The sequence below is a fragment of the Haliotis asinina genome, chromosome 1 (assembly GCF_037392515.1).
Source record: "Haliotis asinina isolate JCU_RB_2024 chromosome 1, JCU_Hal_asi_v2, whole genome shotgun sequence".
NCBI classification, from domain to species: domain Eukaryota; kingdom Metazoa; phylum Mollusca; class Gastropoda; order Lepetellida; family Haliotidae; genus Haliotis; species Haliotis asinina.
The window spans coordinates 18,900,999-19,023,411 of record NC_090280.1 but is presented as its reverse complement, the minus strand read 5'-3'; the positions used below and the strand labels follow the sequence as shown (position 1 = coordinate 19,023,411).

At 40.8% G+C, this 122,413-nt stretch overlaps 7 protein-coding genes and 2 pseudogenes across 8 annotated transcripts; 3 read left to right on the top strand and 6 right to left on the bottom strand.

The window, feature by feature from the left end:
* Positions 1 to 5,764: 5,764 nt before the first annotated feature.
* LOC137288045 (cytochrome P450 1A1 pseudogene) lies at positions 5,765 to 13,491 on the top strand (annotated as a pseudogene).
* A 9,090-nt stretch (positions 13,492 to 22,581) lies between these two features.
* On the bottom strand, positions 22,582 to 24,928 carry LOC137288089 (alpha-amylase-like). The gene is made up of 3 exons (XM_067820469.1): positions 24,606 to 24,928; positions 23,929 to 24,058; positions 22,582 to 22,836 (listed from the first exon to the last, which is right to left on the bottom strand). Exons 1-3 carry the CDS (start codon positions 24,926 to 24,928, stop codon positions 22,582 to 22,584), a joined length of 708 nt encoding a protein of 235 aa, XP_067676570.1.
* A 19,057-nt stretch (positions 24,929 to 43,985) lies between these two features.
* On the bottom strand, positions 43,986 to 51,630 carry LOC137268096 (sialoadhesin-like). 2 transcript variants are annotated; one of them, XM_067802645.1, is made up of 8 exons: positions 51,204 to 51,630; positions 50,479 to 50,817; positions 49,578 to 49,913; positions 48,207 to 48,533; positions 47,327 to 47,623; positions 46,699 to 46,743; positions 44,814 to 44,906; positions 43,986 to 44,475 (listed from the first exon to the last, which is right to left on the bottom strand). In XM_067802645.1, exons 1-8 carry the CDS (start codon positions 51,274 to 51,276, stop codon positions 44,339 to 44,341), a joined length of 1,647 nt encoding a protein of 548 aa, XP_067658746.1. In that variant the 5' UTR covers positions 51,277 to 51,630; the 3' UTR covers positions 43,986 to 44,338. The 2 variants fall into 2 exon arrangements, with proteins under 2 accessions (XP_067658746.1, XP_067658818.1); XM_067802717.1 differs by lacking the exon at positions 46,699 to 46,743.
* A 1,601-nt stretch (positions 51,631 to 53,231) lies between these two features.
* LOC137268013 (alpha-amylase-like) lies at positions 53,232 to 55,718 on the bottom strand. The gene is made up of 3 exons (XM_067802533.1): positions 55,387 to 55,718; positions 54,022 to 54,151; positions 53,232 to 53,600 (listed from the first exon to the last, which is right to left on the bottom strand). The coding sequence occupies exons 1-3, from the start codon at positions 55,716 to 55,718 to the stop codon at positions 53,337 to 53,339; spliced, it is 726 nt and encodes a 241-aa protein (XP_067658634.1). The 3' UTR covers positions 53,232 to 53,336.
* A 4,197-nt stretch (positions 55,719 to 59,915) lies between these two features.
* LOC137267842 (alpha-amylase-like) lies at positions 59,916 to 62,290 on the bottom strand. The gene is made up of 3 exons (XM_067802305.1): positions 61,974 to 62,290; positions 61,021 to 61,132; positions 59,916 to 60,143 (listed from the first exon to the last, which is right to left on the bottom strand). The coding sequence occupies exons 1-3, from the start codon at positions 62,288 to 62,290 to the stop codon at positions 59,916 to 59,918; spliced, it is 657 nt and encodes a 218-aa protein (XP_067658406.1).
* A 6,748-nt stretch (positions 62,291 to 69,038) lies between these two features.
* On the top strand, positions 69,039 to 93,365 carry LOC137255722 (uncharacterized; annotated as a pseudogene).
* A 1,219-nt stretch (positions 93,366 to 94,584) lies between these two features.
* On the bottom strand, positions 94,585 to 99,935 carry LOC137267367 (uncharacterized). Its single transcript, XM_067801981.1, has 8 exons — positions 99,584 to 99,935; positions 98,901 to 98,981; positions 98,242 to 98,316; positions 97,365 to 97,532; positions 96,582 to 96,638; positions 95,624 to 95,725; positions 95,081 to 95,114; positions 94,585 to 94,861 (listed from the first exon to the last, which is right to left on the bottom strand). Exons 1-8 carry the CDS (start codon positions 99,683 to 99,685, stop codon positions 94,791 to 94,793), a joined length of 690 nt encoding a protein of 229 aa, XP_067658082.1. The 5' UTR covers positions 99,686 to 99,935; the 3' UTR covers positions 94,585 to 94,790.
* A 5,901-nt stretch (positions 99,936 to 105,836) lies between these two features.
* LOC137267035 (uncharacterized) lies at positions 105,837 to 112,514 on the bottom strand. The gene is made up of 5 exons (XM_067801980.1): positions 112,363 to 112,514; positions 111,825 to 111,902; positions 111,002 to 111,064; positions 108,483 to 108,659; positions 105,837 to 107,103 (listed from the first exon to the last, which is right to left on the bottom strand). Exons 1-5 carry the CDS (start codon positions 112,447 to 112,449, stop codon positions 106,870 to 106,872), a joined length of 639 nt encoding a protein of 212 aa, XP_067658081.1. The 5' UTR covers positions 112,450 to 112,514; the 3' UTR covers positions 105,837 to 106,869.
* Positions 112,515 to 114,157: 1,643 nt separating this feature from the next.
* Positions 114,158 to 117,289, top strand: LOC137266319 (uncharacterized). Its single transcript, XM_067801839.1, has 2 exons — positions 114,158 to 115,770; positions 116,617 to 117,289. Exon 1 carries the CDS (start codon positions 114,222 to 114,224, stop codon positions 114,777 to 114,779), a length of 558 nt encoding a protein of 185 aa, XP_067657940.1. The 5' UTR covers positions 114,158 to 114,221; the 3' UTR covers positions 114,780 to 115,770; positions 116,617 to 117,289.
* Positions 117,290 to 122,413: the final 5,124 nt, after the last annotated feature.

The following is a 122,413-nucleotide window of genomic DNA, read 5'->3' as shown; positions in this document are numbered from 1 at the left end:
CCATCATGATATATCTGTTAAACACGGTTACCCTTCATGATATATCTGCAGAACACGGGTACCCATAATGATATATCTGAAGAATACGGGTACACATTATGTTATATCTGCAGAACACGGGTACCTGTTACGATATATCTGCACAGTGCAGGTGTCCACTACACGATGTCGGCACCGCGCAGACACCCATCACGCGAATTTCAAGTAAAGCAGGAGTCACGTTTATGAAGGCACGGCACCTGTAACATCTGTGTTGATGAACTATTTTTCAGTGCAGTTTGTATGTGCTTTTTAAAAACAGTTTTGGTGTAGTACTTTAAGTGGCTGAAAATGTACTATTGAATTTCAAAATAAGAACAAAAATCTAATTAATATGATTTCATTTATGACTTTTCATGCTATGCATATGTATGTATGATGTTAATCAATTCATATCAATAATCCCACAAGGAAGAAATTTAAAACAAAATGGCCAGTGGGAGACATGTAAACAGGCCACCAAAGTGCTGATACAAATTTATTTCCCAGCTTTTTATTCACTGAATTAATCGACATCTCATTACTGCTGCACTTCGCTGAAATTTCCAAATTGTCTAATACGATTTTACAGTGTCCATCGATCATTTGCATTGCCTGGTGTGCTTGCTGGTCGCCGTAGCATGACAACGCAAATCAAAATTCTATGTTTAACCAAATCATGTGAATGGAAGGCATTACCTTTTCTTGAACAGCTGGTGTCACCAATGATTTTCAGTGATCCATTCATATACACAATTTTCCCCTACACACCAAACGGAATGTCTGAGGAAGGTTAAGGCGGGTTCTTCCTTTGCACTGACGTTAAGCCCGTGGACCGAATTTGTCGGACCTCTAGAAATAGAAGAGTGCTTCAGAACCCTTGGTAAAAAAAGAACTATATATCAAATGATCCCTTGTATCTGCTTCTTAGGAAACAAAACTGCTCTTGTAAATATAGTTGCCGATTAATGATTCAGAGCTCCTGAAGAAAGGTACCTCCTGATCGGATTCTGATTACATGGCTTCGACCTTGGCCTGTTAAGTTTGGTCTGTTAAGGTATCTTTGCAATAGTAATGTTGTGGAAGCATTAGAAATGTTTTCATAATTTCATTATTAGTCAATATTTGTGAAATTCAAATTTCTTGAATTAATAATGTCACCATTTAAACCCACCCAGCCATGTGCAAACCACATGAAACTATCAAATTTGAATGGCCACAGGGCACATTTCTGTCAGTTTCAGTTTTTGGGAAACAGATTTGATCAGACGAAAGATATAACATGAAACTGTATTTACACATTCGAAATAAATTATATACAGAATGGGAAGAATGAGTTATTAATACACTCAATGCTGATGGTGTCAGAGAGTCAGATCCAGAATCTGATTCCAGTAAACTGCCACAGGCCCAAAATACATTTCATGGGTCACAAAATACAATATAGCAAACTCACAAAAGCCTTGGTGTGTGAGAGAATCAACTATGGCAGAATGTCAACACAGCGATCGGTGCGACAGCAGATAATGTAGATCTGGCGTTGACGGGTTTCGATGATCAAGAGTGTAGGCAGTAATTCCAGTAAAATATGAATTAGTGTGAGTGTCGCATTCCACACGGCAACCAGCCTATTTATATATTATATATTATAAACTAAGTCATTTCCTGAACGTTCGGGCACAAACGAACATCGTCAACACTGTAGAATGCCCTAGAATAATTCTTCCGAAAGTAGACACATCGAAACTAGGAGCAGATAAATTCCGGAAAACAGGAATTATAAAAGTGTTGACCAGATATTAAAACGAAATGTGACCCATCATAATTAATATTCAAAACCCTAAACATTGTGACCCAATAATAATTAATACTGAATTAATAACAAATATACAGAAAATACACACTCTTGTGAGTAATCGAACTCGGGACGACTGAACGCTTTCAACACTTGGCAACCTCACCACAATACCTCGTTGATTACGGTCAGTGTTATTGTTTCTAATTGTCCCTTAAACCTAGGAAGAAACAACGGAAGAATTAAAAATCTTAAGAGAGGAAAATCTCCCGGAGAAGATGGCATACCTGCAGAAAGATATCATCAGAACCCCTCACTCCATATTTAACCTTACTTTGTAATAGAATATTTGATAGTGGTGTATCCCCTGAAGCATGGAATCAGGCTGTTATTCTTCCTTTATACAAGGCTGGACCAAGAAGCAACCCATCAAATTATAGAGGCATTTCGCTACTGGGCAGTATTTGAAAACCCGTTTACATCGATTCTAGAACGGCGTTTAAGGATATGGATAGATATAGATAAAACAAATATATTATCAGAAGCAGAAACTGGATTCCGACAGTTGATGATGTCATTTGTCTAAACCGAAAGGTCGCTTTTACTGTGCTTTTGTAGATTTCAAGAAAGCATATGTGACTATGTGGAAAGGGCAAAGTGATTCTCCTTGTTATTAAGTAAATGTTGCCATGGTAGAATTTCCAGGTTTTGGAAAATATGTGTACATCTGTCATTATTGGAACTTGCCAAACACGGTCATTTTCTATTTCCAGTTGTGTTGGCCAAGGCTGTGTCCTCAGCCCTATTCTTTTCATTTTCTTTGTAAATGAATTAGTAAATGACTTGTTTGCAAAATGCTTTCAAGATATATTTGTATCTGAGAGTGTAATTGATATTATGCTGCTTCTGTTTGCTGATGATATTGTTTATTCTCCTACACCGTTGTAAATTTGCGAAGTCAGTTAAATGTCCTGCATTCATTCTGTTCAAAACTGGGACTTCAGTTAAATTTGGATAAGACAGATATAGTCGTATTCAGAAATGGGGGAATAGTTGCAAAAAACAAACTATTGGTATGGTACAATTAAAAATTTTATCGTATTATAAATATTTAGGCATCATGTTCTCATCCAGGCTTTTTTTTTGGTCCACAGCGTACATTGCAGGCTTCTAAAGCTGTTTCCCTGATAAGTTCTTGTCTATTTCGACAGCATGTAACATTTTTTATGGTAACGTTGCACCTAATTTATTTATGCATCGAAATGTGGGGTCTTCAATATTTATGACTGTATTGAAAAGGTGCAAACATCCTGTTTCAAACGTTCCCTGTGTATGTTGGCAAATTCGCAAGGAATAAGACAATATTCGGCGAATTGGTCGCAACAATATGTTTGTTTTAAGTAGATGCAGTGCTGTTAACTATTGGACTAAATTGGTTAGAATGAGCGTAAACTAAATTGGTTAGAATGAGCGTAAACAAGTATCCGCATCAATGTTATAACATGTTGAAAGATCCAGATGACAGAGGTAAAAGGAACTGGGTTTCAGATATCGGTCTCTTGCTGTTTGCTTGTGGGTATTCACACGTATGGGTATACCAAACTGTTGGAGACGAAAAATTATTCCTGTAAATGTTCAAACAAAGGTTAACGGATATTTATATCCAAAATTGACTAGGCAATGTACAAGCTTTACATTTTTAAGTAATTATAGTCTTGTAAAATTAGGATACTACCCTGAAGCGCATTTTAGTACCTGTTTCATGATAACGTTACTGAAGGTATTTTGTAAATTTCGAATTTTCCTGCATAATTTGAACGTGAATGCAACCAGACAAAATAAGGATGCTGAAAGACAGGACACTTTGTATAACCATTGTAACTCAGGACAAGTCCAGGATGAATTTCATATTTTACTACAATGTCCAGAAGTTAATGATTTGAGAATAAACTATTTAAGATTTCTCTATGGCAAATATGTATGTACATTCCAAATGATAAATTTGCCAAATTCACAATTCACAAAACAGACATACCGTTAAAGCAATAGCAGCATTTCTGAAATGTGTATTCTCAAAACAACTGTAACGGTGTTTAGATATAACTTTTCTGTTATGTTACTACGTGACAACAAACGTGTTGTAACAATAGTTGTAACATGGCCCTGGTGGCCAATATTACTGAATAGAATCTGTCTGTCTGTCTGTCTGTCTGTCATATTAAAATACCAAGACCTAAAACCTCCATTTCAACCTCCAGTCAACACGTATACTTTTTGTAAACCAATCCTTTACCGAACAAAAAGTCCCAACAAGAGGGACTTTCTAAACAATTTTCTTGTAATGTGGGTACCCGCCAGGGATGCAAAAGATGTGATGTATCCATTGCTGACATGAATGTGATAACGGTTGAAAGTGTTTTCCAAAATAAATTTGCATTAGTGTTTGCTGCTACTAATTTATCTCTCTGTTTTTTAACTGTAATCGTTTTGTGTGTGAATGTACATCTGAAGCGCGTTCAGAACTGTCTGAAGATATTAAAGTCTGCATTGCGATCCCTATGAGAGTTGCGTGCAGCACCATGGTCATACTTTATCTAATTCCTGATCCCACCCAGGGTATCGTGTTCGTATTTGTTAAGTAAATGCAGCATCGTATATGTTTTTGTGCAATCAGCTGCTTCTGAAAAATATTACAATATGCGAAGGTGAGACCTAAAGTATGTAATGAATGCACTGTTTTAATCCTCGTACCATATGTATTTTGTCCGCTTGTAGTGTTTTCCCCCGTGTATTACTGTAAACGTGTTTGATTGTGCGATGTCGGGGAGTTTGAAAGTGCATGTCAGGGGAACGTGACATGAGTTGTCTACGATAAGCTGTGCGATGAAGGGAAACAATGAAGAAGAACCTAAGGTGAAGTCAACAAAATGCAACCGTTTTACGTAAAGCATATAAATTGATCATATAAAGCATTACCTAATGTACCATTTAATGCATGGATGCCAAATGTGCTACATAATTCAGCAAGTCTTTTTAGGTGGAGACTGTACCATACTTGTGCAAACAACCCTTGTCTTTACGCTTCAAAGCTCTCTCAGTGTTATTCTGGTAAATGTTTGGTAAGGCTTAATGGAGCTTCGCTGTGTTTTTAGAAGCTATATTAATTATCGCAGCTACAGGTTTACCAATGCCATTCAGTTCCGTCACTACTGCAACACATTCAATCACTTTTGCCCATGTTGGATCCGTACATGGACGTAACTAACCGATTTCGGTGTCAGTAATGTGACACAAACATTCCACAGCCATGGCACAATAGCTGCTGTCTGTATTCGGAATGGTCAAAATATACCTCGCAACCTTTGTGATTCACTTCTGAAGAATTTTTCATTCGAAGGCTTCTGAAATGTTAATTCCGAAGTCAAAAGGAAAGTTTTTAATAGGCTTTATAAATAACAGAGTTAATAATAACAGCCTCACTGTATTCACTGAGTATGTTGACGCACTTCGATAAAACTGTGGGATTTAGCCCAGAGCCTAATTCCATATTTACTTGTATGATGTGAGTGAGTAATTACTTAACGTCACGTTGGCAGTTTCAGACACATACTGATGAGAACAAATTTGACTTTGGTAAAAGATATGCATATATATGAGTAAGTGTAAGAGGTGGTTGTGTTGATGTATGGGGAACATGGTGCTTTCCATTCCCCACCACTCGTCTCTTTCTGAAAACAGCAAACCGTCAGCAAACCAATGAGTATACTTCTACGATTTGAAGTATCTCGGTCAAAGAACATACGGTCATATAATGGAACATGAAACTGCTCTTCCTATTGGCTGTGTTCTGAGACCTCCACCAACTGAAATTGTACTTGACAAGAATGACTTTCATGTCAGGGATTTTCCCTGTTCAGTAGAGTTTTATAGTGTAAAAGTGACGTTCTTGGGTACTGCGTTGTTTCCTCATCATAGACGTCTATGTGGAATACACATCACAGTCTGAACTCCGTGTAAGAGAACAAGTTGTGTTTTGGGGTAAGTTCATCTGATAATCCTTGCTGTTGACAGGCGTTTTTTTCCCCTCGATCACATTATGTCAGTTTTAGCGGCACTTTTCATTATGATTCTCAACTCTTTCAGTCACTAGTCGCACCGAGTTCATGTGGCTTTCCCATCCTTACGAGGTACCCATTCTCCGCGGGGTGGATTGGGACATATAATCAGAGTACTTTGTCTCGACGGGGTGGACTGGGACATATAATCAGAGTACTTTATCTCGACGTGGTAGACTGGGACATATAATCAGAGTACTTTGTCTCGGCGGAGTGGATTGGGACATATTAACAGAGTACTTTGTCCAAGTTTATTGTACCGCAACCGAGTTTTTGTATGTATATATGTGGCAACCATCTGTCATCTACCTACGGCAAATGTGGGTTGTATATGCTTATGGTTGTGTACTGTACACTGTACACTGTTGTGTACTGTACTGTACTGTACTGTGACAACACTGAAAGAGTCTGCACACAAATTTGATACCACGGTTTTTACACCCCGCCAAAGGTGGGTTAGGTCCCGGTTTCGTAAGCTCCCTGGATTACTAGCCTGACGCCTTAGAGACAGCTAGCCCACCACGGACGGCTCCAGGTTACGTATAGGTTAATCACCCTAACTGCGGTAGTTATTTGAATAAACTTTATGAAACTTACCGATGTATTAATATCCTAAGGGAAGATATCTACCCTTAAAACACATTCTTATTAACCCTTTGATTGTGGTGCGAAAGTTTAGAACACAGAACATTAATGATTATAAAATTTGAAAACCACATTCAGGGGGTTGAATTGCGTACAAACGTGATCTCAAATAACTCCGCAGGGAGATATTAGGATGCGTCCCTGACCAGAGGGGTATGTTGAAAGTTATGCTAAGTAACCACTTGCCGAAACAACTGACATAACTTGCCCTAGTGGTGTAATTAAGTATATTGATGCACAGCACACGTCTAATTATGCACCCGGCACGACATCGTATTTAGCTGTAGCTCATTCAATAGTGCAGTTTTCAGACAATAACATGTTAATCAGAATATGACCAACAAATCAGACCATTTTAAGAGTTAATTTTTCTTCGGATTTAATTTTTAGAAGGCTTGGCCAGAACCTTTTGTCCTCTTGAACTGCAAGGGAAAATTGAAGCGGAACGCAAGGTCAGTATGTGTTATGCTTAGGTAACGAGAGTTTCATAACTGAAATGATTACGTGTCATGTATAGTCTACTGCTGATGTGTATTACTGACTTAACTGTGTGACATGATGTATGGAACAAACATTTCGGCTGTTCTTTATCACGAAGTGATGAACATTTAAAAGAAAATTCATTATGCATACAACGTGTAGTGTGCATGTTCGTCTAACATTAATTCCATGCTTGTCGTAGGACGCGACTAGTACACAGTGTTATAAATTATACGATGTAAACTGGATATAGTACGATGTATGTTCGTGCTTTTGTTGACAGATATGTTAACTCGTGTTTTCTTTCTGGTTTTTGATTACTGTGAGTGCACTGTGAGTGTTCAAGTACTAAAATGAAAGGAATACTTCTTCCTACTTCTACATAATTCACTACTAATTTGAATAATGACCCTCTAAATTCTTTCAAGTATCAAATTTTGCTCCATCGATTGGTCAAAGGTTAACATTCTGAAATTCGTTTCATTTATGAAAAAACATCGGCACTGTGACTTGGGGAAAAGTCCATAATCATGTGCATGTTCCTAATGATTTCATAATTGTAAAATGTTTACAAAATATAACACTAGCAACTCGTTAGGCTAGCATGATGATGTATATGAATAAAACCGAGAGTGCACAAGCTGGTCGAATTTGGCTCAGTGTGCAAGAGGTGAAAAAACGTATTTTCCTTAACATACATATATACCACCTAGCAAACGTTTAGTGTAAATATAACGACTTACTTCAGACCGAACCGTTCTAAACTAGATTTTGCAAAATATTCAATACTGTTAAAGGTACTGTTTACAAATGAGCTGAAGTACTGTGAACCAAATTCATAACACTGACAAGATCATTTTCGTGAGTTCAGTAAATGATGAAACTCAACGAAATTGGAGAATTTTTAACGAATGTTTAAACCAAAATAGAGCTGTTCACATGCATGATATTTGCCATTGTTTTTCATCAATTTCATGCATAGTCCTCACGTAGTTCATCTGCATGTCCTCTACGTTTGTGAGGAAATTCATCTTCGATGTAACCATATGTATCAACAGCATTTAGGTGAGTAAAAAACTGATGGGCTGTATATCTCGCGAATAATTATTGTAAATATGACAGCAGAGTTATGCAATGTTGTATTTGCAATGTTGTATGTGAAATAATACCATACATATCGGATACTATAGTACCTCTGGTTTAGAATGGTGCGTATGTCCAAATATATCAAATTGCAATATGTTGAGATGATCGTATATGCATTGCAATATTATCTATTAAGATACAATAGGTGCACATTGTACACACATATCCTATGTTATACACGCTAATGCTCAGACTCATTGCTGTGTAAGCACATAAAACTGCACAATTCGAAAAGGCAAATGTCATGTTCCGTCAACCTAACGTCATGCAATGTATCATTTCGAGACGTCTGGAACGAAAACCATTATTATTTCAAGAGTGACAGGTTAGTGGTTACATTTGTTTTGTAGCTTGACATTTGAAACGACAGAACAACTCTTTTGCATTTCATGAACTCATCTTTATTTGGCGCGGTGGGCGAATTGGCTAAATCCCCAGACTTTTGATCCAGTGAGGTTGAGGTGTCGGGATCAATGGAATTTGTGACCGGTGACAAAAATTCTTGTGTGCAGACTCTTTCAGTTTTTTCACAACACCGTGCACTTAAAGGAACCGACAAATCCGCTAGTATATGACCAAATTGTGGCCACATGAATACGTGCAAACACCTATTTGCGGGTACTTGGACAAAGCATTGTGATTGTGTCCCAGTTTCACCCAACTGTGAGTATGTACCTCGATAGGATGAGAAAGCCTCAATAAACTCGGGGCACCTGGAGGCAGCAAGAGTTGCATACTCCCAAGGGAGTTGAGATTAATAGTATAATGTGCCGTTGAGACTGACGTCCAATGATATAGGGAAAATAACCAGCTCAATGAGCAAGCACTAGTTGCGTAGATATGTGCGCTATATAAATATCCTGTTGTGTAGTTAGCTATTCACATTTACATTAAATTTACATGCCGGTGTTGATTTATTTTCGAATGCCGCGCGAGTGGACTCATTCTTATTTGCGTCCATCAAGTCAGAATTTAAATCATAGAAAAATAATAAGTATAGATTTCACACAATGTAGATATTCCAGCATGCATTGTTTTTAGTCTAAATAGCTACAATAATCTAATAAATTCTCTACAAACAAACTGAACGAGGACCAAAACCTACTGATTCGGGTGTAGCATGCTTGGTTGGCAGTGGACATCGCAGTTTCAATGTTCAAGTTTCTCGAGCTTTCAACAGTTCCACCGTAACTAACTTTTCAAACTCTGATGAAGACGTTAAAAAGTTTTTCTTGAGACTCATGTTGACAAATACTAGACCTTACTGGATGCATCCTCAAAATATTGTAGATTAGTCTAGACATGAAATTGGATCTCTAATCAGACTGAACATGACTGGGTAGTCCATCAATGTTCTTCGTGAGAAACTTTGTCACAACAAACACTTCACAGGGTAGCCTCGGGGAACCAGGTATTAACGCATTTTATAGTCATATAGAGCTTGCTCAGATCACGGACCTATCACACGAATAATGGCCTGTCTATTGGGTCACCAGATTAAACCGATTAACTAGAATTTATTACCCTCAGTATGCTCAGGTAATGGATCTACCGCGTGAATAATGATCTTGGAGAACATTCCGCCCACAATTGACGCTATTTTGTATAGTGGTAAGGAGATTCAATACTGATTTCCCAATACCTGGCACACATGAAAAGAACAAAAGTATTCCTGTAAATCTGTGTACGTCCCTGCCCAGTATAAGCGGAACTTACAAAATACCATTTGCCTTTGTTCTACCAAGATAAACAGCAGATGAACTCGCATGAAACCCCTTGGTACCACAAGTTGGGCTGTAACGTTTTCTAAGACCAGCGTCTCGAAATTATACCCATGTGTAGTTCTTTGCAGCCCAGAGTTTGTGACAAAACATCATACTCAATATGCTTGAAAGGGGTTGTGGGGTAATCACGTAGTTCGTCACGACGTAGACCAGGGTTCCATTCCCCACGTGGCTATAATGTGTGATGACCATTTTTGTCTGGTGTCCTCCGCTGTGACATTGCTGAAATATTGGGTATATTAACTCACTCAGACTGCTTCTAAAACTCGTCTGACTACTGAGGCCCCATGTCATCTGTATGAAACTTGGATTTCCATATCAACTACTTTCGTGTGATCAACGTCCTAGTTTTGTCGTGCGTTTAGTCGCAAGACTCCTACTATAACTTCACAGTTTGCAACGCAGCCGCACTTTATGCAATAAAATTGATGCATCGATTGCTTAATTACTATTACTCACATCTGGTCTATAATTTAAACTAAACTGAGTTGTGAACAAAACTTGTGACAACATTCTGACCCATTTATTTCGGAATATGCTGCAGGATCATGTGGCTGAATTTCGCAGGTGGTTTCAAAATCTAATCAAAGTATTCCAGCTGCCCGTTTGAAAAACATTCAAACATTAAAGCCACATTTCTGCAGATTCGTCATTGATAGTTTTGGACCTTTGCCTGAAGCTAGACCGGGCAACCAGTCCATCCCACGTGTGCGTCGAGAAAGTGTTCAGAAACTATTTGTTACATTGCGGACTTTAGGACATGTCAAATTTAAAACGAAATTTGTATATGCTTTCGTGTGGTGAACAACAGGAAGTCACTGGATGTGACTAATAATACGTCATTAAAAGGAATCGGATTGAGGATCGACGTTTAGCATCCAATCGTTACGTTGAATCATTGTCTACTTTCAGGATGTCAACCCTAGCGGTTCTTCAAATGTACTACCGGGACATTTACAAGTATGTTCAAGACACAAACATCCTTGGGAAGGCAGGATTTGTCTTCTTGGCATCAGCGTCTGTACTGACCATCCTACACAGGATATTGTACGGGACCAAATCTCCTCCTGGGCCCTGGGGACTGCCCATTTTAGGTCATATGCCTTTTCTCGGTAAAACGCCATATCAGACTTTTATGAAGATGAGAAATATCTATGGAGATATCATCAAGTTACAGTTTGGAGCATGGCCAACAGTAGTGATTCACGGGAAGCTCATCAAAGAGGCACTTTGTACCAAGGGTGATGCTTTCTCAGGTCGACCTCAGTTCTTTTCGTCAGTATCCGTTCAAAATGGCAAAAGTTTATCTTTTGGAAAATTCGACATGTCCTGGAAACTGCACAGGCGTATAGCACATAAATCCTTCCAGGCGTTCGCTAATGCAAGACAAAATCCTGTTGAGGAAATTATATGCGAGGAGGTTAGTAATATTTTGGAGGAGTTCAGTGGCTACAATGGCCAGGCCTTTGACCCAAACGATCATATTTACATTGCAATGGGCAGTGTGATATATCAGATATGTTACGGAAGAAAAGGCAATGTCAGAGCAGACAAGGACTTCTGCGAGTACATTCTACACACCCAGGACTTCTCTACGTTTGTTACTGCTGGGAATCCAGTTGATATTTTCCCATGGCTGAGGCACTTCATGAAGAAAAGGGTAAATGAGTTCAAGGATCTTCTCTCGAGGGGTCATCTCATCCGCAGAAAGAGGATTCAGGATCACCTGGAAACATTCTCTACTGATCATCTTCGGGATGTCACAGACAGTCTTATCAAAGAGTCTAAAAGGATAACAGAAACGGACAAGACAAATGGCATGAGCGAAGAAAGGATTCAGGACACGATCGGAGATCTGTTTGCTGCTGGGTTCGATACAGTAGCTACTACGACTATGTGGACAATCCTCCTTCTTGCGAAGACGCCACGAGTCCAAAAGAAAATACAGAATGAAATTGACAATGTTGTAGGTATGTCCAGACACCCAACACTGGCTGATAGACGTAATATGGTGTACACCGAAGCAACCATTCATGAAATTCTAAGAATCATCAACCTCACACCACTGTCTCTACCCCATGCAACGACTGAGGATGTTGAACTGTCTGGTTACATCATCAATAAGGATACTCTGGTTTTTCTCAATCTCTTTTCACTTAGTCACGATCCAGAGGTCTGGGGAGACCCTGATGTGTTCCGACCAGAGCGGTTCCTGAAGGAAGATGGTCAGATCGACACTAATCTCCTGGATATGTACCTCCCGTTCTCAGCAGGACGTCGAAAATGCATGGGGGAATTCCTAGCAAGGATAGAGCTCTTCTTGGTCATTTCAGGGTTCCTACAAAAATGTACCTTCGTCAAGCCTAAAGATGTGAAAGAATACACAATGGATTGTAAATTTGGGTTGAACATGAAACCTCTTCCTTACCAAGTTGAGATTCAACATAGGATCTAACGTGTCTGTCTAACATAGAGCTGTTCATAATCGTTTCAGTTTTTCTTTATATTCGTTTTTATGTCAAGCCTGTCTAAACGTCAGGTTGAACTAGGAGCATATCCTTGAACGGATATGTTCAGACATTTGAGCTCAAGAAACGACTATACCCCGTATCTTGACAAAACAATGTAATGATAGTTACTTCAGAAACTCTTTTCCCCGAGCGACCGACAAACTTAAAACTGTTTTTGTTTTCTTTTTACGTCAAAGGGCCTCATTAAGATATTCGTTAATGATTTGCCGTGAGCTGTTGTTATTTGGAAGATATTTGACGAACAGGTGTAACAAAAGTAGGGCTAACAGACTATTATTCAGTAGGTGGGTAGCTAGTACCTAGTACCTTATCCCGAATATAAAGATATTCAATGAAACTCGTGTATTTCGTTGGCTTGTGTATATTGGGAAGTGTGATACAGAATAGAAAGAAGTTGTTATCCATTGTATTAATGTTATTCGCACGGCTCATGTATTTCAAGAAATTTATTCAAGGGTACTTGACAACTTCAGTTCTATCATATCAATTAAAATGTATTCATATTGCATTGCAATCTCCATAATGACATTGCTTAGTGTTTTAAGCACCACATGGTTTACATTTCACTGTCTTGCAGTATCTGCATATAGTTTTCCCTCACAATGATCAGATGAACATTCCTGGCAAATCTCACATGTATTTTTTACCAAGCGTTATACGTTTCCTTGATGTGGACTGACCTTTCTTATTTTCACTCAGTCAAATCAATAATACAGATCATTTTTCTCTGTACAGTGTTGTAATTTTGTTTCATATTGTTATCTTATGGTGCAGGTATACTTTAATATATCAGTACATATGCATTATTTGTTGTTATCTTTATGCATAAACACATTTTGTTCAACGTAGAATCCCATAAGACATATCTACATGAACTGTTTGTGGGGCTAACATGACAACTGATTTATTGATAATCTCATCCAAGTGTCTTCTAATATCAAATATGTCAGTACGAGTTGATTAAAGTTTGACAAATATCCGATGCTTGTCGATTTTATCATCCAGTTTTATCATGACTTTATCTGAACAAAAGAGCCAATAGGCCTCTTGAGCAGTAGTCGCTGTGAGGTCAGAGCATTCGTCTTTATGACGTCATATTATTGTGTGCTCTCAACTTTGCGTCAGCTGTATTTTTACTGATGTCAAGAAATGGTGAGGTCATTAACTGGTGATGTAATACCATAATACAGTGTAGATATCGTGTGTAGATATCACCTGATCTCACTCTGTGGGAGGAAGCCAGTTTGGGATAATAACTGGAGTTAAATTTGATTGTATGTCATCATAGCAGCACTGCTGACCGTAAAGAAAAGTCTTCTTGACCATATTCATTCCTAATGAACAGACGTAAAGTTGCACCCATATTAGGAATCGAAGCCGGGTCTCGCATGACGAGCGACCGCTTAGACCACATGGATACCCTACCACCCCAAATATAACAATATATGAATAGCGAGGACGTCAGTCAGAGAATATTGTGTGACACAATCGAACAGCGGATACATCTCCAGCTTGAAGTCCATCCTGCATGGAAAGCGTCATTGCTTGATGCATCACTCAGACTGCAAGCTAGCTTTGTCATCAAAGCATTTCCTACAGCGAGAGACCTATCTGAAGGTCTCTATGCGAGAGACCTACTTCCCGAATCTCTCTCCACTGCAACAGACTTGTTGCTTAATCAATACTCCCTGTGTAAATAAATTCCTAGCCACCCTTGTTTACAAAATGTACATGCGCCGTAAACTTTATGCCAGTCGTTAGCGTGTGTTTGCGTGCGCGTGTGCTGCAAGTTGGGTTGGGATGTGTGTGTGTGTGTGTGTGTGTGTGTGTGTGTGTGTGTGTGTGTGTGTGTGTGTGTGTGTGTGTGTGTGTGTGTGTGTGTGTGTGTGTGTATGTGTGTGTGTGTGTGTATGTGTATGTACGGTAGGTATGTAATGTATGTAATGTATGTTTGATCCAGTGTCTCATAGGCCAACTGGCCGTGTGCTGTTTTTGATATATGGTAATATGTATATATATTTTATACCACAGCACGTGACACTTAAACAAAATATTTTTTTCTTCTGTGAAGCAGGCCTGTGCCATCAGTGTAAGTTGATATATGATGACCCCCTGACTCACGCCGAAGTTGAGTGTGGATACACAGATGCAGATCGGGACGAACAGTGGATAGGCCTGGTCAGTGTTGGGCCAAGTGAACTTTCTGGGTACTTGTTGTCATATACAACTGACTTTCCCCTGATCAAAGAGGACGTGATTGAGCTTTCCAATCTATACATAAAATCCTTCATGATGAACTAAACTGTGTTCCAGTTACTCATTTGACACTAGCGTTTAGCTGATGACTAAAACGTGATGTCGTCTCTAATATGCATGGAGATCAAAATCTTGAAATAACCGCATAAATGTTGTCTTCTCTTTCTGTTTTTTCCACTATAAAGAATAACTTATTATATACAGGGTGTTTTTGTAACAGGGGACCGACTGACATCCTCCGGCTAGTGAAGTGGTCGCACTTGTTTGCAAGAACAGTGTCACGGATGAAGTAACATGTCAGTGTAAGCTCTGCGGCGTCGTGACCGCGTGCTTTGTGTCCCACAACTTGACCTGCACCTAGGAACAGGTGCGACACCGGTTACGCATATTCCAGCCTGTTGGCGTTGACTGTATAAAACTTGTCAGGGATAATAACCTTTACTTATTTTGTCAGTGTCTGTGGGTTAGGATATTTTCTTAGACAATGGTACATTCTTATCCAGCGTTTTTCTTGTGTCTGCTGGTTTCATTTTGAATTCAAACTGTGGTCTTTTAATACAGTCTGACGTTAAGCCCAGCTAAAGGGCGAAGTCATCTGGTAAGATTTAACACTAATGTAGTTGTTTGGGTAAGCTATATAGAATTGATAAAATAATACTGTTTTAGCCTTATGCAATACTGTGTGCGTATGTGTATGTGTTAAGGCACAGATGTATATTTGCTCTCTCTCTCTCTCTCTCTCTCTCTCTCTCTCTGTGTGTGTGTGTGTGTGAGTGTGTGTGTATGTGTGTGTGTATGTGTGTATGTGTGTGTGTGTGTGTGTGTGTGTGTGTGTGTGTGTGTGTGTGTGTGTATGTGAGGTATCCGTTGTAATGCGATTATATTTAGGAATTTATATTGCATGTGATTGTAATTATCTATATATGTGTACATCTGTGCATGAGTGCATGCTTGCGTGCATGCATGCGCGTGTGTGTGTGCGCGCGTGCATGTATGTGTGTATATGTGTGTGTGAAAATCTGTATCTGTACGTATGATTGTCATTCACACTATCCAATTGTATAGTCGTTTACACTGAGAAGGTATTTTCGTACTTCTGTCACTCTAACGATTTCTGGAATTTAAAACGGCAAATGGTACGTATACTTCACCCAGGTCATTTCCACACACTATTCCCGCTTGATCAACGCTGTCTCGATTAACATATGATGTCTCCAACTGGGACTCATGAGGAAATGTGTTCACGGACCATGGCGACTTTTCATGTTTGTTTCTGTGCAAAATGTGACAGTGCTGAACCAAAAATAGCCCATGCCTCGAGTAGTATAGTTTACTCATTGTATCCAATTGAGTTTACAATATTGTCTACTGAACAGGGGACATATGAGTCCAGGACAAAATAACCTAAGACCCCGAAGCCATTCCCTCCCCTCCCAGACATTGTCTTGGGCTTGCAGACCTCCGGATTTGGTCGAATCATGTCCAATTTGCTACCTTGTTTCATCCAGTAGGATCGGGTGGTCGGGCTCGCTGACATGGTGGACACATGTCATCGTATTCCAGTTATGAAGATAGATGCTCATGATGTTGATCACTGGATTGTCTGGTCTAGACTCGATCATTACGAGCCGCCGCCATGCAGTCTCAATATGACTGCGGCGTTACACAACACACAAACGACCTTCTGCATGAAGACTTGCTATGATCAAAGGAATATCGGTCCAGACAATGCAGTGATTGATATTATAAGCAGCGATCTTCTCCAAAGGATATAATGATGCGCAATTAATATGTCACCGACCCCTGAGTTCATCATCTGACCTGTTACGACATCTTTAAGCTAGATTCACAAAAAGAGATATATTATTTGAGTCAATGTAAGTGGATATGAAACATCAAACGGTTTTAGTTTTATATACATAACCTATACTCCAAACAGTTACATTCATGTCTAAATATATCCCCAGATGCATCTGAAATTCAAATGTTCTTTCGTCAATCTTTTTGTACGTAACAACAGGTCGTGTTCATGAACTTGTTACATGGGAACACAACCAGCATCTGTGAGTGCTAATTTACGGGCTTAAACGTACGTGTCATGAATCACTTGTGATCTATGTGAACTTGAATGTTGCCAATAAGCAAAAACGTGATCATTTCCACATTCAGGTCACCAATTTGCACGCAGTAAATAGATTTATAGGCAGATAGTATGATACCCCGATTTTTCATAAATAACATGTACCGTTTTCATTTTACTATTCCTGAGTAAATGAGTTTAGTTTTACGTAGCTTTCAGAAATATTCCAACAATATCACGGCGGGTAACACCAGAAATGTGTTTCACAGGTTGTACCCATATGACAACAGTTTAATTGAATTACATAGGCTGATTGTTTTATCTTTAACACAAAAAGACTGAAGACAATGCGATATGAATGATAGTCTTCAGGGCAATATTCTGACACAAGACAACTGTCAATCCAAACTTTCTCTGGAAACCGCCAACGGCGGTACATGAGATAGACGTATATATACATTAAATACATTTTACATAACATACAATACAGCAGCTTACACAATAGCCAGATATAACATAGCAACAATGTCTTATTTTTAGATGCATTAAATATATGATTCGATAATTCAGAAAGGTCTTTAAAGTCGCTTATGCTGGTAGTGGACAAGAGCTTCTTAAAGATGAAGAAATCTGGGAATTCTAGGTATTTTGTGTTCAGAGATTGACCTCGCAATTGGAGAAAAGCTTCACATCTGAATCAAGACAATGTCAAGTTTAACCCCGGTCACATTATTATCAGCCAATTAGGCAATACACTCGGTACACTAGACCGAGATCAATGTCAACACCATGACATTTTACTAACTGTTGCCGCCAGACGCTGATGTTGAATACACAGTTGTTACAGGTGAAATATGACAGAAAGACCTATGACATCATATTGTAGATGCCACGGTATTCAGTTACCAAAGCTTATTCCAAAAAGGTCAACTGGTCAAATGCCGGTATTGCCTGAGACGAGTGAGTGAGTTTAGTTTTACGCAGCTGTTAGCAATACGCCATCAATTTCGATGCGGAGAAAATGGGCTTCATACATTGTACCCAAGTAGGGAATTTCGACCTGCTTCGGCGTGAGGAGAGAACGCTTTTATCACTAGGCTACGTCACAGCCCATCCTGAGACGAGTAAAGGTGGAGTATTTCACCAGAGGTTTGGTACCATTACTTTAAAGACCTGCTAAATCCTAACTAAAAACCTAGTGAATTTGATGTTTCCGTAGCAAAATTTATCAAAGAACATGACCATTTAACTTGGTCTGATCGTAATAACTCAACTATGTTATCTGAAGACATTACCGAAAATGAGATTGTTAAAGCCATTCAGTCTTTAAAGCAAAATAAAGTTCCGGGTATAGATGGAATGCCATCTGAGTTGTATAAAAATTCTCCACATCTGATTCCTTATATTCAGTCGTTATTTAATTCTATTCTAGACTGTGGAATGTTTCCCGAATCTTGGAACACAGAAATGATTCTCCCATTATTTAAGAAAGGTGATCTGACTGACCCAAATAACTATAGGGGTATTTCTTTATTAAATGCTCTGGGGAAAGTGTTTACATGTATCATAGAACACAGACTGAGAGTATGGCTAGAGATGAATAATATTCTCTCTGAAGCTCAAGCCGGATTTAGGCAGGATTATTCCACCTCAGATAATATTTTTGTACTACAAAGTCTTAGTAAGCATGTATGAAAATGTTCGTGCTTGTGTTAAATTTGGAAACTCTATTACAGATATGTTTTCCACATCTAGTGGCGTAAGACAAGGCTGCATGCTGAGTCCCTTATTGTTCATATTTTTTATAAATCAGCTTTGCTTCTGGTCTGCAAAATGACGATTGCCATGGTATCTTTGTCAGTGATCCCGTTGAAGTTATTAAGATACTTTTATTTGCAGACGACATTGTGTTAGTTGCAGATTCTGTGGTTGACTTGCAGAGGAAGTTGAATGTTTTAGAATTATTTTGCAGTAAATGGGGATTAGTGGTTAAAATGGAAAAGTCAAACATTATTGTGTTTCGTAACGGTGGAAAGATTAGAAATGTTGAAAAGTGGTATTATAATGGCATCCAAATGAAAACTGTCACGTATTATAAATATCCAGGTGTAATATTTTCTTCACGACTGTGTTGGTCAACAGCCTGTGAAACTCTTGCAAATCAAGCATCGAAAGCCTGTTTTCCTATCTACCAGCTCATGAAAAGCTACCCAGGTCTTTCTTTGAAGGCTGTTCTGTCCATATTTGATACAAAAATCGCACCCATTGCACGTTATGGCAGTGAGAGTTTGGGGTTTAACTTTAGGGAAAGTATAGAAAGAGTTCAGAGTAATTCTTCAAACATTATCTTGGTTTGTCGAAACGATCTTCATCAAATGCAGCTCTTGGCGAGTTAGGACGTTATCATCTATCAGTTAATTACTTCTGCCGGTGTATAAAGTATTGGTGTAGATTGATCCATCTGGACTCCACAAGATACCCCCGTGCTTGTTATAATATGCTTAAAGCCCATGATGGACTTCTCATGTCAGAATGTTGTTATTTCACACTGGCTATTCATATGCTTGGATTTTTCAAGAATGTGGAAATGTATGTCATTTTATAACTTTGTTTAAACAGACATGTATAGAGTTAAACATTCAGTGTTGGTATGGGAAAATAGAAGCATCTTCATTCTTGAAAACTTACTCTTCTTATAAAACAGTCTTTGAACAAGAAAAGTATCTAAATGCTGATATTGATAGAGATTTGGTTAAAAAACTTGCAAAGTTTAGATGCTTATCACATTGTTTAAATATTCAAAAGCTGCGTTCTAACAAATGTACTGATCAGAGTGATTTGTTTTGTGAACGCTGCAATTTAAAAGTTATTGAAGATGAGTTTCATTTCGTACTTGTCTGTCCATATTTTAAGGAAAGTAGAAATAATCTCCAACCAAATATTTTTTGTCAATATTCAACAAGAGATAAGTTTATTCAATTGATGTGATGTACAAATGAAAACATCATGAAAGGTCTAGCCATTTACCTTAAAAGGAATATGTATAATTGTACTTAATCTCCCACACCTTAATGTACAGTTATAGTTAACAGAGTTGTATGAATATATGTTCAGTGAATAGTTTGTATTTGCACTCTGGGCCACGCGGCCTCCAATGCTGAAATAAAGTCTCTCTCTACCCAAGTAGGGAATTTCGACCTGCTTCGGCGTGAGGAGAGAACGCTTTTATCACTAGGCTACGTCACAGCCCATCCTGAGACGAGTAAAGGTGGAGTAGGCCAAGTGGTTAAAGAGTTGACTCGTGACGACGATGACCTGGGTTCGGTTCTCCACTCTGGTACCATGTGTGAAGTCCATTTCTGGTGTCCCCCAACCACGATATCGCTGGAATATTGCTAAAAGCGGTGTAAAACTAAACGCACTCACTCCTGAAGATGAAGAAGCGAGATGAAACCACAGAGAACGGAGCATGACTGATGTCTGATCTCTGTGTCGTCAAACAACCGCCATTATAACTTCTCACAGAGCTTTCAGTTTTGTTTCGACCTCCGCCATACAGCTGAAATATTACTGGGTGCTGGGTAAAACTAAAATCACTCACTCATTTGTGTGTCACAACCAGCATCATCCATAGCGTGGATGCTTGTCATTCGAGGACAGTGTCACTGTGCAGTGTCCGCTTTTGAAAAGCTGCATTGCGCGAGATTTCATTCATGTAAGGTTCATATTGTCTGTGCGAGTACTAAGTGTTTTGAGATTTTGTAAATTCCAACAGTTTTCTATACTGATTAATATATACATATGTATGCATGTTTATGCACATGTTTACATATATGTGTATGTTTGTTTATGTACATATGTATGTGTGTTCATGTATATCTTTATGTACACGTGTATTTTCGTGTATATGCATATGTCTCTATGTCTATGGACATATGTATACGTGTTTATGTACATGTGCTTGTTTGTGTATGTGCATGTGAATGCATGTCTTTGTAAGTGCGTATGTATGCTTACGTACGTGTCATATAGGTTTATGTGCACGTCTATGACTATATATATATGTATGTTTGTATTATATGTTTATGTACATGTGTATGTGTGCTTAATAACATGTGTATGCATGTTTATATACATTTGCATTTATGTTTATGTACATGTGTGTGCAAGTCTATCTACTTATGCATGTATGTTTGTATGTTTATGTACATATGTGTGCATGTGTATAGACATGTGTATGCACTGCTTTGTACATGCCTTTATTTGTTTATGTGTATGTATGCTTACGTACATGTGTGTATGCATATGTACATAAATACATATTTATGTAAATATGCATGCATAATAATGTACATATGTATGTCTGCTTATGTACATATGTATGTTTGCTTATATACATATGTATTTATGTTCGTGTACACATGTATGTATGTACGTTTATGCACATGTGTGTGAATGTTTCCTTACACGAGTGTGTATGTTTATGTACGTGTGTTTACTTATGCACCTGCGTATGTTCTTTTTATTTATGTACATGAGCTTTTATGTAGTTTACTGTAATATTATGCAAGTGATAATTTGCTTTTTTGTGCAAAAGCTACATTTGATTTAAAATAAGCTTACATGAGGATTGTTAGTGTAGGCGAGCCTCGTGTCTATAAGGTGGGCGTGGTACGAGACTCCTCCCGGTATACATGGCTGCCATAATCCCGGTGACAGATGAGTAAATATTCTCGGAAGTCCAACAAAAGCGGACACCTACTCAAGATAGATGTATAAATGACACAAAGTAGTCACAGTAGTTTCACAATTTCCTTATTAGTTTGTACATAGCATAGGTCACATGTATAAACCTTTTTTTACATAATTCTGTTTTGACGACAGGTTTTCCTTAGATTGTAAATGACATATGTGTCAAGCATAACCATTCTACCTGAGATGTTATTTACCTGAGTTGTTGAGTCGGCAAGAGTCGACATCTTGAACTTGTCGAATCAGCACAAGCTTGTCCCTATGACCAATTTACATGCTGCACACGATGTTCACGTCGTGCACAGCACTGCTGCATCAAACATCCTGTAGTCTGAGGCAGTGAGATTTTCTGCTTTCATTTTACTCCTATAATATTGTTCAAAGTAGCTCTCACTCACTCACTCACTCACTCACTCATTCACTCCCTCCCTCCCTCCCGCACTCACTCACTCCATCAAGAGTGCGTTTTCCAGTATCAACTGTGCCAGACGCTATCAACATTGCTGTCATGTGGCTTATGTGTATCTTACGTGCTTTCAGTGCTGTCGTGGACTAATCAAAGGGTACAAGGTATAACACACCTTGGAGTGATTGTATACCGGACAAAATAAGTTAGGGACATTGGCATTTTTATGATTGATATATTGTCAGTGTGTCAATAAATAAATATATCACTATTAATGATTTCATGCATGTGCTGGATGCTGTTTGGGAGATTGAGTGGGTGAGTGAGCTGTGTGTTATTCCGCACTCAGCAATATATGGGGGCGGTCTGTTAATGATCGAGTCTGGACCAGAAAACCCAGTGATAAACTGCATGACCATCGGCTTACGCAACTAGGCTTGAGAGATTAATCAACAGCGTTGGTCTTGCTTTGGTAAAATATCTTTCACCTCAGACCTTTTGTTTTGTGGGTGACAGTGCAAACCATAGAACAAAAACGGTTCATGCCATTTATTACACCTGTGCGAGGAAGGTCTAAATCTTCTCAAGGAGTTCTGGAGATGGCGGAGATCTAATTGCCTCCACAAGCTGTTCCACAACGGCCACCTCTTGTGCCATGCATTTACCATCATTCCAGCGGACGATGTTGAAGAAGCCGCAGATGCCGTAGTGATTCCAGGGCTGTGCACCGGGGACGTTGTCGCGTGTGCCGTTCACGTCGCAGGAGTACTGGTTAATGTAACTGCCCTCCCATTCCGCCTTGTACCTGTAGAGGTCGATCAGGTAGCCCTGTGGCAGGAGATATTGAGTTTTAGTTTTACACCGTACTCAACAATATACCACCTATAAGGCGGTGATCTGTGAATAATCAAGTCTGGACCAGACAATCCAGTGATCGACAGTACGAACACCGCTCTGTGGAACTGGGAACAGATGGCACGTGTCAGCCAAGTCAGCGAACCTGACCACCCGAACTCGTTAGTAGCCTCTTACGACATGCGTAGTCGCCTTTTGTGGCAAGCATGAGTTACTGAAGGCCTATCCCTGATCTTCACGGTCATCCGTGACAGGAACTCTCCCTTACAAATGTCAAGTCATCCATGACTGCGTTTTGAAATTGAAAATTAAATGACTATTGTTCATGAGGGCGAGTGAATCAGCGGAGGTGTCACGATGTGCTCAAAGGTGTACAGATGATCCGTAAACACGTGTAGTGGTGGGGTGGGCACGATCAGCAGCCTCATCATGATAGAATTAATACAGTTGATGGATGGTATATTTGTCATGCCAAGTTCTTGGTGTAACAGAAGAAAACAAGACCAGTCGTTTCGGAGCATGTCACATGGCTGGGTAAGTACGTTTATCATATACTTACTTCTGAAACTGACGTTTTAACGATCATCTATGGTAATATATGCACCAGACTTGGTTGTTTTGGCGTGTGGCAGATGTCTATTTGTTCAGTACAAAGAAGAGCGTTCAGTCACCACAAGAATATAAATCTGACCTTATTTAGTGGTTTGTTGTTTAACGCCGCACTCAGCAATATTCCAACTATGTGATGGCGGTCTGTAAGTTTGGAATACGCAATCCAATGATCAACAGCATGAGCATGGGTCTGCGCAACTGGGATACGAAGAATGTGTCAAAAGTCAGCGAGCATGATTACCCGATCCCGTTAGTCGCCTCTTACAACAAACATGGTTTGCTGAAGACATGTTGGAAATATGTTCTTAACTACAACAGCTGATTGAAATAAACTTGAATAAAATGTAATTTGCTAATGACCTCACATGTCAGTCACAATTTTGGTGTTTTCATGTTGCTGAGTGAGTGAGTGAGTGAATGAATGAGTGAAAAACCAATATGTCAGCGCTGTACCTTGAATGCGAACCAGCCTCCTTGGGTGGCACTGCAGTCCATATCCACGTCCACCACCCAGTAGCCACTCCCCTCCGTGTTCAGATCCCAGTACCCGGCGCCGTCGGTGTAGACGTTGGTTCCGGCGGACCTGGACAGACATTGCGATTTGAACTGGCTTAACAGGTCCCTTTGTATATGTGAGTTAGTTTTCACTCTTTTGATTATTTCTCATTTGGTGTGTTGCCCTAACCGTCCCGTTCAGAGTGCACCTTGTTCTTTAACTCATAATCGGCAATGTTCCAGTAATCTATGATGTTTATTACGCAAAGTTTTGGGATTTAAGCAGTTTCATTATTCGACCTGGGGTCAGAAATTGGTACTTCGCTTGTCTCGAATTCGGTATACTGAACTCTTTTCAGGTTTCTGTATCTTTACAACCATTACAAAAATAACTTGGTGAGTGGTCCATCGTCCACTAAATAAACCCATCACTCACTCACTCACTCACTCACTCACTCACTCATAATTACTCCCCCAAACATCCACTAACGTAATCTAATTCAAAACATCAACCACAACTAACCAAGCCAAACATCAGTCCTATCACTCACTCACTCACTCACTCATAAAATCTATCCAGCCGACTCACCCACCCAACTACTCACATTCATGCAACTAATTCAGGATGCACCTACTCATTATTGGTGGTCCACATCATCGGTGTTCCCTCAGCAGACCGTACCATCCAGCCTTCCCGATACACTCCCTGTCCGCGTTCGTAGGCCGACCAAGTCAACGTCGCGTCACCCTTGGACGTCTGAGCGAAAAATGACGTTACGTCAGTTGGTTCGACGTTGTGCCTGATGGAAAGATTCTGTCCGCTCACTGATCCACCCCTAAGAAACATATACTCTCCATGTGTAGTTGTCTTCTCTATAGCGATGATAGTCCTCCTGAAATCCTGTGCCACAGTAAGGGAACAGGTACCCAACAGTAGCAGGACGAACATGTCCGACATTTTCGATGTGGAAAGAATTACACAGGTACTCTCTCTCTTAGCCTTTATAAAGCGAAACACGTACCTTGACCTTCAGTAAAGGTGAAGGACGTTATATCTTTACGCAATATACAACGTGGCATGATGGGTTTAAGTGAATAATTTAATCCTATTAAATAGTCAAACCTTGAAATTCAATAAAGTCAATTGATTCATACACGTAAGGAATTGTTGGACCATTAAGTGCATTTGCACAGACCCCATTCAGCCACAAAAACTGATCAGGGTATTCGACCGATTTTTTTATCACGTGGAAAAACATTACGCTCAGAAAAGACAATCCTAGTTCGATTCCGTATGTGTGCGAAGCTCATATGGAAACACATTCAGTTTTGTGCGAGTAATGAAACAGTAATATGCTAGACGAAATAATGTAGGGATACTTAGTATTTTTATGATTTATATTTCATCAGAATAAATTGATCATTATTCATAATTTCAAACTTTACATACATCCCCAGTTATTTTCGTCCAGTATGCCTTAATCGGATCTTCATGGGAGGAAATGGTAGGGGTAGATGTGGAAAGTTTCGGCCAATTGATTATCAGAGACACTGCAACCGAAGCATGCATACACACACTATCACGCACGCACGTACGCGCGCACGCGCACACACTCACACACATACATACATACATACATACATACATACATACATACATACATACATACATACATACATACATACATACATACATACATACATACATACATACATACATGCATACATACATACATACATACATACATACATACATACTAAAAAAGTATACGTATTTAAGCAGCTTTTGTGTGTGTTTGCAATGATATACATAGAACTCGATATCTCTTTTTGACATTTCTCCGCCTTGTTATGTGCATAGTATTAAAAATCAGACTAATGAATATTTATGACGGTATTTATATAGTCATCGTCTTAGACTAAATCATAAGGCGCTCGATCAAATAATGCTATACAACACTCAGTCGTAAATTAATATACATCACCAGTTGTGTTCATATTATATGCAAGTGTTGTCAATAAGCCGTCACTGAAAGTAATTTGGTTTTCTATGTTTCTGTGGATTCGATTTGTGACTTACAGAGAATATCAGCAGCGTGAGTACGTGAGTATAACGTTGGGGTTCATCAGCAATGGACTTCACACACTGTGCCCATATGGGAAATCGAATCCGGGAGACGAAGGAGAACTAGGCATCGTCACCTCCCGTATAATGCCGAAGGCTCTAAAATATGTCCAGCAGCACAGTATTATTGTTGAACAGATCTCCAGCAAAAGAAATGCCTAAGATTGTTCCAGTAGCCAGTTGGATTCTTCGTTCACATAAACTGAGACTGAATTATTGCTCAGTCAACGCTACTTCCTTCAGTCCAGATGACAATATACACACACTTACAAGTCTGTGTCTGCTATATTTTTATATATAAGCTCTCCAAGTGTCTTTCACTATCAAATACTTTAACAGGAATAAAGTCCTGGAGTTATGTAACTTATATACTCGACTTGTACTGATATTGATATGACATTGGTATATTGTTATTCTTCCACTTTTGTTTGTAAACAGGATCTGCTTCTGTTTTGAATGCATTGCGGAGCATCTGCAGGTGCAGAGTGATAAGTGATGCCATTTGATTGTGGTGTCATAGTAGTGATGACGTCTCAGTGGGCACCAAAGCAAACGGTGGGTCGCTTACAACAGCTCGAAGCTTGTGCAAAATGGCCACGCGATTACCGTTTGCTCACTTTGTATTAATGAAAAACGTAAATTATAAATAAAAGAGTCGCGATGATGATTTTCTGGAACTTGAAAAAGTGTAAGGACACTGGGATGTAATGAGGATACTGGAATGGAAGCTACCTCTAACGATTTCCTACTGTATCCGATCAAATTTCTCTAAGCTACCATTTAGGCGTGAGGACGAAGCAAGCTCCTCTAGAGACCGGACGGATTGCATACAACTGAAAGTTGGCGCTTCCTTGTCAGACGAATCGCTGTACATTGATTGCAAGCGACTGGTTGTTTGTAACGCATCCACTGTTTACAGTTTCAACGCAGAGAAATGGAATCCAATGTACTATTTGACTTTAACAAGCCTACGGTTATGAATCCCTACCAAAATGTGTTCCCAGTTGCCCATGCAATGTTGCCATACTGTTGAAGTAACTCAGTAGCGTCCTGTCAGTAACGACATGTGTTCGTAGCTGATTCACCAGGAAGTGTTTCGATATGGACACATCACTATGCACTATAACTTTGAGAACAATTAGTTCGAAATGAAACGCTACTTCCGTAACTTCCGTTACTATCCGTCCGTGGTCCGTGAGTTGTGGTCGTGTTTTGGTGGTGGCAATGTCCACTTCGGTGTGGTGGAAGTGCGTAATGATTGTGTTGGTGGCAGTGGTATGAGTGTGTTGGTGGCAGTGTGGAGGATTGTGTTGGTGGCAGTGTTTTGATCTTGTTGGAAGCAGTGTTGATGATTGTGTTGGTGACAGTGTTTTTGATTGTGTTGGAAACAATGTTGATAATTGTGTTGGTAGCAGTGTTGTTGATGGTGTTGGTAGCAATGTCCACTTCGGTGTGGGCGGAAGTGCGGTATGATTGTGTTGGGGGCAGTGTTGAGGATGTGTTGCTGACAGTGCTGTTGATGGTGTTGGTGGCAGTACTGAATGATTGTGTTGGTGGCAGTGCTGATGATTGTGTTGGCGATATAGTGTTGATAATTGTGATAGTGACAGTGTCGATGGCTGTTCAGGCAGTGGTATAGCTGGCAGTTGTTGGTTACAGTTGTACTTTGAAATAAACGGGTAAAACATAATATTCCTTCGTGTCATTTCGCGAGCTTGACATGAGGCATTGCACGCGATCAAAAGGAAATATTTTTGCATTCTACCAATATTAGAACATTGTTCCGTGTTGACTGACGTGAAGAAGTGTGCATGTAAATAAGAGAGATGTGAAACCAACACATAACGAGGAAATATTGAGCAAGTGACAATTGTATTCAAAATGAATATCACAACAAATATTATACAATATAATGGCAGAAGATGAGTCAGTGAGTGAGTCAGTCTGTGAGTGAGTTTAGTTTTACTTCGCACCCAGAAATAGTCCCGCTATATGGCAACAGTCTGTAAATAATCGGGACCGGACCAGACAATCCAGTGATCGACTGTTACATAATGAGCATCGATCTGCACAGTTCGGATACGATGACATGTGTCAGCAGTCAGCGAGCCTGGCCATCCAATCCCCGTTAGTTGCCTCTCACGACAAGTATGGGTTGGTGAGGACCAAATCAAATGATTGACACATGCAATGGTGACATAACACAAAAGCAACAATAACAGTGATAGTCCAAGTAATATTAACATTTCTGCCTGGGACTTTAACTAACCTGTTGGATCAGAATACAATTAAATATTCAGGATCCTCTCAATAGTTCAAGGGCCCTTCTCACTCCAATTCTAGATACAGTACTCGGTACATCTGTCTATTCTTAAGCGAAAGGCTTAATTATTTTACAAAAGACATACATTACAGAATAACCTGGACGTTTATTAACAATATGGGCACATTGTGTCGTCAATGGGACAGTTAAACCACTAGACTCTCACAGTTACAATTAAAACCAGTGTGAAAACGTAGAAATGTTAGCAGTATTTGAGCAATATATAATATAAAAATAGCTATAGATCTCCAGCACCACTGGCCATGGGAACTTGTAGTACTACGGCCTTGCTACCAGCATGGAACGTGGACTTACATCATACTTTCAGCCACTGGCAGTCAAACGTTACCATTCACGAACTTAACAATTATTCTATTCTATATTCATTATACTTTTGAAAACACATTAAATGAATGGGACTTACACAACGTGGTCACTAAGGGAGAATAAGGAACGGAAAACGCTATTGTTTCGTCGCGTGATATGAATTCTTGACATCCAAAGGATCCAACTGATACATACTCATTAGCAAGCATATTACATTGTCCATTGTTACATATCTACATGATGTCTGAAGATATACAGTATCTCAACCAGCTCAACTATATATTTGCAATTTACATTTAATCAAATTTAAACTACTAAACATTTAAACCATTATCATAAGAAAGCCCTCCTACGACTGGGCGGAGACGGAATCATTTAGTGCCAGTTGGTTTCCCGAGTTCTCATAGGGTAAACGTTTAAATTTGTGGAGTCCAGGTACATCTTTCTCAAACAGTTTGTTTGTTTGTTTTTTTAACGCTGCGCTCAGCAATATTAACAGCTGTATGGTGGCTGTCTGTAATTAATCAATCTTTCACAGACAATCCAGTGGATAATAGGGAGATGTTGACACGTGTCATCCAAGTGAGCGAGCATGACCGCCCGATCCCGTTTGTCGTCTATTGGGTTGCTGAAGACCAATTCTTCACGGAACATCTAAACTTAGAAGAGAGGCGTATGTACCTACGTGATGTATATTAATTTACGACTGAGTGTTGTATAGTTGTACAGAGGAAATAAGCATTATTTGATTGAGCACCTTATGATTTAGTGTTAGACGATGACGATATAAATACCGTTTGATATGGCCATAAATATTCATTAGTCTGATCTGATTTTAATACTATGCTCATAACAAGTGAATATTAATGACTATCAAATAGTGATAATATAAGGCGCTTCATCCGAAACAAACATCTGTAAACGCACTTTTCATTGACCTCATGAAAAACATACCAGGCGTTTCTCAGAAGGTGTGCAACACGCCCTAATAAAATACAGATACAAGTCTTGATTTCATTTTTTCTTAAACGTCTGAACAATAGAAACACTGAAATAAATGTGAAATCCATATCACGATAATAGCCACTACCAGAAACAAATCTAGGGCTAGAAGCCACACGAGCACTTTCTCTTGGACCCTGTTCGTGCTGGGAGTCGATATTCTGTGTGTCTGTTCTGCGTCATCTGTAACAGAATACACGCCAAAGACAGATGATACCCAGTCTCGATCATATGCTTAGTGAGGATGAGGATGAGGATTGAGAAATAAACTGATAATGAGACTGCCACTGTATTGGTAACAGTCTCATACCTGTTTCAGCAATTCTACCATATCCTTTAAATGATGAAGTCATTTTTAAAAATCTGTATTGGAAACCAAAAAATAATGCAATTTCATTGCCTTAATGGACCAAGGTCCGTTGTTTACCTACACAGAACATCCATGTCGTAGGCTGCACTCCATTCAGACACAAATCCATCTTCCTCATGAGCTCGACAAGAATACTGACCAGTGTACTTTCTGGCGGCCTTGCTGATGGTTTGAGTTGTTCCAAACATCAGGTTGCTGGAACTGTTCTCCAATTTGGTACCATTCATGAGCCAGACGTATGACAGTACCAGAGGGTGACCTTCAGGCAGACTTTGGGATTTGGAGGAACAGGTCAGGATTATTTGTTGGTCGGACGTTTCTCTGATTTCAATAGCTGGTAGTGTCGGCTTCCCTGCAAAAGATATTGCTAGTGTCACTGTCATGAGACAACAAATTAATAAACATTTTGAGAGTGAAATCTTTATTTTCTCTAATGTAGAATATATAAAACTCCCGGGATCAGATCGGATTTTTGGGTTAGGCGGAAATGAGAAACAAGAATATTTCTATAGATGACCGATGGATGATCACAGATTTTCAGTTTGCCCTACACAGACGAAATACGTTTTAGTTCTTACCTAAAACAATTAAATATGCTCCACATTGTTGCAAGGGGTAATCACGATTGGGTGATGAATAACACCTTATATACCCTGCATCATTTGACGTGACATATTGAAATACAAAACTGATGAACAAAGATTCCTTTGTCTCGTAAATTCCCCTAATTTTTATCTTCTCGGAGAATTGCGGTGCTATTTCGATCTTAGGAGAATTCACTGTCAATGTTGTGTCGTTAGATGGGAGGCAGACATTAAATGGCCTGTCAGGTCGAGGCTGCAGCCAGCTGATGTTCACATGGTGGGCGTCCTTGACAACTGTGTAATTATTTCGTCTTGACAGAACTGAAACAGATAACCACATGTATCATTTCATTGTTTTCAGATTGTGCATAGACAGTAGGGTGGCTTAGTGGTTAAAACGTATGTGAGTTCGATTATATACATCGGTACAATGCGTGAAGGCCATTTCTGGTGTTCCCCACCGTCATTTGCTGGAACAGATCTAAAAGCGGTGAAGAACCACGGTTACTCACTCCTCTTACTGAAAATCGGATCAGAGATAATTGTGTCCCTTATCAAATGTTTACGATCATTTTCCATCAAAATGTATTGCTGGCAAATTCCACCCTGGAAGAGTGTCATACACCCCCTTGAGGATGTCAAGTACATGTTATAAGTCACTGTGTCTATTACTTACAATTCGTTGTTAAAACAAATCCCAGACTCCATTCAGACCTGTATCCCTGTTCCTCTTCCATTCGACATGAGTATATGTCTGTATCACGCTTTTCATCCGTGCCCAAGAGAGGGTTGATGGAACTGAAGTGCCAGTAATTGTCCTGTGTTACGTTAGTTACCCAGCTATTCCTGGCTGTTATTCGCCATTGGGATGTCATCGACAAAGAATGGTTCTCAGGAACTTTTCGAAACTTTGAGTAGCAGCTTAAGTTCTTCTCGCCGCTTCTATCAGTAACAGCGATGTAGGGGTCTTGCACCTTCTCTGGAACAGTTAAATGAGGATTGTGTATTCAAGGAAATGTATATATGTCTGTCAAATGTGATTCAATTCCTTGTGATTGGAATTCTGAGTTGGAGTGGCGAATCTATAAGTCCAGGATCACATATATGGTTGATGGATGTCACTGTATCCCGATAGTAGACTTCTGTTCATGATGCCAAGGACTGTCTGGTTCAGACTCGATTTAGTACAGACAGCACTAGTTGGCTTATGTCTTGGAACATTGCTGTAAGTAGCGTTAAACATTAAACAACACATTAATGAAACAATAGCTACAATCGCACATTTCAAAGTTAGTCGCTACATGTTTACTTGCCCCAAAACAATTTCGAGTACAATAGAGACAACATTGACTGTGTTATTAACTGTTTGTTTACAGACAATGTGTTCATCCTTTCGTTGCACAGACTGTTTTTGTTGATCCTTACCTATCACAACAAGCTGAAATCCACAGTTTGTTATAGCTTCAGAATTTCTCCCAAAGCCCCTTCTACAAACGTATAACCCAGCATCAGTCAGTGTTGTATTATGCATGATAATCCTGATTGTTTGCAAAGCATCTGACTTGCAGACTCCAGCAATTGTAACCTTGCTCCTTGATGAAGGCCATATGTACACAGTGCTGGCAAACGCAGAGATGAGGTTAGCCCCAACTGGAGATACTACAGTTACGTTCTCACACTGCTGATTCCATGTCAGTGTAGCCGTACCACCAAATGTGGCTACTGTGTACTTTCTGGGGCATTCAGGAGAATCTGAAAAATACGTTAGGTATTTCAGATAAAGAGGCTTTATGACAGAAAAAGGGTGTCTAACGGTTTTTTTATTGTTTTGTTTTGTTTTGATTTTTCCTTTTTGTTGTTGTTGGTGTTGCTGTTAAACGCTTCTCTCAACAACATTCCAGGTATAGGGCGGTGGTCTGTAAATAATTGTCTTGAGCAGTCACTCCAGTGATCAACAGCATGAGCACAGGTGCCCAAAAGGATCCATTAGTAAGAGGGAAGATATGTTTTAAATCATATCTAATAAATGCTGCACTTGGTTGCTCTTTTTGGCATTGTCTTCAGTGCATTAGATCAAAACATATATCTTGAACTCATACTTCTGTCATGTACTTTGTCCAGTGGTTGTTTTATAATAATCACATACTCATGATATTGTGAGAATAGTACAATCTACTGTGAACAGGGTGAATAGGCTTTTGTTGTAAAATGAAGCTATTTACTCTGTGCCCCATTACTTTACGAGCCAAGTTGATATTATTCAATATTGTAACATTAGCATAACAAGGAGAGTGAATCATACCGAGTGTATGGGAATGGCTACTCGCCTGTTTTGGCCATGACGTATTCCTCACTCCAAGCCGACGAGTAGAGCGAATTGTGCGCCTTACAGGCATACACACCACCATCTCTCCCAGTCTTGACCATCGGTGTGAGAGTGCTTTTGTGATGATGTTTCCACAAATCGTGAATCTCCTCAGTATCTGTCGTTATGGTGTACCCATCTCCATTCTCTAACTGGGTTCCATTCCTTGTCCAAATGAACGACAGTGTCACCTGTGAGGTGTTGGGCACAGAGGTTGTGAAGACGTGGCATAAAAGATGTGAAGTCTTGCCACTTCCATTCGCTTCATTGACCTGTTGGAGTAAAGTCTTGCCAGCTCGCGGAGTTGCATTACGCTGAATATACGGAGCCTGTAGGTACTCTGTCCAACGGAACGGAAGACTAAACAACACTCTATAAACTTATTATATGTACCAAAATTAGAAGCTTACACATGGCGCACTACTTCACTAGGACAACGCGTATATATACTGTCCCTAAAAAGGAACACATAGGCGATTTGTATTTTTAAGGATCTACCATCTACCAAACAATCGTCAAAATATTTAACAAAGGTCTTGATAACATGATTTTACACAACTGCACAACTGATTTTGATGAGATTTCTTACACAACGCCATAATGCAACAGAAATCGACTTCCACTTGAAATTGTGCAGCAAAGAGCATTCACTGGCTGGCAATAAAAATCCTGATTACTTTCAGAAATTGGCATTCGTTTTGATTGAGTTTCAAGGCCCAGTCACTACGGCATGTCTTACTCTACTACATCGAACATGGCCATTGAAAGAAAAGCAATCTTTTGTTGCCGGGCGTCTAAATGTTAGTCGGAGCAAGATGATGTCTTGCAGCGCGTTGCAACCTAACAGGTATAACAAATGACTGTCCCCGTACAGGCAGACCTCGAGTTACTAATGCAACCCAAGATCGGTACATCCGGGCACTACAGTTGCATGGTCGTACTGCCACGGGTGCCTAGACTTCAGGCAGACCTCGAGTTACCACTGCAACCCAGGATCAGTACACCCGGGTACTACAGTTGCGTGATCGTATGAAAGCACAGCAGACAGGGTGCCTGGACTTCAGTGGATATCCGGTCAAACTGAACGGAAATGGTTGAAAGAGATTGATCTGAGAACCAGGAAACCCGACGTCGGGGTCATGGTACATCGTCATCATCGCGCTCAACGTCTCCGTTATCTACAAGCATCCACTTGGTTGTATAGACATTACCTTCTTCTAAACTGGTGTAAGATTTCATGCTCTAACGCCTATTTGTGGAAAAGTTATACATGTTTGAAAATACAACATTTTCGCAAAAGATTTCTTGACTATGCGTTTCTTTTTTTGATAGTATACACATATTTTCGTTTGCTTTCTTTTCTGACAGAAAGAAAATACCATGTAAAGGATTTTGGTAGAGCCTCCTTGTTCAATTACCATCTTTGCAAAATTGAATAGCTTCGAATATGACATTACCCAAACGGCTCTCCTTAACCATGGACAATAGGAATATTCCTACACAATTATTTGCGATTTACACATGTCTGCATAACTGGTGACATTGAACTCACCAAACACAATAAGTCTCTGTCCACAGTTTGGAATGATGGTGCCCAAAGTGCTTGCTGAACCATTGTAACAAATGTAATGACCCGAGTCAGTATTCTTGGAGACTTGAAACAAACTGAAACTAAAGACGCCTTCTCCGGATGATGACAAACGCCCCGTGAAGGCAACCCTTGATGAGTACACACCATCACACCGACGAACTTGATCAAACTCCTTCACTTCGAAAAGACAGGTTTTATAGGCACTAGGAGACCTGACGGTGAAGGTTTTTATTCGGATGTCTGACAGGTTCCACGACAGGGTGACATTGGTGCCGTCCAGGGCTGTAGTTGTCAGGGCTGAAAACATTCAATGTGCGTGGGTATGGTTTCTGTATAAATGAATCTAATGAAGCGGAAAAGTGGTCCGTTTTGCAATTTCTTTTTTGCACAAAGCTTCACAAACGGTGTTATGACAATCATTATATATGTAGGGGAGACCGGGGTCAATTGCAACAAAAACAAATACAGTAGAGGCTGTCTAAACCGGCTCTCATCGGGACTGAAGAAATAGTCCGGTTAGGACAGCGTGCGGGACTGTAGAGCTGGTGACAAACCAGGGGTGGAACTGAGACTTTATGCTGGTGTTGACAACTTGCCGGATTGGACAGATGTCGGTTTTGGCAGTTTCCACTTTACACTAAAAGTTTTCGCTAAAGCATGGCGAGATACCGTTGACGAAAAGTCGCTTTTCACGTTGATAAGATTTTTTTCATAAAACTTTCTTAATGCAGTAGGACCACCTTTGGGGTGTAGTAGTTAAAGCGTCATCCTGGTGAGTCGAGGGTCGCACGTTAAAATATCGTCCTTGTTCGACTTGACTAGCGCTCGGTGTTAAGGGGTACAACAAGAAAGTGAGATTTTCTATGGATAACAACTCTTTTATTATATATCAAGCGATGTTTCGGCATACATTCTTATGCTTTTTCTTGATATGAGCGAAACATTCCCAAGTACGACGTTAAACCCCATTTCACCGGATGTTTAAGTGCCGTAGATCTTTCTTGGTGTGAAAATAACTTTTCATTGTAAAATTGAGATTTTTCGAGATATTTTGAAGTAGAAACTACATATTATTTTTCAACCTAGTGCCTTGTAACATATTTATGCAAAAGTTGGATGTCTTGCTACCCGTTGTGACCCAGATTGTCCATGGTAGTATATACTCTGGCATATGTCAAGAGGTTCTACAAAGTTGCAGTTGTCAGACCATCACTTAAAAAGGATAACCCTTACGCTAACGTATTGAAAACATTCCGACCTGTCTGCAACCTAAATTTCAGCATTCGACACAATTGATCACAGCATCCTCATCAAACTTCTTGAACACCAGGTGGGCATCACCGGTTTGGCACTAGGGTGGTTTTCATGATATCTCTACTTGATAAAACAGTCCTCATCTCCAACAGTAGATCGCACATGTGGAGTTCCACAGGGATCTGTTTTGGGGCCCATCCTCTTCCTCCTATACATGACACCCTTAAGCGATATATCTAACATCTATGACACTCATTATCATTCATTTGCATACCACACTCAGCTGGTACACATTTTTGCTCTGAATCAGATTCAACATTCTCTAGCTGAAGAATACAGTTATCTGCAGGAAGTCCAAAATATCCTGGATGTCATCTGTGATGCTCAAAATGAACGATGACAAGACAGAAGCCATGCTTGTGTCAGCTGGTGCAGAGATTGCTCCAGCTCTATCCAAAGATCTTAGAGTATTCATGGACCAGGATATATCACTTGATGCTCAGATCAACCATCTCTCAAGAATCTTCTTCTTCCATCTTACAGCTATTACATTCTTCAGAATTTATCAACAGATGCAGGCCATGAATTACTCTCGTCAGGCCTCTTCTTCTATCTAGACTACTCAAACAGCATTCTGTTCGGACTCAGCTCTGCACACTTGACAAATCAAAATGCAGCAGCCCTCATCGTATTCTCAACATCATATAAACAAAAGTCCAAAAGTCTCTTCACTGGTTCCCGATCCAACCCAGAATCGAATCCAAGACCCTAACCATTCACCATTGTCCATCTCTATATGGTACTCTGTATCGCTACTATGGATGCAGATCATTTAGCTGTTCCATAACTTTGAAACAAGCAAAGATCAAAACAGCAACCTCCTTTGACTCTTTCAAATCCTTTTTGAAGACCCATCTTATCAGAAAATATATAGTACGAGTGACTTGCAAAGCTACTGCGGCTTTTTGGTTTACACGAGGGGCGCCTTGAGCATGTATACACTACTGCGTGGATACGGCGCCATACAAATTATTATTATCATTTACAGATTAGAATGAAAATGCAGCAGAGAGGGTTCGGGTGATCCTGGCACAGTCAGGCTGGTCAAGCTCATCATCAGCTCAGGGCCCTCGCCCCCTCTTCACGCAGCCCAGACAGCGAATGGGACTTCTCCCAGGAAACACTGCCTAGTCGAACCCAACAAGAACTTTTCGGAGAATATGGAGGCTCCCCAAAACTGCAACCTTCTGCATTACCCAGATTGTCAGAAGGGCTGTGCTCCCGGTGGAGAACCCGGGGGCTCTCCTGATCTGCGCCAAGAGATCAGGAGGTACCAAACCAAGGGCACCGAGAACAAAGGGGAGCCTGACGACAGTGTACTTGGGATGCAAGCGAGACATTTCAAAGGCGAGGTCCGCATATTTATCATGCTTTTCCTGAATCTTGCCAATCACATTGCTGTCAAAAGGGACAGAAAATTCAATGATATAAATAATTTCATTGGTTTTATCAAAAAGGACAAGATCAGGTTTGTTGGCTGGAATTCGTCTCAGGCTGTATATTGGCCTATTCCAGAGAAGTTTGAAAGCATCATTTTCCAGGACGCCCTGGACATGTTCAGGGTCATACCATGGATGGACCTCGGAGTCAAAGCCACAGGCATGGCGGAGACGATAATAAAAGCAGCGAGCCATGCCATCATGTCTTTTAAGATATGCTGTTTGTGCCAAGGAAGGGCATCCACTGACAAGGTGTTGGACAGTCTCTGTAAATCGATTGCAAAGACGACATTTCATATTGATGGGTTTTTTTTAAGAATCACATTCTGGCGATTTCGAGTGGGAAGTGACTAGTCCTGAGCAGCAAAAAGGAAGCCCTCAGTTTCACATTTGAGACCAGCCGACTTCATCCAGGCGAATGAGTCGGTTGGATTGCTGTTCTGTTCCAGACACTGCATATACACACGATGCAGTGGCTTCACAGACAGCTTCTCCACAAAGGACCGACTCTGGGCAGACTTGGTGAAAGACTTCACCTGGTTTACTCCCATCACTGTATCGTCCAGCAGTACATTGCCATCAACAAAATCAACTTCAAATTTCAAATTGTGTCCAACAACCTTGACACGCTTAAAGTAGCTGTGAAATTCCTTGCTTTCATCATGAATCTTAACGTGCATCACCAGAGGATCATCTGACAAATAAATATGTGCAAAAGTACACAATAACATTCTGTCATGAAGAGCTTCCACATTAATCAAACTCCGACCTCCTGAATTGATTGGCATATATAAACGATTAAGAGAGGAACGAGGGTGGTGTGCTCTGTTATCAGACATGATCCTTCTGGTCAGGCGGTCAAGACTCTGGATGTCTTGTTTTGTCCAATCAACTACTCCAAAGGAATAGGAGAGGACTGGCACAGCAAAAGTATTGGTGGCTCTGACTTTGTTTCGAGCATTTAGCTCTGAACTCCAGATTTTCTTTAAACGAGATTTATACTCGGCCCGAAGTTTATCTTGAATCAGGGCATTCTGGAGCTTGTCTCGAACTTGCATTCCAAGGTAGGTGTAGGTCTGATCTTCCACAAGATGCTCAATAACTCCTCCCCCTTGTAACTTGACCGATCCATCATTAGTTACCTTGCCACGTTTCAGATGAAGAGTATTACATTTGTCGAGTCCAAATGTCATGCCAATATCATTAGAGAAGGACTCGACAAGGAGAACCTGTTCTTTCAAATTGGTCTCTCCTTTGGCAAGGAGCTCGATGTCATCCATATAGAGGAGATGAGTAAGAGGTGTTGGGGATCTGTGCTGAGGAGGTCCGGGATGGTACCCTTCCTCCCTGTTGAGCAGAAAACTCAAGGGATTTAGAGACAGACAAAAAAGCAAAGGACTGAAGGAGTCCCCCTGGAAAATTCCCCTTCTGATTGGAATAGATTCTGAAGTCTGCACCTCTCCTTGCGAGTACATCTCAAGTTGAGTCGACCAGCAACTCATTAAAGACTTGAGTAAATCAAGTAGTCGCTCAGGGAGGTCAATACACTGAAGAGACTTCAGAATCCATTCGTGAGGGACAGAGTCATAAGCCTTTTTGTAGTCTATCCAGCACATGGAGAGGTTGCGGTGGTATGTCTTAGCCTCTTCCAAAATCATTTTCTGTACAAGAAGTTGATCCTTGCACCCCCAACATCCCTTTCTCGCCCCCTTCTGCCCTGTGATAGGGCGGAAGTTTTTGGGATCAGTCAAGTCTCCTTTTTGGGAAGGAGTATTGTGCGACCTTTGCAGAACCATGGAGGAACATCACCTGTGTCCACAAGGGAGTTAAAACAGAAGTAATGGTGTTTGGACACAAGGGAACAGTTTATTATTATATTATTATTATTAAATATTTGAGAAGCCCAAAGTGGTTGCCATTTGTCGTGGCATGAAACATGGCTACGGCCATAACACTGTGTTACAGTTGCCACCGAGTAATGCTTCCTTGTGTTATTATGATGATGCAAATTATGATGAACGTTTTATGCCAGTTCTATACTAGTTTTATCAGGGTAGGACATTTTCAGTGTTATGTTGATAATAGTAACCCTATTGTGAAACATGTTGGTGTTAGTCTTTGAGTTATGTTTTGGGCGAAAATACGAAAACAAGAATTTCAAACCAAACACATTTTAAATGTCTCTAGTCACAACTTTCCAATTCGATTTTGTTTGGAAAATAAACAGATGGTTACATTTTAAATTCAACTGTCACAATTACTCATCCACCTGTCACAATTACCCTATCCACCTGTCACAATTACTCATCCACCTGTCACAGTTACCCTATCCACCTGTTACAATTGCCCCATCCAGCTGTGACAATTACCCTATCCACCTGTCACAATTACTCATCCACCTGTCACAGTTACCCTATCCACCTGTTACAATTGCCCCATCCACCTGTGACAATTACCCTATCCACCTGTTACAATTACCCCATCCATCTGTCACAATTACCCTATCCACCTGTCACAATTACTCATGCACCTGTCACAATTACCCTATCCACCTGTTACAATTGCCCCATCCAGCTGTGACAATTACCCTATCCACCTGTCAAAATTGCTCATCCACCTGTCACAATTACCCTATCCACCTGTTACAATTGCCCCATCCAGCTGTCACAATTCCCCCATCCACCTGTTACAATTGCCCCATCCACCTGTTACAATTGCCCCATCCAGCTGTCACAATTCCCCCATCCACCTGTTACAATTGCCCCATCCACCTGTTACAATTGTCCCATCCACCTGTCACAACTGCCCCATCCAGATGTGACAATTACCCTATCCACCTGTTACAATTGTCCCATCCACCTGTTATAAATGCTCTGTGCTAGGAGTAACTGTATTTGATACGTAGTAACTTTGTAATGACGTGGAAGAGAACTTCAAATGACACTAAGCTTCAAAGTCTATATGCCAAATTACCACGCTTGCTTGACAACGGTATAAGGATCCATACTATGTAATAAAAAAATTGTTATTTATAAAGAAACTTACTTTCTTATTCCCAAGTTACCAGTTAGTACTGACTGATTTTGTGAGCTTTCGACTAGTATCGAATTACAGTTTAAGTGAAACGTGTTTAACTTTACCTATGTCTCTCTACCTATCAATAATGTACGGTGATTTGTACGCGCGATAGAAACTAGAATATCGTAGATATCGGTGATATCGTAGGGGACTAACAACTCCTGTGAACTGTGACTGGTGCTCCATGTAAGAATGGGCCGTAAGAAGTTTGAATGAAGTCATTTAGCGTATCGTCTGCTTGAATTCTCGTCTGCCCGACAATCCCGCCACATCTTCAGGTTTAACTTTTGGTTGTTCTGCATTACAGCAAACAACAAAGATTAAAGAATTAGATGTCTGATTTGGAATGTAGCCCGAGACACGCAATATTGGAATACCTAGCTGAAGACAGATATGCAAATTATATGCAAATTATGCATATAAGAATAGAGCTGATTAAAGGAATTACTTTGCTTTCAATATACAATCAACATTACAACAGAAAGTGGCTTCCCCATGTGGGCAATAGAACTCGGTTCTTCGGCGTGACGTTTTAACCATTGGGCTAAACCACCGCCCCTGAATACTAACGAATAACACCATAATGTACAATAAACTGCACTGGATATGTTGGTGAGGGTGGCTGATTTTACTCCGCCTTACAGTTTAAACTATATTAAATCGTGTCATTCCTTAATATGGGAGAACAGACGACAGGCACGCTGGTCCCAAACAGCTGAGAGGCTGGTGAAACCTGATGGGGGTGTTGGAAACACGGATTAGTGGAAGCGCACGTATAATCTCCAGTTCACGAGGAGCCAAATTTAAGTACCCAAGGGAGGTAATCCGGCACTGAGACTTGTCCCGTGGTTGCTTTTATTCGAGTTACCCCAATGGTTGCCCTAATTTAAGTAAAACACAAAAATACAAATTATGTATGTGTTCCAGAAATATTAATAGTATTATCATAGTATTACTAAATTTGTATAACGCCGATATCCAGTTCAGCTGCTCAAAGGCGCTTTGTTTTCCCCTCGATCACCGGATATCAATCACAACGGCACATCGTATCATCAATCTCAGCTTCCCGGGGTCATACAATATCAATACCGACACAAAAGTACTCACCATGCAGAATATTAATAACATACAAGAGAATTCGTAATCCAACAAGCGTCAAATGCCGGTGGAAAAGATGCATACTGCTGACTGTGGATGTGTCCCATTAATGTAGGCTTGCTGTAAAGCTCTTGACGTCCTGGTGTTACTATCTTATAAGTAAAACAACTGACGCGATTGTCCTCCACACTGTTGAAAACACTACCATACGCAGCGAAACACCCTTCGGCATAGGATACAGATGTGATAAGAGTATTTTGTCTACTCTTGGGCAGATCACAATTTGTGATTCATAAACAAAGAAACTGTTTATGGGACAGCCAGAATTTTATAACAAATATTTGTTTTTGATAAATACTTATAACTTTGTTTTAGTAAAAGGAAATGAGAAAATGATTCCTTGAAAAGAGGAAACGAGGGAATTAAGGTATTTGTTTTGATGATTTTGTGGTAAACACTTGTTTCTGTTGATCAGCAGTTTTATTTTCCTTGTATAATTTTCCAACTACACCCCGATATTATGCAGCTGTTTTTGCTTCCATCTGCAGATGATAGTATACTATTTTCCAGTACTATTAATGGCCCACAGAGAGACATTGATGAATTAGAGAATTATTGCGATAATTGGAAACGAAGTGTGAACATGGATAAGACGAAAGTGGTAGTTTTGAAAAATGGTGGCGAAATATCGGGTAAAGAAACACGGTTATTGTTTACGGTGAATGTGGTAGATTCCCAATGCACATATTGTCTCAAGTTAAGGCTATCAAATACTGGTTATGATTGTTAAACGTTACCGTTAACTTCTTCCGTAATTTTATAAAGTCACTGACTCAGAGACTTAAATATATTTATATGCAAACATGGTTTGAATCGATGACTCTATCAAATAAATGTTTCCATACAAACTATTTAAAGCGCAAATTAGTTTGGAGTTGTACCTCCCTAAGATAACAGTAAAGAAGTTCCGAGTTGCACTATCACGTTTTCGATGCTCGTCGCTTGATTCATCTATAGAAACTGGACGCTGTACTAATATTAATCGACAAGACAGACCATGCCAACTATCCGATTATAACAATGTCGAGGATGAGTGCCACTTCCTTCTTCTTTGTCCGCTGTACTCCGAAATATTTACCAAATCATTAAATATTTTTACAGGTATCCAAACGCTATTAAATGTATTTCATTACTGTCTTGTACAAACAGTATAATACTTCAGAACTTATCAGTGTTTATATACTGTGCATCATTGCAAAGAAAGAAACAGAATAATATCTGAAAATGTAAACATTATCACTCGGGAGAACATTTATGTATGAATGTTTTATATACTATAGGCCTGTGGCCTCTTCAGTACAGACTAAAGTTTTGGTTGGTTGTATAATTTTCATGTTGCTGTCGAACAGACTTTATTTTTTAACAACTGAAAATATAAGATGGTTTCAGCAAGCAGACTATCGTTATATCCTGAATATAGTGGTTGCATCACATTCGGTCTAATGACATTTTTCTCTTCCCATGAGTAAATGCCGTAAATTATTCTGCTTTTTTGTGACGTCACCAGAATGAGTATAGCTTTGTGCTGATTTTGGTGCCAGTATCATGGCGGGAACACAAGAAATCAACAAAGGGACTTCAAACACTGTATCCATGAGGAATCGAACCATTGCATCAGGAGAGTGAGTCTAGTTTTACGCCGTTTAACAAAATAGCAATATCACTGCTGACGACACCAGAAACACGTTTTAAATATTGTCCCTATGGGGAATCGAAACCGAATCGTCGGCGTAACGAGCGAGTTCTTTAACCACCGGGCTACCCATCATCCCTCGTTACCCCTAATTCTTGAGCTCCAGAATAACAAACACGCTACCTATGAAAGTCCAGGCTAGATGTGGTCTTCAACAACTGTGTACCCGGTAGGATGAAAAGGTAAAGCGACTCTCGCCTTTTCAGACAGATTTGTATCCTGCCCAAGGAGCTGAGAATATAACCGGGGCCAAAGACAGATGAAACCCATATACGTCATACGTTGGGTAGCCTAAGGGTTAACGTTAAAGACGTCTGTTGTCTTGGAGGTGGAAAATATCATAATTCTTGTGCAAAACAAATTTAAAAAATAAGCACACTCACTCAGCATCAATGGCGACTAGGTAGCTTAGTGGTTAAAACGTTCGCTCGTCACACCGAAAACCCGAGGTTGATTCCCAACTCGGGTACAACATGCGTTGATCGTCCTCATAGTGCTGGAGTATTGCTGAAAATGACGTACAGCATGTGCACATTTTGGTCCATCTAATCCACAATGTGGTCCTAGTTATCAACACCAGACAAAATGATACATTTACATCCGTACCGAGTTCGGAACGTCAACAATGAACATAGTATTAAATCCATTTTAATAGTGTATATTCTTTTATTAAAATAAAACAATAATATTGGTCTCCACCGACCAATCCTACACCTAACAGAAGACCAACGGAATCAAGTGATGAGGGTCGTTAGCTTGGTTTATACAGTTCATCCTGTCACAACTGCATAGACTGGAGACTGGCGCTCAGGCTCTTGATCACCAGATTGATGATGTCAATTTATGACGTCAGTCACTGGACAGTCTGGTCCAGACTGGTCATTGTATAGCTAGAATACTGTTGACTACGGTGTTGAAAACAATAAACAAAAGGAAAAAGCAAGTGTAATATCTAGGGGATTATATGAATAATTTATATATTCAGATTCCGTTTCAATTCTAATTCGAGATTTTAGTTGCATCTTGTTTTATTTCGACTGTGCTGTAGTAAGTGTCATGTTTCTGTATGTCCCTCTCGGGCGTTGTCACCGGCTCGCATACAGGTGACATTCTGGTGACAAACGGGCGTCTTTGGTCTGGAAAGGAAATAGGTAGATACAACAATGATAATTACATTTCGGTGTTAAATTTTAAGATATTCCAATTTAAGCCTACATTTTTCACATTACCATTACCGTTAAGATTCCTTTGCTGCAGTGAGTGGTGGTATAGTCTAGTGGTTAAAGCGTTAGCTCGTCAGAAGGCCCGTGTTTGATTCCCACATGGGTGCAATGTGTGACGCGCATTTCTGATGTCCCCCGCCCTGGTATTGCTGATACTGCTAAAATTGGCTTAAAACCAAACCCAGCCACTCCTTTGCTGCAAGATCTCTTTCGGTATTACGTTTGAACCAAAAGCAACAACAGACACTCACGTCGTTTCCTCAATGTGAAGACAATGACCGTGACGATAATTGCAGCAACAGCAACTGCAACAACGACAGCGGATATCGTGCCAGAATAACCACCTGAAATTAAATGAATTGTGGATACGAACAGAAATATCATGACATGACAATATTTCTCCTCCGTGCTATTAACACAACTTTAAATGTATTTAGATGCGATTTGAATAACATGCAAAATTGATGTATGTCGGCGCCTTTATTATAAGGAACTTAGAATTTAGGAGTATGTTCCATGGGTAACAAGCAAGTTTCATGATGGAATGGTGGAGTAGCCCAGTGGTTAAATTGTACGCTTGTCACGCCAAAGACCCGGGTTCGATTCTTCACATGGGTACAATGCGTGAAGATCATTTCAGGCGTTCTCCGCCGTTATTTAGTTGATATATTGCCAAAAGAGGCGTAAAACAATACTCACCCACTCACTTGCTTACAGTCATCAGCAACTTACTCCTGGCGTTTTTTTTTTTTGCTGTAACGGGCACAAATTAACTGTTGTCGTCACTCGCGAAGGTCCCCCTTTCCTATCTGTTCTTGCTCACAATACCCTCTGCCTAATAGCATCTCATACTCGTGAAGACCCGGGTTAGAATTAGCCTGCACCAAACCATGTTTTTCGTAACCGGGATCAGGTGGTCAGACTCGCTGACGTGGTTGATACTCAAAATGTTTTCTCCCATGTAATGGCGGTCTCCACATCCATACGTTTTCTCTGTGATAACCCAACTTATAATGCGTACATCACTCCATGTTTACTCCGGGTTTTTATCATATCAATCAATGGATATTCCCTCTTCCGGTTCCTATTTGGACTTTGCTGAGCTCTGGATTTAACAGCCAAGCATATTTTAATGTACCTCTTGCTTGAGAGTGGCTTTTACCATGAACCTTAGTCTTAATGTCCCTGAACTCATTATTTTCGCAACTGTCTAGCCCTCCCGGCAACGCCAGAGCCCTAAATAAAGCAAGTCTAGATTTTCCCAGGTTCAGAATCTCCCAGCTCACACCTTTTCAAGTAATTATTTGTTACTTTCAAAATTGTATATATTCAGGGATTAATCGTAAGCATAGATGAAACCCAGCATCAACGTCCACGAGTGGATATACTTTACGCACATTGGCTTTAAGCCTATGGTACCTAACCGCCAATTACATCTAAAATAAAAAAGTTAAACACAACAGGGCGGAAGAGCTACTGACTAAAGTTGATACTGTCAAAAGGTGACTGAGATTATCTTGACATGTAAGCATTGAATTTGTTAGTGAATAGTCTACAGCAGCAGAACAAAGAGTAAGGTGAGTCTACAGCAGCAGAACAAAAAGTAAGGTGAAAACTATGTCTTCACTTTCGTGACTGTACAGAATTATCATTGTCATCACCGAAACCTTGCCATACTCAGTTTTAAGAGGGCGCTTAAACATATTGCTATGAAACAATGGCTGTAATTGACACGTTACGGGAGAGGTCGAAACTGCTTCACTGAAATATCCTATTTCCTTATTGCCAGTATACACTGGTCATGTCTGCATCCATATCCCCGAGAACTACTGTGTTCTGTTTAGTTGTTGTCATGGAAACGGAACAGCCTAAAAGTGGATCCAAGTATCATGTCCTCAAGAAATTCAAAACATCAAACAAGTAACTCAGTCTGTGTCAGCGAGTGAGTGAGTATATTTTCATGACCCTCTTAGCAATATCTGAGAACACCACAAATGGGTTTCAGACACTGTACCCATGTGAGAAATCGGACCCTGGTCGGATCTGGACCGGACAAGCCGGATCCACCAACAATGCTATCTTGCCTGACCAATTGTTCCAAAGCTGGATGACTAACTTAAGCAAGGAATGTACTACCATTATGTGATGACGTGCTTGCTACTTCCCCTCCATGTCCAGACGCTGAAACAAGCCCATAATTGTAAAAATTAGTTTGGCACAAAGGGCATGACTTTACGAGATTATTTCACGGTTTTAAGAATATGTCCTCACACAGGTCAGTTAATGGATTCCTATTTTAACTGCTTCCGCTTGGGAATTACTCACATTATGTTTCTGACTGTTTTAACAAAAGTGAAATTAAAAAAATAAGTAACGTTGAATATTTTCTCGCAATATAGTACAGAAATCTACGGTTATAATGAACTAAAAGGGGGTCGCTAAATTTAGTTCGCTACACGGGTAATTCGTAATACGTGTATACGTCATATCCCTTAGTTCAATATACGCTTGTTCGTTATAAACTTAGTTCAGGATACCTTGCTCTGACATGACCGTGCCAAAGATACCAGGTAACTACGTAGGGAGTATAATTTTACGCCACTATTAGAAGTAGTCCAGCAAAATTACATCGGAAACACCAGAAATTTACTTCATCCCTTAATGCACCCATGTCGGGATTCGAACACTTGTCTTCGGCACGAACGTTCTGACCACTAGGCTACCCATCGCCCGGGTTCGTGACTGAGCTAAATCCGGTTCTAACCTTGAATGTCCATCCACTCGGCGTCGCTGAATTCTGACACCAGACCTTCTTCTTCCTTGGCTTGACAGCTGTACCTTCCGGTATCTCCTGTAGTGACGTCACTGATGGTGAGTGTCGAGCCCAGAACCATATACTTCCCTTCCTGCTCCAACAAGGCGCCGTCTTTAAACCACGAGAAGGACATGGACAGTGGATGGCGCAGCGGGAAGCTCCGGGAGAAGGTAGAACAGTTGACAGTGATAGTCTGCCCTGACACCGGCTGTGAAGGTACTGTAATAACAGGCTTCACGGGCTGTCCTGCAAAAAACTTCCTAATTTTAACATTTTACACGACACATTTACAGTTGTGAAGACATGTTGTACAGCTGGGTACCATGACCCCTTGCATGTCTATGTCATTTTTCCCCTGTATGAGTGATAAGTTCTCTTTGCCTCTTTAGACCGTGCTCTGTTTTATTAGGGAGCGGAGATTAAGGAAGAGAGGAAGGAAGCATAATGCACGATTCAGGCGTTAAGCATTTTGGTGGCAGCTACGAGCATGATATGGTGCTGACGGTCCAGAGTTATGTCCCTTCCTCCCATCAGGGCCTCTTGAGACATCAACAATGTTGGTCACATCCAACATCACACATGTAACATGATATGAAATACCTCACCCACCCACTCACTCACATAACAAAGTATTCACCAAACAATCATTCACTCACTCCCCAACACATAAATATCCGCTCACTCACACCCATCTACCCACTGACTCACACACTCTCTCACCTAGCCAATCAATCAAAAACGCCTCCACTCACCCCTCTACACAATCAATCATGCAATAAAGCATCCACCTGCTCACTCATGACTCACGCCCATCTGCATTAATACTTACTGAGCACAACTAAGAGCAGTCCGCAGTTGGGCACAATGACCTTCCTGTCGATCGCCCCTCTCCCACAGACATACTGACCAGCATCGGTCGCAGAGACATTCCGAAGTATAACCCGGACAGCTTTATTTGGAGCTATGACAGAACCGATCGTAACTCTCGGTCGGTAGCTCGACCATATCTTAACTTTGGCAGATTCCATGGTGAAGAGGACCGTCTGTTTGGGAGACCACAGGGAGAGGGTGTCGGTGATGTTGAGGTTCCAGAAGGACAACATGACCTCATCACCATCCACAGCGGTCGAGTAGTTCTTGGGCCCATCTTCTGAAACTGGAGCATTAGTGTGGTACTATTTTCCCCAATAGCAAGTACTCTCTTGGTCTAAAACTCTTTTTATTTAGTCACTTACCAAGTGGGAACTGGGTAATACCATGAACTGCTGCTGTAAACACATTTTTCTCTATCACCACTACTCGCGAGGATACAGGTTGGAATTGGTCCTCAGCAAACCCATGCTTGATGACAAATGACGACAGCGAATGGTCATGCTCGCCCATCTTGTTAACACGTCATCACATCTCAAATCACTGGATTGTGTGGTTCAAACTCAATTATTGTACCCCGATGCGGCGTTAAAGAACATACAAACAAAGTGTATTTTGACTCAGTGTTCCCGACAGCAAAGACCCTAAAATGTGTTTGTCACATTTGACCGGGTCTTCTTTATATCGGAGTCCGCTCAATGGAACTGTATTGTCTATGTATAGGAGAAAACACGCCTCCGAGGTTTTGGTAGACAATGTAAAACCGAAGGGGAAGTGTTTTTTTCTGACATAAATACCGTCAATGATGGGTAATTACAAATTGAATGTAGATGATCGTTTAATGAAGCTACATAACAATAACTGAAGCGCGAGTAAATTCAATTTAATGGCAGTAACTATAAATGGATATTTTAACCCCAACATCTCCGTCGGCCCGGGGGCCGTGTGGTAGAGCGTCTGCCTACGAATCTTAGGGTAGCGGCTCCAGTCCCGCTTTATTTTTTGTGAGTTTAATCTTGAACGATATTTTTCAGTTGATTTCAAACACCCATGTATCATTTGAATCTTGATGTTCATATAAAGTTAGGAAACCTAAAACCTGGGTAGCGGTCTTACTAACGAAAAGCAAAACTTGGGAAGAGGTCTTTCTAACGAAAAGAAAAACTTGGGAAGAGGTCTTTCTAGCGAAAAGTAAAACCTGTCTTTCCATAACAAAAACCTCAAATGCGGTTATTCTGGGAAAACAAGAGAAGACCTAATGTGTTGTGAGAAGCACACTTCAGGTCTATCTATAATGTGAATTACACATGTTCCAATCTATAATACTCACACTTAGTGCCAAGAACATACTCTTCGCTCCAGTCTGTCTGGATCCCGTCTCCAATGGCGACCTGGCATGAATACCTTGCTCCCTCGCCCTCGACTCCAACGTTTCTGACATCTAAGGTAGCAGCATGATATACTTCCATGTCCCACATCCCAGTGTCAGCTGTCATGGTGTACCCAGAGCTACCCTCCAGTGGCTTATCATTCTTACTCCAGGTCACGGACACCTTGGGCCGATATCCTATTGGATGACTTCGAAAGGAGGTCAGACATTGTAGGGCGGTACGTGCGCTGTCTGTGACATATTCCGGAACCACGAGGTATGGCTCCTGAATCAGATCTGTGACAGTGAGTGAGTTTGGTATGATGTCGATCCATATCGTGTTTCAGTTATATCACTGCTTGTTTGTTTGTTTATGAAAGATCGAAGTTGTGTTTGTGTAAGGCTTGAACCACCTTGATAACACGTACAACCTCAGACACATAGGTAATGACAAAACAAGACATGGTCTGGAGGAACCGGGACTACAACCCAGGTGGGTCTGACCCAGCTCACATTAGGGTGGAAGACGAAGATATCCCCAGAGACCCGTTTTAGATGACTCGAGTGATCAGATCCGATGACATGGCTTACAAAGTGTCATCTTACTTCTTGTATGTGAATCGTAGATCTTAACGTCAGCTGAAGTGGTGAATTAGTCGAGCGGTTAAAGCGTCCGCCAGTCACGCAAAACTCGGGTTCGATTCCCACGTGGGTACAATGTATTCAGCCCATTTCTGATATCCCCAGCGGTAATGATGCTGGAATATTGATCAAGTGTCGAAAACGCATTGCATGGTGCAGTTTCGATTATTTTCAGGACCATAAATGAAGAGAATAAACCAAAAAGGTAACAAATACCAACCTACAACAATGAGGGTCTGACGACACTCAGATATTCTTGCACCGCCATAGTCTGGTGGTCCTTCGTAACAACCATATTCCCCAGCATCATCCCACGAGCTCACATTGAACAGCTCAAAACCAAAAACTACAGAACCGTCTGAGGACCTGTTTGAAAATAGCTGAACCCTGTTCTTGTAGTCATCGCTGACTATCTTCGTGGCATTGTTCTTCACGTGAAATATATCTTTTGCCGGGAAGGTAGACAGAAATACTGTAAACTCCCGGATGTCGGTTCCAGACACGTTCCATGACATTGTGGCATTCCCGTTGCTAGGGACAACTGTGAAGCTTGTAGCATCTGGTGTAAATAAATAATGTAATGAAATGTACACTAATCCGTATGTATGTAGCTAATGGTATCGAGCGAATGCGGATCAGACTGGTTTTCACAACACCATGATAGTCGTTAAATGCGGGATCGGATGTTCAGGCTCTCTGACTTGACTGAGTCACTGGACTATCTGGTCCAGGTTCGATTATATACAGACGGCAACTACGTAGTTGGAATATTGTGCGGCGTTAAACAACCACAAACAATCGTCTATAACGAACACAGACTTTTTCTGTCCATGCCACTTGCTGTAAAAGTTTAGTTGAAATGCGTATAACAAGCAACGGTTGTAAAGACCTAATATTTTTGTGGTCCCTTTCCGGTTCGTTATAACCAAAGTTCCAAGTACTTACCCGCAAGTCCTATCAGCGGAAGACCAAAGGAACCTGCAACGACAAGCACGGCAACAAGGTCTGTCGCTGACATCGTCACATCAGGCAGTGACAGTGATGCTCAAGCGTAGCGTGTGTCAGTTATATAGTCAGTCAGAAGATGATGAAACTTCATTGTCTCTACCTTCCGTGATTCAAGTGTGATTGTGCTACGATTGTCTTCTTTCAACAAATCTCAGTGTTTCCTCATTTTCATGAAACTTAGTCATACTCTGAAACTCCCGTAGTCAGAATTAAGTCTGATGATGATGATGATAATGATGATGATAATGATGATGATGGATAGATAGATAGACGACCCCGCGCGTACAAAAGCAACGTTTTCCTCTAAGCTATTTCAACAGAATTATCTCCAGGCATCCATTGAACGTAACGGGATTTGGAGAGTGTCGGAGTTTTATCATAACCCCACCGGCATGAAAATGAGGAAGTAAGAAAATATATGTTTATTGGCGATGGCGAATCGTGAAACCGAAAGGATGATAAAGTATCTATAAACGTGGTAGGTCTGAATTTCTAAAAATGGTGCATAACAAGAACGCCAAGTTTCGGTTGGGAGGTATTAGTTGAAGTGTGCCTCTCTTATTTCCTTGAGATATTGAGTAAGTGAACCATGCATGCGAGGTGTGGCTATTATTTTAGTGGACTGATAAACTTTCTATGCTGGTCATCTGCCGGGGTAAAGCTCCAGTGTTAAGAACCCCATGAAGGTCCGGGTTAGAACTGACCTTAAGTAACTCATGTTTGACGTTTGAGGCGACTAACGAGATATGGGTGGTCATCGTATCCCAGATCGGTGCTCATGCTATTGATCACTGGATTGTCTGGTCCAGACTCTATTATTTACTCACTCACTAGATCAAGGGTAAACGAATGCTCGCTCACGAAAATATGTTAGAACAATGAATTCAACATTCTGCTATGACTTCGAGAAATACTAGATTGTGAATGTTCAATCAAAGTCATAATCACGTTACATACCTCTGATTTTCCAACACAGTCTGTATTCTTTTAAATCTGAATAACGCTCTAAATATGCTCTAAATCTGATTTAAATCCGAACGTTTTCGATTTGTGTAAGGTTTTGAGGAAATAAAATAGAGCTATATATATCTCTGATTTTCCAACACAATACGTGTTTATCTCCTAATTGTATTTCATTTGGATCAGCCGTTGGCCCTATTTCGTATTCTTCAAGTTATAGATTTCTGCTTATTTTGGTGCTCCTTTAACGCTTATAAATGCGGCATAGCGTGTAATGTGTTACATTTGATCACTTTCTAAATGGTATTGGGTATTCAAAGTTATTTCCTGGCAACATATGTCATATTTGGGATTTCACTTTCTTAGTAAAGTGCAGATTCTAGTACTGTTTTGGTTGAGTCCCATCCGGGATTCGAACTCGCACCCTCAGAGTCAGGCACCGAATCGCCAGCACACAAAGTCAGCCGCCTAGCCCGCTCAGCCACTGTGACTTCCACAAAAATGAAAGTCGGACAACTGGTAGTCTAGACTGCGTACTTTGTGTACCCCTCTGATAAGTGTAAATTGGCACGGCTCTCTCGGTCGAAAGCTATGATAACATGATGCCATTTAGAAAGTGATCAAATGTAACATGTTATAGCTATACCGCATTTACAAGCGTTAAAGGAGCACCAAAATTAGCAGAAATATGGTGTCATAGGGTACCCGTGGTATCATATCTTCTTGTTCATCTTACAAGAGAATAGTTGGGTGAGGTGGGTTCGTTAATAACAGCATCGAGGGCTGGACGAGATAGATCGGTCTGCATAACACCATCGGCGTAGGTAGGTGTAGCTTCCTCCAACTACACTGAGGGCAGGGTGAGGTAACTGCATCATAGAAACACTAAATTCTCTAAACATCCACAAGCAAATCCAACAATAAAACGCAGCTTCTGACGTGGAAACAATTGACTCGAAGCAATTCTCACAGCTAGCAATATAACAAAACACTTAACGCTCAACTAAAAATGGAGCCGATTTATTAAATAGAATTTGTCACAAATTCAAAATCCATCACTGAAGACCCTACCCTACACAGGGACTACACTGATGTATGCAATAACAATATCTATTGGGTGGTGGGTTCTGCATCTTCCGTCCATTCATCTTCAAAGGCCATCATGTGGTGACTGAGCTGGTTGGCGAAGCAAATATTCCTGGACCATATAACGAAATTGTAGGCCCCACAGCGTCCGTGATGGTTGCGGGGATCCCACTGGAGGTTACTCTGGGTACCCCACATGGACCCGTCGACAATACAGAATTCCTGATTGATGAAGTGGTCCTCCCATCCAATGTCCTTTTTGCCCTCGCGGAGGTCCATCATGTACGCCTGTAAGGGTTCATATAAAAGACAAGCATGTTAACAAACTTCCATTAACAACGCTCAAATAGTGCATAAACTGACAATCTTCGAAAATCTGAGTTAGAACTGATATTCAGCAACCAACGCTGAGACGACTAACGGGTACGGGTGGTCAGGTTCGCTGATTTGGTTGACGCGTATCCTATTTGCGAGATCGATGCCCAGGATGTTAATCACCGGCGTGTCTGATCCAAACTGGAATACGTACAGGCCGCCGTCATATAGCTGGGCAATTGGTGTGTTCGTCTAAAAACAGCAAACAACCGCAGAACCGTACGGTATTAGTGAGGAGCAGAGTATGAGGCCTGGCGAGATAACACGTTAACTGTTAATGGATTGTTAGTTTCTATTTGACACTAGTAAGTGTACCTCCGGACTGGGACAGTACCTTGAAGTCAAACCAGCCGTTGCTAGTTTTGTCGCAGTCCATGTAGATGTCCGCAATCCAGAGATGATCTCCTTGGTAGTTGAGGTCACTGTAGCCATGGCCGTCAGCATCAACAGAGGCCTGGTAGTTTCTGCGTTTAGTTTAAACATTCATAAAATGAACTCATATATAAAATGAGTGAGTGAGTTCAGTTTTACGCCGCCTTTACAATGTTCCAGCAATATCATGGGAAATTGTGGGGAATAGCACCCTGGTCATCAGCGTGATGAGCGAACGCTTTACCCACTAGGCTACCCTACCGTCCCACCAAAATGAAACGATGGGGAACAAGTTCTTACAACTCCTTTCCAAGAACACTTATTATGACAACTTACATCAGAGATAACTGTCAGGAAACACCCAGGCAGATTGACAGTTAAGTGGAAACTTTATAAGACAAAACGTATAGAGAAAAAAACTAACGGGTCGTTTTGATTGAATATATACAGATGAGCTTTTTACTGCAATTTCATTTTTATGATTGTAAGATCAGGAATACCGTGTAAATGAACAAATAATAAAGTGACAGAATTACACTCCCAGGCATCTTGAATATCTTTAAGCATGATTTCCTATGGTTATCTTGTACGATAAATTTGTGACCATCCAAACAGATAGTAACTTAAGTAAGTGAGTGATTATGGTTTAACGCCGCTCTTGGCCATGGTCCTGACCAGTAATACGACGGCGCGGGGACAGTGGAATGGGCTTCACACATTATGACCATGTGGAGAATCGACCACGGGTCATCTGTGTGACGAAGTAACTTAAACTTGTGTGGTCCGATGACGTATTTGCGTATGACGTATTGCTGAGTAGGAAACGTACAGTCGAGCTGAGCTATTGAATGCTTTTCTGCTTGATTTAAATTTTGATTGTGAAGTACTATGCCTTAAGTATGGGTTGTTCCACAAACGAACCGTCGAATTGTCTATGCCGAAAGAATGAACTGGTACACCCTTAACAAGAACTGGTCCATATCACCCTATTTGACCCGAGATGTGGAAACATGAGTCATACATTGTGAAAATAGAGTTGGAATTAAAACCAGCGAAAATATCTGAGGTTACACTTTCTTAGGAAAGTACTGATTCTATTTAATTTGTTGGATTGAGTCCCGTCCGGGATTCGAACCCACACCCTCAAAGTGAGGCACTTACTCGCCAACACACACGTTCAGCTGCCTAACCCGCTCAGCCACCGCGACTTATGCTCTGAGGGTATGCTACAGTTGACCGCTCTCTAAATGTCATTGTGTAAGCAGACCTAATGTGTGGAACAGGTATGTGTCCCTTGTCAAGTGACGGAATAAGAGGAAGACCTCACCTATTGTTTGTTGTCCAGATCATAGGAGTTCCCATCGCCTGTATCTCTCGGCCTTGGCTATCGATGTAGCCACCCTGGTCGGATTCTCTCCCTTTCCAGTTAAGGAACTGATCACCGGCAGACGTCTGCGCGTAGACAGATCGTGCGTTCCCTACAGTCATGTTATGGAGGATGGGGACAGGAGACCCCGCTTTGTCGCCGCCCTGCAGAAACAGATACTCGCCAGGTACTGTGAGGCTTCCGATTGCGATGACTGTTCGCTGGAAGTTCACTGCCGAGACAGTCAGCCCCAAGCAGACGACCAAAACGGAGCAGACGACAAGTTTCATCATTATGCTGACTGCGTGCGAAGTGAAAGACCAGTGGGAATCATTTGGCTTTTATTAAGAATTTGCCCTTCACCTTGTTCTTGTTCGAACCTAAATCAACAGATTATTGACTGACAAACGCATAGAGTCATATTACATACAGTCAACACACAATCTCGTCAGTTTGTCATAAACAAGGACGTGGGGTATAAATAGTGAAGTGATTTCTGATTGACACTGGCTGGTCCCAACGACAGTGCATATCGAATTACGCATTATCCTGTATGACAATACTTCTGCAAATAGGACATTTCGAATGATTCGGGTCAAGTACACTACCGTTTTGAAACAGGTCAATTATATAAGGACGGAGGGCAAAATGTAAACTAGGTACAACGCATGTGTGTGAGTGGGTGCTTGCGTGTGTGAGTGAGTGAGTGAGTGAGTTTGCGACCGAACAAGAGAACCACTTTCAAAACGATGTGGCTAAAAGTCTCAAGTGATACACGGCTTCAACGTCCACCGATGTAATCTAGGAGAAGCGGACTTTACAACTCAAGAATACGTCACTCACCTTTCACCCCTATAACCTCCGTTATATGCGTGAAATACGAAGTTTCGCAAATTAGTGATTATTGTCCCAGGCACGAGCAGTTTCGTATAGAGAGTATAAAACCTGTTTGTTGAGAAACCTGAACAATCACTTGACAAACATCCCACGAGAAAATTCAATATTGACGTCGGCGCAACGAGAATGGACCACAGGAATGTCACAATTGGGTACTTACAACAGATATGTTGCAAGGACATTAGGTTGCACACGACAAATCATACTTCGGCTGTGTAACAGTTTCCGTATGACAATCCAGACATGTGATCGACCCAGAAGTGGACGTCCCAGGGTCACACCACCTCAAGAGGGTCGCTATCCTCGGGTTATTCACTTAAGCAAATCGAATATTTACGGTAACGTCATCTACTGCAACATCGTTGGGTCATTGTATGAGCCGATTCACAATGACCAGACAACTCAGTGCACTTGGCATATGGGCCAACCAACCGCTGCCTGGAACTGTCTTCACCTTCCAGCATCGTACGTATCGTGTGGTCACCACTACGTCACTGTTTATTGTTACAATGCAGTCTAGACCCGTGAAGGTCCCGGGGTACAATAGGCCTTCAGCACAACCCATGCTTGCCATAAAAGGCGACTACACTTGTCGTAAGAGGCGACTAACGGGATCGGGTGGTTAACACATGTCATCGGTTCCCAGTTGCGCTGATCGATGTTCATGTTGTTGATCACTGGATTGTCTGGTCCAGACTCGATTATTTACAGACCGCCGCCATATAGCTGGAATATTGCAGAGTGCGGCATAAACCTAAATTCACTCGTTCACTACAATGCAGTCTACATAAACTTAGTCTCAGTGTATTTTGTTACACTCCACCACTGAGTCTAACAAAACCTAGCAGAAGGTCGCGTCAGGTAACCTTTGAGCGACAAATGGCCGTCCATTCAAACGCTAGACGGTTAAATAGATTTAACCAATCAGACAACGGCTACTATTTAGGGATCGGAGGGACTTTCAAAATATTCAAGTCACTGACACAGATCTCTCCACAAACAAAAATCCGCATATAACACAGTTAATTGACTTGCAGTATATACGCATTGGGGTTTCTGTTGACATGGTTACCATTAGCTAATATTTCCGCAAGATATCATCCCTGAATATTGCCCAAAACACTATTTTCAGCGACTGTTTACTCACCGTTGTCATGGTTGTACGTACGCCGTGTGCATAACCCGGAAGCGAGCGTACGCTAAACAGCTTTCGGAATCGTTCGGGTACGAACCTTTTCGAGATAATAAGTTCAAAAGGTACGTGCGAATGTGCACTTTCGCGATTTGGTAAGCTGATTGGTCTGCCTCAAAGGTTACCTGCCGCGACCTCCTATAAGGTTTTGTTACACGCAATAGTGGAGTGTAACGAAACGTACCGAGGATACGTTTACTTAGACTGTGTTACAATGATATTAGGCTGATAAAACACGTGTATTGTAGAGTGCGTCAGCACCCATTTTCCATTTCATCAAAAGGTTTTGTTAGTGTTAACTTACTGGAAGAAACACAACCTGTGCACTTTCTTTTTCTCGTCAGTTTAGTTGTGCTGAACTATTGACAATTACTGCGTAAAACAAAATCAAATCTTCTAAATACTGACGCGACACGTCAAGTACATGCCACGTGTCACTACACAAACGGCTCATGTTTGAAAGACGCATTTGAACAAGAACTCGATTGCGACACTCGGTCCTGTCCATTTCGTCTCATCCCTAACTTCTTGTTTGTTTTGTCTATTGTTGATATAGCATTTATCAACGAGCTTAATATTGCGGTCAGTGTCAGTAAGCAGAACAGTGGGTGGGATGAGTTCACCTTGTTACATAACAACGAAATAAACATTCAAGTATTGGTAGGCAGGTATCGAATAAACTGGTTTGGGATTTTTTTCAAATAATAACGCAAAATTATTTTGAATCTACCTTTGAAGTAATGCGTTTGAATACAGATATTTCAGATATATGTTTGAGATTTTACGTTTAAAAGTTAGATATTACAATAAAGCATTGTTAATCTTGCAGTAAATAATCTTAATGTTTCGTGTTCTCGTCGCTATACACTCAGTGTCTATACGTAGTTACATTTTAACAAAGTAACTGTTCATATAACTTTGGGCTGGGGCTGGGGCTGGGGCTGGGGCTGGGGCTGGGGCTGGGGCTAGCCTAACCTAGTTTTCGAGGTTGCTCGTTACGCCGAGGACCCACATGGGTATAATGTCTGAAACGGCATAAAACCATACCTACTCACCCATAAGTGCAGCGATAAATTCCCCTGCTGTATATCACATAGGGTAAATATCAGAGATTTCATTTTCCATGTTACGTCCACGTCCGATACCGCTATGGTGCTGTGTAATCTGGAAGCAATGTCATTCGGTGGAAGACTTCCGTTTCTACAGGGGTTGTGGATGGGGGAAGCTGGGGATGGATGTCATCTGAGGTACTGCACTTAATTGTGTTGAGTTGCTCCCCTCGGACGTGACAGAAACCTATGACAGTGGTTCGAACCCCAGTTTTGTTCTGATTGTCCCGGTTTGTTTGCTCCAAACTCGATTAACAAACGATTAAGACCTAATCTTGTAGGTATTAGGTTTCCAGATTACTACTTCTCTCACTGAACATATCCTGAATACTGATTCCTGATTTCGGCATTCGTGAAGAAAATACCTGCCAAGGAGTGCTTGACAGCAGATATTGTGTTACGACAGGTACGCTGAATATATAGCCATACGTATAGTCTGTTTACATGAAACACCGTGAACACGTAGGGTTGGTCTAAGTTAACGCTCATCACGTACGGCACGTGTATTTGTTTCACTGTTCCATCTACTGTGCTTACCCCTCGTAATAGTGAGTGAGGCAGATTAGTTTTACGCCGCACTCAGCAATGTTCCAGCTATATGGAGGCGGTCTGTAAATAATCGAGTCTGGACCAGACAATCCAGTCACCAACAACATGAGCATCGATCAGCGCAACTGGGAACAGATAACATGTGTCAACCAACTCAGCGAGCCTGACTACAGGATCCCGTTAGTCGCCTCTTACGACAAGCATAGTCGCCTTTTATGGCAAGCATGGGATGTGCTGAAGGCCTATTGTACCCCGGGGCCTTCACGGGTCGTAATACAAACCAATAACTCTGATCTTTCGTTAAACAGCTTTTATCCTGTGTTGAGTAAAATTCTAAGATTTAAATGTTCAATTGGCAAGGTAGAATTATGAGATTTGCGATCTTAATTTCAATTTATTTGATTTACTGTTTTGTTTAAGTGACATTCATCGGTACTTTTTCACTGCAAAAAAAACATGGCTAGAACTTTTAACTTCGATAATCGATACTGCGATATTGTGATGTTCGTAAAGAAGACGTCTGGGAACTCTACATCTGACTTTATTCAGTTGTTTACGGCACCATTCCAGGCCTATATATTTCGGAAATGCATGTTGTCTCGTCTATATCATTATTGGGATATACTTATGTCGGCGATGACGTGGTGGAATCAAAATCTAAACATCAAAATCAACAAATTTGTAAAAGAAAAAATATACTCGTTGGCTGAATAGGTCCACCATCTCTGAGTTCGAGTCTAAACTTAAGATTCCGTCCACGCATAGCGGAACAGCATTGTCTGGTAATCTAGCTTCGTGGACCAGCATCGACCGTTGTTCCAAATTCCAAGATTGAAGTAACCGCATTTGGCGTGGTGGTTGCCACTGTTGGGAACGTCAACGTTTTCACCGTCGACGTCGCATGTGGATTCGGAGATATACTGTTCCCATCCCTCGCCGTAGACGCCTGGTCGAAGATCCACCATGTAACCCTGTACAACAACAACGGTGTTGTTTTTTGTGACGAGTTGTTACTATTTAAAACTCCTGGCGGGATGGGGTGCGGGTTGTGTTTTTTGGCAGGTGAGTGAGTGAGTGAGTGAGTGAGTGAGTGAGTGAGTGAGGTTTTACATCGCTTTGGTAGTTGTCGTTGTTTTAGTAATAACAGTCCATGTTGCGTGTTGCTGAATGAACAATGGATGCTCGAAGCGCCCATACAGTCTGATTATTATCACCCCACATAACCCAAGCTGTCTGTTAGGCGCTGAAGGGTCATAATTTCGCGACATTATCCCACTGGGTACCCATTTTCTGCTTGGTGAACAGAGCAAGTTTTGAACAGATTCACTTGCCTAGGGTGAGACCACATCTGTCGTTTTAGGGCAGGACTGAAGTCCTTATAAATTCTCTGGAGTCAGGCTGCAAAACGTATCCAAGATACTTCCACACCCAACGTTCTTTACTAAGTTTTAGTCTGTGCGCTGTAGTAGTAGTAGTGGTGGTGGTGGTAGTAGTAGTAGTAGTGGTGGTGGTAGTAGTAGTAGTAGTTGTTGTAGTAGTAGTGGTGGTGGTGGTGGTGGTGGTAGTTGCAGTAGTAGTAGTAGTAGCAGCAGTAGCAGTAGCAGTAGCTGTAGTAGCAGTAGTACTAGTAGTAGCAGTAGTAGTAGTAGGAGGAGGAGGAGTAGCAGCAGCAGCAGAAGTAGTAGTAGTAGTAGTAGTAGTAGTAGTAGTAGTAGTAGTAATAGTACAAGAAGCACTGTAGTATTCTGGTAGCAACAGTAGGAAGAAGAGGCTCTACAGATCACTGAACACAGAAAATTCAGCAACAGCTCCAAATCCTGACATTTTACCAGAGTTAGAGTTACCTACCTTGAAATCGAACCAGCCATTCTCAGTTTGGTCACAGTCCATGTAGAGATCAGCTATCCACAGGCTCTCCCCAACGAGACCGAGGAGGGAAGAGTTAGTGTGATCGAAAGTGCTGTAATCAACAAATCATAACATAATATACTGGCGACAGAAAGTAACGTTACATCTAATTACTGTCTCACGTACCGGGGTCACCTTCCGCAAGCCGGAAGGTGGATTGATGTAGAGCATTAACACTATAAGGAAGTACGTATTATCAGTCCCTGCTGATTTAATGTAAATCCTGCGCCTTCGTTTTAACAAACACCTTCTTCTGAGCCCTTTTCCCCTGTGTAAAAATGACTTCACATGAAACTGACTGTGACATCATTTACAAAGCACTGCTATCATAATATGCTATGATGGACGACAACCAACAATGGCCCCATTGGTTCAATATAGCCAGTCAGCATCACACAACTGGCATATTATTTAGCCAGAATTACAAAACATAATTGTTCCGCTAGCATGGCTCCTGAATGTCATGTCAGCTTTAAGGTCGACAAGGGAGATAAGTCTATGAATTTGCAACTACAGACTGTACTGGACAACGTAATGCAAAACGGAACAATCACAGATTATTTTACATAACAATTAAGGTTGTGGTACAAAGCCTGAATGATCCACGTAAAATGATCGACAACAAGGGAGAAAATTATATTGTTGCCAACATCATTTCAACAGATGCGATTGTTTGTTTGTTGTTTTACTCCGCACTCAGCAATATTCCAGCCATATGGCGACAGTCTGTAAATAGTCGAGTCTGGACCAGACAATCTAGTGACCAACCAACCGATCTACCAGTTATGATGGCACGTGTCAACAAAGTCAGCGAGCCTGAACACCCTACCCATCAGTCACTCTTTACAATGACGGAGTAGGTACCAATACTGTTATCAAGAAAACGAACTCACTGATCATTGGTGGAGTGCATCATGGGAGTACCCTCAGCATCAACAAAGTCGTTGTATTTTCCCTGCGTCTCCTCAGCGCCTCCCCAGCTTAGATAGTTGTCCCCTCGGGATGTCTGGGCATAGAAACCGTCAGGGTACCGAGTCTTCAGCTCGTGTCTGATGCGGATGCCGTCAGCACCGGCCCCTCCCCGAAGAAAGATGTTCTGACCCCAGTCAGTCGTCTTGGAGATAGCGACAACGGTACGCTGAAAGTTGACAGCGGATGCAGCCAAAGCGTAGCATAGGACTAAAACCGAAGCGACGATCAGTCGAAACATGGCGGCAATGAAATGTGTCTGTCGATCAGTTTGGGTCAGTTTTATAGACTTAATGGACCATGTGCTTATATAAGCAGCATATCGGATGCCTTGTGTTACAGGTGATGTCAGATAAAAGCTTATTGATAACTGCTGAGCAAACCTATTACTGAATAGCTCGTGTCCGGGGCATTTCGTCCTGGGTGTCAGCTTACTCGAATGTCACATTTCCATGTCAGTGTTTATAGACTTGTGACTAGTTCGATAAGACCCATTAGTTAATTTTGTCAGTGGACGAAAACAAGATAATTTACTGAAGATTATACAAAATTCGAACACGATGGACTGCTCTCTCTTTCCATTTTGAATCATCTCCTTTTTCCTTTCCCCCGCGTTTCTCCTTCCAATAGTCTCAGTTGTACATCGAGGAGTGAATGCGATTTGAAGCCGGTTTATCAATATTCCAGCAATGTCACGGCGAGAAATGGGCATCACAATGGATGAACCGAACGCAGGGTTTAACCACGCTTTAGCCACTATCATGGCCTACGTGCCTTTTACGTTGAGCGTCAGTGATCTGCAACTAGTCGAATCTATGAAACATAATAAGTTGGCATTACTATCCGAAAAACGCAACCATTTAAAGTGAAGTTCCCGATTTCTGTGGACAATGTAGGCACCACAGGGCGTCAGACTAAACGTCCTGATTACAAGTGTCATGTGTGTGTTTTGTTAGTGTGTATTGTCCAATGTACTGTTTCACAAGACAGAACTGACGCCATATTTGACGTCCTGGTTATGCCGCGGACAAAAGAACAGTTAACAAATTTGATAACTAAAATAAACCGTCTTAAACAGAGACCCCATATACAAATGTACACAGATATATACATGACATACACTGACACATAAAGACTGTCAACCCCCCAACTCAATTCCGATGTTGCGTCGCTTATACATGCAGTTGAGGCTTATGACTGTTTTGTAAAACGGTACCTGTCAGTTATATATCTGGCTGAAAATAATTGTTGATATTTTAAAATCATGGTGGCTCTTTTTTACGAAGTTCCACAATACGTCCACAACTATGCACCACAACAATTTTAAATGGGGCAGTATCAACACAGAAACGCATCCTTCCGCTATGCCAGACAGCCTGAAGACAAGCAGGTGGTAGATTTGATCCATTTTAGTGAAACACTTCGGTGTTGACAGACCAGGATTTATGATCGGGGCGGTTTATCAGCGCTCACAATCAGCTGATCTTGGACTTTTCAAAGGACATAATTTCACTGGATCGCCTTCTATATGGGGTCATTCTTCTATTTGACTTCTCCATAAACGTTGTACTGCATGATAACCCAGAAAGGGGAGCACAAAGGCCTCAACACAGGAACACCACTGAAATCGACCAGACCGTCTCCATTGTCATCATCATCCACGTCGCCATCCTCGTTCTGAAGTACATCGTCGTCACTGAGACAAAACTGAGTTTATGAGATATGTAATGACTGCATTTTCGGATAGTTACGTGGCCAGAAACCTAACGTTCACAGATGAATGTTATATCTTTTTCTAAATAATGAGTGCAGACACTATTCCTCCTGAATGAATTACAGAAAACATAAAAATGCGTTAATACAATTTACTAACATTTAAGTAGCTGAGTGTTTTGTGTTACTCTGCTTTAGTAACACCCCATCAAGTTTTTTTTTTCTATTTCGCTCGGGTGCTGCAATATATTACATTTTTATTACTTTTGGAAAAAAAGCGACCTGAAAGACACATTTCGAGTAAATGGTTACCGATATCTTAGTAATTCAACAAAAATGTCTGAATTTATTTTTTTTTCCATTTGTTAAACTTATTGCAAAAATTATTGGCCCCTGGAGGATTCAAACGACATTTGAAAGATTCTATAATTCTTTTCAAAGCCTCTGCAGTAACACAGAAATATAACCTACATCTCGAAACAGAAAACACGTCACAGCTGCTAATTCTGCCGACAAGGTGTTGATTACAGATTGATATCAAGGTGTGTTTATCCTGTTACAGGTGTTCCATCTATGTCTCCACAGAGTTGCGAGTAAAGTTTTAAATATCAAATTATCAAAAGGTCAGTTACATGGATGAGTATTCGTAAAAATTGCATTGACAACAAGCCTGTGGCATGTTTATCAATATATGGGACATGTACACATGAGGAGTGCGTGAGTGAGTATGGTTTTACGACAACTTTAGCAACATTCCAGCAATGTCATGGTGGTGGACGCCACAAATGTGCTTTACACATTGTACCCATGTAGGGAATCGAACCCGGGTCTTCAGTCTGACCAGCGGACAGTTTAACCACCAGGCTACCAATATTGCGCAATATACTACACCTAGTTCTGCACCTTTACAAAGGTAATAAAAGTGATCGATCATTTGACAGTTTATGGGAGGAGACTGGGAGATTAATTTTGAATAATGCATGTTTCCAAAAACATGAAAAACAAAACAACAAAACGTGCCGGACATTCTCGATGCCTGGATACAAAATGTGTTACAAAATTGGTCTTCACGGTTTCTCCTTTGACAAAGTGGAAAGGTTTAGTGTTACACATGCCCAATTTAGCAAAATATTTCAGTAGTATCAAGGTGGGGACATCAGAAATGGACTTTACACAATGCACCCATATCGGGAATCGAACACGGGTCTTCTGCAAGACGCACGAACTCTTTAACCAGTAGGCTACCGCTTTATCCCGCCGCAATTAACAGTGACATGGGTAATTGGGGATGAAAACCGAATTAGAAATAGGAATCTGATATAATCATGCACAGTCATACTTGTTCTAACTATCACCGATTCATTAGAAATTGTGCAAAACTATCAATGGACATGTCCAGACAATAGGTAAAGCATTTTACATACGTCTAGTAGAGCTCAAAATCAGAGTGATATTCTTTTCTGATGGATATATGGTGACACGAGGACTATTAGTTTCGTGGTGTCTTGACGTTGTTTCAGATATGTCCTTGTTTTGTTTTTGTTTTTCTATCTTTTGGTCATGACGTTTTATCTGTGTGCATAGCTTCCTCCTACAGTAAATCCCTTGTTTATCGTACAACATATCAATCGAAACGCAAAGAAAATAGAATGAATGGCCCAACCAACAAGTCTGTCCAAAACAAAGATACCTCTAAAACGTCCAGTTACGTACATCACGCAATTCCAGACCATAAGGCAAGGGTTTGATGGTTCTATATAGATGGTACTGTATCAATTATTCCGACCTTTCACAAGTTTGCTCTGTCGTCCTTCACGGGACCAGTATCACTGGCACCGAAATCACCAATGTAAAGAAACACTACACATGATAAGTGTACCTCTCCATCTGACATAAGTCTTGCGGAACATATGTTATCTCAGAATGCCCATACTTCCGCGCCTATTCATACCACGGTATTAATTAGTTAAAACACCAACAACTAAAATAATACTTCCTTTTCCACCAGGGACCTGCCAGTTGGGTAAGTGAGTGAGTTTAGTTTTAAGGCCGCACTCAGCAAAATTCCAGCTATATGTAAATAATCGAGTCTAAAAGAGACAATCGGGTGGTCAACAGCATGAGCATCGATCTACTCAACCGGGGACCCATGACATTTGTCAACCGAGTCAGCGAGTCTGGCCACAAGATCCCGTTCTTGCCAGTTGGGACAAGCGTTTGAATCGTCTCACCGTGACCTCATATAGATGTCAAACTCGATTAAACTCACGATTTTAATGAGATTGTTTTCCTTCTATATACAACACCTTGTACTTTCGTCGAACGTATTATATCAAACAGGTGTAACACCTGTTATATTTGGGATTACACTTTCTCTGTGAAGTACCGACTGCAGTTATTTTGTGGGGATGAGTCACAAAGGTGTGCGGTGCTTCGTAAATGCTCACGGGTACATTAAGTACACTCTCCTGGTACAAATCCTATTTGCACACTATTATAACTATCAATTATGTGACAAGTTAAAGACGAGCAAAGAACTGAAATGAAAAATTACCATGAGATGATGTGTACATTAGTGCATTAAAACTTCTTCCTCAACCTGATTTATTCCGAGCATGCTGTGATTCGGCGTGTGACAGTTTGCACTGCAAACATGGCTGTCATTGATGTGATGTGTTTCCAGATTTGTAACAATTTATGAGAGAAGCTCGAACAACATTAACACTCTGCTACAGAGTGGGTCCTTGTTTGTTTTCAAGTATTCACAGGTTACGCAGTGAAAACGGGTAACGGTGGCATAGACTAGTAGTTAAAGCGTTCGCCCGTCACACCGACGATCTGGGTTCGATATCATACATCGACACAATCTGTGAGGCCCATTTCTGGTGTCCCCGCCATGTTGCTACAGCGTTGTTAAAACTCACAATAAAACGCGGTTTTACCCACATATGATCTGGGGCTGGCAGTCGACCCCCACAATCACATACCACATCTTTACTTTGATGGTGTTGAAAATAAATTTCTTGATAATCACAAATATCTTGGAGTTAAGATTACCCGCCACGGAAAATGGACTGGCAAAAGGTTTCCAAAATGATTAATTTCATACGACTTCTGAAATATGTATTGTGTAGGGGTACCCTTAGTAAGACCTATACCATGTTCAGTCGGCCCCACTTGAATGCCCATGTGAAGTCTGGGACGGGTGCACTTTCGAACAAATAAATAAACAGATTGAATTACGAGCAGCGAGAATAGTTGCTGTTTTACCCAAATGTACATCTCGGGAATTTCATATCGAGGACTCATATCACTACCTGTTTGAATGTCCATTGTACAAACACGTGTCAGCTTCAGGCTATCTGTTAAGGGCATTTGTTCATCAAATATTTCAGTTGACCTCACACTTTTGATAGAAGTAAGTGCAGATCTATCATCATGTGAAAATACAAATGCATTTAAATTAGTGCAGTCATTCATCAGTGAGACGAAACCATTTGTGTAGCATATTTATATTATTCAGTATAAGATCTATCTCTTTTTCACTTGTACTACTTTCTTGTCCACTGTTTGTCATCTTTAGTTGCGGGAATCTAAATTACCTATGCACACACTTAGGAGAGGATATTCTGTGTTGGAGAACGTGTTCCTTATCCTTTTCTCAGTGCATAGATGTCTAAAAATCGAATACAATATGTTTAAAACATCATTGCCTCCAAAACTCCTCAATTCACCTTCATACCACAACATTTATGTCTTTGTTCATTTTGTATATGTGACATGGGTTTCTGAAAGCAACAGAGCTAAAAGGCACAAGAGGCTCTAAATCCATAGACTGAAACATACACATTTTGAATGGACATCACTGCTATCCTAATCAGGGGGTTGTGCCAAAATTCGATGGCCATCTTCCGAAGACACCAATGTTGATAGACGACAATCCTGGATCATGTGGTTCAGATGCCGCTGGTGATTTCTTCACGAGTCTGCAGCGGCTCTACCACGACCCGTCAGGAGTTCAGATCTCAATCTCGTAGATATGGGTCGCCACAGAGCTATTTCAGTGCACAATCTGAACTGGTTGGAACAAGTCACCCATCACGTATTTATCGCAATACCTTATTGTCAAATTATACGTGTGATACTGCCTGGGAGGTGCAGCGTCGGGGATTTTAATGAGTTTGAAAAAAATATGAAGTCTTGCGATACATTTTCCTATGTGTAGGTGTCATCTTGTTCTCCTAACAATTATTCCCACAATGAAGGAAGCAATTATTTGCACTTTTTGCATATTTTGAACGTGAGTGTAAAACTTCTCTTCCTTACTGTTTGTGATGGTCATGCGGGAAGGACTTCATCTGGGAAGGACTTGAACATTCACTTCAGTGTCATAAATAAACAGTCAAAACCTTATTTTTGTTCTATAAATAATCTTATCATTACGGGCAATATGTTATAGTTTTGACACTGTCGCCATAAATCAAGGTATACGTTGCACACGGATTTTCAAACACAGCAACCTGGCCGAAGTCACTGCATTTAACGTCGACGGAAAACATACGCCCTTAGTCTGCTAGAGATTGGTGAGATCGTATGAACAGGTAGGTGTGGATCAAGTTATCACGTTGTAAAAGTTGTAGTCACTATTACATCAGAACCTTGTTCGAAGTATGCATATTAACATCGACAGTGACTACAGTTGTAATGAACATGATCTTCCACACAGGCACATCAAACCGTGAGTTTTCTGTCAGCTAAAACGTGAACAATACGTATTTCAGGTTCTGTCGATTTATAACAAATCAGTGGGCGGTGGTGTAACTTCGTGGTTAAGACGTTCGTTCGTCATGCCGAAGACCCGAGTTCGATTCCTCACGTGGTGCTTGAAGCCCAAATGTTACTGGTGTTCCATGCCGTGATATTGCTGGATTATTACTAAAAGCGGTGTAAATCTAAACTCACTCACTCACTTACTCTGATTCAGCTGATGTTTATTGTTGGAATAGGCTTTTCGATCTTGCACGATCGATACGTGTTTTCCTCAACATGATATGTTAGAATTTCATAGTTCGCATTGTTTCAATATTTGGGTGTTACTCTGAAAATGCACGTAAATTACAATGGATACCGAAATGGTGCTCAGAAATGTTAACTTGGTTCATGTTCGCTTATTGTGTAACATCTCCAAATACTGTTCTAGAAGGAGGTGTTTCGTCATGGTCGTCATGCACTGACATGTTTCAGGAACAGGAATTCGTTACTGAGAAGAACCAAACATGAAGCCTCATCTCGTCTGCCTTCCGGCATTTATGATGTTTGTGCATGGAGGTAAATACAAGTTATCAGGAAAAAAGAGTCTTTCTCTAAAGTTGTGATTCATCACAGTGTTTACTGTAGATGTTCAGTAAACGTTTCAACAAAACGTCTTATGATATATCTGGTTTTGGAGGTCAAACTGGGTCGGTGTCGACACGTGGTTCATGGATACACAGAATGAAATGGAGATAATCCGCTAGCTGTAGGATTTGCCATTCTTGTAAATATATTCATTCATGTACATCTTCACAAATCAAACTTTTCGAATGCGTCATGTGTGTCTTATTCGGGACAGCCATAGTCCGATTATGTCTAAGACCTAATTGTAATTATTTGTTTGAGGCCCATCTGTTTTCATAATCCTTATCATTACCGTACTGTACATATTGTCTTCTCAGCGACCCTGCACCATAGTGCCACTGTCATTAATTATTCTATACGGCATATGTGGTGTTAATTCACCACCCTCCTTGGCCGTGTCTGTCATCACATCAGTTGTACAAGGATGAGTTATTGTCCCTCTATCTCTCCACTGTTGAGTCTCAAAGTCTCAACCTGTCCATTGTTGTTTGTTGTATAATTGTGTATATTCACCCGTGAAGGTCCCGGGGTAGAGTAGGGATTCAGCAACCCATGCTTGCCACAAAAGTCGACAATGCTTGTCGTAAGAGACGACTAACGGGATCGGGTGGTTAGGCTCGCTGACTTGGTTGACACATGTCATTGGTTCCCAATTGCTCGTGTTGTTGATCACTGGATTGTCTGAGCCAGACCCGATTATTTACAGACCGCCACCATATAGCTGGGATATTGCAGAATGCGGTGTAAAGCTAAACTCACTCACCCACTCACTCACGAATGAATGAATGAATGAATGAATGAATGAATGAACGATGTTCTAGCGCACAGACCTTGTCAAAAACGTGATATCTGCTATTAAATTCAATCATATTGCATTTAAAATAACACACATTTTCATCATATTAATAAATGTTAATAAAATATTACATAGAAAGTAGTTTTGTTATCAAACGTAACTCACTCACTCACTATATATGTATCAGGCAGCTCCAGTGTTGACGTTGGAGTCATCCGCGTGTTAGTAGCCTCGCCGTCCATAGCTGGTACCTTCTGGGTCACCTTTAAAGTGCAAACTAACATCATAGCTGCACATATATTTCTTGCCTTCATTACTTTGAAGATTTGTTTTTGCTTTTATCCAATTTATATCCTGCTGTATGTATGTATGTATGTATGTATGTATGTATGTATGTGTGTGTGTGTGTGTGTGCGTGCGTGCGTGCGTGCGTACGTACGTGCGTACCTGCCGACCTGCATGCCTGCATGTATGTATGTATGTATGTATGTGTGTGTGCGTGCGTGCGTGCGTGCGTGCGTGCGTGCGTGCGTACGTACGTGCGTACCTGCCGACCTGCATGCCTGCATGTATGTATGTATGTATGTATGTATGTATGTATGTATGTATGTGTGTGTGTGTATGTGTGTTTGTGTGTTTGTGTGTTTGTGTGCATGCTCGCATCTATACTGAACTCTGCCCACCTTATTCATGTATACTTGTTGGTCATGTCTTGTGGAACAACTAAAGGAGTCTGAACTAAACTTTACCTTTGTCTTCGTCAACGCACACTTCGTCTTAATTCCGAGATAATTCAACCGTCGACGCACCACGTATCATACGTTGCGGAGACTGTTGGTCATGTGTGATACCGGAATATACGCATAATCGGTTCCCATGTCATATTCCCTTGGCATAACGTGGTAAAGTGGTGAAATGGGCATCACAACTGCAATACATAGAACCGAATGATGATGCTAGACATTTCATTTGTTTTCTGTATCAACCTTTTCATTCATGTCCGTAAAAATTAACAGCAGTTCTGCCACAATAGCATACGTTATTCACAGCGGATTGTTTAATCTTTTAATAATTTGACATGTTTTCGGTTGCTAGACTATCATCGGTGATTGATATGAATACGTTTTTTCTATGTTTCAGTCACCGGGACAAGCCTGGCCGTATCACCGAGTCAAGTAACAATCGGAGGTAGCAACCCAACATCTCAACTGACTGTAAGTTGCAGGGCAGATGCACTTGGGATAACACAAGTGTTTAACATAGAGATAGGAAAGAAGTCTGTTTCGGGCACTAAGCAGGCAATAATACGAATGACCAAGACTGATTCATCAGTACAAGTAGTGGACACAAGTCTACAACAGCGAATGACAGCCTCGGGGTCAATCAATGGAGCAACAGGCAGTCTACAGTTCGTCCTGACAGATCTGAGATGTGATGATGCTGCTTCTACATACTACTGCACAACGTTGTACTTGGCGGGGGCATCTCGAAGTGATGAGGCAACTGTCAACATCACAGCTAGAAGTGCGTATATTTGTATTAGCTACTTCAGATTTTGCAAATGCCAGCTAAATGTCAGTGCTCTGTACCAGACAAGCCTATGATCAACAGCATTAGAATCGATCTACGCAAAAGGGATTCAATGACATGTGTTAGCCAAGTCAGCGAGCCTGACCAACCGATCCCGTTAGTCGCACTTTAAGACAAGCATGGGGTCACCATGAACACCAGTTCTACCCGGATCTTAACTGTTACTAAACTTAAGACGCCCTTAAGTTGTCTTTGAGCAAACCGGACTCTACGTGTAAACGTGTACCTGTGTCTCGTAGTATTTACACGCCTATTCGCAATTAACCCCAAACATGTATAGACACTGTTTCTGTTTCTCACAGTCTACCCAGAAAAGATAGAGATGTTCCCAAGTCCTGACAGGATCCATTATGACGATGGTCAGCGCATCTCATTCAGATGTACAGGAAGGATTGGGAACGTGTTTGATGAGGGCAACCTCCAGAACCTGTGGACATGGGAGTGGCGATCTATAGGCAACGGGTTCAGCTCGTGGACAAGGTACCCCAACGACCAAAACATCACCTATAACCGTCCCACGCCATCAGCGGGGTGTCAGTATACAGGGGCGTCTACTCTGGTACATAGAGTGTCGAATCCCGACAATGGAAGGCAGTTCAGGTGTTCTGTCATGACAGCAGACTACAGCGCAAACAAGACGGTTTATGTTGCTGGTAAAATTCCACATCGAGATTTCATATTTATAAACCAAAACCTTTGTATAATGAAGACCAATCAGTTTAATTGGTCTACATCGATTTCAGCAATATTTAAGCTATATAGCGGATAAGCAGAGTTTGTAATAATATTCGTAGTTAAGTATCCGTTCCGTACCATTAATGGACATTTTTCTGTAATCGCACTTACAACATAAATATACAGTCACTCAATCATGCATAAAATTAACATATACTAAAACATTCTCCTTGGGCTTGTGATCTTTCATATGTCCACGGCATATAAGCGTGTGTGTGTGTGCGCGTGCGTGTGCGTGTGCGTGTGCGTGTGTGTGTGTGTTTGTTTTCGTGGGATCGTATGTGTTCAGCAAGCGGATTCTAACGTAACCATTTATTGTCAATTCTACTTTCAGCACCAACATCCACCATTCATCTTGGTGAGTATATGAATCCTTCCAAAACACACACGCATAGATAACCTGGAATTTCAATTATGTTGAAAGGTTAGGGAGTGATTATTGTATTTACTCCTTTATAATGCCGGTTTGTATCCGTGGATCGAAGGCATTGTTTGATGTTCGAACACAGCCATGTTTTCAACCAAATGAAAGAATATCGATATGCCGCGACTCAGTGCCCTGAATCAAATCAAACGTCACCTCAATATTCACAAGAGTACCATCAGTCATTTTGGGGACAAATACCTACAGGACAAGTCTACCAAAGATCGGCATGAAAGGGGTGGACCTCGGATTACCACAGCAGCGCAGGACAGGAACATCCGGGTGTTTAATTTGCTGAATCTGAAACTGTCCCGGCAACTGCAAGCCTGGTTTGAGGAGAGTGTCGGCGCAGTCCATTCGTGTTTTGGCCCTGTGTTACGACGACGTCGACAGGTTTAGCGGTGAAGTGACGTTCGATTCTGAAACCTATAAACCTGACAACATGCACGGTCTGGTGACGAATCACACTTTCTGCTTCAGTGCGGCCACAGAAGAGTACATGTTTATAGACTTTCAAATTGAAAGATTTTTGGTTTTTGGGAGTGTAATGAAGTCGGAAGCCACTGTGCGCCTTCAGGGTAACTTAATCGCTCTTCGGTGCTTGTGATTGTGTGTGTGCCATTTTCGAAGGATTTTGAGTGTACCTTAACAGGCATTTGGTGCTACTATAACAATAAACTATATTTTCAGGCTTAACATCCACTACAGCCACCACCATTCGTACTGGTGAGTACTGCATAATGTTCTATTAAATACACATTGCTGATCACAGTTATTGACACGTACATACTATTCTCATATGTGTTCCTTTGGACTAAAAATAAGACCATAACCGAAACACATTTCATTACAGACACGAAACCCTCCCCTCCAACCGATTTCTACTGCACGGAGCACTCGGCTTCCAGCGTTAAGATGCAGTGGACCTACAATGGCACACGAGGAGAGGGATCGATGTTCGTTCTCTTCCATCGTCACCCAGACTCAACTGTGTGGGCTGTTACTCGTTTAGTGGCCGACCCAGACAAGTTCCAGACACGACAAACACTCGTTGTTACTCAGCTCCAGTCAGACACACTGTACTACTTCCGGTTGTTAGTGGATGGAGGCTCAGCGGGTGAGAGCGAGGCTGTGACAGTCACGTGTTTCACGGCAAGCATTGGTATGTAGTTTCAGTCTAAATGGAAATCTTCAGAGGTCACTAATACCTGTTCTCTAATTTACATCCATAGATTTTTTAACTAAGACGCAGTTGATGGTGATGACAAAAATGAATGAGTGAGTGAGTGAGTTTAGTTTTACGTCGCACATAGCAATATTCCAGCTATATGGCGACGGTCTGTAAATAATCGAGTCTGGACCAGACAATCCAGTAATCAACAACATGAGCATCGATCTGCGCAATGGGGAACCGATGACATGTCAGCTAGTCTGACCACCCGATCCCGTTAGTCGCCTCTTACGACAAGCATAGTCACCTTTTATGGCAAGCATGGGTTGCTGAAGGCCTATTCTACCCCGGGACCTTCACGGGTCGACAAAAATGAAACGGCAATGATGTATAATGGCGTTTATGAAGATAATACGTGTGAAAATCGTGGGATGATAATGACATGATGAACATGACGATGACAATGACAATGATGATAATGATACTGATGATGCTGATGACGCTGCTGATAATGATGATGCTTAATTGCTGTATACTTTCAGGTCCTGCTGCCTCCTAAGGAATGACAGTGGGGAAGAACCAAGCTATTTACGCAACTGGGGCTTTTCTTCTATCATTTTCAACTGAGACCAAAAACGCAAGATATCCCGAAAGTTATGTTATCAGGCGCACGAATCTGAATTTCACGATCCAGAATATGTGTGTTTTAAATAACTACAAAATCAGAAAATAACAGAACCCTTGGATAGTGACATAAAGGTGTATATCACTATAAAAAACCTTTCAATTAGATGGACTCTGCAATGTTTAAAAAACAGGCGTCAACAAATCAAGTTCTTGTTTAGTTTATGATTATTTTACTTTCAATCTGGTAATTTGCTATGGCCGTGATACAATATCTGAAAAATTATCAGTACGTGTATATAAACTGAAGGAATGAAAAAACGTTACCAGCGAAACGAAATTGAAATTGTAGCTTCAATCACCACTGCATGAAAGCACAGCGTCCTAACGCAGTATATGCCTTTTCACCATTGTGTCCAAATATAGTTTGCATGCTTTTCAACGATAAATGACAAATGGATACAAAACCGATTCAAACAGGTCGCCAAACATCCCTAAAAAACAAAGAAAGAAGGTCTCCATTAACTCTGCGACAACAAGAACGGGCGATCAGAATGATCGAAATGTGAACCTTCCAAACCCTCAAACATTTGGCTGTCATCGCGTCACTGTATTCAGGCTCATGTAGCAACACCGTCAGACAAAACTCAGACAGGTCAATATCAAGCAGAACACGAGTCACAACACCCCAAGAGGACCGGTATCTGCGCATGTTGCATCACAGAGCCGGCTCCCTGTCGCACGGCTTGAGTCACCGTGTAAGCTAATGCACACACCTTCACCGGGACAACAGTTGCCGAACATCGTCGAGAGAGATTTAGACGGTTCGACGGTTTCAGCGACCTGAATGGCAGAGGGTGCTACTCTCTGGTGAAAGTCAATTCTCTCTGTTCATCTTTGTATCATCTACTTTGTGGTTATTTTGCAACAGGGATTTTAATCTATGGTAGCGTTTCTTTAGACCGTCAGTCTATCGGTCTAACTGTAGCTTCATAAATCTTTTATAAGAATGAAGATTTTTATGGAGAACACAACGTTTCGGAGTTAATGCTTACTCCTTCATCAGGTCCATAAAAATCTTCATTCTTATGTATTTTCACTTCTAAATGACATTCAAAGACTTGATAAATCTTTTAGATGTGGGGAATCGATTTACATACTTTGTAACTTTGAATGATGCCTTTTGTAAAGTCATATTTCGTGTTTCATCTTTGCAGTAGTCCATACTTGTGTGTGCGATTGTGCTATAATCATTGCTTTCACAATAAAGAAATCAGAACTTCAGTTTGTCCCTCTCTAGCTGGATCATTGTTGCTAGTACTTCATGCTCGCTCACATAATTACTGAAAGGGAAGTTCAAAAGTCTCCACTTTGCCTTCCTAATCATCCGGGGAGGTGTAGTTTCATTTCGATTCTAAAAGTGACTCAAACGGTCAACTGTTTGATAGTCCATGTCCATGTTGAAATAAATAATTTCATGAGTCACTACCCCTTCAACCTCAGACAAGAACATATGCTCATACAGGTCAGCGACACGATCGATCAAACACGTACTGGAGATTTGCAGTTTGTGCAGAACATTGGCTATTTTAGGAAAGTGTCGCAATTTATTTGTCTTTTAAACTCATCATGAAATCAATTCGATAAATATAGTAGTATACACAATGATGGAACAGGACCACGTCCCTCTCAAAGCCTTAATTAACCTAATTTGGGCTTTGGGAGGGACCTAATCCCATTGAGTACATGCAAAATTTCACAAAATCGATGGAATAGTTTGGGGGGTCAGATAGGCGTAAAGCTAACTATCCAACATATTGCCGTATTTAATAGTAGCAAGGCGAGGTCTGTCGTTCATAGTAGTGAGGAAAGGTCTGTCATTAATAGTAGCGAGGCAAGGTCTGTCATAATCTAAACAGATAACTACACTCAGAAAATTTTCAGCAAAATGTCCGCTGCAGTCTCAATACCAACGAGGGAGAGAGGAATTGTAGATGCCATTCACAAGCTTCCTCCCTCGGATTACAACCAAATGTGGGTCTCAATAACCCTTCTGGCGCTTCAGGAGATCTTTTAAGGCCAAGGGAGGATACGAACTCACCTTCGCACATTTGCCTGGCTGCACGAAGCAAGCTGTTGACAGCACCATCGCTGGGGCATTGGCATTAGATTTTCCTGGTCTATCCTGTTTCAGCAGAGAAAGAGCAAAGTTCAGAGGTTGGGGTTCAGTGATCTAACAATAGAGCATTGGTTGACTGCCAGGTTGCTTACTCAGCTGACCACAGCTACAGCGTTTAATCAGCTACACAACATTTGTTGTTGAGGGTATCCCCTCTCTCTCAGTCAGCTATCCGGGTCGGCTGTCTGAGGTACAGCCGTCTCGCTCAGCGAGTGGCTATGTCAACATCGGGGTAACAATTTATTGCAAATCTCCTATAATTTGTTTGATTGCCAGGCCTGATGCTTCCTTTGTTATATGATCATTTTTCCTCGTCTGTGCTGATGACAGTGTGTTTTTGAGACTTGGTGCAAATCTCTTCTTTCATTCTGTGGTACTTCTGAAATGAAACTCTTCCTCACAGATTTTACTGATTTTACATGAAATGTATCTTGTGGTGCAGGAAAAGTTTAGTAAGCGATATTGTGTCTTTCACGGTCATGCTGACTCCATGCAGACTGGTGTAGGCCTGCACGTAAATGTAGAACATGTAGTAATGTTGTTGCCTGGACCACCGGAATTTGATCCCACTAGCCAGTGGTTCGCTGAGGTAGACTTGGATGTGTGGAATTCACAGTCAGATTTTCCAGGATGTCAACAATGTTCACGAATTCTGACACCATCTGTAAACTTACATTTTGCGTCCCTAGTTTTTTTATATATGTGGGCTATTTTTGGCGACAGTACGCCAGTGGTACCACTGCATCTTTGCTTCGATACATAATAAAGCAACGAGCAGGCATCCTTTGTTCATGACTTTCATCATCTAGAGATGTTTGTTGTCTGTGAAAACGTGAGGGGAGCCAGCATGATGGTGAGATTCCAGTTGATTGAGGATGCCCATTTGTCATTGTCAGTGAAGATGAGAGTGCAGGTTTCAGGCAATAACCACGGTCTCAGCATCATTCAGGTCGAACAGCTTGTCGCCGTAGACTGAGGACATCATCAGTTTGTCCTCCTCATTGCAGTCTTGGTGGTACCGCATGTTGTTGACGGCTCCTTCAGTCTCTACAAAATTGCCTGGGTTGTTGTTATTTTTTTATCCACCAACAGTTGAGGGCTCTTTGATGCATTTGTAAATGTTACTTGCTGCCCATTCTGGATCCAACAAATTCGCGCATATCCTCAAGGACATTTTCTCAGCTGCATGACCATTTGAGATCAGAAAATTGAGTCATCGTATGTGCAGCGTCACACTTGAGGTCTAAAACAGATATAGTCATTTCGATGATGGTGCCTCAGATTAATCAGTTCACCAATTCTACAAGATAAGGTGTGGAATGTAGCAAACGATCTGTATGATCAGCGGGCTTACAAAGGTATTTCTTGTGAATTTGAAATAATCCGAAAACGTATTGGTGTTTACCAAGTGAAAACCACATTATTTCCATCGTTCTAAATATGTCCGTCATAAACAGGTTGAAAGAATAGGGTGACAAAACATATACGAATGGTAGTAACGAGTTGGGAGGCGTTATTATGGTGTTTTTGATTACCCTTTTTGGAGGTTTCAGCAGCGACCTGTACACAATTAAAAACAAATTGAAAAACAATAAATTCGAAAGGGTTTTCTGGCGCGTTACATTGAACAATTCACTTCGAGCATTCACATTCAGGCATCATGGGTAAAGGAATGGCATACTACACGCAGAAAAAGTTCATGCCTAACGCTGAGGATGCCATCAGGTCCCCGGGTGATCTGCTGAGTGTCATGGAGCACCGGAATACGCCAAGTCGAAAGTCGACTGTGTTCACAGTGGGACTGTACATGACTCTGAGTTACATGCACTTCTGAGGGCGACCAGAGTGGTAGGCTACTAATCATTACCACCAGCGATCATAACTTTGGGTGTAAACCCGGACGTCAATAGTGTGAGTGGAGTAGCGCACGGAATTGCAATCCAGTTGTGCCTCATTTAGTTAGTAATATTCTGGCAACACACACCAGACCTGCCACGGCTACATCACCATTTTCGTCAGCAGGCCCAGCAGTCACTAGACGATGCAGCCAAAGATTCCTGTAAGTGCTCTGACAACTTATGCTATGTTCAATTTGCCAATGTTATTAACCTGTAATTCACTATGGTTTGCATTACTTTGTCTAGTCCTGGCAGTTCACATGCTGGAATATGAACCCACATTCAATGACAATGGAAAACTCGTGCGTACTCTGAATAGAGAAGAAATTTGCAACAAATCTGATTTCCTCAACTGACTAATTGTTTCAGAGTCAGGGGACAATACAAGCTTCTCAAGTTCAAACACCATTTTGCTGGTTCAACAATTAACTTGTTGCAAAATTGCAGAAATCTGGAATATATTTCACAAATGGTCTCAAATGTCAAATGAATTCTATTCCGGACGAACCCCCAATTTGGTCACGGGTAAGAATTTACTGTGACAACAATTTAAGAACTCATCTTGTAAACCAGCAAAACAGAACAAAGACAAGTTGTTTACGTTCAAATTCTGTATCATGCAATGAGAACAACGTATACAAAGTCACAAGTCAATATAACAATGCAGATTTCAGGTACAATTCCAGAGAGACAAAATCTAAGTCAGTGGCTCACAAAATGCACTAAATGTTGTGACCCAATAATAATTATTACTTAATCAATAACAAAAATATAAAGAAAATACATATTCGTAACACAAGGCATAAACGGTGAGGTTAAAAACGTCAGCCGATTACGATCAGGTTCTTTGCTGATAGAATGCAACAGGAAACAGCAATCTACCAACCTTATGTGAACAGTTTCCTTTGTCGGCATTCCTGTTTCAGTTACAGCACATAGAACGCTTAATACCAGTAAAGGATTTGTACGAGACAGGGATTAGTTGTTTGCTGATGTGACTGAAGCTGTCATAGTGTTTGAGATGAGAGATCAAGGCGTTATGTTTGTTAAACGGTTCTCAACATGAAAGAACTCACAAACACAACCAACTAATGCGTACCTTTTTTCATTTGCAACGCCGACTCCCCCAAAATCAATCAAAGCAGGTTACAGCAACATCAAAGTTGACAGCTTTATTCCAAACCCATTAAGGATGTTTCAAATGTCAAAGATTTGGCCATGGCGTCAATACATGCACAAGACCTGTCACATGTGCTCACTGCGGTGAACAAACTCATACAATGGAAGACTTTGACAATGATGCTAAAAAATGTACCAACTGTTCAGGGAGTCACCCATGATACTCTAAAGACTGCCCTGTCTGGAAACACCATATAAAAATAAATAGAATTAAATTTTCCAGAAACATCAGTTTTTTTCTGAAGCAAAGACACTTGTTCGGTCTGAGGAAGGCACAGAAACCTATGTGTCTGTCCTCCAGACAACCCCTGAAATAACCACCCAAGTCACAACATTATCTGTTGACTGCCAGACAGACTTGACATGGTTGAACTCTGAAGCGCCTCAAATATTTTCAAATGAACAATCAACACAAACATCTGATTCACTCTCTGACATACAGACTCTTTCTCAAGGCCAATCATCATCTCTCACTCAGAAGAAGTCTCAAGCACAAAAACCACAAATATCTCAAATAAATGTGAAACAAAACAAATCAAGAACTGAATCTTCGAAAGGACATCAAAGTGATAGGACTTCACAGGGGTCAGATAATCCGATCCAACTATTTAATAGGTTTGGATTTCTTGAAAGAATGGATGTGGCTGAAAACTTCCCGCTTCGGGCGAATAGCGTATCGCCCTCTAAAATGGCACGGTTAGATCCCCAATGATACCTCCCAAAACATAGCTTCTCAAAACATTATTATACAGTGATATTGCCAAGGACTGAAGACCAACTTTAACGTCTTAATACTATTGGTCCAGGACATTAGTCCATCAGCATTCCTTCTGCAAGAAACATAACTAAAACAGACAGATTATTTCAGTTTTTCTCCTCCGGGTGATAGGGCCACGTGAGGATCATCCATCATTGAGAGGCATAATGTACTCCAAAGTCCTGTTGTCCTTAAAACTAATCCTCAAGCCGTTGCAGTACGACTTACTTTGCATGTTACTTTTACTCTCTGCTCGCTATATATTCCACCATCTTCAGCTCTTCAGCAGGCTGATATCCCAACCCTTTACAATCAACTCCCGAAACCCTGTATTATTATGGGTGATTTCAATGGCCACAACCTACTCTGGGTTGGTACAACCATTAATGCTAAAGGGAAAGTACTGGAGGAGTTTATTACAAACAATGATTCATGCATATATAATGATTGTTCAAATACATACTTACACCCTGGCACAGGAACTTACTCAGCTCTTGATTTGTCAATTACTGATTCTGTCCTATTGAGTTAGTTTGAATGGTCAGTTCCCAACGAACTGTTTTCGAAGTGACCATTTCCCCACAATCTTAAAACCCGTCAACCCATCCGATGTCCCTCCATCATCTAGATGGAATTTTAAAAAGGCCAACTGGCGTTTATATGAAACTCTCTGCATTGACAAACTTAGACTTTTCATTAATGTTCCTGATGCTATTAAAAGTTTTTCTGATAAACTGAACGACGTAGCTGAAAGGTGTATCCCAAAGTCCTCCGTAATTCCGCACATACGAAAACCATGGTTTAATGTGGAATGCAAACAGGCTCGCAAGGCACGGGAAACGGCTGAACATTATTTCCGTCGTCATCCTATGGTCCATAACTTGGACAAATGTCAAATCATAAAGCACGGCGTACTTTTAAACAAAATAAATGTCAGTCTTGGCAAAACTATGTATCTAAAATCAATTCACGTGCGCCGATTTCTAAAGTATGGAATATGATCCAGAAAATCAAAGGTAAGGGCTGTAGATCTAGCATTCACCATCTCAAAGACGGAGACCAGTTACTAACTAATAAACCTGACATTGCTAATAAACTTGGTGAAACATTGGCACAACATTCTTCTTCCACAAATTATGTACCTCAGTTCCAAAGGTATCAACAGCAGCAAGAAAAGAAATCTATTAATTTCACTTCAGATAACGGAGAAGATTATAACGAGGTATTTTCAATTCATGAGCTCCAAGCAGCTCTTGGCCAGGCCCACGATACCCTGTAAAGCCTTATTTATGGTAAACTACTGGCATCTAGGCTGCCAAACTTTTACCGTAAAAAACACGGAAAACCGTAAAAAAACACGGTATACCGTAAAATAACAGTAGCCTGTAACAGCAGATATAATATAACAGTAAACTAAAGTAAGAATTACCATACAATGTGCTGTGCACATTCCTGTATTTCCACTTAACTTTAGACTTTACTGTCAGGGTACGAACGGTGAATTAACTGAACCAACTTCAACCTAATGTCACCCAACCTCTGTGATAAGATGCTCCAATATATATCCTTGTCAACAAAAGATGACTCAAATAAAGTTTTAAGAAGTTTTATTAAAAGAAGAAATAAATTTAAGAAGTTTTATTAAAAGAAGAAATAAATCTGAGTCCAAGCACAGGGCGAACAAGCCACTGTAAGTGACACAATATCACAATGATCAACAGTTGAAAATACAATGTTTGGGATTTATGTTGGCGGACATTAGTCAAATGTAAAACAATATTATTGGAAAATGACCCATTCATACGCTTTCATTTGATGAAAGATTGCAACAGCTCATGGGCGATATAGCACTAGCAAAATCAATACTGATATATGCCCAGCAGTACCTGATAATGTATTAACTGAAAACAAACAATATCTAAACAACTTCTGGAAAGACATGTTTGGCTATAATTGAACATGAAATTATGTATTTCTCTTCCAGCAATTAACTCAAGTCAACTTGCATATGAAATTAAAACACACTTCAGAAATTTGTATCCAATAATAAACCTGTACTGAGAAACTTCAAGAAATTCAGGTATCACAACTGAAGCTAATATACATGGGCAGTTTTGTAGATCTTGCATTTTGAGGAGTTTCCTAAGCAAACAACAGATACCACTATTAATGAAACATTGCTTTCTACCAATCCCATATACATGTAACTGTCTTCATGACCCATTTACTTTCCCTGCATCCCCTACCCATCATGACATGACAGTCCTCAAATAATGTTAAATAAAGAAACAAAATTAAACCCGAGTCACTTTATATTCTCTCCTGTTACCGACTGAACCTTTGACCTCATCGTTGATATCCATTCTCCTACCTTAAGGTATTATTAATCCCTTAATGCAAACCAGTCATTATTGGTGTAACACAGATCTGAAATCTTCCAATCTGGATCGTATAGACAGTATTTCGTCGTTGAAAAAGAACAAACGAATCGGCCAGTTTCTCATAAGGACTGATCATGTGAAAGTTTTGCAGTTCTTTCTTATAAATAATAGTTTACTGCAAGCCTTGAAAATTTCTTTCTGGGTCTCGGCATCAGTAATGACGTTGTTTTGATAGGATTGTTTGGCCTCGTCTATAAGCTTCTTGACCAGGTTGCGCTGGGCAGAATGAATGTCACGATCTATTGTAAGACCAGATTTCCTCATCTTCTTTTCAAGCTGTCAGCGCTGTTTCTATGCTTGTTGAATGTTCTCATCATACCGGACCCATGAAGGTCCCGGGGTAGAATAGTCCTTCAGCAACCCATGCTTGCCATAAAAGGCGACTATGCTTGTCGTAAGAGGCGTCTAACGGGATCGGGTGGACGTGGATGACACAACCGGTTCCCAGTTGCGCAGATCGATGCTCATGTTGTTGGTCACTAGATTGTCTGGTCCAGGTTCGATTATTTACAAATAGCTGGAATATTGCTGGGTGCGGCGTAAAACTAAACTCACTCATAGTACCGGCGTGTATGGGGGTGAACACTTACAGTTACAACCTTCGCTAGGGCGTGTATATTTAGTGTCTCACTAATCATGAGAACTGTTGTATTCCTGAAGAGCATCACTGGTGTCACTGATCTCTCCTTAGGAAGTAAAGTTTTGCTCGATATCATTTACTTGTTTGTTTAGTTTGGGTTTTTTTCCATTTGCGACAAGCTGTGTTTTGTTCAGTTATATTTTGCTTGTTTAGTAAACATATCACGACAAATGTTCTGAGTTTAAGGTCATCTGATCTTGTGTTAAGTAAATCCAGGATATAGTCACACTGACGAGCTGGATATACAGCATGCGTAATGAGACTCCGCGATGAGGGAATCGTACACTGCTGATATGCACTACTGTTTTTGAGCTTATCCGTATGAATATTTAAATGTCCTTCGCTGCTGTTGACATGGTTGAGATTGTCAAGAAAATCTTGGAATTCACAGAAGTCAATTTAACAAGGTGGTTTGGGGAGGTCTGTAGATAATGTTTATGAATATTTCCTTGTATAGGATGGAAGTTGCGAATGCCAAGTGTTCACACAGAATGTGCTTTAAATTGTTTCTTGGCACTAGTTGAGCAGTTAATAGTAGGACTGTGCATTCAAATAAAATAAATTGCATAATATTGCGATTCAGGGACCCGCATTGCGATACGTATTGTGATATTTATTGTGAACTTAAGTGTTTGACATTAAATAAAAATCCTATTTTGCCCTCTTTAAGTCCCTACACATATATCGATATCTGAAAACAAGAATCTCGAAATTAAGTTGCATAAGTATGGACTCTATTTTCATTTTTTTATACAATTCATACTATTACGGTGTGTCGTTTTGTCATTGAATAACAAGGAAAAAATGTTGTGAATGACATTTTAATTCAAAATATCAAGATAATCACAGAAAAAAACTTTATATGTTCTTTACCCAATATCTCAGAAATGATATTGCAATACGTATCGTTTGAAACGCGTGTTAGGATATACCAGCATACCGGTAAAACCATGCAGCCCTAGTTAATAGTATCTCTCTTGCAGTATCTCTCCTCGGAGCATCTCCCTAGTATGGTGATCTACCTTCAGTTGTTGGTGATCTACAGCCTATTGTTATATTGTGTTGTCCCTTATAGCTAAAATGTTTTCGATTTAATTACTGTTTTACATGTATATCTGTGATATTCTAGTTATTTTACTGTCTTTCGTTGACAGGAGTGTATAATCTATTTTCTATTATTGTTCATCTACGTATTGTTTTAGTTACGATATGACTGAAATCTTGCCAAAGTGACTTTTAACTCACTCACTACTCACTCACTCACTCACTCACTCACTCCTCGGAGCACTGATAAGCTTGCAACCAGATGGTATAATCACGATTTTATTCTGTGGAAGACGTATAACATTCACGGCATCGGTCCCTGTAAAGTACAGCCGTTCCAACGCCAACCAATCACAATCAAGATTACACTCGAGGCAACACTATCCATGCAACATGGTAATGACTCATTGTTTCTATGTGAACCTCATAGCAATCAGCCCGAGACGGATATCTGCATTTCTGAGTCTTTTACATGTAAATAATTACTTACTTGGCGTACTTACTTTTGTTACACGTAACAGGCTTAGTTGTCCACAGTTGATATCTTGTGAGTTTTCAGTGCACGTTTTGTCCACAATCTCACGCATGAGACAACAGTGTTCTAAATATAGTTATGTCAAATAAACATAGCTAAACATAAACATAAATTCTGATTCATTTATTCGTCACGTGATCCGGGTATCCTGGTTACCCTCCAAAGTCCTACATACCACTCAGGTCATATGTCACGGGAATAACACTGTGTAAACTTGAGCCAAGGTATTCGAGTTACCACCCCTACTCCATTCGCCCAGTACGCCAGAAGTGCTTTTACTGTAGAATAAAAGTTTTATTGTAGAATAAAATTAGGCAGTATGGTATTTCTTTTTATTTCTGCCTATTCTTGTTCTTTCACTGCGTTGAACTGGAAACTGGCAGAGGTAATGGAGGCGAAGAATGATCTGACTACCGATCAAAAACTTCAAATCATATTTCAAATTTGCCACTTTTACTGGAAATGCATGTAGAACACTCTCAGATATTTGATATTGAAAAGCATCTAAGTCTAATGGGATTTTTTCTGAGGAAGATAAACGTTTCCAGTTGATTCCATATCAGGGTGGGCTTGAAGTGGTCCATCCTCTTGGGGCAGCAAAGAAAAAACACAAGCCTATTGATGTATATTTTACACTTGGTATCTTTGAGTCCTGTAAAAGTTCCAGGTGAGAAATTGTGTGTGTAATTCAAGCGTCTTTTATTATTGCAGTTAATTAGCAAAGTCAGTTAAACCTGATACTTTTGAGGCACAGATTTTTTAGGCTAGAAATAGATTTGCAGCAAGATCGTCCACAAAATTAGGAAAAATGTTTCATTTCTGAAAAAGAGTAAACAATCGTACTTTGAGCAGTCAGATGATGGGCACCAGTTAATATTGATGATTTATACTGCAGAGGACATATCCCTATGCTCACTACACCAAGACTAATACTGTGGTTATAGAGTAGACAGTATATATAAAGTGATGTCTTTTCATGCCAAACAAAATCAGCACTGTTCTTTGAAATTACGATAATAACAAAACACGCGAGCTGACGTGTATTACCCCAATAATGTGACTGCAATTTCCAAATCCACCATCATCAAAATGTCCACCATCAACATCAAGTATGGACATCACCAAGGCCAGTAATCTACACCAACAATCAGGATCTGATCTGGCCACAGAATATGAACATTCCATAGTACAAAGTTCCTGAGATTGCCTTTATTTTGCGCAGCAACAAGAGACTGGAGGCAGATTCACGGAAGAAGCTAGTTCGAATGGTTATTGATGAAATCACTAATAATACCTACAAGAGATCATCGCTAATAGGATGGTGGCATTGCATCCACAATCACTCGAATATCGAACTGACGAACTTGTGGTTGGTTCCGATTATGATTCTTTGGTGTTCCAGCAGGGTACCAGCAGGTCACCAGCAGGTTACCAGCAGGTTAACCGAAATGAAAACCTAAACAGAGGAGTGGGCAAGTTATTTTGTAATTTGAATGAACGCCTATTAACGAGGTACAAGATTTTGAATGTCTGTGACATTCTGTTTTTATAAGAATACATTTCATAATAAATCGTTCAGTGAATATGGTGAACTGTTTTGTCTTACTTTATTTTTGATGTTGCGTGCAATAAAATTGTCTGTTCAGTTTGTTTTCAGGTTTGTGGAAGAGCAAGGTCAATATTGAAATGATATTTCGTTGTAACCTTTGTCATTTGTGCATTTTGCTGATAGCCATAAAATTATATGTTTTGATCTGAAGAAAATGGGACACTTTTTTCCTTCCCTTATAACGGAATAGGAGTTAATGTGGTCAAACTGCACATTGCCTTGACTGTTGGATGGGCCTCGTATTTTGTGGTATGCATGTATATGTGTATGTATATATGAACATGTAAGTCAGTTTTTAGAAATTTATTTGAGTAATTGGTGGTGTTTTCAGTATGGTATAGTTGCACATGCGTAACATTACTAACCAACACAAGTGGCGTTGCATGTGCTGAGAATAGTTAAAGTGCTTGTTTTGAGAACACTTCCTTGTTAATACTGAACGTGTATTTAATTTTGGTTTTCACGGACCTACAGAGTAATATGTTATGTGTTATGATGCAGCAGTGAAATTCATGGCAGCTTTTTGCTTCAGTCAGATTACTGTATGTACTGTAACTACGGTATAATGCCTGACAGCTGGTCACAAACAGATAACTGTGCCTAGGTGGTCAGCCCGTATCTACAGTAAGGTGCTGTAACTCCGGTATAGTGCCTGACAGCTGGTCACAAACAGATAACTGTGACTAGGTGGTCAGCCCGTATCTACAGTGAGGTGCTGTAACTACGGTGTAATGCCTGAGAGCAGGTTGCCAGCAGATACCGCACCAACATGGTGAGCCTGTAGCTACTGTGCGGTGCTGTAACTACGGTGTAATGCCTGAGAGCAGGTTGCCAGCAGATACCGCACCAACATGGTGAGCCTGTAGCTACTGTGCGGTGCTGTAACTACGGTGTAATGCCTGAGAGCAGGTTGCCAGCAGATACCGCACCAACATGGTGAGCCTGTAGCTACTGTGCGGTGCTCTAACTACGGTGTAATGCCTGAGAGCAGGTTGCCAGCAGATACCGCACCAACATGGTGGTGATTACAAAAAACACCACAGACCATGTTATTACCTTTTTACAAGGCGTCCTGTTTGCTGCATGGAACAGACCACCTGCTCAGTGTTCATATGCACTATACTAACCTCAATGTACTACGTTTCGTTGAAACATATAGCTTTCGAGAAAATGGCGTCACCTGTACATTGTTAACAGCATGTCATATTCTCTGTGTTTATTATTTTCATGATATTTGTTGGACGAAGCATCCGCTTCGGGTGGTGAGGAGGTTTAAAATATTCACAATCGCAAAATATGAAAAGGACTATTGAATGTGTTGTCTGTGCGAACCTCATTTAACAGCATAACATCATTTCTGCTACCCTGACATACATTATTCACAGCAGACTATTTAATCTGTGAATCGCTTCATATGTTACCGATTGCTCCACTTCTCGTTTGTGATGACCTTTTTGTCTTTTCAGTTATTTTTGCATTTTATTATCTATTTTACCTATTATGTCTATTTTGTCTTGTTCAGTAATCGGGGCAAGTCTGACCGCATCACCAAGTCAAATAGTAACTGGAGGTAGCAATCCAACATCTCAGTTGACTGTGGGTTGTAGCCCAGATGCACTTGGGATAACACACGTGTTTAACATAGAGATAGGCAAGAAGTCTGTTTCTGGCAACAAGCAGCCTATAATACGAATGACCAACACCGATTCGTCTGTACAAGTAGTGGACACAAGTCTACAACAGCGAATGACAGCCTCGGGGTCTATTAGTGGAGCAACAGGCAGTATACAGTTCGTCCTGACAGATCTGAGATGTGATGATGCTGCTTCTACATACTACTGCAACACGTTCTACTTGGCGGGGACAGCTGGAAGTGATGAGGCAACAAGTAACATCACAGCTAGAAGTGCGTATGTTTATATGAACTGTAATTATAGTGTTAGTTTGGTTTGGTTGTTATTTATTGCCGCACTGGGCAATATTCCGGCAATACTAAATGATGGCGGTCTGTAAATAATTGAGTCTGGACAGAGAATCAACTGATCAACATCATGATCATCGATCTAAGCTACTGGCAGACGATGACATGTGTCATCCAGTCCCGATCCCGTTAGTCGCCGCTTACGACAGAGACAGGTTGAAGATCAATTCTACCTCGGATCTACACGGATACTAAGAAAACGCTAAATATAAACGTGTACCTGTGTTTCGTAATATTTACATTCCTTGTCGCAAATAACCCCAAACATGCACAGACACAGTTTCTGTTTCTCACAGCCTACCCAGAACAGATAGAGATGTTCCCAACTCCTGATAGGCTCCAGTATGACGATGGTCAGCGCATCTCATTCAGATGTACAGGAAGAATTGGGAACGTGTTTGATGAGGACAACCTCCAGAACCTGTGGACATGGGAGTGGCGATCTATAGACAACGAGTTCAGCTCCTGGACACGCTACCCCAACGAACAAAACATTACCTACGCCATCAACAGACTGTCAGTATACAGGGGCGTCTACGCTGGTGCATACAATCTCGAATCTTGACAATGGAAGACAGTTCAGGTGTTCTGTCTTAAGTCCGGATTACAGCGCAAACAAGACAGTATATGTTGTTGGTAATATTCCATATAAACAGTGTCCAGATAAACAAAGGTCTAGAATATCTATTTGAAAATTTGGAATATTCAACATGTATGCATATGAATATTTGCAATATTGATATTCTTAACTAAACACACTGACTGCATATGCATAATTATACATATATATATAAACAATGAATGGTCCAAGTGATATACACACAGAAGTCAAAGGTCTGAAGATCCTTGGTACAGTTATTATTTCTTCAATTCTAACCGGTTTCACACTGTCCATGTGATCATCATGAGGAAAGTTCATATATATAAAAACAATTGTAAAGTAATATATAACACGTTGGTCTTATAAGAGTGGACATACAGGTTTGCCGAAATAGTTTGTGATTAGGCATTTGATCACGACATCTCTTATCAATTAAAGATCAATTACATTTCCAGGATCAACATCCACCACAACGCCCATTCCTTCTGGTGAGTATTGCAGAACGTTACCGTGAACAAGTATTACTGCCACGGCTATTGTTAAGTGCATGTGTGTTCCTTGGGACAAAAGTGTGATCTAATGGACTCGTTTCTTTTCAGATATGAAACTCTCCTCTCCAACTGATTTCTACTGCACAGCGCATACAGCGTCCAGTGTTAACATACAGTGGACCGATACTGATCCTCGTACGGAGGGTTTTGTTCTCTCTTATCGTCACCCTGGCTCAACTGTGTGAACCAACATAACATCAGACACAGACAAGTCCCAGACACGACAGACACTCGTTCTTTCCGAGCTCCAGTCAAACACATTGTACTACTTCCTGTTGTTGGCGGGTGGAGGCTCAGTGGGTCAGAGCGAGACTGTAACTGTCACGTGTTTCACGGCTTGCCATGGTAAATTATCACAGGTTGTGTTGATATCTCCTCTCCGCCCTATCTATCTACCCAGGTAGTTAGCTGTATGTATGTACATTCGGGGTACATCTCTTCCAAGGTGTAAAGAACAGCCAAGAAGCGTTTGGGATTTGGCAATGACATTCTGAATTCCGTCTTTTTTTTCGACTGAGCTGGTGTTAAATTTCACTGGTGCTTTTAAATATAACAATATGTTTATTGCTCATATTTGGTTCACATTTTTCTCACATTTTAGCACCATATGTGACGGGTGGTAAATAAGGAACAACACAGAAAACATAAACGAGCATGTGGTTATGGGAGACCTTTGTATATTAACTATCTACGTCAGCACATGTGTTGAAATGATACGGTATATGATGTGCCGATGACATTTTTAATGAGAGGGAGACATTTAGCGTCAAGATGATGATGATGATGATGATGATGATGATGGTGATTGTGATGATGACGACGATGATGACGACAACGACGACGACGATGATGATGATGATGATGGTGATGATGATGATGATGGTGATTGTGATGATGACGACGATGATGACGACGACGACGACGACGATGATGATGATGATGATGGTGGTGATTGTGATGATGGTGATGATGATGGTGATGATGACGACGATGATGACGACGACGATGATGATGATGATGATGATGGTGATTGTGATGATGACGACGATGATGACGACAACGACGACGATGATGATGATGATGATGATGATGGTGATGATGATGATGATGGTGATTGTGATGATGACGACGATGATGACGACGACGACGACGACGATGATGATGATGATGATGGTGGTGATTGTGATGATGGTGATGATGATGGTGATGATAACGACGATGATGACGACGACGATGATGATGATGATGGTGATGATGATGATGATGGTGATTGTGATGATGGTGATGATGATGGTGATGATGACGACGACGACGATGATGATGATGATGGTGATGATGATGATGGTGATTGTGATGATGGTGATGATGATGGTGATGATGACGACGATGATGACGACGACGACGACGACGATGATGATGATGATGATGATGATGATGATGATGATGACTATTTGCTCTATGGATATTTCAGAATCCTCAGGATGTAACAGATTAACAGCAAAGAAGAACACGATTATCAGCGCAGCTGTAGCTCTACTTCTGGCCCACATTTTCAAGTGAGGTCAAGATTTAAACACACCGACATTCATGGCCATCATTTCAGCTGAGACCGAAGATTCCAAACATTCCGAAATAGGGGTATTTATAATAATATCATGTGAATGTATTCACCTTTCGAGAAAGCGAATATCTGAGGAAACTTTCACCAATTTTTCATAACATTTACCTATGTTTTTTATAAACTTCTACGTGTCTTCATGTATAACATTGTTCAGATTAAAATTGGTAAGTTTCCCGTTATGTACATATTGTCAAACGATCAGCTGTTCAAACACCGTCTAGGTAGTTATATATCAAGTCGGATTTTTTTTTCGTATTTGCGAGAAGGGTGTGGGTTTGGGCAATGATAGTCTGAAGTCTGAAGTTTAATTAAACCTTCGTTGTACGTTCATTTATGCATTGAAATATGGGGCATGGTGGGCGAGCTGGCTAAGGTTGAGGTTTCGGGATCGAGCCTACCTGTGACCAGGTGTAAAACCCGTGGAGTCAACTTTGTGTGCAGACTCTTTCAGTGTTGTCACAACCCCTACTGTACAGTACACAACCCTGTGCACCTAAAAGAATCCACGAATCCGTTGGTATATGACCAGATGGTGGCCACATGAACACCTGCATACACCTAGTTGCGGGTACAGCAACGTGCAGTAAACTTGGACAAAGTGCTGTGACTATGTGCCCCAGTCCACCCAGCTGTCAACTGGGTACCTCGTTAGGATGAGAGAGAGACAATAAACTCGGTGCGCCTAGTGGCAGCAACAGTTGTATACTCCCCAGGGAGTTGAGATTGAAATACGATGTGCTGTTGAGATTGACATCCGGTGATCGAGGGAAAAATACCAGCGCCTTGAGCATGCACTAGTGCGTGGATATGTGCGCTATATACATATCCAATCAATCTATCAATCTATATAACAACAGCTTGTTGTCTACAAGTACACTGTGTTAGTCTTTGTTTAATTGCTTTTATTTGTTTCATGACCATTCCAACTTTTGTATCAATCAGTGATAATTACTTTTATGTCCATGTCATGTGTCATTAGTGGGAACATACTTTAGCATAAAAGATTATTTACTTAAGTGTCACCTAGTGTCACCTCTAACAAAAGATGAAACCGTGTTATATTCATTGTCATGACTTTGTCCGGTACACAGATATTCCTGATTAGCCTACAATATTTATTTTGTGTGTTCTCTTCAATTTTTAATTTTTGTATTTTGTGATGGCTCTGGTCTAAAATTTCTGACTCAACAAAAAGAACCAAACTAATATCACTTCAACCCACCATTAGACTACAACTAGACAATATGCTTGTCGTAAGAGGTAGTCAGGCTCGCTGACTTAGTCATCGTATCCCAGTCGCGTAGATCAACGCTCACGAAGTTGTCTGGTTTAGAGAGAGCAGCCATATAGGTGGAATATTGCTGAAAGTCGCGTTAAACTACAACCAACCAACCATCGAGGACAAGAGCAATGTTCCCCTCTCGTATATCCCGCTCATAGGCCATGCGCATGGTCACAGGGGAGACAACTTTTGACATACGTGCTAGCTTTCTGGTCCCTCCTATTTCCATCTAAGTTTACGTGTTGACATTAGTGATAAATAAATCTACAGAACAATAAACTGGTGGTCCACATATTCGTTCCTAATGAACAGAAATCATCCTTTATGCAGTACAGTTGCATTTGCTCGCGTTGTTATCTCTTCAAGAAACCTTTGCGTCCCACACTTTACTGTTTCAGGACACCTAACATTACGCTAGTAGATGTCAAACAGCAATTGCTGGAATATTGCTAAAAGCGTCTAAAACCGAATTCAGTCACTCAGCAGCACATGATGACACGCATCAAGGAAGTCAGTTAGTCATGATGAGAGGAATAAAGTTACAAGGTCCTAGTATGTTTATTACGCATGAGACTTGGATATATTTTCCTTTCTAATTTTAAGACTGCTTACTTTCTTCCAAAGAACAGAAAAAATACACAAAACCCCGGTACTTTACATGCGAACCAGTCCTGGTGTGCGACAGACTTTAAGTCACAAGGGGACATAACTCGGAATGTCTTCATTACAGTACCTGTTGCACAAAGTACGTTTTTATCAAGTTGTTTCACAGTACGAACTTCACTGAAAACAGCGGTTGGAGCGGCCTAGTGGTTAAGGCTTTCGCTCGTCTCACTGAAGACCCGGGTTCGATTCCACACATGGGTTCCGTGCGTGAAGACCATTTCAGGTCTGGAATATTGTTAAAATCAACTCACTCACCCATTTGAAAAAAATAACAATGTATTTGTCTTTGTGTCCTATCATTTTGACAGTCTATTTAGAATACCCCCAAGTATGTATATGGCATCATCATGAAGATCATATATTTGCCGCTCATGTAACAATGCAGCATTTGTTCAGATATCAAACGGAAATATATCTGCTTATGTCTCTTTCACACAAATACATAAAGATTGAAATTTCTTTAATCAAGCACTTCTTAAAATGACATCATACTGAAACATCGGAGACGGTGGGGTATCTAGGCGCTATATATAGTGTTCGTTCTTTCCACTGAAGAGCCGGGTTCGATTCTTCACATAGGTGCAATAGGTATAGCCAATTTCTGATGCCCCCTGTCGCGAGATTAATTAAACTAATAAAAAGTACGGAAATCGATACTCACTCATTCACCCTGGAATGTTGATGTCAGTATCAACAGAGGCGTTTTCGGAATTGCAGATAACATCTCTCTCTCCACCCACAACTACAGAAATGGTTACATACTTTTTGAAGCCCCTGTAAAATATCAATATGGTATGTGCGTAGAGTAACTGCGTCTAGTATGTTCCATTTATAAAGCTGAACATCATGTGCTTGTTTCCTTGTTATCATATACGGGGCGGTTGGCTAGCCTAGTGGCTAAGGTGTCCACTCGTCACGCTGAAGACCTGGGTTCGATTCCCCATATGGATACAATATGTATAGCCAATTTCTGGTTTCCCTCGCCGCACGGGAATATTCTAAAAGCGACGTAAAACCATAACCCTTTTCCTCATGATCTTATGACGTTCCTTGTTACAAGTTGACACGGATATTTCTCATTTCACACGGATCAAGTGTCGGTCGTTTTTGTCTTCTTTCTTAAATAAAATAGAAAGACGTTTTATTTACAAAATCACGTGTACATGCGGTGGCGTTTTTACTGAATAAAACATTCATCATATCAATATAAAAACGTATAATTGCTAGTTCTGCGAGTCCTCTGAGTAGCTCTAACTCTGACAGTCCCTACTTCCACGCACAGCGTCTCTGTGTCCACATCTGGATGTCTAGATGGTGATCATTCCTGGTTCATTGTCCATATCATTATATTCCGTTAATGATATGTCGTCTGTGATCACTGCAATATAATTGAAAAATATACTCATGTAGATTCTATTGTTCTGTCAAAGTGTTGTGAAATACAGAGAAACTTCGTATTTATACCTTGAATTTTGACGATACGCTCAAAACGTATTCAGCAGTTTGAGTAAGCTATCAATCAATTTAGTCGACAAATTAAAACATATTTTAACAAATGCACAGATGCACTTGGTCTGTATTGTACAGGAAGTCTTACCTTCTTCTTGCTGAGATTTCCGTGTATATTTTCGCTGTTGAGAAGCAAAACGCATGTTAAAATATATATGTTTTAAATGTATATTTAAATCCGTCCCTTTCCATTCTATTCGTCACTTACATATATAATTCATTAAACTACGCACGTTATGACAAACTAGCGGATATAACGAAATGCTGTTTTTATGTGATTTTTGAAAATATGTTTATTTATATATTTACCTATGTGTCATTCATGCATTAAAATAAATCTGTCAAGACCACATAACGTATATATTTGTCGAAAAGCGTATAAGGAACATCGGTTGTAACGAACCCACATTGTTGAACCCTTTGAATTCGTTACAGCCGTTGTATACTTAATGCTGATTCCGGCTTAGAATGATAGATGTCTAAATGGATCAGGCTAGGTGACGTCATGGGTCATTGTTCACTATATCGATCACAGGGTTGTATGTTCAAAAACCGATTGACTACATAATGCCGTCGTTACAGAAGCAATTAAACAAAAGAACAAACTGCGTGTTATTTAATAACATCTTACCAACAGTTCCAGTAGGAGACCAAACACAATGGCCAGGATAGTGGCGCCAAACATCACGAACATAACAATACCGAAGGCTAGCTCCCCGTAGTCTCTCTGAAACTGAAGTGAACTTTCTTGTTAATTCCATGTACTGTTGAGAACGGTGGTGTATCCTCGTAGTTAAACTTCTTGGTTCGATTCCCCACATGGGTACACTGTGAAGCCGATACCTGGTGTCCCCCGTCCTAGTTTTGCTGGAATATTCCCAAAAGCAGTGTAAAAAAACTCACTCACTCACTCTAGTCGAGGGTTCCAATTATAATGAACAGTTTAAAATTAGGTTAAATGCACAGTCCAATTGGTTCGTGTTGGTAGACAGTTTCAGAAAGTATTGTTCAGTTTGGACTCTGGACGGACTTCAGTACGTTTGCGCGTATGTTAGCAGGGCTGGTGAAGGCACAAAACCAGTGCTGCTGACAGAGGACTAATGGTAACAGCTAGCATAACAGCTTCCCTACTGAACATAACCCATTGAAATAGCTAGTTACGACCTGTCGTAACTCTGTAGTTTTCCATTTGCGTACGAATGGTCTAGGGTTACGAACGCTCTGTACCATATTGTTCGAACTCTGGAGCACAGGGCCACGTTCCAGTAAGGGATCTTAACACCGAGGAAATCGTAACAACCATACTTTAACACTGGCCTCCGTCATTACGCATCGCGTAATCGGAACGGGTCCCAGGTCATCTAGTCGTCCAAAGTGAGGCGTTTCAAAAGGCAGATTTGCGTCTCTAAGACATTCCAGAAATTTACGATCGTAGGTTGGATTCCACGTTCGACCTGAACTTCAATGCGTGGCTAGGTTCCTCAGGTCTAAACAGCCCGCGTCTACGACCCGCATCAGTTCAGTCTGTCCTCTCTGGTCAAGCTGAAGCATCCCCTAAAACTACTTTCCATCTCTTTTCCATACTCTACCTTGCGTTCTTCGAACTCTAGGTACATCCATATCTTGTAGCGGGTGATCCAGATTGCCTGTATAACAGTAACCTTATAATCAGCATCAACAATACACAGGTCTTTGAAGAGCATTTACAGGTGAACTGCACAATAAAGCAGTATTTATGGATTTGTATATGTCAGCTTCTTTATTGTGAACAGTGCGACGTTTCGACGTTTATTGTATACACACTAAAGAGTGACACGGTCGGGGATCGAACCATCAACAGTCCGCTCTCAGGCCGTATAATCGTCCTTCTACATATACAGGAAACAGAGACAGATCCCCAGTTACGTTACTCCTCCAGTGTTTTGTTGCTCGACTTAAGATGACAACAGATGCTGGAGATGCTGTTTGTGTGACTGTGGTGAGCACGCGACCATGCTTGTGTTGTATTATCAGGGTTATTTTGTGTTTCTCAGTAACTAAATTTGTAGGAATATTGCGTCTTACTTATTTGTAATACATATCACACAAATGACCGTCCAAGGTCAAGAAGACCTAAAGTCACCACGCCTGACCAGCATGACTGTCATGACTGTTATTCTCAAAGCAATGCATTGCTCCACAAAATTTTGCGTTTTGCGTTTCTTTTTTTAAGATTGTATGCCAAGCTGTGGTACTGAGACCGTGACACCGTCTTCATTACACACGCATACACGCATACACGCATACACGCATGCACACACACGTGTGCTCATTATACAGTGGAAACTGTAACACTGTTACGTACGGCAAGCAAACCAGGCTATATAACTCACCGTTCCATCCATGTTACCAATGGCACACCTATACCGGTCTCTTGTAGGCAGATACATGTCAATGACCTCGTTGCAGGTTACTGGTCTGTCGGTGTCGCACTTGCTGCCTGGTGCGTGTACAAGGATGTCGTAACGCCATACTGACTTGTTAAATGCGTCTTCGTAACTCTAAACAGCAATGCATCAACGTTACACCTACATGTGACAAGTTGAATTTCTACTGTGGTAAAGTTGCTCATATAAAGCACATGAGCGTGTACTACTTGCGCCGATATGTGCGCCATATAAATGCCCTATAATAATAATAGTAACAATAAATAATGAAAAGTAGCATTATTACTTTAATACATCAGTAGGTTAGATTTCAAAGCAAACTCAAGCGGTGCAAGTCTGACCTTTATATTTCATGCTAATATATTGTTGTCCCTTTCAGCTGTTTTTGTATGTTGAAGTTGTTTTTTGGAGGTTTTTTGGGGGGTGGGGTGGGGTGTTTGTTTCTTTCTTGTTGTATATTTGTTTTCAGCGAAGCTTCTCGTTGCTGAGAATGTGTTCTCTTTGTTTTAACTATTTTTCCTTTGCATCGAAAATATTTTCATAAGTTCACGTTTTTGAAACAAAGTTGAAGGAATGAGAAAATGCTCGAAACAACGAATTAATACTCGAAATTACAAGTCTTTGTAAGAAACTTAAAACAACGAAAAATGACGCTGAAATTCTTTTTATATGTCACAAAAGTGGCAGCATTCGTAGTTCTTATCGAGTTTGAAAAATATCTTCACAGATGAGGTATTATCTCCGCATTTCATACAGTTTGCTATAATCAGGTAAATGAAATACTTATACCACCACAACAGATGTATTGAAGCTAGACTCTCACCATGCCTTCAGCCAAGGTCTGATCTGCCTCAAAGTCAGCCAGTGTGAAGATCATCAGCGTCATGTCTGGATTGTACTAAGAAAGGTGTCGTGAAGAAAACAACCGAAAATTACTTTGATTTGTCTTTTTCATGAGGGTTTTAACTAGGATTTACTCAGTATGGGCTTTGTCACACTGTATTTCAATATTCCATGACAACGGCTTGCTTCAAATCAACAAATTTCATGTTTTATCATATAAACCAGAATTATCACATATATGACCGGAACAGCACTTTAGACTAATGAGTGAGTTAAAGGCACTATGTCAAACCACATTTCCCTGAAAGTAAATAATGCATTTCTCAATACTGCTTTCACCCTCCAAGGTAGCTTCAGGGCAAATGCGTGACATTGTGCCTTTAAGTTTAAGGCTGCTTTAAGTAATTTTACACAAATATCACGACGTGTGACACCGGAAATGGGCTTCACACATTGTACCCACGAAACCGGGTCTCCAGCGAGACGACTGAACTCTTCAACCACTCGGCTACCCTTCTGCCTCCTCAGACAGAAGTATTCAACCTTAACCTTAAGGAACACACATTAAGCTAATTCCTCTCTCACCAGGTAAACCGTTAATCTAAGGATTGGCAAGGCTCAGATGTTACCATTACTTACGGTGTTGGTAGGGAACTGGAAACTGTAGTCAATCATCATTGTCTTGTTATACGTCCTGAACGTAGAATTGAACACGTACATCTAAACAGAAATATTCACAGTTAAACAATCAACAGGTACCTGGCCTCGTTAACCCGTCATATGGATTATCGAGTTTCGAAGTGAGTGGCGTGAGTGACTGGAGAATGAATGTTAGGTCATGATCACGTGTCATCAATTAAACTCAAAATATGCTGTCTATAGTAAATGTCATTTCACTCCCAATTACCTTTACATGTTATTATATTTAGCACGTGAAGTTTTATCACGCTTTTAACATTGCTCCAGCATTACTGCGGCGGGGACATCAGCGTATGGCCTTAAACCTTTATGGGAATCGAACCCAGTTTTCCACGTGAAAACTGAACGCTGTATCCACTAGACCACCTCATTTGTATTTCAGTGACTGATTGTACTTTTATGACGCTTTTAGCAATATTCCATGGATATCATAACGGAGGACACAATGGGCTTTGCACGTTAGCCCCATTTGGGAAATCGAACACGTTTTCGGCATGTCGAGCGAACGCTTTAACGACTAGGCAACCTCTCACCTAACTTCGTATGTGTTACTTAAAACCATGGTGTTACAGTTATGTTAGCTATACAACAAAACAGAGTACTTACGTTATTGCAATACTTACACCATTGTTATGCATATGCCCAGCTTCCTTCATGATGTCTTTCCTCTTAGATACCACACATGTTGACAGACACAGGACAACAAACACACCTGCTCTCATCATACCATCACGATGTCGTTACTACAGTGCCATCTACAACACCGACAGCTACGGCCAGCACCAGCCACAGCAGCAGACACCAGCAAAGATAGCAAAGAAAACACTAGCAAAAGTAACAGAGTTCACTGCCACCAACAGTATCCGAGTACTATGTCGGTAGTCAACCACCAAAAGCAGCGAGTATTACAATCATCCCAGACAACAGAACCCGATGCCGACTTGCCATGACTGACTCTTGGTTGCATGGTGCAACAGGTGTGCCTTGACAATTATGTGTCAATTGCTTCTCCACGTCATATTTGAATAATTCATACTGATAAAATTGATATTTCATCCTTAGTTCAGCCTTAGTATTCAAAGAGCTTTGTAAGCGGTCTTCAATAAAGGGCACAACATAAGGTTGTATAGATATTGAAACGTACGACATATCTATAGCTGATCGTAACTGCCGCAAGTAGTGCTGCCATTTGTACTGGGTAGACATCGGAACTATTTTTACAGGAACATTTATCTTTTCAGAGGTTTTGGAAGAAATCCCTATTTCATTCCCTACAATGGCGTGAGTTGGAAATGCTAACGCCGTTCTCAAACAAGTGTTACCGTCTTCACCGAAACGTCGCGCTCATTGCACAACGTACGTGGTCTGTCCACAACACAATCGGTCCCGTTCATCATACCAACTCCTAAATGCCACTCAAAGAAGTAACTGGCAAAATGGTACTGAGTGAGTGAGTGGGTTCAGTTTCACGCCGCCTTTAGCAATGTCCCAGCAACACCACGGCGGGGAACACCAGAATTGGGCTTCATACATTGTACTCATGTGGGGAAACATTGCTGTCTGATGCTAGAAAGGATGAAGAAGTGAAGGGGTGTTGTTTTCTGTCAACACGCCCTGGTTCATCTGCATCTCAAAGGAGCATGGAGGGGTACCCGAATGGTTACAGCGTTCGCTCGTCACGCCAAGGAATTATTGCTAGGAACTCATTCGAAAAGCCTGTAGTAATTTGTTCAGACAAACAATGAGTTTGTTAACAGCACATGTTACATATATAACCCTTCAAGCACACTCTGGAGCAGCAATGACTTAGTATAACATCACCGCCACGGGCTAATTTGCATATCACGTGACCGGACTTTTCTCTTGTTTGTAAAAATTGCGCATATTCATCAATATGAGGCTGGCATACGTTTTCATATCGTTTTACACTGTTACGTAAAAACACTTCTGCAATTGACTCAGTAAGGTTTATGACAATACATATTTATATTTCGAACGGGCTGCATCGTTTCTGTGACTCAGGCTTCGATGACAGCACTTGTAGAGCAGTACAACCCATGCAAACAAACGATAGCTACGCAAATCGAAAGAGTTATACGTTTTAGGATAATTTCTCAGTGAAACTGAACCATTTTAATAACGGTGTTTAATTAAATGTGTAGACTCTTAAAAAATAAGACAGTTATGAAACATGTACACTGTAATTATACAATGAACAGTGTCAGACGTGACAAATAGCCATATCTCTCTGGCCTATGGCAGAGGTACTATGCTAGCTCGCCGCATGGAACTCTAGGAAAGAGAGTGTCCTTCACGTAAAGTCGATTTCTGATTGGTTAAAAGCCAAAGCATAAGAAAGCATGTGGGTGAGTTTGCCAGGGTATACGTATTTGTCATGTAACCTTAGATGGACTGTGGCTGTCAAACGGGTGATCGCTGCGAACTTTTTAAGTTGGCATACACGATCAAGAGTATAAAAAGAGTAATAATGTTTTTGCCATAATTTCTTATTCGTTTGTGTCAATAATAAATATATCCAAATAGTAAAATATTTTTTGTATTTCACATGTCGCTTAACAAAACCTAAATTCGATCATTTTTATCATAAGCTAAGCCATCTTGAGCTGTCTACCTTGATGATCGTTCAGGAAATATGGCGAAACGTTTTGCGTCTCACTCAGGGGTAGGGAGATTCTGTCCCTGTCATTGACTGCAAGAGTAAGACCCAAGAAATCTAAATGTGGCGTCAAAGTAAGCGGTTATAGGATTACCGCACGTGGTTTCGGAGGGATGGGGATCAGTGAGTTTAGTTTTACTCTGCCTTGAACAATATTCCATCAATATCACCGCGGGGAACACCAGACGTGGGCTTCACACATTGTGCCCATGTCGGGAATAGAACCCATGTCTTCGGCGTGACGAGCGAACACTTTAACCACTATTCTACCCCACCCAGGATGAGCGATTCTGCCCTTTTTAATCAAGTGAAGGAGTAAGGCCTCTTTATATCTAAGAATAGTGTCAAAGTAAACGATTATAGGTGTGACCTGTTGCTGATTGCGAGTCTTTTTGCAACTAAACTATAGGTTGTTCATGATATCGGTCTCGGGTTTGCCTGTTACAAACTGTAATAATGTTGTGATTCTTCAAAGGCATTTAGAAGCTGGCGTAGTAATACAGGACAAATTTATGGACTGCAGCTTCTTCAGTTTATTTTACGGCGTTTCGGGGCTTATCCTCAGGTTGAGCTGAACTGAACTTTAAGCTGAGTCTAAGTTGAACAGCTGTCTCCCTTGTCACGTGACATGCGCGAGCATCTGATAATCAGCTGTAGCAGTGCGCAACCGTGCGCAACCCTGTTTGTTCTACCTGTTTGTTTATCCATATGTGTGTATTGATTAGTGCCTGAATGAAACATACATGAATCTGGCTAGCTGCCCATTGTGTGAAATGCCCTACGTATGACCATACTGATCTCCGACAAAGGAAAAGAACAGCGTGGAATGGCGATGATAACTGACGCGTTAGTAACGAAAAGACGAATGTTACGAAGCACTTTGTTTATTTTTGTTTATCATCCAAAACTGTGTTCCACGGGAGATATCACCTGTGTGAGATCAGACGATATCTCCTAGGAGATATCCCTTTGACGGTAGATTTTGCACAGTCCTGACAATGCTATGACGTCATGAACGTGATGACGTTAGAATGCTATGTCATGACTGGCTAATCTAATGCCAGACAGGGGCAGTCTGTGATTCCATGGTTAAGGCATGCTGCCTGAAACTCGACGTAAAGTATAGAAATACAGTGTTATTAAAGTTTAATATTAAAATTCATTTATAAATACCATTTTCTTAGGAAGCAAGGAATTGGAATTCAGTTAAAACATAGTTGTTTGTGGTGTCTATTGCCACTTTCACAAGAGAAAATTTGGATCATTGTCTGACTAGGTTAATGAGACTTATATTTCGGTATGATTAATATGGCAATAGGTACAATACTTATTGCTTAACGCCACACTCGATAATATTCCAGCAAGGAAATAGCAGCCTGTAAATAATCGTTTCCCGACCAGACAATCCTGTGATCAATAGCATGATCATTGATCTAAACAGTTGGAGTATGATGACACGTGTCAACCAAGTCAGAGAGTCTGCCAATCGATCCCGTTAGTCTCCTCTAACGACATGCATGAGTTTCTGACGGACAGTCGTTTATCGTGACCTGAAGTGAACACAGTGTAACCAATGATTATTCCATTAATACATTGTTAGTTGGACAAACACAATTTGGGGAAATATGTGCATATCGTAAATATCATAATGGTTGCTGATTGAAGTACTTACAAAATGCATTCAGACCAACCGGTTTCTCGGAGTCGACACAGAGCAAGTTGACACTGAACTGGACTCAACCTGCTGTGAAGTTAATCATTCAGAGTGTTGCGTGTGTTAACCAAACCATTCACTAAAACGATATCGGAATGTTGATATTACCAGCTGTCGCATAGACTATCCATTGATTGAGGATTGCATCAATATTTCGTGTTTTCTGAGGTTATGTTTGCCATACATCATTTTTATAACCCACGGAGTTCGATACCATTTTCGACGGACCTAACTTTACAGTTCATTGCTCCAGGTAGAGGGGTTTTAATCCATCTTCTTCACGGTAGGGTCAGAGTTTAGATGTATAACTCGTTTTTTGCCCTCCTGGTGGAGTTAAGAATAAATAATTTATGGAATTGATTTCGGACATGGAAATTATGAATACATACAACCTTCTAAACTAAATCCGCTCGCTATGATAATCTATGACTAATTTCAGACGCGCATGGATACTGTCAATAACACAAGTAATAAGCTTCATACCTGTTTGCCAAGGATATATTTCTAAAGACTTTTTATCGCTAGATAATGGACGGTTTGTCATCGCGGTATGTTAACAATGTAAACAATTCCATTCGAGAGAACACGTATACTGTGAACAGTTGTTATTCTATGCGGTGAGACGACACTGGGCTTGTGTGAGAAGCCTGGATGTAAGCATAAATTCAGATGACGTTGTGACAGTATTTTGAAATATAACCCTATGCTATCGACATATGCGTCACGATATGGTTGAGATATTGCTGATGTCACGTTGAATATTAACTCGCTCACTCACATCGATATATGTGGCAAATATAACAGAGAGATTCCAAAGTCCTGCTCAAAAGGACCATCTTAGGACATGGTCAAGGCAAGGCATGGTCAAGTTTGAAAGAAGGATAAGCCCCAGGGTACCTACTTTACGCCACTTTCAATATAAACGACAAAATCGGTACCTGTAGCACACGAGTGGGTGAGTGAGTGGCTATGGTTTCCAGTCGCCCACAATATCACGGCGAAATACACCAGAAATGGATTTCACACATTGTGCCCAAGTGGGGAATCAAACAAAGGTCTTTAGCATGACGAGCGAACTCTTTAACCATCATAATACTTTACAGCCATAAAATGTCTGTACCATGTATAATGTCGTTTTAAATTCAAGGCAGTGATTGTCATCAGTGGTACATGCACAACGCATACACCTATTTCCAAAGCAGAAGAACCCAGTAGGAAGATTGTTTGGCTTTCATCCCATCCTTGGCGGGTCTTCATAATCACAGTACCTGAAGACGCTCCCACCGCAGAGTCAATTCGATGGAGATCACAGGCAAACTGATGAAGATCATATTAGTTACAGAAACCAATGGCACAGAAACATGCATTCCCTGTGATAAAGACTTAACTGCGTGCACATAACATTTTTCCATACTATATACTCCTCACGAAAGGGCAACACAATGTTTTAGTCTCATTGCATGTTCATATATTGAAATTGCAATATCATGGAATGATGTAATAGAAATGTGTAACGTATGTACACACTATTAACGAAATGGTATGCAGCAATAATAGTCTTGCAAATCATCAAAAGCATGCATCCGTGAAACAAAAGCACAAATTGATGTGTATTGATGGAGCAAAATGTCAACAATAAGGTCCAAGTCAGTTGTGGACAGTGAAGCCGTGTTCAGCACCGCGTGTGACCACCATGAATGCAAGCTTCCATACATCCTTGAATTGACCAAATGAAAATAAGTTGCTGTGGTGGAATGTCAAATGCATTCCCTCTGTAACGCTTGCTCAAGGTCATCCAGAGTCCGGGGGTGAACATGAAGACCGGAAACTCAACTTACAATTCTGTCCCAAGCATGTTCAGCGGGATTAGGATCAGTGACCTTGCAGCCAGTCCATATGTGTGATGTTGATCTAAACAACCGTTATTCCTTCTCGGACGCCATCATCCATGGTGGGCATCATCATCACCGTCACCTTGTGCCAGAGGAACGATTTCAGATAAGTTTACTGCCAAATTACTGTGTGGGTTTTCATCGATCAGACTAGGTTTTTTTTACATGATGTTTCTGGCGGTGGTTGTGCTTGGATGATGCTATCAGTGTTATCAGATAAATGAATTTGACAGTCACTAAAGGTTATGTATTTTTTTTAAATATACCTTGAAGTAAGATGTCGTCAAAAAAAGATATCACACTGAAAATACTTGTTATCAATTGTTTTGAAAGGAATGTATATTAGCGGATAAGGTATTGCATTCAATGCAAGTACATTACAATGCAGAACGATCATTAAATTTGAATTCAACGCAAATAAATTACAAGGTAGGCAGTTCACTGCATTCAATGCAAGTAAATACAAGTCAGACTGGCAATTTCATTCAATGCATATAATCACAAGTTAGAGCTGCCATTGCATTAAATGCATATGCTGACAAGTTAGACCATGAATGAAATTTCTCCTGTCAAAAACAAGGAACAGCTATGCATATGAAAATATATGTTTTATTGGGAAAAGGAGGTACTAGTACTTCATGATGGCAATAGCTGGCACAGGTCAGTTTGGCTTATATCTGTATCAGGCTTATTTCGTATAGTCGCCCACGGGATTGCAGGGCTCGAACATTTACCATTTTGGTGAAACACATAAGAACAGAACAGGAACACTTTTATAGGTATCTTCATTGCAACATATACGGCGTATCGGTGTAGATGATGACGCCGCTATCAAACAAATGAGTCTCCACAGAATACGTCGCATCTATTTCAACAATGAAGCGTCCTATCTATAAAACATTGCTCATTTTCAGCATATCCACTTCTACATGCCACTCAAAGAAGGAACATTAGAATACGTTGAGTGAGTAAGTCTAGTTTTAAGCGGCTTTTAGCAATCTTCCATCAACCCACGGCGGCGGAAAACAGAAAGGGGCCCGGGCTTCACAAATTTTATTCATGTTGGTATTGGAAACCAAGGTCTTCGGCGTAACGAGGGAACGCTTTGACTGCTGGGCAACACCATCGCCCTAGACTAGGTACTGATAAAAACAGACGAATTCCGGGCAATTTTGTGATAATATCAGTGCTCGCTTAAGGGACACAAGATTTGAGCACGCTAGCTGGTGTCTACGGCCCCCATAAGTGAGAGATGTTAGTTTTACGTCCAACTCGACAATATCCCAGCTATATGACAGCGGTCTATACTCAAGTGACTGGGAACCAATGACGTGTCAACCAGGTCAGCAAACGTGATCACCCGATCCCGTAAGTCGCCTCTTACGACAAGCATGGGTTGCTGAAGGACAACTCTAACCCGTATCTTCACGAGTCAAGTTGTACTGAGAACAACAACATCAGTTATTGTTGTTGTTTATTGTTGTTTTTGTTCGAGCAGCTGCTGGAGTAGTAGTAGTAGTAGTAGTAGTAGTAGTAGTAGTAGGAGTAGTTGTTGTTGTAGTTGTAGTAGTACCAGTGTTTCTTACAATCCCAGTGAACAACACAACACCATCCATACTGACGTGATCACGCCTCTGTCTCGGTCTGTCCAGGGGGTATCTTTGAGTGGCTGCTGATCTGGCACGTTTTCTTTTCGGGATGGTACAGGACAGCTGACGAACATTTCCGCATGGCAAAAAACACGAGGAAGAAGACCAAGAGAAGTAGAAATATGGATCCCAGTAATATCCCTATCACCATGATGTCATAATGTTCGTCCTTTTCTTCCGTGAGTAACTCGAAGTCAGTGACTCTTATGCCCTGTTTGAGAGAGAGGTGAACATTTGATTAAAGGAACAAGGAGGATCGTATAAATATGGCATCGACCATTCGCCCTAGACGCACACACATACACGCACGCACACACACACACGCGCATGGAACGAAGAAGAGTACTGTTTCTGGACTAAATTTCTTAATGTTTTAATTTCATTCTCAATTTTCAGGAAAGTTATTTTCAATGATATAGGCATAGAGACATGTCAACGCTTGCTGACGCGTAGCGCAGCTTAAACAAGGTGAGTGAATATGGTTTCTTGTAATATTCTAGCAATATCATGGCGGAAGACACTGGACTTGGATTTCTAACACCGTAACCACATGGGGAACACTTTAACCACTAGGCTACTCCAGTGCCTCTTAAAGGTGGAGACGACTGAGGTGAAATCCAGGTGGGATTGACTGTACTTGATTCAGACAAATAGCATGGAAAGCACGCCCCCAGAAAGAACTGTATAATGTATAGTCAGAGAGAGAGAGAGAGAGAGAGGGAGAGAGAGGGAGAGGGAGAGAGAGAGAGAGAGAGAGTATGGTTTTACGCCAACAATAGTAATATTTCAGCAATATCCCGGAGGGAGACGCTGTGGGGAACGATGTGACCAGGTCAGACCTAGGTGTGATTTGTACTGCATTAAAAAAAACATAAGTGAGTGAGTTAACGTTTACGCCGCTTTTAGCAATGTTCCAGCAATGTCACGGCGAGGGACACCAGAAATGGGCTTCACACTGTACCCATGTGGGGAATCGAACCCGGACCTTCAGCGAGACGAGCGTACGCTCTAACTGCAAGGCTTCCCCACGGTCCCCAGAAATATACCTTCAACACCATCACATACAGCGGCGTTAAACAAACATATAATACAGGAATCCCAAGCAAACAAATTTCCATCAATATATAGATCTCTGCTCTCGTTTGAAAACATTTACAAATATTGCCACAGTTCTCGGATTAATGGTTTCTATGTAATCAATGAGTCATGCTCCACATTAGGTTTATATTTTACTCATATTTCACTTATACATCAATTACACTGCAGGCGGAGAACTAAAGTGTGGAAGCGAAATCATAATTTCAACAAACGGTTGAACAATACCAGTAAACATAATACAAAGTTAGAATTACTATGGATTGAGCGAGCAAGTGAGTTTAGTTTTACGCAATCCTCAGCCGACCAGATAAACCTGCCCATGTCACAATTATTCACATAGAAAAGAATATTTTTTTCAAAAAAGAAAGGATGACAAAAACTCAGATATACGCAGAATCGTGTGTTGCAAATTGTAATTGTCTCTCCTTTCGACTTCAGGGCAACTGTTGTCAATGTTTTACGATTAAAAATAGCTAGGAATATCTTACTTACATTATTGTTATGGCTGCATATTGCTAATGTGTAAAGTTTATCTTTTCCAAAAGACGAAAATGTGCCCGAGCACTTGTATAACTCTCCATACTGGCCCACTTTGTTGTAGCGGCAGTGTCCACGAGGTGGCTCCAAGGTATGACTCCATGTCGCCTTTTCCCGTAAATTTTCACAAGACTGAAACAGAGGATCGGTAACACTATAGCACGTGCGTGACTGAGGGAATTAGTGTGCAGTTTTCTGAGCTGTTCACTGATGCATGAGGTGCCATCTTTCGTCTCCACTCGACACTTTCCGTAAACTTTCATTCGGCGTGTCTTGGGTTTTTCAAGGTGGTGAATCTGATCTGGGATTTCTGATGATGAGCGAATGCTGTTTAGTCTTTCCAATAGCGCCTGTAAGTCTTGCTAGGCGCTGCTTCCGGTACTGAGCCCGGTACTGAGCTGGTTCACGGATCCACATGCGCTCGACAACTAAGGGGGAGTGCACATTTCATTGCCACGAAAGTTTCATTGGTCATATAAGAATCTGACTTACAATTTTAAATCCACTGATATAATGGAATTAATTTGTGAAATAAATATTTTCAAGCGTGTTATCAAAGGATTTCAACATTTCGCTTACAACAATGTTTAGGAGATAAACATACCGTGTTTGAAAATCAGAGACATGTTGTACTGAATTGATGGCGACTAAATTTCATTTGGAACCGAACGCGCAGCATTTCCATCACGTATGTTGTGTTCATATCAGTCATGTTGGTGGTCAAGCTGAAGTAGTGCGGCAATCTTGTATATACATGCGTAGTGAAGCGACGTGAAATCAGACGCATGTTCAATCAAAAAATTTCGAACTGCATAGATCTACGTGGCTAATTCCCGAGTTAGCGTCAAAATCCATGGAGTTGTTGTTGTTTTGACCCGCCATCGTCGTGGTCAAATGGAAGTAGTTCTCACAATAAGACTTGTTAATGTGCGGGGAAAAGGAATAAAAATCAGATAGCGTCAATCCAATCAGAATCCAGTATTTTCTTGAGTCATGATAGAATTATGTTTAAAGGGGCACTGATGCGGAGCAGTTGGTTAAAACTTTTGTTATTGTTTTTCTCCCGTGAGTACCCGGATGATATCCCAGAATTCGTGACTGGTTCGTGACCTCTGCTGCGCAGTCCGTATGCGCTATTGAGAGTTTAATTATAGACAGATCAACTAAGGTCAAGTCATTTTTACTTCTTTACAAAAGTATTATGAAAACAAATGAAACACTTTGAAGCTTAATCATCTGCCAGTAGTAGAAATGTTATAAAACTATTAGGACGGGAAAATAACGAAGGCAGTGTACATCTTTATATTTTGTCGCATAACCCTAATTAGTTTATTGTTATATTTGTATGATTTTGAAACGTGAATAAAAAAAACACATTGTTTTTGTAACTCAGCTGATAAATCCTCTTGCATCACTTACATGCAAATGGGAACCTTTGTTGAGTAATCTGAGTGGTGTTACCACTAATTATACCTGTTATAAATTCATTAGCTGACCACCAAGAGAATGATAACAAACAGCACGTGTAGGTTTACACCATCAAACGCGAGTTACGGAAAAAAAGATTTAATCTCTGTGTCGCATGCAGCCTGAAAACACCTGTGGACCGAAACTGTTTAGAGGATACCAACGGAACTTCGTTACATAAGAAATACATACAGGCATTTGGTGTGTACTTGGGTAAATAGGTGTAATCAGGAAAGAAAATTTTCAGAATTCTCTAACAATATCAAAGTCATTGTTTTTAGTTTACGAACTCAAATAAACCAACTGTGTGTTTTTTATCATATATAATAATCCAGGGTAGCTGCCATAGCTACTAAAATTTACGTATGATAGTTGCTATGACAACAGGGGTAACACTAAAAAATATGTAAATATAAAGCTTTGCAATCTTTTTGACTGAAACAAATGGCTTGCTACGTGCCTATAGACATCATACCTCAGATACCATGATTAGGTATCGAGGTAAAAAAACACAGAAATAGGATCAAACTGGATCTGTCACTATACCATCCAAGCATCAGAAAAAAAACTGCACTGCTGGGATATTTTGTTACGATCAGACAAGGAATACCATGGCCAGTCCCTTTGTCCGTCACGGTCGAGGGAGCGGGCGCTGAAAAAATGCAGTTTGGTTTCGCAATTATACCGTTGGCGAGAAACATCATTCGCTCCCCATCAGTGTTCCTTTAATGACTGATTAAATTGCCGTGTCTTGGACTGGAAGGGTAAGCACTATTATATGAATTAGATTTTAAGTTTGAGGGGATTTAAACATAAATGTTCGACAAACTTCAGAGCGAATCGTGCAGTGTATACGGATGAAACACACAAGCTGAACCAGGAAGAGTTAATCGCCAATCTGGAACAATAATACATCCCAAGTCTGGTGCTAATTGAACGCTAATCACAAACCGCTAACGATGATGTCAAGCTGGGAAACAATTAGATTTATTCTGTTTTCAACATACCAGACCTTGCGCTGTCAAATTGGCTTTGGAGGCATCAAACAGCATTAGATCCAGTCTGTAACCCTGTGGATATAACATATAATTGGAATACCAGTTTGGTATGGGATATAAATTGTGTCAATATAACAATAGACGAAACTAAACCTTATCTTTATGAAGTGGCAAACGTCTGAGAGATGCAACAGGCTACAGGAACTCTGGAAGGAGACAGTGGACATGGTGTCTTGTTTCCCGTCCCCATCAAGCTGACAAGCTGTGATGTATGGTTTTATTCTTCCTTTTCGCTCAACGAATGAGTATGATTTTACGCCGTATTGAGGGAATTAAGCAAACCCTTCTGACAAGGGACCACCAACACTTGATTTATTACTAAATTTTCCCCATACACAAAACTCAAACATACAGTATATCAAATATGAAACATCCCCGTATTACGACACGATGACGTCACTGTTGGAATGACATCGTGTTTATATGGCCTCATGTTTTGTAGTCAGATTATTACACGAGCATGTGTGTCATGTGACTTATACGATGCATATGTCGAGTGTAATTCCTTCTGAATTGTCCATGTTACCTATGTACAATTGTGCAGTAAAACAAGGTAAGCAAGTGTGACAGCCCTCTTCATTGACGTCACGTTCAATTGTTCAATGACGTCACAGAGAGAATGGTTGCTATGTGTTTCACAATGTGGGTAACAAAATTACTACACAAGAGAATATCATCATTACAAAATGTCTATTGTTTTCCTTTCAGAAGTATGATATTCACTTTGATAAAAGTATGGAGGATGACTCGAGTATTTTAACGAGTGTCTCACCTTGGGTAAAATCAGCGTGTATTCATGCGCAGCGGCATCGTTGTCTGCTTGGATGGTTTCATGGAATACGTACAGATGCTGAAACATAGGGCACGGAATTGCAAGGCATAGGCAAATTATTTCTATAGATGGTTTAAATAAATTATTTATAATTACTCTCTCTGTCCGTCTCTTTCTGCCTCTCTCTCTCTCCACTGTTCTTTCTTTCTCCCTCTCCCACTCCCTCTTCCGCTCTCTCTCAGTCGTTCTCTCCTCTCTCTCAGTCTTTCCCCCCTCTTCCCCTCTCTCCCTCGCTCTCTCTCCCTTGTTCTTTCTTCCACTACTTACTTACTTACCTGTCCCTCCCCCTTTAAAGTCACACAGCACAACAGAATATGTTTTATTACATCAGGCAAATGTATGCACAATCGTACAAATTGTCCATGTGATTACACATCGTAAAAGTTCTCGATATCACTGTTTCATACTCAACCGTGTCCTGTCTGTGTATCACAAACCATACACACGATATACAATCTACACAAATGTATATACTTACCTCAGTGGTGTTGATATTTCTAGGGATACTAAAATGTCCACAGACCCCTGTCCATAAAACGAACACTAGATATCGCCATTCCGACATGTTGTGCTGATAGGAAGAGGGTCAATGTTAACATAGCTGGCTTAACTGCTATCGCTGTTCCGTTTAATAATATATCGATTCCTTCTCCTCGTACCTGCATATGTGCATTTAACACAACAATGTGATATTGAAATACTGACGTATTGTTGAGCAAGTCGTGAGGTAGATCAATTATAACTCGCCATGACACTACTTAAATGTACAGAGGATTGGTGACTGGGATATCGATCTGTGGCATTGAGGTTTCAATTTTATTTTATTGAAATATGTTTAAATATACATTTATTACTACTGGTCGCTCTTTGAGAGAGCACGCGGATGGCCCAGTAGTACTGGCGGCGGGATACACAGAACACAGTTACCTCCCTTTCAGATGTTCCCTGATGAAGTTTTAGTGGATGGAACTCCTGATTTGCGCTGTCAGCATTTTTTTTTTTTGGTCGTTTGTTTCTTTGTTTTGTTTAGTTTTTTTTTTTTTTTTTGCTTGTATTTTATTTTGTTTTTGCTGGGTTTTTTTGTTTTTTGTTTGTTTTTGGTTTAGGTCTGTAAATGTTCCAGTTTGGACTAGACAACTCAGTGATCAACATCATGAGCCTCGATCAACGAAACTGGAACAGGATGACATGTATCGGACAAGTCAGTGAACGTGACCACCCGATCCCGTTGTTTGCCTCTTACGACAAGCATGGGTTACTGAAGAACAGATTTAACCAAGATATTAATCGGTCGCGTCTCCTGGGTTTCGCCAAGTTTGTAATGGTCTATGATCAAGTGGATGTGTTTGATATGACATTGTTGTGTCGAAAATACAGTTTTCTCAAAGTTTATGCTTGTCAGAAGCCGTATGCTGATTAGGTAACCACTATTTTGTGGTTGTGTCGAAGCGGTGTCTGAGTGTACTTTAAAAACAACGCAAAACACACGCTTACACGCTTATATTTTCAAAATTTTTGTTTGTTTGTTTTGTTTTTATTTAAATATCACTATAGTTAATTCATTAACGCTTAAGTTATAAAATGTTAAAAGTCTCCAAGACATTGTACTCAGCTGTAAAGTGAATGGTATACGGAGTGAAAACAGCATCAAGCGGGGCGTTAGTATGATTCCAATATCAAATATCAAAATGGAGTACATTTACCTTCTACGTAAAATGAAACTTTATCTTACTCACCCGTCCCTCCCCCTTTAAAGTCACACAGCACAACAGAATATGTTATATCAATATCACGTTCTCTCCTCTCTCTCACTCTTTCTACCCCCACCTCTCTCCCTCGCTCTCTCGCCCTTGGTCTTTCTTCCACTACTTACTTACTCACCCGTCCCTCCCCCTTTAACGTCACACAGCACAACAAAATATGCTATATCAATATCGCAGTGGGGGGACACCAGAAACGGACCTTCGGCGTGACGAGCGAACGCTTTAACTACTAGGCTACCTGGCTGCTCCTGTACAAATATCAAATAACCGAACATTTATATAGGCCCTGCTGATATGCAGCTGTGAACGTACTCTTGGTAAGTGACTGAGTTATGCGACAGTAAACATCAATACATATATATCATATGTACCATATATACCATATATACCTCATAAATATCTGTCATAGGGAATAAACTGAATCATTCATGACAATCGTCGACTAACGGCATATTGATCCAGTACTTATACCGTATATATAAACATGTGCACTAACTGCTGCCCAGTCACTGAATGTACATCGAGTAGAACCTGGAGTAGGACCATTGTTAATAACACAGCGAAAATTACCAAGATGGAGGTCACCCTCAACAAGGACGGTTTTGACGACGTTGGAAGCTTCCGCCTTGCAGTCTGTGGCGACCATGGTGTCGGTAAAAGCACCCTTATCTCCAGGCTACAGGAACTCTGGAAGGAGACAGTGGACACGGTGTCCCTGAAGACGACGTATGACGCTTATGGAATCGCTGATATGGACCTTGAAATAACCAAACGGGTCACATCCACAGTAGCGTCTTTGGAAAGAGTTCCTGTAAGTGATGCCTATCTTCTTGTTTACTCCCTCACGGATGCTGATTCTTTCCAGTCCGTGGTGGCCGAGAGGGAGAATCTCCTGGACCACCATGGTCAAACTGTTCCTATTGTGTTCGTGGCCAACAAGGTGGACATCGCTGGGCCTACTGAGAGGGTGGACAGTGTGACCAGGGACCTTGGTATCACATGCCAGTGGGAGCATGGGTATGTGGAAGTTTCAGCGGAGGATGATGATTATGTTTATAAAGTGATTGAGCAAATTGTGAAGCATTATACCAGAGTAGGTCAAGAATTACGAAAATGTACAAGCAACGCCTGAGGCGAGGTGGCATGAAGGACGTCTGGTGTCAAGTCAGTATTTGTCAGGATTTTTTCGTTTTGTCCAAAACGTCTCCATGTTCTCTCCTTAAATTGGATGCATCTAGGACTTCCTTGGACATTCTGTGGACACACGGTGTCATAGTGTGTTTGAATTTGTTACGGTAGGAAATTGTTTCTATATATTTTCTGCATCTGTCTTCAAACTAGTCACCTGGTTACAGGAAGGCTTGGTGTCCTACTTGTTCAAGCATGTTTCACGGAGAAAATTAAGTCTCTAGGACAGACCCGACATGACCCGTTTGTTCCTCATGCAAACACCTGGTGTCTTTGACGCGTTACCTTATGACTTCACGAAGCGTCTTCCTGTCGGCTTCCTTCACTTGGGCAGCACAGACAGATCAATAATGTGCTATCTGTGGACAACGTGTGTTATTATGCAGTACTGTATTATGTGTCTTCCAAATCGTTGCCTTTTCAAGGACAGAACTGACAGACCAACAATGTTCTTTCTATGGACACCGGGTGCCAATATGCCTTACTGTGCCATGTGTCTTCCATACCATTGTCCTTACTTGGACAGAACTGGCAGACCAACAATGTTTTTTCTAGGGACACCGGGTGCCAATATGCCTTACTGTGCCATGTGTCTTCCATACCATTGTCTGTACCTGGACAGAACTAACAGGCCAACAATGTTCTTTCTATGGACACCGGGTGCCAATATGCCTTACTGTGCCACGTGTCGTCCGTATCATTGTCTTTACCTGGACAGAACTAACAGACCAACAATATTCTTCCTGTGGACACCGGGAGCCAAAATTCCCTTACTATGCCATGTGTCTTCCATCATGTCTTGCTGTATCACGTGTCTTCCATACCACTGACAGAACTTGTCGATCAATAATGTTCTCTCTGTGAACGCCGGGTGTCATTATAACCTACCTGGCACGTGTCTTCCACCTGGACAGAACTTGATATACGGCATTAAGGTACAATTCTAATCGAAACACATGTTGTCATGACATATGAATTAATCATCGTCGAGTTGTGTCATAGGGCATCGTGTATACGTTTGTCTGCGGATTGCTGTGTATCTGCAGAAACGTTACCACGGACATTTGATCATATCTGAACACCTGGTGTCTTTCTGTTTGATAATCTATTGCTGAAACATTACCAGGAACACGTCAATGTGTATAACTTTCGGATTATTTCCAACTTTTCTACTACAGCGATCTGAAGTCACTTGGGGCTCCTACTGCACACAATTAATCATTGAGCGCTTGAATGTATGTTGAAATTAGGTTTCATGATTTAGTGATGTACCTAGTTCAAGGGGTCGATTAAAAATTCAATTACGCTACCTTGCAGCCGCTCCATCATTAGAGGCAAACTGGAAAATCACTTACCACTGAACATAGTGCAGAGCAGAAGCATGGAATAGGCTCAACTGTTTTAATAATGGTTGGTACATCTGGACCTTCATATGTGTATTCGCCAGCAGGCTAAACAAACGTATTATCGCTTGTGTATTTACTTCATTTCTACATAATATTCAGTTCCGTTTGTGTCCTCAGAACAACTTAGAGGTCATCATGTAGCCTTCAAATGAAGGTTGCAGGGCAACACCGACACAATATGCAGATAACTGGCATAGCATGTGACCGTATTTTTGCAAATTGTGTGGGCCAGTCAGATCTAGTGTCATCTCCCATTTCAGGATCTGATCATAGTATATCTTCATAGCTTTGTCTTTTAGCTAACGGTGCCTGGGGAGTCTCAAACGTTTATGTTGTATATGTTCTCTGGTTTGCAAACATACTTCGTCTTTTCAGAAATCAGAGGAGTCTGTGCTAATGGAGGGAGCGGACGTGTGTGGTTTCCAGCAATATCCGGGCAGGGGACACGAGAAATGGGTTTCACGCATTGTACTCATGTGGGGAATCGAACCCGGGCCTTCGGTGTGACGTGCGAACGCTTTAACCACTAGGCTACCCAAGCGGTGATCATCCAGAAAGTCGTATGCTTCGGTATTTACTCACACTGTTCCAGACTGCCGAGTATACAGTTACTTTGTCTTGAATAAACAGCTCAATGCTATTATGCATATATATCATTTAATTCATAGCTAGCTTGTGCATGCAGCGCTCAGGGGCCAATGCATACCACTTACATGCAGCCTGTGTAGGTCACAGAATACGAGTAGGCAATTTATGTTAATATCACGCATCTTGCTCAGCAGGTTTATTTCAAGTTGAACATATGGAATGTTGCACGACATGTGTGAACTCGGCTTACGACGGGCAGTGAGTAAGGCTTAGCGCTGCATGATTGCTTGTATTATCAGTTGACTTGGTTTGCCCATGTCATCGCATTCCAAATGCATAGATCGATGCTCATGCTGTTGACCACTGGATTGTCTAGCCTGATTATTTACAGGCCACCGCCTTATAACTGTAATATTGCTGGGTGCGGCGTGAAATTAAACTCATGCCATCAATATTGTTATTATGACTGTGTCTGCTTGTCATTGGAGGGAAGCCTGGAGTCATACAGTTCTGTGGTGGAGTTAACCGGAATTTGAACCATGTATCACGTGTTTCATGCTCGCCTCAGCTTTGTACGCTCGGCCGATTTGGAATGAGTGAGTGAGTTAGTCGGTTATTACGTTGCACTGAATTCAAAGGGGAACCAAAATTCATTCTGTTGCGGGCCTTGATTGTGCAAGGATCCGTAACTACAAGATAAGTCTCCAGATCCGTCCTGGTTGTCGCTGACATAAGCCAATGCGTGTGGGTTAAATATACTGGACAAAATAAGTTAAGGATATCATTTATCAGTTGGTCAGTGAGTAGACAGATCATTATTCATAATTTAAAAATTTACATATACATGTAGTATGACCAGAAATTATTGAGAATTTTAGGAATATGTTTGAAAGGATTTCTAGTATAAACAACATTGACCAGATATCAAGTGCATGGTTTCATTCAGGAGAGACAACTCCGTTAAAATTCCTTTTTTCATTAGTTTTCTGAAGAGTTATATACCCCTTTGTTTACTTGCTAGCAGACAACAGCTGCAGTGATCCTCAGTATGGATGATTTAGCAATGCTACAATTGCTATAATCTGCTTGGAGATTGTTTGTTTCTGCTACACTTTGCTTCTAGATCTTCCAGAACTAAAGCCCTAGTTCTTTTTCGTGGCTGTGGGAGCCAAGGTGGCAGTTTGGAGGCTCCTAGGCCAGGTGATCCAAAACCGCTATTGGCTGTACTATTGGTTGTTTCCTATTACACTGAAATTAGTATCAGCGCCCAAAGTACAGTCCGAAATGTAACGTGTGAAGTGGCACATCTGTGTCCGGGCAACGCCCCTCTGTGTATTTGAAGGGAATATGAGCAGTGAGCGCTACACAGATCTTCTCAAGGGAAATTTACTTCATCTGCTCACGTGTTCAATGGAACTTTTTTTATCTTCCCGCAGGACAACTACCCAAACCATCGTTCAAAGCATTCACAGGCCTGGTTTCCTACCCAAAATATGACATTTTGAGATTGGCAAAGTTATAGCCAGGACCTAAATCCAAATTGCAGACAAGCCATGCTGAAACACCTAAACTGAAAACGACGTGCTGACGCGGTCAGCGTATTCACAATTCGAAAACTCGCAAAGCACGACACATAGGAATAGGACCGTAACACCTGCCGAAGGCTGTGCTGATCTTGAATAGCATGGAAATATCCTCTACTATAATTCACACCCAGCTCATTGTTATTTATGTTAAACTCCAACTGATCAATCAATATTCAGTTTATTGGTACCCAACAACTAAATTATAGTCATGACGATATTAAATTCTCCTTAATAGATTTTTATATTAACAGCCATCAATCTATAAACAATGACGCCACGTCAACTACCACAATTTTCGTCGTTAATAACAAGCCACTTTTTTATATTGAATGCATAGTGAGTGGGTGGGTGAGTGAGTTTATTTTAAGCCTATATTTGTTTTATTAATATTCAAGCAATATCACTTCGCGGTACAGAAGGAATGGGGCTACAAGCGTTGTACCCATGTGGGGAATCGAACCAGGGTCTTCGACGTGACGAGCGGACGCGTTAACCACTAGGCTACCCCACCGCCCTTATACTGTATTTATAACCACATACACAAGCATATGAATCCAATATTGCTAGGACGTTTAGATATCAGGCAGTATTTTCTTCAGTTACAGTTTTCTAAGGAGACCTCATTAAAACAGTCATCGCACTGTGCATTTTGGGTGTACGGTAAAAGGTGGGGAAATTTATTGTTTCTTAAGGCATAAAAAACTCGGACACTATTACAGTGTACACTTCTCAAACCGCCCACTTATTTAAACTTGAAGTAACAGCATCTTAAAAGAAATTTACACTTCTGTGTTATTTCGCAGGCGAAGGTAGACTCAGTGCCGCGCAAACGCAATTCTTGCACAACATTTCTCATCCAGACTTTCTAAAAATGTGCGCCATGGCTCAGCATTCAGGGCCCCCTTTCACACGGCGCTAGTAAGCCTACGATCTCAGAACTTTTTTTCGTTGCGTCCGTACTTCCTATGTTACGGTATAGGAGATACGAATGCTGCGAGAAAAGTTACGAGATCTTAAGTTCACGAGAGCTTGACATGTCGTTCTCATGACGTGACCAAAACCCATTCTTATTCCCGCATTGAAGATGTCACTGTTTAATATTGTACAGTGTCATTACCTCATTGGCCAGCACATAGAGAATCTCACCCAAGTGTCTATTGATATCAAATATATCAACACAAGTTGACAAAGTAACAAATATCCGAGGTTTGTCAGTAGAGACGAGGGTGAGATTCTATTTATCATCCAAAATCATTCTTTATTAGTTTTCAATGAAAAATATACATCTCTGAACACGTAGCTGCCATTGTATTTGCAGTGCAGTGATGTCATTCTAGGCCTACATAACTTCTAGACTGGTGACACCAACTAACCTTACGAGTGTTGTTGGACAGTGTTCTTTATCAGCATTTCCAGTTATTTTACTCAAATAGATCAATTAGTTGGGAAGCAACAGGTCATTGAAGCATGATACGAGTACGACAGATTTGAGCTGTGTCATAGCATTGTCAGGGCAATGTACAAAATCTACAGTCAAAACGAATTCTCCTAGGAGATATCGCCTGATCTCACACAAGTGATATCTCCTGTGGAACACAGTTTTGGATGATAAATGATGTTTATCTCCTGATTGTGTAAGAACATCGCGTTGAGCAGGACATATGACGTCACAATGTTGATACCTCTGTCACAATGCTATTAGACCATGCTTGACTCGTGGATTGCTGGGAGTCGTCATGGCGTAGGCAGCTGGTTCTGTCAGTCTATGTTGGAGACTAATAACCAGAATCCTAAACCCGCTTCTGTGAAATACCATTTTTATTACACTTGCTTTCGCTCGTTTCATACCAATAGTACATAAACTCGTGTAACAAAAGTCGTATCATACGGACGACCGTGTAGCATCCTCTGTATATACCTCGGTTATAACGAACATCGAGGCACTATTAATTTTAGTTTATTATAAAAGTGTCTTTCGTCTGGATGAATTTGTCAGAGTGTTTCGAATGGCAAGTAAACGACAATACCCGCATTCTCCGAGAACAACATCAATTTCTATCACGTATCAATAATAAAGTACAAGAGTGAGTATTAGTTTGCCGCTTGCCGTAGTCTAGATAAACAAAAAGGTAACCCACGCTAATCATAAACAACAACAACATTATCATCAACATCATCATCAACATCATCACTACTGCTATCACAATCAGCGCTGTCACGTGTACGTCATTACCAAGAGTACCATCATTATAATTACTACTAACATTATTAATTAGCAACAACATCATCATCGGCAGGTGTAACTTCATCCTCATCCAATACGTATAGCACCGTTAAATATGTGCTCTCATATACATCGGGCGCTCTCATCTCAGGTTTGTCCTTCGTTGTACACTCGCCCTGGTTCAGAAGTTTTGATTTCCCTCACATAATCCTCACATCAGTCTCCCACACCAAACTGACCCCCAATAATACCTGTAAAACCTCTAACACGATCTTCCGTGTAATTACAGTTTATGCCCTTTCGATGAACCAAACAAATGATCAAGACACCAGATGGGCAAGCTAATCATTATGAATAACTGGATTAAGTATCAGCATCGTCGAAGACAGAGATACAGTTACGTGTGGCACGTACTTATCTCATGGATCATCTCGTATGTCATCTTGTACATCCACGCGAAGTGTCCCTCATTATTGAACATAAGGAGGTCGAAGCAGCCTGATGTTCATGCAGTGACATTAGACCTGACACTGTGAGGTAATATCAACTGCAGTGCCTTCAACCAATCGTCTTTGCCGCAACGTCAACGTCAACGATGACCTAACTGCGTCAAAACTGACAATGAATAGCAACATCAAAGTCAGCGATGGAACAGCAGCATCAATGTCGACAATGAAGCAACAGCGTCCAAATCGACGATGAAGCAACGTCAACGATAACATGTATGTTACAGTCTCTGATCACGGCTACGACAACGTTGAATCAGCAGCGTCAAAATCAACGATGATGTTAATGTTACAACATCTGACACTGTAAACACTAGAGTAGGGAGAAACAGCGACGACGCCAGTATCAACGTCTATGGTTATGTCAGCACCCACAAGAAAATGAAGAGTCATTTCACAGTTCACAAGGTATGATTGATTCCCAATATTTTTCCCTTCGGAAGGTCATATTGAAAAGGCCATGATGCACTGGAAGGTTCGTCCAGATTTGTCAGATCCAAAACCTTTATGAGTAGACAAGCAGTGATCAAAGGAACCAGTCGTAACTGAAACTGGTTATGACTGGTATTCATAAACTACCAAAGAAACGTAAACAATAACCTTAGGTTGAATAAAAAATAGAACGCTTCTTGGGCACATTATTTTTCAAAAGTGACGAGGGCGGTAGGACCACCCTATGGAACCGTGAGCCTAGATTTTCGAAGCTCTCTTAGCGCTAAGATAGGGGTAAGGTAATGTTAATGTATGGCACTTACGACTATCTTAGCGCTAAGAGTGCTTCGAAAATCTAGCCCTTGTACTGCAGGCTTCAAGGGCTAATGATTCTGCACAGCTATCACTATGAGTGATAGTGACCACATTTTCAAGAATATTTACTGCAAGTGTGTAATAATTGGAGTAACTGATGGGTTGTACACACTTATTGTTTAGGACTGATTTGAAGCTGAATATTTGGTCCGTTCATATCTATCATTACTGAGGATTACATATTGCTGACGTATTTGTTTGTAGTCGTGTGGCTTACTGGTCAGGGTGGTGACGATAAAATCTTATGTGACAATTTATGTAAATACGGGAACCATATTGACCAAATTATTACAGAATCTCGAAGATCTGACTTCACAAAATACATTGTCAAAATTTCAAAGTGTTTCACTCATTCTGTGAAAAGTTATCGTAAATAAATCAAATTGCACATACTCCTCAGTGGTCGTGATCAGTACACAGCAGTGGTCGTGATCAGTACACAGCAGTGGTCGTGATCAGTA

Coding starts and splice junctions, on each gene's coding strand:
- LOC137288089 (XM_067820469.1), bottom strand. CDS start 24,928: ATGTCGGACATGTTCGTCCTGCTACTGTTGGGTACCTGTTCCCTTACT. Junction 24,059..24,605: donor ATGTGGACCACCAATAATGA/GTAGGTGCATCC, acceptor ATGTCTGTCCAG/GTCCGCCGGAACCAACGTCT. Junction 22,837..23,928: donor GAGGCTGGTTCGCATTCAAG/GTACAGCGCTGA, acceptor CTCCTGCCACAG/GGCTACCTGATCGACCTCTA.
- LOC137268096 (XM_067802645.1), bottom strand. CDS start 51,276: ATGTCAGCGACAGACCTTGTTGCCGTGCTTGTCGTTGCAGGTTCCTTT. Junction 49,914..50,478: donor TCAGACCCTCATTGTTGTAG/GTTGGTATTTGT, acceptor TCACTGTCACAG/ATCTGATTCAGGAGCCATAC. Junction 44,907..46,698: donor AAGCACGTCATCACATAATG/GTAGTACATTCC, acceptor ATTTAATTTCAG/GTGGTTATTCTGGCACGATA.
- LOC137268013 (XM_067802533.1), bottom strand. CDS start 55,718: ATGATGAAACTTGTCGTCTGCTCCGTTTTGGTCGTCTGCTTGGGGCTG. Junction 54,152..55,386: donor ATCTGGACAACAAACAATAG/GTGAGGTCTTCC, acceptor AACTAAACGCAG/AAACTACCAGGCCTCTGTTG. Junction 53,601..54,021: donor ACGGCTGGTTTGACTTCAAG/GTACTGTCCCAG, acceptor GAACCCTTACAG/GCGTACATGATGGACCTCCG.
- LOC137267842 (XM_067802305.1), bottom strand. CDS start 62,290: ATGTTTCGACTGATCGTCGCTTCGGTTTTAGTCCTATGCTACGCTTTG. Junction 61,133..61,973: donor ATGCACTCCACCAATGATCA/GTGAGTTCGTTT, acceptor TGTTGATTACAG/CACTTTCGATCACACTAACT. Junction 60,144..61,020: donor ATGGCTGGTTCGATTTCAAG/GTAGGTAACTCT, acceptor GTTGTTGTACAG/GGTTACATGGTGGATCTTCG.
- LOC137267367 (XM_067801981.1), bottom strand. CDS start 99,685: ATGATGAGAGCAGGTGTGTTTGTTGTCCTGTGTCTGTCAACATGTGTG. Junction 98,982..99,583: donor GGCATATGCATAACAATGGT/GTAAGTATTGCA, acceptor ATTTCTGTTTAG/ATGTACGTGTTCAATTCTAC. Junction 94,862..95,080: donor GAAATCTCAGCAAGAAGAAG/GTAAGACTTCCT, acceptor ATTATATTGCAG/TGATCACAGACGACATATCA.
- LOC137267035 (XM_067801980.1), bottom strand. CDS start 112,449: ATGTCGGAATGGCGATATCTAGTGTTCGTTTTATGGACAGGGGTCTGT. Junction 111,065..111,824: donor ACACGCTGATTTTACCCAAG/GTGAGACACTCG, acceptor TTATATCCACAG/GGTTACAGACTGGATCTAAT. Junction 107,104..108,482: donor TATGCAGCCATAACAATAAT/GTAAGTAAGATA, acceptor TCTCTCAAACAG/GGCATAAGAGTCACTGACTT.
- LOC137266319 (XM_067801839.1), top strand. CDS start 114,222: ATGGAGGTCACCCTCAACAAGGACGGTTTTGACGACGTTGGAAGCTTC.